General features: G+C 37.0%; 1 protein-coding gene across 7 annotated transcripts; it reads right to left on the bottom strand.

Annotated features, from left to right (window-relative positions):
- On the bottom strand, positions 38,171 to 120,644 carry HEPH (hephaestin). Of its 7 annotated transcripts, none has more exons than XM_021079775.1 (21): positions 120,400 to 120,644; positions 112,042 to 112,247; positions 110,105 to 110,349; positions 108,928 to 109,140; positions 107,689 to 107,871; positions 106,348 to 106,602; positions 103,597 to 103,765; positions 102,276 to 102,412; positions 100,862 to 100,993; positions 98,242 to 98,453; positions 97,147 to 97,297; positions 94,613 to 94,825; positions 72,312 to 72,525; positions 70,618 to 70,757; positions 69,167 to 69,298; positions 51,169 to 51,275; positions 49,843 to 50,068; positions 47,017 to 47,156; positions 46,025 to 46,187; positions 43,002 to 43,046; positions 38,171 to 41,263 (listed from the first exon to the last, which is right to left on the bottom strand). In XM_021079775.1, the coding sequence occupies exons 2-21, from the start codon at positions 112,215 to 112,217 to the stop codon at positions 41,037 to 41,039; spliced, it is 3,480 nt and encodes a 1,159-aa protein (XP_020935434.1). In that variant the 5' UTR covers positions 112,218 to 112,247; positions 120,400 to 120,644; the 3' UTR covers positions 38,171 to 41,036. The 7 variants fall into 7 exon arrangements, with proteins under 7 accessions (XP_020935434.1, XP_020935435.1, XP_020935432.1 ...); XM_021079776.1 differs by having other exon boundaries at positions 112,042 to 112,244; XM_021079773.1 differs by having other exon boundaries at positions 38,171 to 41,266; positions 120,400 to 120,643.

The raw sequence follows: 144,179 nt of genomic DNA, 5'->3' as shown, positions 1-144,179 counted from the left end.
TACATAGACGTCTAAGAAGGAGAACATCTAATTACCTGAATGCAAAAACATTTCCTCCAAGACACATTATATTTACAGTATCAAATTTCAATGATCAAGTAAGAATTTTAAAAGCAGCCCAAGAAAAAAGGAGAGCAACCTCCAAAGGAACCCCCTTCAGCTATCATCAGATTTCACATCATAAACTCTGTAGTCCAGGATAGTGGAATAATACACTCAAAATATTAAAAGATAAAAATTGTCAGCTGAGAATACTTTATACAACAAATTTATCTGCCATATATGAAGAATAAATAAAGGCTTTCCCAGACAAACACAAGTTGAGAGAATTCAACACCATTAGACCTGCCTTAAAGAAATGTTGGAAGAATTTCTCCTAAATGAAATGAAAATGCAAAAGTACATAAGCCTTTAAGAAAGGTGATAAATAGACATACAGAATCAGAAAATTGCAACACCATATCAAAATTGGTTGTTAAACAATTAAGTACAGCATAAAACCCAAAGGGGGGACAGTAACATTAACTAGAGCTACATCATCTTGGTAACCAAATCACAACATAAAAAAGGAAATTTTGTAAAAACTATAACTTGGAAATAAAAAAAAAAGATGGAAATATTCTATTCCTGAAATTTCCAAGACTGAATCATGAAGAAGTAGAAAATCTGAATGGACTGATCACTGGTAAGGAGATTGAAAAAAGGAATAATCAAAAACTTTCCAACAAACTAAAGTCCAGGACCAGATGTATTCACAGGTGAATTCTACCAAAAAATCAAATAATACCTGATACCTATCCTTCTCAAACTCTTGTGAAGAAATAAAGAGGAGAGTAAACATTCCACATTTTATGGAGCAAAAATCACACTCATACCAAAACTAGACATAACCAACACACATACACACACACAAACATTGTAGGCCAACCTTTCTGATGAATATAGATGCAAAAATCCTCAACAAATATTGGCTAAACAAATACAATATATTAAATACATTAAATACATTAAATACACCGATGTTCAAATGGGATTTATTTCAGAGATCCAAGAATAGTTCAACATTTGAAAATAAATAAATGTGATAAACCACATTAACAAAATTAAGTTTAACAACATGCTTATCTCAGTGAATTCAGAAATAGAATTGATAAGATACAACTCACATTTATGATAAAAAAAAACTTCTCAATAAAGTAGATATGGAAGGAAACTACCTCAACATAATAAAGGCCACATATGACAAACTCACAGATAACATCATACTCAATAGTGAAAAACTGAAAGCATTTTCTTTAAAATCTACTTTTATTTAATATAATAGTGGAAGTCCTAGCCAGAACAAGTTGGTAAGCAAAATAAATTAAATAAATATGTAAAACTGTCACTATATTCAGATGACATGATTTTATATATACAAAATTTTAAAGACTTCACTTAAAAGCTGTTAGAAATAATAAATGAAAACACCTAGATTTCAGGGCATAAAATGAGCATACAAAAGTCCTTTGGCTTTATGTATGCTAAAAATGAACTAGAAGAAAAAAATTAAGAAACCAATGCCATTAGCAATCAAAAAAAGAATAAAATATTTAGGAATACATTTAACCAAGGAGGTTAAAAACAAAAAAACAAAAAACCCGTACATTAAATACTACAAGACATTGTTGAAGGATACTGAAAACAACACAAAATATGGAAAATACATCATGTCTATGGATTGGAATAATTAACATTATTGAAATACACATATTACCTAAAATAATTTACAGATTTAATGAAATCTCCACTAAAATCCCAAGATATTTTTCAAAGAAATAGAAAAAAAACGCTAAAATTCTTGTGATCTGCAAAAGACAAGGGAATTCTGAGAAGAGAAGAGCTTGAAGAATCACACTCCCTGATATCAAACTCTATTATAAAACCATAGAAATTGGAGTTCCCATCATGGGTCGGTGGTTAACAAATCCCAACTAAGAACCATGAGGTTGTAGGTTCAATCCCTGGCCTTGATCCAGCATTGCTATGAGCTGTGGTGTAGGTTGCAGACACGGCTCAGATCCCACGTTGCTGTGTCTCTGGCGTAGGTCAGCGGCTACAGCTCAGATTAGACCCCTAGCCTGGGAACCCCCATATGCCACAGATGCAGCCCTAAAATGACAAAAGACAAAATAAATAAATAAATAAATAAAATAAATAAAACCATAGAAATTAAAACCCTATGGTATTGGCAAAAAACAAAAACAGGAAAAAAACAGATACATAGATCAATGGTACAGAACTGAAAGAAACAAAACACATGCACATATGGGCAATTATTTGTCTACAAAAAGGAGCAAAGAATGTACCATGGAGAAAGTAAAATCTTTTCAATGAATGATGCTGAGAAAACTGGATAATCACATGCACAAAATTAAACTTGACCATTATGTCACTTCCCACACACACAAAATAAACTCAAAATATTTTAAAGAATTGAATATAACACCTGAAAACATATGTCTTCTACAAGGCAGAACACTCTTTGATATTGATCTTAGCAGTATCTTTCTAGATATGTGTTCCCAGACAAGGGCGATAAAAGCAAAAAAACAAAAACAAATGAGCCTTTATCAAACCAAAGTGTTTTGCAAAGAAAAAGAAAGCCATCAACAAATTGAAAAAGCTGCCTACTGATTAGGGGAAGATATTTTTAAATGTTATATCCAATGATGGATTAATATCCAAATTATACACAAAACTCATACATTTCAAAACTGAAAAAAACAAATGAACAAACCTAAAATACCCAACTGAAAAATGGGTAGATGATCTGAATAGACATTTTTCCAAAAAAGACATAGAGATGGCCAATAAGCACATGAAAATCTGCTCGAAATCACTAAATATTAAGAAATACAAATCAAAACCATGATGAGATATCATCTCACACCTGATAAAATCATCACTGTTATTAAACATGTGGAATAGAAAGACTTGGTAAGGCTGTGGAGAAAAGGAAACCTTCAAGCACTGTTGGTGTGTATATAAATTTGCACATCCACTGTGGAAAAACAGTATGGAGATTACTCATAGAATTAAGACTAGAAATAACCATCCAGCTATTTCGTTCCTAAGTATTTATCCAAAGAAAATAAAAACATTATTTCAAAAATGTATGTTTATCCCTATGTATGTTGCAGTATTATTTACAATAGCCAAGATATGGAGTTAATCTAAGTGCCCATCAATAGGTGAATGGATAAAGAAGATACGCACACACTAGAATGCCAGCCAGCCATGGAAAAGATGAAATCTTGTCATTTGTGACAATGTGAATTTATCTTGAGGGTATTATGCTAAGTGAAATAAGTTAGATGGAGAAAGACATACACTGTATGAATTTACTCATATACGAAATGACAAGCCAAAAACCCAAATTAAATGAACAAACCAAACCAAGCAAAAACAAATATGTAGTTTTAGAGAACAAAGTAGTGGTTAAGAGTGGGGACAGAGCAGGGAGGAGAGCAAAATTTTTAGAGGGGACCAATTCCAAGATTGAAACCAAATATTTTGTGCTTAGAACCCTGCAGGGAATACAGATGTAATAATATAATGTTGTACAAATGAAATATATTTAATGCTGTAATCTAACATTATCTTGATAAAAATAAATTTAAAAACATGAAAGTAAATAAAGGCAAATTAAAGACAAACATAATATTATATTAATGTAATGGAACACATAGATTACTTTTAATACTATAAGTTAGAAGATAACACTCACAATGACATACATATAACCAAAGATGTTTGTTAGTATAAATGCAATATAAAAAGATGGATAATCCGACATAAATTATGTAAAATATGCCTGGGGAAATTATAGTGTGTAGGTTCTGTACACACTTGAAATTATGCTGTTATCAAACTGAAACAGCCTTCTATAACTGTAAAATATTTGACAACCTCATGGTAATCACAGAAAAAGTATACAGTAGAAACAGAAAAGATGAAGACAAAAGAATCAAAGCATTTGAGTACAAAATTATCAAACCACAAAGAAACACAATAAATGATGAGAGGAGCAAGAGAAAAACAAAACAGAGAAAACAATTAACAAAAGGAAATAACATTTACTTACTCTCATTAATTACTTCAGTAGTAACTGGAATAAAATCCCCAATAAAAAAACATAGAGTGACTGAATAGATTAACAACAACAACAACAAAAGCAAAAACCTACATGACTTATTTTGTATACAAGAGATTCACATTAACTTTAAGAACAAATGTAGCCTGAAAATTAAGGGTAGGGGGTAAATATTCTATCTAAATGATAACTAAAAGAGAGGAGATGTAGCTATATTTATATCAGAAAAAAATAGAATTTTAAGTTCTTTAAGGTGAAAACTGTCATAAGAGACAAAGAAGGTCATTCATAATGCTATATGGATCTATTCGGCAAGCTATAAAAAGTATGAATATATATATTTTTTTCAACATCAAATTATCTAAATATATAAACATTGACACAATGACAGAGCTAAAAGGATAACTTGAAAGCAATACAATGATTGTAAGAGATTTCAATATCTCTCTCCATAATGGATACATAATCCAGATAGAAAATTAAAAGGAAACAGAACTGAGCAACAATATAGACAAAATTCACTTAACATACATATATAGACTTTCTCCCCAAGAGAGTAAAATAAACATGTTTATAAAGTGCACAGACAACATTATCCAGAATGCCAAGACCAGCTCAGCAGGGTGGGGCTGAAGACCAGATTTTGTGAAACTTAAGGAAAAAAGTTAACATAAAACAAGACACAGAGATATTTATCTTAATTAAAGGTGGAAACCTGGGGACTCAAGGTCTCAGGGACCAAGAGCGCAGCCTCAAGAAACCACAATGCTTTTATTGTGCTCTTGAGGATTAAGTCAAGTGAGAAGGGGGTTGTAGGTGCAGGATATTGGTATTTTTAAGTTATTTTAAAAGTCACATAGCTGGCTTCTGGTTAAGCTTTTATTCTGACCTTTAGGCATTTAACAGTCATTAACATTTGAGGAAGCTTGGAGTCAGCTATCTGTGCATAGCATCTAGAGAATCACCATTGTGCTTCTGCAGGAACCTGGTGTGCCTAGTTTTGCACCTTGGTTCTCCTTGCTAATGCATATCCTGCTAATGACCCCTCATAAACCCCTTGGAGCCATGAGGCTCCTCTTTCTTTTGTTCTTAAGAGGACTTATCATGCTGTGCAAATGGCATGCCAATCTGCACAGGTCCCCTGTGCCTAGACCAATGAATTATGTCCTCATGCAGCTGATCCTATGAATAACTTATGCCTTTAGGTCTTTGTTCTAAAGCTTAAGTCATTCACCAGCACTGCAACTGTTTTTCAAGCAGGAAGATGGGATAAAGTAAAGCAGGACAAGATGGAGTTTTTAGCCAAGAAGCTAAGAAAATATTGTAGAAACATGTCTTGTGACACCAGAATATATCACATTCTAGGGAATAAGACAAGTTTTTACAAATTCAGGAGATCAATATAATTTCAAGTATCTTTGCTAATCACAATACAATCAAATCAAATCAATAATAAAAAGGGAAAACTCATAATTCTATGGAAAATAAACAATATACTGACAAGAATAAACACCTACATTAAAAAAGAAGATCTTAAACAACCTAACTTTACTCTTCAAATAACTAGAAAAGGAGCAAACTAAGATCAAAGCTAGAAGGAAAAAAAAATAAGAACAGAAAAGAAATTAATCAAGTAATTTAAAAAAACAATAGAGGAGTTCCCATCGTGGCACAGTAGTTAACAAATCCGACAAGGAACCATGAGGTTGTAGGTTTGAACCCTGGCCTTGCTCCCAGTGAGTTAAGGATCCGGCGTTGCTGTGAGCTGTGGCATAGGCCATGAACTGTGGTGTAGGTCGCAGATGCAGCTCAGATCCTGCCTTGCTGTGGCTGTGGCGTAGGCCAGTGGCTACAGCTCAGATTAGACCCCTAGCCTGGGAATCTCCATATGCTGTGGGAGTAGCCTTAGAAAAGGCAAAAAATAGAAAAAAAATCAATGAAATTAACAGTTGGTTTTAGGTTGCAGAGTAAAAAATCAACAACCAAAATTGGTGGTGTTTCTATACAAAAAAAAATTTTCTAAAAAGGAAATTAAAATCATCTCTTTTATAATTGTAACAAATAGAAAAATACATTTAGGAATAAACTAAATTAGTGAAAAAATTGTATACTAAAAATAATATAAAGAAATGTTTTTGAGATATACCATAAAATGGAAAGCTGGGATTGGAAGAATTTTTATTTTTTATTTTTTGAAATTTTATTGAAGTATCATTGACTTAACAAAGTTAATTTCTGTGCTGTACAACAGTGGTTCAATTATACATATACACATATCCATTATTTTCGAGATTTTTTTTTCTATATAGGTTATCACAGAATATGTATTGAGTAGAGTCCCTGTGCTACACACTTGTCCCCATTGTCCAGTCATTACATATACCACAGTGTGTAGGTGCCAGTCCCAAACTCCCAATCCATTCCATCTCACACTTTTCAACTTTGGTAACCACAAGTTTGATTTCAAAGTTAGTGTGTCTGTTTCTACTTTATAAACAAGTTTATTTATATCATTTTTTTAGATTACACATATAAGTGATACCATATGATATTTGTTTTTCTCTGTCTTACCTCCCTTAGTATGACAATCTCTGGGTCCATTCATCTTGCTAAAAATGGCATTATTTCATTATTTTTTAATGGTGGATTATTATTCCATTGTATATATGTTCCACATCTTCTTTATCCATTCCTCTTACAATGGACATTAGGTTGCTTCCATGTCTTGGCTATTGTAAATTCTGCTGCAATGGATATCAGGGTGTATGAATATTTTCAAATTATTGTTTTCTCTGGATATATGCCTAGGAGTGAGATTGCTGGATAATATGGTAATTCTATTTTTAGATTTCCAAGAAAACTCCATATTGTTCTCCATAGTGGTTGTACCAATTTACATTCCCACCAACAGTGTAGGAGGGTTCCCTATTCTCTGCACCCTCTCTGGCATTTATTGTTTGTAGACATTTTGATGAGGGCCATTCTGATCTATGTGAGATGATACCTCATACTAGTTTTGATTTGCATTTCTCTGATAATGAGCAGTGTTATGCATCTTTTCATGTGCTTTTTAACTATCTGTATGTCTTCTCTGGAGAAATGTATATTTAGATCTTCCATCCATTTTTTTTTTTTTTTGATTGGGTTGTTTGTTCTTTGACATCGAGCTGCAGGAGTTGTTTGTATTTTTTGGAGCTTAGTCCCTTCTCAGTCACTTTACTTGCAAATATTTTCTCCCATTCTGTGGGTTGTCTTTTCCTTTTGTTTATGGTTTTCTTTGCTGTGTAAAATCTTCTAAGTCTAATTAGGTCCAATTTGTTTATTTTTGTTTTTATTTTCATTACTCTAGGAGGAAGAAATAGAAAGATATTCTGCAACTTATGATGAAGAATGTGCTATGTTATCTTGTAAGACTTACAGTAGCTTGTCTCATATTTAGGTCATTAATCTATTTTAAGTTTATTTTTGTGTATAGTATTAAATACACAAAAGAATGTTCTAATTTCATTCTTTTGCATGCAGCTGTCCAGTTTTCCCAGCACTGCTTATTGAGGAAAAAATCTTTATCTATTGTATATTCTTGCCTCCATTGTAGCAGATTAATCACCCATAGGGGCATGGGTTTATTTTTGGGCTTTGTATTTTTTTCTATGGATCCATATTTCTGGTTTTGTGCCAGTGCCATATTGTTTTGATTACTATAGTTTTGTAGTATAGTCTGAAGTCAGGTAGCATGATTCCTCCAGGATTTCTTTAGCTATTTGGGGTCTTATGTGTTTCTCAGGATTGCTTTAGCTATTTGGGGTCTTATGCGTTTCCATACAAATTTTAAAACTTTTGTTCTACTTCTATGAAAAATGCCTTTGGTAATTTGATAGGGGTTGCATTGAATTTGTATATCACTTTGGGTAGTATAGTCATTTTGACAATATCTATTCTTCTAATTCAAGAGCATGGTATATCTTTCTGTCATCCTTTGTCATTTTTTATTTTTTTCATCAGCATCTGTTCAAATTATAGGTGTTTTGCCTCATTTATAGGTTTATTCCTAAGTAATTTATTCTTTTTGATGCCATAGTAAATGGAATTGTTGTCTTAACTCCTCTTATTGAACTTTTGTTGTTAGTGTACAGAAATGAAAGATATTTCTGTGTATTAATTTTAAATACTGCAACTTACTGAATTTATTGATGAGCTCTAATAGGTTTCTGATGGCATATTTTGCATTTCCTATGTATAATATCATGTCATGCAAACAGTGAGAGTTTTACTTCTTCTTTTCCAATTTACATTCTTTTTTTTGTTTTTTTATTGATTGATTTTTAATTTTTATTTTGGAAAACTTTTTAAAATGATATTTGTTAAGAGTTTATAATACTCAAATCTAAAGATCCAATATGATCCTTATCAAAATCCCAATTGCTTTTCTTTACAGAAATAGAAAAAGTCCTAAAATTCACTTGGAATAACAAAAGAATCCAAATAGAAAAAAACAACTTGAGCAAGACTAAAAAAGCTGTTAGCATCACTCATTCTGATTTCTTTTATATATACATTTTTTTTATACTGCACAGCATGGTGACCCAGTTACACATACATGTATAATTCTTTTTTCTCACATTATGTGTTCCATCATAATTGGTTAGACAGAGTTCCCAGTGCTACACAGCAGGATCCCATTGCTAATACATCCAAAAGGCAACATTCTGCATCTATTTACCCCTCCCATTCCTCCCCTTCCCCCTTGGCAACCAGAAGTCTATTCTCCGAGTCCATGATTTTATTTTCTGTGGAAAGGTTCATTTGTTTCCTATATTAGATTCCAGATATAACTGATATTATGTGGTATTTGTCTTTCTCTTTCTGACTTACTTCGCTCAGGATGAGAGTCTCTAGTTCCATCCATGTTGCTGAAAATGGCATTATTTTGTTCTTCTTTATGGCTGAGTAGTATTCCATTTTGTATATATAGAACATCTTCCTGATCCAATCATCTGTCAGTGGACATTTGGGTTGATTCCATGTCTTCACTATTGTGAATAGAGCTGCAATGAACATGCAGGTGCATGTATTTTTTTTTTTTAAGTAGAGTTTTGTCTGGATATATGCCCAGGAGTGGGATTGCTGGGTCATATGGTAGTTCTAGGTATAATTTTCTAAGCTACCTCCATACTGTTCTCCATAGTGGCTGTACCAGTTTACATTCCCACCAGCAATGCAGCAGGGTTCCCTTTTCTCCACACCCCGTCCAGCATTTGTTATTTGTGGACTTGTTAATGATGGCCATTCAGGCTGGTGTGAGGTGGTACCTCATAGTAGTTTTGATTTACATTTCTCTAATAATCAGGGATATTGAGCATTGTTTCAAGTGCTTGTTGGTCATCTGTATATCTTCCTTGGAGAAATGTCTATTCAGGTTTTTGCCCATCTTCAATTGGGTTGTTGGCTTTTTTGCTGTTGGTTGTATAAGTTTGTATATTTTAGAGATTAGGCCCTTGTCAGTTGCATCATTTGAAACTATTTTCTCACATTCTGGAAGGTGTCTTTTTGTTTTCTTTTTGGTTTCCTTTGCTGTGCAAAAGCTTTTCAGTTTGATGAGGTCCCATGGATTTATTTTTGCTCTTATTTCTGTTGCTTTAGGAGACTGACCTGAGAAAACATTTATAAGGTTGATGTCAGAGAATGTTTTGCCTATGTTCTCTTCAAGGAGTGATGGTGTCTTGTCTTACGTTTAAGTCTTTCAGACATTTTGAGTTTATTTTCATGCATTGTGTGAGGGTGTGTTCTAGTTTCATTGATTTGCACACAGCTGTTCAGGTTTCCCAGCAACAATTGCTGAAAAGGCTGTCTTTTCCCCACTTTATATTCTTGACTCCTTTGTCAAAGATTAATTGACCATAGGTTTCTGGGTTTATTTCTGGGTTCTAGTGATCAAAACCATGAGATATTTGATTCAGATCAAGATGGTGGACTAAGAGAACACCTAGTCCCACAAAAATATTAAAGTACACTGAAATTGAACTGGACACTGTGAGAAAGTATACAAGTTGCAGCCGTAATATAGATTCATACAGATTAGGTAGAAGAGGAATAGAAGCTATCACGTTAGGAATTGTGCCCCTGGATGGGGTCTCAGGAAAATAGATTACACAGGTAGATATCCTCCCTGGGAAGTGAGCAGTTTGAGATATATATTGGGCACTTCTGTCTGGGATCCAACAAAGGGACAGTGAACTGCTTTGGCTGGTTTGAGGCAGCTGAGCCTAATGAGAAGGCAGTGGGAAGCATGGACTGTATTTGTGAGGAGCATGTGAATATTTTCTTGTTCGTGAAGCATCATTGAGAGTGTGGACTGATAATCTATGGATGACTGATTCATTTCTTGCAGCTGTCATAGAACACAGGAACATGAGTCAAGTGAATGCTCCAGCCCCCACCTTGACTGACCTTGTAATTCCACAAAGACAAAAAAGCTTTAATCCATGTGATACTTATGTGACTCAAACCTAAATCAGTGTCTGAGTAAGGAGGGGACAGCCATTTCTTGTGCTTACATCTGTGGTGCATCAGAAGTAGCCTGGATCTCTGATGACATCCAGATAGATCATCACAGTCAGTGTATGCATGTCAACCCTTCTTGCTCCAACTCTACTCTCACTAGACCTGTAGAATTTATAGATACATACAAGTTATTCCATCCCTAAAAAGTAGAACACACATTCTTTTCAAGTGCACATGGAATGTTCACCAGGATAACAAATTTCAAAAACATATGAAAAGAATAATTATATCAAGCATTCTTCCAACCACTGTGGTATGAAAATAGAAATCAATTACCCTCAAAAATCAATTGGTCAATGAAGAAATCTAAGTGGAAATCAGGAAATACTTAGAGACAAGAACTTTCCAGAATATATGTGATGCAGCAAAAGCAGTTCTAAGAGAGAAGTTAATAGTAATATGGGTTTACTTTAAGAAACAAGAAAAACCTCAAACAATCTAACCTTCCATCTAAAGGAAATAGGGAAAAAAAAATCAGTGATCAAAAAAAAAAAAAAAAAAAAGCAGAAGAAAGGAAATAAAATCAGAGATAAAATAGAGAATTTAAAAAAGTACATCAATGACAGCTAGAGCTTTTTTTTTAATTAGAAAAACAAAAATGATAAATCCTTAGCCTGTATCTTTAAGAAGAAAAGAGAGAAGATCCAAATAAACAAAATGAAAATGAAAGAGGAGAAACAGCAACCAATATCATAGAGGTACAAAAAAGTTATGAGGATACTATGAGTAGCTATACACCAATGGGATAACCTTCAGGAAATGAGCAAGTTTCTACAAATATGCAACCTGCCATAAGAGTATGAGAAAATATGAATATAGTAATAACTAGCAGTGACCTTGAATTTGTAATAATAATAATAATAATAATAATAATAATAACCCCCAGCAAATACACATCCAGTTGTAGATGGCTTCACTGAGGAATTCTACCAAACATAGAGAAAATGTAATATATACGTTCCTCAAACTATTACAAAAATTTGAAGATGAGAGAGCACTCCAAAACACATTATTTGAGGACACCATTATGCTGATACCAAAACCCAACAAAAATACTACTATAAAGAAACTTACTGGCCAATATCTGGTATATATTGATGCAAAAATTCTCAACAAAATATTAACAAATCAAATTTAACAATATATAGAAAGGATCACACACCATGAGAAAGTGGGATTTATGCTAGGAACACAGAGATGATTCAACAATCACAAATAAATCAATGCCACACACCTCTTTAACCAAAGGAAGGATAAAAAAAAAGATGATCATCTTAGTAGACACAGAAATGGCCCTTGACGAAACTTAACATCCATTCATGATAAAAACTCATATCAAATTATCTATTATTGAGGAATATATCTCAACATTAGAAAGTCTATTTATGAAAAACCCATAGTTAACATCATATTCGATGGTAAAAAGATGATTTTTTCCCTCTAAAATCAGGAAGACAAGGATGCTCACTTTTTTTGACATTTTATTGGAAATACTAGTCATAGCAATCAAAAAGGGAAAATAATTAAATGGCATCTATATTGGAAGGGAAGATTTAAAACTATCACTATTTGAAGATGACATACTACTCAATGTAGAGAAACCTAGAGATACCTAGGTTTAGAGATACCTAAAATCTATTAGGGTGAATAGATGATTTCAGCACAGTAACAGAATACAAGATTAATATACCAGAAATCTATTGTTTCTCTAGTGATTAATAATGAACTATCAGAGAAATTAATAATGAACTATCAGAGAAATTAACAATCTCATTTATGATTGCATGAAAATAACAAAAGACCCAGAAATAAATATACTTGAGGATGTGGATAAACTATATACTGAAAACTATAAAACATTGATTACAGAATTTGAAAATGATACAAAGAAGTGGAAATATATCTTGTGTTCTTCAATTGGAAGAACTAATATTATTGAAAGGTCCATATTACCCAAAGCAATATACAGATTTAATGCAAATCTATCAAGATACTCATGACATTTTTCACATAACTAGAATAAATAATTCCAAAATTTATGTGGAATTACAAAAGACATCAAATTGCCAAAGAATTCATGAGAAAAAAAGAGCAAAGCTGGGGATATCAGACTCCATGGTTTAAAATTCTAGTACAAATCTCTAGTAATCAAAGCAGCATCATATTGGCACAGAAACAGACATATAGATTGGTCGAACAGAATAGATAGCCTAGAAATGCACCTATCATTAATCTAATCCAACAGAGGTGAGACTATACAATGGAGAAAAAAGTCTCACCAACAAGCTACATGTAAAAGAATGAAATTAGACTACTCTAACACCATACACAAAAATAAACTTAAAATGTATTAAAGACCTAAATATACCACCAGATACTATAAAACTCTTAGAAAAAACATAGCCAGAACACTTTTTAACATAAACCCCAGCAATCTACCTGAAAGATTAATAAAAAGAAAAATAAATATTTGACCCTAATTAAATTTAAATGTTTTTGCACAACAAAGGAAACCATAAAGCAAAAGAAAAGACAACCCACAGAGTGGGAGAAAATATTTACAAATGAAGCAACTGACAATCACCAAAATATACAATCAATACATACAGCTCAATATTAAAACAAACAACACAATCAGCAATAGGCAGAAAATCTAAATAGACATTTCTCCAAAAAAGACATACAGATGTCCAAAAATCATGAAAAGATGCTTAGCATCACTGATACTAGAGAAATGCAAATCAAAACTACAGTGAGGTGTCACCTTGCACCAGTCATAAAGGCCATCTACATCAAGTCTACCAAAAAAAGATGAAATTCTAGAGAGTTTGCAGAGAAAAGGAACACTCCTACATTTTTTACAAGCTTAATGTCCTTTATTTTAACTTTTTTATTATTGTTATTTCTCCAATACGATTTTTTCCCCACTGTCCAGCATAATGACCTAGTTACACATACATATATATATTCTTTTTTCTCCCATTATCATGCTCCATCATGGGAATGTAAATTGGTACAATCATTGTGGAAAACAGTACAGAGGTTCCTCAAATAACTAAAAATAGAACTAGCATATCATCCAGCAATCCCGCTCCTGGCATATATACTGGGAAAAAAAAAACATAATTTGAAAAGATGAATGAACCCCAATGTTCATTGCAGCACTATTCACAACAGCCAAGACATAGAAGCAACCTAAATGCCCATTGACTAAGGACTGGATAAAGAAGATGTGGTAGATATATACAATGGAATATTAGTCATAAAACAAGTATAATAACATCATTTGCAACAACATGGATGGACCTAGACATTACACTAAGTGAAATGTTAGAGAAAGTAAATATGATATCACTTATGTGTGGAATCTTTAAAAGGACACAAAAGAACTTAATTGCTGAACAGAAACAGACTTTGAAAATAAACTTATAGTTACAAAAGGGGATAGGTGTGTGGGGGAGAGATGGACTGATGGTTTAATATTAGCATGTGCACACTGAGGTCTATGGAATAACTAGCCAAAGGGGACCTCCTGTATAGCACAGGGAACTCTACCCAATATTCTGTGATTATCTTTATGGGAAAAGAATCTGAAATAGAATCTATGTGTGTATGTATAACTGAATCACTTTGTGTAGCAGACATTATCATAATTTTGTAAAGCAAATATACTTCTATAAAACTTAAAAAATACTTGAAAAAAATAAAGAGCAGCTTCTGGTTTGGCACACACCTAGGGTAATATTTATCTGTTCTCTGGGGATAGAGGCCAATGGGCACCATTTTGAATTCTTCCTTTGCCTCACTTTTGGTCACTAGGATCTGTAAAGGAGGCTATTAGGTTATATTCATAATTTTGGTCTGAACATTAGGCATCTAATTAAACACACTTCTAGAGGCTGACTATATTCCTCTGCAAAAACTGGGGAGGCCAATGGTAATGTCTTTGTGCTTTCCTGCCACAACATCTCAAGTCATTGGTGTTGTTAAGAAAGAAGTGTGAGTCCAGAGCTTTCATTCTGGCTTTTGTGTCTGGTGCCTAAAGAAACATTCATAGATTCCTTAGATGGTCTGGCTCAAGTGGCCAAAGGGGCTTGTATTCATGTGTTCAACAGGACAGTAGCATTTAGCCATAAAAATGAAATAATACATTTTCAGCAACATGGATGGATCTAGAGATTATCATAGTAAGAGAAGTAAGTCAGACAGAGAAAGGCAAGCATCATAGGATATCACTTAAAGGTGGAATCTAAAATAATTACATAAATGAAATTATTTACAAAATATAGACTTGCAGACATGGAAAACAAACATATGCTTACCAAAGGGGAAACATGAAGGGAATAAATTGTGTATTTGAGATTAAAACATACACATTACTATAAATAAAATAATCAACAAAGACCTACTTCATAGCACAGTGTACTCCACTAAATATACTGTAATGACCTATGTGGATATATGCATATGCATAACTAAATTACTTTGCTGTATACCTGAAGCTAACACAATGTAAATCAACTATGCTTCAGCATAAAATAAAAATTAAAAAAGAATAAATCATTTTGAACAGAGATTAATAGAAATGATTTAATCTAAACATTTTTTAAATAGTAAAAATAGACTCAGATAAATATAAAACACAATTAAATGTGCCAATATAAATATAAATGAAGCATAAAATTATGAGGAAAGTGAGAATGGAGCAGAAGATATGTATGGTAGAATAATGAATGAAAAATTTCCACATGTGGTAAAGACCACAAGAATCTGCATAAACTCAAAGTAAGATAAAAGTAAGGAGATCTACATCCAGAACCATTTTATTCAAAATTATAAAAAAACAAAGACAAGACTTTAAAGGCAGCAAGAGAAAAATAATGAGGTCAAATATAAGGGAAGCTAAATAAGTTTAAGATCTGAGTTGTCATAAGGCAGTGGATAATATATTTAATGTACTGAAGAAAAGAGAATGCTCTCAATCAATAATCTTACACTGCAAAGCTATTTTTCAGAATTGAAGGATAAAAATTTCACCCAATAAATAAAATATTAAAAAAAATGTTCCTGGTGAAACTTATTTACATGATATAATTAGAAAAATAATTCTTGAGGCTGAAAGCAAGTAATGCTAGGTGGCAATTTCACAGATAAGATATGCAACACATCAGTAAATGTAAGGAAGTAAAGAATTATATAAAGTAGACCAAGTATCAGAGTTCCCATTGTGGCTCAGTGGTAAACAAACCAACTAGAATCTATGAAGATGCAGGTTCAATCCCTGACCTTTCTCAGTGGGTTAGGGATTCAGCATTGCCACAAGCTGTGATGTAGGTTGCATACATGGCTGCGATCTGGCATTGCTGTGGGTGTGATGTAGATAAACAGCTGCAGCTCCAACTCAACCCCTAGCCTGGGAATTTCCAAGTTGCCGTAGTGAGGCCCTAAAAGAAAAAGACAGCAATTATCTATTCTAATTTTTTTTCATTTTATTCCTTTCCTTTTATTATTTTTCTTGAAGTACATTTGATTAACAATGTCATATTAATTTCAGATGTACCTCAGAGTAATTTGATATTTTTATAGATTTTTAAATTATTTTTTTGGTCTTTTGTCTTTTCAGTGCCACACCCATGGCATATGGATGTTCCCAGGCTAGGCATCCAATTGGAGCTGTATCCACTGGCCACTCAGATGTCCAGCAATGAGACATCTGAGTCACATCTGTGACCTACACCACATCTCATGGCAATGCCAGGTCCTTAACCCACTGAGCAAGGCCAGGGATCAAACCTGCAACCTCAGGGTTCCTAGTCAGATTCGTTAACCACTAAGCCACAATGGGAGCTCCAGATTTTAAAATATTTTGATTAATATTTTGATTTGTTATATTTCCTATGCTGAATATTATATCCAATATTTCATCTATTATATATATTATATATATAGTTTTTATCTCTTAATCCTTTCCCCAATTTCACCCCTCCCCCACATATCTCCCCTCTGCTAACCATTAGATATTTCTCTGTATCTATGAGATACTAATTCTCTAATTATTAGAGAAAAGAGAATCAAAACCACAAAGAGGGAGTTCCCTCATGGCCTAGTAATTAAGAATTTGACATTGTCACTGCTGTGGGCTTATTTTCAATCCCTGGCCCCAAAACTTCTGCACACCACAGATGTGATTCCCCCCAAAAAAGCCCCACAATGAGGTATTTTCTCACATTCTTCAGAAGGTTTATCATGAAAAAGTCTACAAATGAAAGGGTATGGTGAAAGGTGATATCTGTATATTATTGAGGGGGATATAAATTGGTACAGACACTGTGGCAAACCATACATAGGTTTCTTTAAAAACTAAAAATAGAACCAACATATGATCCAGCAATCTCACTTCCTACTCTTTGGTGTATACACAGAAATTCTAATTCAAAAAGATAAATGCACTGCCGTGTTCATATTAGCTCTATTTCCAAGACAAGGAAACAACTCAAGTGCCCATCAACAGATGATGTAAAAGTTGTGATGTAATATACAATGGAATATTACTCAGCAATAAAAAGACTGAAATGTTGCCATTTGTAGCAACATAGATGGACCTAAAGAATATCATACTAAGTATGTCAGAAAAAGACAAATATTATATGATATCACTTTTATGTGATATCTAAAAAATAGTACAAATAAATCTGTATACAAACAGACTCATAGAAAACAAACTATAGTTACCAATGGGGAAAGGAATATGTTCCTGGGATATTTTGTTGCTGTTAGGTGTTTTATGATTACTGATATGATTTCTGTACTTATTATAGGTCTATTCACATTTCTCATTTATTCCTGAGTCCTCTTTGTATGTTTCTAGGAATTCATCCATTTAGAATATATTATGTAATTTTTCAATATACAGTTTTTTATACATATGTATTTATGTTTATATACTTTTTTAAGTTGATGGTAAGGGCCCTTTTCTTTTACTCACTGTTATGATTTGCATTTTTTCCAAAGTGAGACAAAATAAGCTCTGTATATTGGCTCCTCAGTTGTTTACATCTTTACAGCAGCTATTACACATTAACTCCAAAGCCCTCCACCAAACAAATTTTTATGCATTCAATTGTTTTAAGCACAGTAAATGAGGAGTTTTTAGCCATTTAGAACCTGCCTGCTTTGTACAACCCTAATCAACATTACTGCTGCTGCCCTTTGGAGCTCTCTCACCCAGAGATTCCCTATTGGGCTGCTGTAGATATGGGATCTACTCAGTAGGATAAGCAATTGGCAAAACTTTTCTGGATGGCCTTAAGTATTTGGTAGTCTAAATTTGGAATGCTTGTCAGCTCTCCAGTATTTTTTTTATTTGTAGATTTGTTAATGATGCCCTTTCTGACCAGTGTGAAGTGGTACTTCATTTTAAGTTTTGATTTACATTTCTCTATTAATTAGTAATATTGAGCATATTTTCATATAACTTTTGGCCATCTATCTGTCTTCTTTGGAGAAATGTTTATTTAGAAATATGGCCCATTTTTTGATTGGATAGTATGTTTTTTTCTTGTTGAGTTTTATGAGTTGTTTGCATATTTTGGAGATTAAACCTTTGTCACTTGTATCATTTGTGAAGATTATCTCCCACTCTGTGGGTTGTCTTTCCATTTTTTAATGGTTTCCTTTACCATGCAAAAACATTTTAATGAATTTTATTACATTTATTGTTGTATAATTATCATCACAACCCAAAAACTTTTGTTTTCAATTAGGTCCCATTGGTTTATTTTTATTTTCATTATTCTAGGAATTAGATAAAATAAGATATTGCTGTGATTTGTGTCAAATAGTGTTCTGCCTATGTTTTCCTCTAGGTGTTTTACAGTATCTGGCCTTACATTTAGATCTGTAATCCATTTTGAAATTACTTTTTTGTATGGTGTTAAATAATGTTTTAACTTCATTTTTTTTTACATATAACTATAACTCTTTTTGCTCCATGGTATATTCTTAACTCTTTATCATAGATTAGTTGACCATAGGTGCAACGGTTTATTTTTGGGCTTTCTATTCTGTTCTATTGATCTATATTTCTGTATTGTGCCAGTACCATACTGTTTTGATGACTGTAGTTTTGTGGTATAGGAAGTCAGAAAGCCTTGTTCCTTCAGTTCCATTTTTTCCCCCAATATTTCTTTGGCCATTCAGGACCAAAAGCTTGTGTTTCCAAACAAATTTTAAAATATTTTGTTCTAGTTCTTTGAAGAATGTTGTGGTAATTTGATAGGGATTGTGTTGAATCTGTAGATTGCCTTGGGTAGTATAGTCACTTTGACAATTTTTATTCATCCAATTCAAGAATATGGTATATCTTTCCATCTGCTTGTGTCATCTTATATTTCTTTTATCACTGCTTTATAGTTTTCAGGGTCCAGGTTTTTGTCTCTTTAGGTAAGTTGATTCCTAGACATTTTATTCTTTTTTGATTTCCTTATTTTCTCTTTCTGATTTTACATTGTTAGTATATAGAAATACACTCAATTACTGTATATTGATTTTGTATTCTGAAACTTTACTGAATTCACTGATGAGCTGTAATATTTTTCTAGTAGTGGCTTAAGGATTTTCTAGCTATAGTGTCATATAATCTGCAAACAGTGTGGGTTTTACTTTTCCAATTTGGATTCCTTTTATTTCTTTTTCTTCCATGATTGCCATGGCTAGGACTTCCAAAACTACATTGAATAACATTGGTGAAAATAGATATCCTTGTCTTGTTCCTAATCTTAGTGGAAATGTTTTCAGTTTTTCACCAATGAGAATGATATTAGGTATGGGTATCTCATTATATGACTTTTATAATGTTGGGATAGGTTTCCTATGTGCCCACTTCTCAGGATTTTTTTTAATGGTTTTTATTTTTTCCATTATAGTTGGTTTACAATGTTGTGTCAACTTTCTACTGTACAGCAAAGTGACCCAGTCATATATATATATGACCTTTTTTTCTCACTTTATACTCCATCATGCTCCATCACAAGTGACTAGAAATAGTTCCCCAGTGCTATACAGCAGGATCTCATTGTTTGTCCATTCCAAATGCAAGAGTTTGCATCTATTGACCACAAATTCCCAGTCCATTGCACTCCCTGCCCTCACCCTTGGAAACCACAACTCTCTTCTCCCAAGTCCATGAGATTCTTTTCTGTGGAAAGTTTCATTTGTGCCATATATTAGTTTCAAGATATGTGATATCATATTGTATTTGTTCTTCTCTTCCTGACCTTCTTCACTTAGTATGAGTGTCTCTAGTTCCATCCATGTTGCTGAAAATGGCATTGTTTTGTTCTTTTCTATGGCTGAGTGGTATTCCACTGTGTAAATATACCATATATTCTTAATCCATTCATTTGTTAATGGACATTTAGGTTGTTTCTATGTCTTAGCTATTGTGAACAGTACTGAAATGGACATATGGGTGCATGTGTCTTTTTAAAGGAAGTATTTGTTCAGCTATACGCCCAATAGTGGGATTTCTGGGTCCTATGGTAGTTCTATAGTTTTCTGAGGTACCTCCATACTGCTTCCATAGTGGTTGTAACAACTTACATTCCCATCAACAGTGTTGGAGGGTTCCCTTTTCTCCACACCCTCTCCAGGATTTGTTATTTGTGGATTTATTGATGATGGCCATTCTGACTGGTGTGAGGTGGTACCTCAGAGTAGGTTTGATTTTCACTTCTCTAATATTTAGAGATGACCATTTTTTTTCATGTGCTTGTTGGCCATACATATATCTTCTTTGGAGAAATGTCTATTAAGTTCTTTTGCCCACTTTTCAATCAGGTTGTTGGGCTTTTTTGCTGTGGAGTTGTATAAGTTGTTTGTATATATTAGCAATTAAGCCCTTATCAGTTGCATCATTTGAAACTATTTTCTCCCATTTCAAAGATTTTTTTGTGTGTGTGTGGTTTTTTAAGGTTTTCCATTGCTGTGCGAAAGTTTGTCAGTTTGATTAGGTCCCATTGGTTTAGTTTTGTTTATATTTCTGTTGCCTTGGGAGACTGATCTGAGAAAACATTTGTAAGGTTGATGTCACAGAATGTTTTGCAAACTCTTCCAGGAGTTTGATGGTGTCTTGTCTTATGTTTAAGTCTTTAGGCCATTTTAAGTTTATTTTTGTGCATGGTGTGAGGGTGTGTTCCAGTTTCACTGATTTATGTGTGACTGTCCAGTTTTCCCAGCACCACATGCTGAAAGGACTTTTTCCCAGTTTATATTTTTGCCACATTTGTCAAAGATTAATTGGCCATAATTATATGCTTTTATTTCTGAATCTTTAAGTTCCATTGGTCCATATGTTTGTTTTGGTGCTAGTACCACACTGTCTTGATTACTCTGGCTTTGTAATATTACCTGAAGTCTGGGAGAGTTATGCCTCCTGCTTGGTTTTTGTTCCTCAATATTGTTTTAGCAATTCTGGGTCTTTTATGGTTCCATATAAGTTTTTGAATTGTTTGTTGCAGTTCTGGAGAAAAATGTCATGAGTAATTTGATAGGGATTGCATTGAATCTGTAGATTGCTTTGGGGAGTATGGCAATTTTCATGATACTAATTTTTCAAAACCTGGCATATGGAATATCTTTCCATTTCTTTGAATCCTCTTTAATTTCCCTGATTAATATGTTATACTTCTTGGCATATAATTCTTTCACCTTCTTGGTCTGGTTTATTCCTAGTTACTTACTTTTTGGGGTGAAATTCTAAAAGGTATTTTTGTATTCCTTTTCTAATATTTCATTGTTAGTATGTAGAAGTGCAACTGATTTATGAATGTTAATCTTGTATCCTGCTATTTTGCTGACTTCGGTGATCCATTCAAGTAGTGTTTCTGTGGAGTCCTTAGGGTTTTCTATATATAGTATCATGTTATTGCATAGAGTAACAATCTTACCTCTTCTCTTTCACTTTGGATACCATTTATTTTTTTTGTTTTTCTCATTGCTGTGGCTAGGATTTTCAAAATTATGTTGAGCAAAAGTGGTGAAAGTGGGCATGCTTGTCTTGTTCCAGATTTTACCGGGAAGGCTTTCAGCTTTTCTACATTGGGTATTATACTTGCTGTGGGTTTCTCATAAATGGTTTCTATTATGTTAATGTGTATTCCCTATATACCCACTTTGGTAAGAGTTTTGATCATCAATGAATGTTGGACTTTGTCAAATGCTTTTTTTGCGTCTATTGAAATGATCATGTGTTTTTTTGACTTTTCATCTTAATGTGCTGTATGACATTGATTGATTTGGGTATGTTGACCAATCCTTGTGAACATGGGATGAATCCCACTTGGTCATGATGTATGATCTTTTTTATTTGTTGTTAGATTGTTTGCTAAAATTTGGTTTAGAATTTTTGCATCTATATTCATCAAAGTTATTTGCCTATAATTTTCTTTTCGGTAGTATCATTGTCTGGTTTTGGTGTTAGGGTGATTGTGGTTTCATAGAATATCTTTGGGAGTGTTCTTTCTTCTTCAACCTTTTGGAAAAGTTTATGGAGGATGGTTATGTATTCCCCTTGTTATGTTTGGAAGAATTCACCTGTGAAGCCCTCTGGTCCTGGACTTTTGTTTTTAAGGAGTGTTTTTATTGCATATTCAATTTCACTTCTAGTGATCAGTGTGTTCAGTTGATCTATTTCTTTTTGATTCAGCTTTGGCATACTATAATTCTCTAGAAAGTTATCCATTTCTTCTAGGTTGTCAAATTTGTTGACATATAATTGTTCTTATTATTTTTTTTTTATTTCTGGAGTATCCATTGAGATTTCTCCTTTTTCTTTTTTATTTTTCTTATTTGGGATTTTTCTCTCCTCTTCTTTGTGAGTCTGGCCAGAGGTTTGTCAATTTTGCTTACCTTTTCAAAGAACCAGCTCTGGTTTTCATTGATTTTTTTCTATTATTTTTTGAATCTCTATTTTATTGATTTCCTCTCTGATCTTTATGATTTCCTTCCTTGTGCTGACTCTAGGGTTTTTTTCGTTGTTCTTCTTCTTTTTCTAATTCATTTAGGTAGTGGGTTAAATTGTTGAGATTTTTCTCTTCTTTTGAGGAGGGCCTGTATTGCTATGAATTTCCCTCTAAGAGCTGCTTTTGTGGTATCCCATAGATTTTGAGTTGTTTGGTCTTCATTATCATTTGTCTCACTGTATTTTTTTAAATTTCCTTTTTGATTTAATCATTGACCCATTGGTTTATTAGTAGGCTATTGTTTCACCTCCATGTAGAGTGTTTATTCTCATTTCTTTTTCAGTGTTTGATTTCTAGTTTCATGCCGTTGTGGTCAGGGAAGATACTTGAAATAGCTTCTTTTCTCTTAAATTTGTTGAGGTTAGTTTTTTGCCCCTATATGTGTTCAATACTTGAGAGTGTTCCATGTGCACTTATAAGAATGTATATTCTGATTTTTTTGGAGGTAACAGCCTGAAAATTCAATTAAGTCTAACTTTTCTATATTGCCATTTAGGATCTCTGTTGCCTTATTGATATTCTGTCTAGAGGATCTGTCCATTGATGTGAGTGGGGTGTTAAAATCTTCTACTATTATTGTCTTCCATTCAATTTATCCTTTTATATCTGTTAGTACATGTTGTATGTATCTGGGTGCTCCTATATTAGGGTAATATATTTTGATGATTGTGATATCTTCTTGAATGTTTCTTTTTATCATTAAATACTATCTTTCTTTGTATTTCTTTATGGCCTTCTTTTTAAAGTCTATTTTGTCTTATATTAGTTTTGCAACTACTGCTTTCCTGTCTTTTCCTTTGGCATGAAATAACTTTTCCCATCCCCTCACTTTCAATTTATATGTGTCCTTTGCCCTAAGTTGGGTCTCTTGTAGATAGCATATTGTAGGATGTTGCTTTTTTACCCCATATGCCACTCTGTCTTTTGATTGGAGAATTCAGTACATTGACATTGGAAGTAATTATTGATAAATATGTCTTTATTGCCAATTTAAATTTTGTTCTCCAGTTGATTCTATGTTTCTCCTTTCTTCCTTTCTTTTTTTGGTTGGATTGTTTCCCTTTATTTTATGCTCGTGTACTTTTTATTTTTTTGTGAATTTAATGTTTGTTTTTCATTTGTGATTGCCCTGTTTTTAAGTATGATAACCCTTTCTTATATATGCTTGCTTTAGCACGATATTCATATAGGCTCAAACACATTATTTAAAAAAGACGTCTAGATTTTCTTGCTTTATTTCCCCACATTCTATGACTTTGAAATCCTTTTCTAACATCTTCATGTATGTCCTTTTTTTTGTTCCTTATGTTTATTGTCAATTTTACAATAAGTTTTTTTTTCCCTTTTAGATCTGCATAATGGTTTTTTTAAGTGACCGCTTTCCAATTGTGATTTTCTCTGCCGTTTCTTCTTACTTATTTTTTCTTTAGAGAAACACTTTCAGTTTTTCTTTTAGAATGGGTTTATTATTGCTGTAGTCTCTTAGCTTTTGCTTTCTGGAAAAATTCTTTACTTCTCCTTCTATTTTAAATGATATTCTTGATAGCTAGAATATTCTAGGCCTCATGTTTTTCCCTTTTAGTACTTTGGATATATCTTGTCACTGTCTTCTGAGCTGTAGTGTTTCTGTAGAGAAATCAGCTGATAGCCTTATGTGTGTTCCCTTATAATTAACTCTGTGTTTCTCTTGATGCCTTTGGAACCCTCTCTTTATCTTTAACATTTTCCATTTTTATTATATTATGTTGTGGTGTGGGCCTGTTTGGGTTCAATTTATTTATGGCATTTGTGCTTCCTGTAACTTGATATCTGTTTTCTTTAGATTTGGAAAGTTTTTAGACATAATTTCTTCATGTGTATATTCAATCTCCTTTCCTTTTTCTTCTCCTTTTGGAAATCCTATTATGCTTATATTGGTCCACTTTATATTATCCCACAGATTTCTTATATTGTTTTCATGTTTTTTTCATTTGGTTTTCTGTCTGCTGTCCTGTTTGGGTGATTTCCATTATTCTGTCTTCAAAGTCATTAATTTGTTCCTCTGTATTATTCATTCTGCTCTTTAATGCCTTTAGCTCAGTCTGCATCTTGGCAAATGAATTTTCTTGATTTCTCCTTATATTTTCTACTTCCTTTCTAAAGAAATGTGCATTACTGTTTGTACCTGCTCTTAATTCCTTCATATTCACCATTAATTCCTTGTTTTTCACTGTCTCCCTTTGGAACTCAGTGCCTATTAGACTGCAGAGGTGTATTTCATTGTTTGCTGTTTCAGGTGAATTTTCCTATTCTTTTAACTGGGAATGGTTCCTGTGCTTCTTCATTTTGCTTATTTTCTTATTTTTTTCTGTGAAAGCTGTTTTTATGCAAGAGGGTCCCTTTGTAGTTTGTTGGTCAGTTACTATTTATTTTTGACCTGGGAGTTTGGATATTTGCTTTCTCTTTCTTTGGGGTGAGCAGTCTGATATCCCCAGAGTGCTAAGTGTATTTCCATGTAGAAGGAGGCAATGGCTGGGGCTAGTATTCAGTGCCTGGTTGCTGGGCTCTTGACAGTAGCAAGGTCCTGCACAAAAGTGTTGCAGGCTACTCCTTCTTGCAGGGCCTAGGAAGTGGTAATTCACCTCAGGCATATTTAAGCACTGCCCAGAGCATTTGGCAATGGCAGTGTCAGGGTTTGTGAGTTCCCTGGGGATTGAGAGCAAAACAGGTGGTGTTCAGACACAATGCTCTCCTCTGTGGTGCCCCCTGAGGTGATTGTGCCTGCAAGTGGTGCCTGTTCATGGACCCTAGTTGTGGTGGGCCATGCCCACAACTGAGGTCAGAGATAACTATGGTGGTTTGCCCCTGGCACACCATCCCACTTAGCCCATGCAGGAGGTGCTGCACCGGCTGCTCCTAGTTGCAGGGTTTTGCAGTGATCAAGCATGTGTGTGCACTGGGAAGTAGTTTGTGATAATAGATGCTGAGACCAGGCTACAGGATGAGATGCAGAGCTTCCTTGCCCTCTCATAACTACCAAGCATTCAGCATCCCTTTTCATTTTGTTTATGGTTTCTTTTTCTGTAATGCTTGTTAGTTTGATTATGTCCCATTTGTTTATCTTTGATTTTATTTCTGTTTCTTTGGAGAAACATTTCTTTGGGGAAACCTAAGAAAACATTGATGTGATTTATGTACAAGAATATTTTGCCTATTTTCTCTTTTAGGAGTTTTATGCTTTCATGTCTCATATTTAAGTCTTTAAGGCACTTTGAGTTCATTTTTATGTATGGCATGAGGGTGTGTCCTAACTTCATTGAATACATTCAACTGTCCAGCTTTCCCAACACCACTTGTTGAAGAGACAGTCTTTTCTCCATTGTGTACTCTTTCCTCTGTTGAAGATTAATTGACCATAGATATGCATGTTTATTTTGGGGCTTTCTATTCTATTCTATTCTATTCTATTCTATTCTATTCTATTCATCCATTCTTTAATGAGCCCAATTCTTATTCTTTTGAAATCTTGAAATGTGAGCTTAAGATTTGCTATAAGGGTGTCTATTTCAATATTGTTTATGTAATGAACAAACTGAAAATAACATAAATATCCTCAATAGGGACATTCTTGAATACATGCTCAGTAAAATAATAAAACACAGAATTGGATGGACAGTGTCAAGGAAGTAGAGATTTACTATAGGGCAATAGGTTAAGGCCTCTTAGAAAGCAGTATTTGAGTGAAGACTTGGAGGAGGCAAGGAAGCAAACTATGAAGCTATCAGAAAAAAAGATCATTCTGTATAAAGGATCTAGAAAGTTCAATTCCTGAGGGAGATGTGCCTGTCATGTTGAAGGCACTGTATGGAATTCCTATGTGGCTGGAAAAGAGTGACTATAAAGGTGAGTAATATTGAAGTCAGAAAGGAGCTGAATGATAATGAAGAGCCTTGCATATAATAGTAAAGGCTTAAGTTTTTAACCTGAGTTGAGTGGCATTTGGAGGGTTTTGAATCAAAAGGCTTTCCTGTTATGACATATGTTTATAAATAATTATTTTGGCTGTTGTGTTGAGGATAGATTAAAGATTTGGAATCAGGGAAACCATCCAGATACTATTTCAACAATTCAGGAAAGTAGTTCTGATGGCTTGACAAGGGTAATAACAGCAAATATGTTTAGAAAGTCAGATTCTGTATATAAATTTAAAGGTAGAGCCTAAAGAATTTGTTGATTAGTTAAATGTAGTGTATGAGAGATAAAATGAGGAGTTAAAGATGATCCCAAGGTTTTTGGCCCGAGTAGCTGAAAAGTAGGATTTGTCATTTCCTGTGATGGCAAAGACTAGAAAAAAAGATAATGCTTGCCAAGAGTGAATTTCAGGATTTCAGTTTTGATTTTTTATATTTGAGTTATCTGAGATGTCCATAAGATATTCAGATTAAAATATCCAAATGGAAATGCCAAATTAGCAGCATTTATTAAAATAAATGAAATGACAAAATATTAATAGTGATTCTCCCTGGGTAGTGATAATATGTTTAATTTTACCTGTTTATTGAACTGCTTATGAGTAACAAGCCATACAAGTAGCAGTTAAAGAAATTTAGCCCATCTATGCATGTGATTACCAAGTAATGCATATAATTTATTATTTAGTTATTTAAGCACTTCAGTGTAATTCTTCACATAGTTACTCAAGTAATACCTGTGTAATACCTGTGTAACATTTACTAGTAAAATAAATAAATGGGCCCAATTACTTACCACTTCCTATAGGATTCAATATTTCAGGTCCTTTCACTCTGGATTGAATATGAAATCATTGACAGAATTATTTTCAGTATGCAATTTGGCAGAAAGTAGAGGGCCCCAAATTATGTAGGGCAAGATTTCAGCATTTTATATGGCATTGTCTGAGTTAGCAAGTGAGACAAAACTGAGTAAAGGGCTCAGATCCACTGGCAAGAGAAGACATGTGAGTTGAGAGTAAAATGCCTATGAATCTAAGGAGATCAGAGGAGGAGAACCACAGGCCACCAGCTCCTCATTGGACAGACCAGGGTGCCAATACCATGTGGCCTTCTATCTTTGTATAGTTTCATTGAGTCCTTGTCCCTAATCCCTATACTTGGGACTCCAGCCCTTGCTTTCTCACTTAAATTTAGGGGTTCATTTTCTGCTTAAAATAGGAACTACTTCCCAAACACACTCCTCTTCTGTAGATGCTGACTTTTTCTGAGAATGTGCATGATGGACACCACAAAGCATATGATATTCAATCCTTAAATTTGCACCTCTAAAAAAAAGGACAAAACATAGCTAGACTTCCAGTTTTCCTGTCTAGAAGCAATGCAACAGTGGACTCATACAAGTTGTGTACATTAGAAATCATAAATATGTACATTATATAAATAATGGCTGATATTCTTTTTAAGAGCAGTCAAACAAACGACTTTGCAAGGGACCCACATGACACTGCTTCCTTAATTAGAGTTCTATTTCAGTTTTGTCATGGAAGAGACCTACTATTTCCAAACACACACTAGAACTTGTTAGGAACTATCCTTCTGGACAGAAACTTATGTGCAATTCTATTAGATCGTGACATTCAATCATATTTTCTCTCATTAGTAGACCAAGCACCTCTCAGAACTCTTAATAAACCTTGCCAAGGCACAGATTGGGCTTGATTGATTCCCTCATAAATATTTTCCTATGTCTCCAAAAGAGCTCTTGAAGGGACATAAAATAAAACTTTGAGAGTTTAGCTGTCATTCTATCAGTCAGAAACAAGGAGTGTTGCAGTGAATGCTGACAAACCCCTCCCCTCCAACAAGTGTGCGCCTAACCAGTGTTTTCTAAAGATGTTTAGTTTAATTGCATAGGAAAAGAGAGGCACTTTCAGCCAGGGCTTCTGGACAGTTTGAACATCACACATCTGCTATTCTGCATGGTATTTCATTAAAGTTAAAATTTTATTGGGATAAGGTGGATTAATATGCATTTGAAGAAAATAATACAGTGAGACCCCCTGTACATATAAGTGAAAATATATGGTATTTGTTTTTCTCTGTCTTACTACTTTTAGCAAAATGCCCTCCTGTCAAAAATGGCATTTGAAATTTTGTTAGAGAATTCATTGAACCTGTAGAATGCTTTGGGTTGTATGGAAATTTAAGCAATATTAATTTTTCTGATCCATGAACAGAAATATTACCATTTATTTTTCTTCAATTTTTTAATATTGACAATGTATATATCTTTCACCTCATTTGTTAAACACATTCTTAACTAAAACCCAGGCATTTATGCTCAGCTAATCTATAACAAAGGAAGCAAGAATATATAATAGAGAAAAGACATTCTCTTCAAGAAGTGGTGCTGGGCCTCAGGGGTTGCTGCCATTGAGGACCTTGCAACAGAGTCATCCATTGCCCTTAACTCTCATAGAGTTCACACACCCTGCCATTGCCACTGCCAAGGGACCTGGGTGCCACTGCCACCAGCCTGGGAGTCACTAACACTTCTGAGGGCCCTGCAATGAGGTGCAGTCTGCTGCCCCCATGAGTCACCCCCTGAAGGCACCACACATTGTCCTTGAAGCACACACAGGCTGTACAACTGCATGGCCCCATCAAGGGGATAATAACCTATACACACTGAGTAAAGGGATAGCAAGCACCCAAACCAAAAGCTTCCCTGATGCCCAAAAAAAAAATGGTAAATCCCCACAAGATATCCATGGATGCCCACACATACAATTATCCCTCAAAGACTAGAGTAGATGATTGATTTCCCTAAACTCACAGTATAAGAAAGATATAAGAAAAATTAAGAAGTACAGGAACCATCCATAGTTAAAAAAACAGTAGAATTTCCCTGAAGGAACAACAAATTAAATCTAACAGACACTGAGTTCAAAAACAAAATAATGAAAATACTGAAGGAATGAAGAACTGCTATTGATGATAATGCAGATTACTTTATAAAAGAATGAGAAAATATGAGGAGAAGCCAAGAAAAATTAGAAAATTCATTTGTTGAGACAAAAGCTGAGATAAAGTCATTGAACAACAGAACAAATAATGCACAGGAATAAATAAGTGGCTTGAAAGATATAATAATAGAAATGACCCAATCAGGACAGCAGGCAGAAAGCTAAATTTAAAAAAAGAAAGTAATAAAGAGATCTATCTTATAAAATAAGCATGCTATTCTAATAGGGATTCCAGGAGAAGAATAGAAAAGGATTGAAAATGTATTTGAAGAAATTTTGCCTGGAAACTTTCCAAATATAAAGAAGGAAACAGATATCCAGATATAGGAAGCACAGAGAGACCCCAAAAGTTAAACCCAAAGAGAACTATACAAAAACATATTATAATAAAAATGGCAAAAGTTAAAGGATTCTTAAGGCAGCAAGACATAAACTAAGAGTTAATTAAAAGGCCATCATAAGGCAACAAGTTGACCTCTCTTCAGAAATGCTAAAGGCTAGGAGTTCCCGTCGTGGCGCAGTGGTTAACAAATCCGACTAGGAACCATGAGGTTGCGGGTTCGGTCCCTGCCCTTGCTCAGTGGGTTAATGATCTGGCGTTGCCATGAGCTGTGGTGTAGGTTGCAGACGCGGCTCAGATCCAGCGTTGCTGTGGCTCTGGTGTAGGGTGGTGGCTGCAACTCCGATTCAACCCCTAGCCTGGGAACCTCCATATGCCATGGGAGCGGCCCAAGAAATAACAAAAAAAAAAAAAAAAAAAAAAAAAAAAAAGAAAAAAAAGAAATGCTACAGGCCAGGAGAGTGGAAAGATATATTAAAAGTTCTAAAAGGAAAATTTTTGCAACTTGGAATTCTCTAAACAGCAAGAATATAATTTAAAATAAAAATAAATAATGTCTATATAAGCAAAAATTAAAAGAATATAGCAATACTAAACCTAACCTAAAAGAAATATTGAAAGGTCTCCTCTAAATAGGAAAGAAGTAAGAAGATATAGGATGGAAGAAATCATAATTGGAAAGTAATCACTTAAATATACCAGTATACAGATCAAAAAGAAAAAAAAAATGTGAAAGTGAGGACAAACAGAAGACACAGCAAAAGGTTAAATATAAAATGTAAAAAATAACATCAAAATCATAAAATGTGGGGAAAGAAAGTAAGAAAATCTAGATTCCTTCTTTATAAGAATGTGTTTGAGCCTATATGACTGTCAGTCTAAAGTGATCAAATATAAGAAGGGGTTAACATACTTAATTACCAGGGCATCTACAAATCAAAAAACAAATAATAGATTCACAAAAACCAAAAATAAGAGGATAACAAACCTAAAATAAAAGGAAATCATAAAACCACAGAAAGAAACAATAGAAAATATATAATCAACTGGAAAACAAGGTTTAAAATGGCAATAAACATATCTATCAACAATTACCTTAAAGGTCAATGGAGTGTATTTTCCAAGAAAAATGCATAAAGTGACAGACTGGATAAGAAAATAAGAGCATACAATATGCTGCCTAAGAGAAACCCACTTTAGGGCCAAGACCACACATAGACCAAAAGTGAGGTAATGGGAAAAGATATATCATGCAAATGTAAATGACAAGAGAGTGGGAGTCCCAAAACTCATATCAGACAAAATGGATTTTAAAACAAAGCAATAAAGAAAAAGAAAGACACAACTTAATGATAAAATGATCAATTTAAGAAAAGGATATTACACCTGTCAACATATATGCACCTAATATAGGAGCACCCAAATACATAAAGAATTACTAACAGAAATAACAGGAGAAAAGGATGGAAATACATTGATAGCAGAAGATTTTAATACCCCACAAAACTCCTAGATCTTCTAGACAGAAGATCAAAAATGCAACAGAGATCCTAAAGGATACAATAGAACTCTTAGTCTTAATTGATATTTTCAAGACATTACATTCCCCAAAAGAGAGAATATATTTTTTTGAAGTGAACATGGAACATTCCCTAGGATTGACCACATAACAAAACTACCCTCAACAAACATAAGAATATAGAAATTATCTCGAGCATCTTCTCTGACTACAATGGCATGAAATTAGAAATCAACCACAGGTAAAGAAATGAAAAAAACTGACTACTGGAGACTAAACAACATACTATTAAAATCCTGCTGAATAGCATTGAGAACTATGTCTAGATACTCATGTTGCAACAGAAGAAAGGGTGGGGGAAAAAATGTAATTGTAATGTATACATGTAAGGATAACCTGACCCCCTTGCTGTACAGTGGGGAAAAACAAAACAAAACAAAACAAAAAAACACAATGGGTTGGAGTTCCCATTGTGGCTTAGCAGAAACAAGCCTGACTAGGATCAATGAGGATGTGGGTTTGACCCTTGGCCTCGCCCAGTGAGTTGCCATGACCTATGGTATAGGTTGCAGACGTGGCTTGGACTGGCTTTTATGTGGCTGTGGTGTATGCCAGCAGCTGCAGCTCTAATTTGACCCCTAGACTGGGAAATTCCATATGCCTCAGGTGCAGCCCTAAAAAGGGCAAAAAAAAGGGGGGGGGTCAATGAGGAAATCAAAAAGGAAATTAAAAAATACTTTGAGACAAACAATAATGAAAATACAAACAAAATGAAAATCTATGGTCACTATGCTGTAGAGCAGAAATTGACATAATACTCTAAAATTATACTCTAATAACAATAAAATTAAAAAATTCTATTGGGTGCTCTAAAGTAGTTCTTAGAGGGATGTTCATAGTGATTCAGGCCTTCCTCAAAAAAACAAGAAACATTTCAAATAAACAACCTACCTTATCACCACCTAAAAGAACTAGAAAAAGAAGAATAAGTGGACCTTGAGAGCTTGTTTGCAGGTTCTAGCAGGGGAGCACAACTACTCATATACCCTTGACCGAAGAACGGTCCTCCTCTATTGGGGATGGTTGTCCTCAAAACAGACTTGTGGCTGCCTGATGGGAGGGGGAGGGAGTGGGAGGGATCGAGAGCTTGGGGTTATTAGACACAACTTAGAATAGATTTACAAGGAGATCCTGCTGAGTAGCACTGAGAACTATGTCTAGATACTCATGTTGCAACAGAACAAAGGGTGGGGAAAAAAATGTAATGTATACATGTAAGGGTAACTTGATCCCCTTGCTGTACCGTGGGAAAATAAAAAAAATCAAAATCACTGGATCCTTGTAAGAGATCTTGGAAGCTTCAACTCTTTTTCTTTTTTCTGTAACAATCTGTGTATGATTGGAATTAACAAAATAAAATATATATATATATATATATATATATATATATATATATATATATAAACAACAAACAAATAAACAAAAAAAACAAAAAAAGAAAAAGAAGAATAAATAAAACCTAAAGTCAAAAGAAGGAAGGAAATCATAAAGATCAGAGAGGAAATCAGTAAAACAGAGATTTAAAAATTAGAAAAAAAAACAATAAAACCAAAAGCTGGCTCTTTGAAAGGGTAAAAAAAAAAAAAATTGACAAACCTCTGGCCAGGCTGACAAAGAAGAAAAGAGAGTGGACCCAAATGAACAAAATAAGAGAAGAAAAACAAGAAATTTCAAGTTATACTATGAAAATACAAAAAAAATAAATAAATAAAATAAAAGAGAATATTATGAAAAATTATTTGGCAACAATTTGGACAACCTAGAATAAATTAACAACTCTTTAGTTACAATTGACCAAAACTGAATCAAAAACTAGCAAATTTGAACAGACCCATCACTATAAATGAAATTGAATATGTAATTTAAAAATTTCCATACAAAACAGTCCAGAACCTTATTGCTTCACAGGTGAATTATACCAAACATAAAAGAATTTATACCAATACCTTTTAAACTCTTCCAAATGAATGAAGAAGAATGAACACCCCTAAAGACATTCTATGAAGCCATCACTCCTAAAGACATTCTATGAAGTCCATCACCCTAATACCAAAAGCAGACTAAGATACTACAAAAAATAAAATTATTGGCCAATACCTTGGATGAATGTAGATGCAAATCCAAAAAAAAATAGAAAAATGAATCAAACAACACATAAAAAAAGATCATGTACATGACCAAGTGGGATTCATCTCAACTTCATGAGGATGCCCCAATATGTGCAAATCAGTCAAGATAACACACATTAACAAAAAAATGTCAAAAAACACATTATCATCTCAATAGATGCAGAGGAAGCATTTGACAAAATTCAAAATCCATTCATGATAAAAACTCTTACCAAAGAGGGTATTGGGTAACTTATGTCAACATTAAAAACAGTCATTTATGACAAACGCACAGTCATTACAATATTCAATAGAGAAAAGCTGAAAGCCTTGTGCTAAAATCTGGAAAATGACCAGGATGTCTACTCTCACTGCTTTTATTCAACATAGTATTGAACATCCTAGCCAATCTGATGTCTGACAGCAATCAGATCAAACAAAATAAATAAAAGGTATCCAAAGTGGAAAAGTGATAAAATTGTCACTCTATGCAGATGACATGGCACAATATACAGAAAGTCCTAAGGACTCTACACAAAAACTACTTGATCTGATAAACAAATTCAGCAAAGTAGCAGGATACAAAATTAACATCCAAAAATTGGTTACATTTATCTATAATAACATTGAAATATTAGAAAAAGAATATGAAAAACAATACCTTTTAAAAATAGCACCAAAAAATAGAATACCTAGGAATAAACCTGACCAAGGTGTTGAAAGATTTATGCACTGAGAACTATAAAACATTAATCAAGGAAATTAAAGAAGATTCAAAGAAATGGAAAGATACCCCATGCTTCTGAATTGGAAGAATCAACGTTTTTAAAATGGCCACACTACCCAAAGCCATCAGCTTTAATGTGATCCCAATCAAATTACCAATGACATTTTTCACAGAATTAGAACAAATAATTTGGAAATATAAGTGACCCAGAATAAAAAATCAATCCTAGGGAAAAACAAAAATAACAAGCAGGAGGCATAACTCTCCCAGATACCAGGCAATATTACAAATCTACAGTAATCAAAATAAGAGCGGCATTGATAGAAAACACACTTAAGCATTAATGAAGCATAATAGAGAGCTTAGAAATAAACCCAGACACCTAAGGGTAATTAATCTTCAACAAAGATGACAAGACTATAAACTAGGGAAAAGGCCATCTTCAGCAAGTGGTGTCAGGAAAACTGGATAGCTGCATGTAAATCCATGAAGCTAGAACACATTTATACTCCCTACATAAAAATAAACTCAAAATGGCTTAAGGACTTAAGCATAAAACATGACATCATAAAACTCCTTGAAGAGAACATAGTCAAATCATTCTCTGACCTGAAATGTACAAACATTCTCAACTCAGTATCCCAGGGCAAGAGAAATAAAACAAAAATAGACAAATAGGACCTAATTGAACTTACAAGCTTTCACACAGCAGTGAAAACTATAAACCAAATGAAAAGATAACCTATAGAATGGGACAAAATAGTTGCAAATAATGCAACACACAAGGGCTTAATCTCCAAAGAAAGGCAAACAACTCAACGACAAAATTGGCAGAAGGCCTAAACAGAAGTTTCTCCAAAGAAGACATACGGATGGCCAGCAGGCAATGAAAACATTCTCAATGTCACTAATTATTAGAGAAATGTCAGTCAAAACTGCAATGTGGTACAACCTCACACTGTTCAGAATGGCCATTAATAATAAGTCTACAGGAGTTACTGTCATGGCACAGCAGAAACGAATCTGACTAGGAGTCATGAGGTTATGGGTTTGATCCCTGGCCTTACTCAGTGGGTTAAGGATGTGGCATTGCCATGAGCTGTGGTGCAGATGCAGCTCAGATCCTATGTTGCTGTGGCTGTGGCATAGGCCAGCAGCTGTAGCTCCAATTAGACCCCTAGCCTGGGAACCTCCATATGCCCCAGGTGTAGCCTTAAAAAACAATAATAGTAATAATAATAATGTCTACAAATAACAAATGTGGAAGAGGGTATGGAGAAAATAGAACCCTCCTATATTGTCAGTGGAATGTAAATTGGTAAACCTACTGTGAAAAACTCTATGGAGGTACCTCAGAAAATGAAATATAGAACTACCATATCATCCAGAAACCCCACTCCTGGGCATATACCTGGACAAAACTCTAATTCAAAAAGGTAAATGCACTGCTATGTTCATAGCAGCACTATTCACAATAGCCAAGACAAGGAAACAACCTAAATATCCTTCAAGAGAGGAATGGATTCAGAAGGTGTTGCACATATATACAATGGAATACTACCCCGCCATAAAAAATAATGAAATAATGCTATCTGTAGCAACATAGTTGCAACTAGAGTTCCTCATACTAAGTGAAGTCAGTCAAAAGAGAAAGACAAATACCACATGATATCACATATGTGGAATCTAAAATATGACACAGGACTTTCCATCATGGTTCAGCAGGTTCAGAACTCAACTGTATCCATGGAGATTATGGTTTGAACCCTGGTCTTGCTCAGTGGGTTAAGAATCTGGCATTGCCCTGAGCTGTGATGTAGGCGGCAGAGGTGGCTTGGATCCAGCATGGCTGTGGCTGTTGCATAGGCTGGGAGCTGCAGCTCCAATTTGACCCCTAGCATGAGAACTTCCATAGACCATAGGTGCAGCTCAAAAAAAAAAAAAAAAAAAAAGAAAGAAAGAAAGAAAAGAAAATGAAATAAAATATGGCACAAACAAACCTATCTACAAAATAGAAACAGACTCACGGATGTAGAGAACAGACTTGTGGATGCCAAGGGCAGGAGTAGTGGGATAGACTGAGAGTTTAAGGTTAGTAGATGCAAACTATTACTTTTTTTTAATATAATGTTTTTCATTTTTTATTATAGCTGGTTTACAGTGTTCTGTCAATTTTCTACTGTATAGCATGGTGACCCAGTTACACATACATGTATACATTCTTTTTTCTCACATTATCATTCTCCATCATAAGTGCCTAGACATAGTTCCCAGTGCTACACAGCAGGACCTCATTTCTTATCCATTCCAAAGGCAATAATATGCATCTATTAACTCCAAGTTCCCAAATCACCACACTCCCTCCCCCTCCCCCTCCCCCCTGGCAACCACAAGTCTATTTTCTAAGTTCATGATTTTCTTTTCTGTGGAAAGTTTCATTTGCACCATATACTAGATTCTGGACATAAGTGATATCATATGGTATTTGTCTTTCTCTTCCAGACTTAGTATGAGAGTCTCTAGTTCCATCCAGATTTCTACAAATGGCATTATTTTGTTATTTTTTGTTGCTGAGTAGTATTCCGTTGTGTATATATACCACATCTTCTTAACCTATCATTTGTCAATGGATATTTAGGTTGTTTCCATCAAACTATTACATTTTGAATGGATAAATAATAAGGTCCCATTGTATAGCACAATGTCCTGGGATAGACCATGATGGAAAAATATTTTTTAAAAGAATACATATATATATATATTGTGTGTGTATATATATACACACACACACAATATATATATATGTATATATGAATGATTCAGTCACTTTGCTGTATAGCAGAAATGGCATAACATTTTTAATCAAGTATACTTTAATGAAATATATAAATAATTTAAAAAATAAGTTTTAAAAGATAAATACATGGATATTAAATTATCTAAATAAAATTTGGATATAAAAAAGTGGTGCTAGGAAAACAGGACAATTACTTGCAAAGGAATGAAATTAAATCATTATCTAACACTATATAAAAAAATAAGCTCAAAACAGTCTAAGGCTATAAACCGTAAGACCGGATTCTAGAAAGATCCTAGAGGAAGCCATAGGTAGACATTTTTTACACAAATTCCAGCAATATTTTTGGCTACTTCTCTAAAGTTAACAAAAGCAAAAATAAACAAATGAACCCAAATTAAATTTATAAGTGTTTGCATAGCAAAGGATAACATGAAACATAAAAGACGACCTACTGAATAGGAGAAAATCTTTGCAAATGAGATGACCACTAAGGGATTAATATCCAACACATATAAACAGCTCATAAACACAGCAACAACAACAACAAAAAGATCATACAACTTGATTTAAAATGGGCTGAAGAACTGCATATACGTCTTTTCAAAGAGGAAATGCAGATTGCCAACAGGTATGTGAAAAGCTGCTCAACATTTCTAATCATCAGGCAAATGCAAACCAAAACCACAAAGGGATATCACCTTACAACCATGAGAATTGCTATAATCAAAAAGAACTCAAATAACAAATGTTGGTGAGGATGTGGAGAAAATGGGACCTCTCGTATTTTGTTGGTGGGAATGTAAATTGGTGCAGCCACTGTGGAAATCAGTATAGATGTTTCTCAATAAAACTAAAAGTAGTTGATCCCCCAATTTCACTCCTGGGTATATATCCAAAAAAAGTCACTAATTCAAAAAGATATATGCTCTCCAGTGTTTATTCAGCATAATTTCTAATTGCCAAGATATGGAAGCAACCCATGTTCATCACTATTTACAATTGCCAAGATATGGAAACAGCTTGTGTTCATCAAAGATAAATTTATAAAGAAGATGTATTATACTACTCAGTCACACAAAACTGAAAATTTGCCATTTGCAGGAACATGGATGGATTTGATGGGCATTATGCAAAGTGAAATATGTCAGACAGAGAAAAACAAATACTGTATGATATCACTAACATGTGGAATCAAAAACTTTATAATAAACTATTGAATATAACCAAAAATTTTAAAAAGGCAGACTCACAGGTACAGAGAATAACTAGTGGTTACCAGTGGGGACAGTGGGGGAGGAGCAACATAAATGTGGTAGGGGTGGGAGTTATAAACTATTGGGTATATGATAGGCTACAAGGATATATTGTACAACAAAGAATACAGGCAATATTTTGTAATAATTGTAAATGGAGTATAACATTTTAAATATAAAAATTTAAAAATTTTTAAAAGATAAAAGGAAAAAAGAAAAATATTCCTATGGTTTTTGTTTTTGATGCTATTATAAATGGAATCATTTTCTTTTTTTTCACATAGCTTATTGTTTGTGTATAGGTATACAACTGATTTTTCAATGTTGATTTTGTATTCTGTAACTGTACTAAATATATTTTAATTCTAGTTTTTTTTGGTAAAGTCTTTATGGCATTTTTATATATAAGATCGTGACATCTGAAAAAAGGGACAATTTTATATCTTCCTTTAAAATGGGGAAATCTTGCATTTATTTTCATTGCCTAGTAATTCTTAAGATCTGTAGGACTATGTTGAATGATAGTGGTAAAAGTAGGAAAACTTTTCTTGTTCTTGTTCTTGTTCTGGAGATTACACACAGAGGAAACGTACCCTCATCCAACCTACTTCTTATCTCAGAGTCCTGACTTCGACCAAGCTAACAACCTTCTAGATGCATGTGACAATTGCCTGGAGTTCCCAGAGTGCACATAACCTTCACATTAACAATATACCAACAGAGTTCTGCTGTTAAGTGCATTGATTATACAATGGATTAAAGACTCAGATTTGATTTTATCACTAGAAATCCAAATCTTTTCCCACCTCCAATCCCCTGCTGTTTCTGAGATTTCCAGTAAACCTCTCCACAAAGACACTGACCACAGTAAACCAAGATAAATTATAGGCTCTGGTCTGTGTTTTACCCTCCAACCTTCAACATTATTTAGCAACAGATAATTAGCCTTCTGGGTTTCTATACTTAATCTATAAGTGGTTGCTAATTAGGCAGAGAGATTTGCTAGAGAGACAGGAACTGGAAAATTAGATTCAATATGAGTACAAATGATTGAGATTAGTGGATTTTTCATGATATAAAAGGATGAAACAGATATTTAAAGTCAAATAAATGAAAACTTGAATCCTTGCTCAATTTGTAGCTGAATGGCTTGGGGCAAATTCACTTACTCTTTCTGATCATTTGTTTACTAAAACATAAAACAAAGTAGCATCCTGATAGAACTAAGGTAAGTCAAATGCAATCAGGTGTTAGATTCAAAGTGTAAAGCATTTCAGTTATTATCTTCTCTATCCCTGATGCTTCTCTTCTCCACTTGCCATGCAAAATGGTATTATGGCTACTGTAGTGAGAGTGGGCCATTTTATCCCACCTCTACTCTATCTCCTGTGCTCTCTAACCAAGGTTTTAGAGAGGTTTGAATTTTTAATGACAAAAGAATATTCCTTTAAATTGCCAGAGGGAAAGACTCTGTCCTATAAAGATGCCCCCCAAATTGCAAGTTAACCTCTCATACCCCCCACTTCCAGAAGATCCCATTATATCTGTGTGTGCGGTGGAAAAGTTAGAGTCCAATCTCGGTCCTTTTCCCTCTGGCAACTTTTCATAGGATTGAGAATACTTTTGACACTTATGGACTAAAAGATGCTACTTGCCACTCTGATTTTGATGCTTCCTCTGATAAAGTTTTTCCATTTTAAAAATGTAAAACTTCAGAGTCCACAAAGGATAAGCAGACACATTTTAAGCCCAATTCTAGCCACCCCCACCAGCCTCATTGAGTGCTCTTTCAGTCACAGTCACAACCTCCCAGAGGCCACAGAGACAATTAAAATCACAATGTTCACTTTTCTAACAAGCACTTTAATATATAGAATTTTCTGACTAGAACATGGACAGGACACTCAACATTCCCTTGACTGCAACTGTGCCAGGAACTTGGAATATTTGGTTTCCTGAGGAGCTTTTGTCTCCAGAGGTTGTAGTTGCTAATGGCAATAATATTCCATCCACAAACTTCTCTCCAATAGTCTACTGCCAAGAAGAATAAAAATACAATTTGGATCTTCAAATTTTACCCCACTCTTTTCTCATCATGCCTATATCTTAGTCCTTAGTTTAGATGTGGATTTATTATCACAGTTAACTTAGCTTCAGTTCAGAATGAACTTGCCTAGGTCCCTGAAAGCAGTAGAAACCTAATCAATGAGGCTTATCCTTGGTATCTACCTTGTGAGAAGAATCAGTTTTTAGAAATTTCCAGACCTTCCAAGTGTCAGTGGGTGAGTAATATAGCTGTTGAAATTTGTGATATAGGATACCAGGGGACTCACAGTCCCAGGTGCCCAAGTGGAGCAAAGAAACTAAAGAAAAAGAAAGCATATTATTTCCATGTAAATAAATAAATGAAAAAATACTTAGATGAGTTTTATCCCTTCTTCTGCCTCTCTACCCATACCCCTTTGACAGTGAGGTCAGCTGCTTGTCCATGGCCTGCTGGGAGTACATTCCAGATGTGTATTTCCAGGATCCATTTACTTTAGAGAGAGAAGCTTGAAGCTGTCATCCAGGATAGACCTCCTGTTGCGCCGTAGTTTTCTCTGCCGATGCTGGTACCACACCACACCACCAAGAGCAAAAGCAATGAGCAGGAGAATGACACCAATGGCAATCAAGACAGAAGTCAGCACCTCAATGTCCTTTACAGGAATCTGCATGCCCAGCATCCTCACTTTGCCTTCTCCAACATCTCTGGGGATTGCTGCTGAAATGGAACAAGAGGAAAATGGGAACCCTGGGATGGAGAATACTCTAAAAAGCATCTTTGGGAGTTCCCATTTTGGCACATTAGAAAAGAATCCAACTAGTATCCATGAGGATGTGGGGTCCATCCCTGGCCTCGCTCAGTGGGTCAGGGATCCGCCGGCATTGCCGTGAGCTGTGGTATAAGTCTCAGGAGTGGCTCAGATCCTGTATTGCAGTGGCTATGGTGTAGGCCAGCAGCTGTAGCTCTGATTTGACCCCAGCCTGGAAAATTCCATATGCCATGGGTGCGGCCCTAAAAAAAGGCATCTTTTATAGTCACCTCATAGAAGAGCAGAAATAAGCATATCCAAAGAGAAGAGAGGAACAGTCCTTATCTCTTGAATGATCAGCCAGTGATGACAAATTCAGAGGGTACAGAGAATCAGTGAAACAAAATATCTTTGCTGAGAAAATCCTTAGGAAGCAGTGAGGCTCCAATCCCCCCAGGGAAAAAGCTAAGACTCAGAGTTAGAATGGCTTTGACCTACTTCTTTAAATACATAAAGGCCTGTGATGGAGAAAAAAATTAATGGATTTGGTTTTTATAGTTCCAGAGGGTAAAATGAGGAAAAGCATGTAGAAACTCCTGAGAAGCAGTTTGACTTAATCATCTATCTTATCAATACTCACATTGACCATTGGACCATAACAAGAGCCCGTCAATGTGATGTCTGGTCTCTCTTATCTTTGGGTCATGATAACACTGATGTCACATTGATCTTTCTAGGTGAAATATCTGATTTTCTTAGTTCCTGACATACAAACTTTTGATGATCTCCAATTAACCTATGGAGTAAAGCTCAGACTAAAATCAGCTTATGAGGATGTATATATGTATGTACCTACTAATATGTACAAATGTTATATACAACTCTATGCACAAAATATGTATATACTCATAAATATATCTGTGTGTATACATACAAATTCTTACACATATATGTATAGCAGTCCACTCTCCCAGCCTCACCTTACCATTCCCCAACCCATCCATACATTCCCTAGTTCCCTGCTTGACACTTTATAAGATACTTAGGCAGATCATTAGGCTTTTTCCAAAAAGAACTGAAAAGCCTCCAGACTAAACTGATGATCTCTAACATCCATTCTAGCCTCTTATAATTTTCTGAGTCTTTCTCCACCCATATACAAATGGGGTGGAGAGTGAAAGCACTATTTGAACTTACCTGAATAGGACAAGAATTTCTATTTTCTTGAAATGCAGAAATGGCTTGTTCCAAAGAGTCAACTATTTAGTATTCCACAGATGAAAGAATAAAATTAGCTGGTGCAGAGTGAATGGTATTTGTCTTAGTTTTTCACTGTCCATATGGGGAATTCATGTCTGTGCTACAGCTCCTTTATGCACAACTCAGCAAGACCTTGAATTTTCTTCCCTCTCACACATTAGGTGGGAGGAAAAGATAGCAGGATTCAACTGGGGATGAAGCTATTTTCCTCAATTTAGAAGGTTGGGCATGATGAGCAGAAAAAATAAACTTGCTGAGGGAAGTTCAACTCGAAGCTTAACCTTAGATTCCTGGCTTCTGAAGTCTTAAATAAATCTCAGAATGCTGTGTGATAGTACTGTGGTCCACCTTTCAGTCCAGTGAAACCCATCCTCTAGAGGCACTGCACCTTTCCCCAAATGCACAACAGATATAACTACTGAGACTCTGTATCATTCACCCTACCTTTTCCAGTCTCTTCACTGATGATGGTAGTAGTGCTTATGTGTTCTGGAGGGAAAAAATAAAAAGAGGTTAGTTTTCTTTTTCTAACTACTTCTCCACAGGCTTGTTGTGGAAGGTTAGTATTGGTTGGAGGAAACTCTCTGTGGTATAGTAAGCAAAATAAAGGTGATTGGAATTACTATCTTTGGATCAATGTTTGAGCTGTAACACAAAATATGAGCAAGAACATAGGTTTGTAGTCCAAAATATGTCACCCCTCTGGCAATATTTGCACATTGATTGGCATTTTCTCTATCCTCCTTATTGCTCTCTTTGTAACCCTTTTCCAGCCTTCCTTCAGGAAGCCCCTGCTTTTTTTCAAACCTACATCCATACATACTCAATCTCTTCTTAGAGTACTTCTTCCTCTTATTGCTTTAATGAGGCTGAGCTCTTCTCTGAGGACTATGCTTCTTTTACATCCTTCAATATTGTTTTACGATTATTTATTATCCCCCATTTTTTGCAATGATGTATCTCTTTTGAGGATCATGTTATTTAGCTACAAAAACCAAAACCACTTGTCCCTATTACCCAGCAGTTCTCTTCATTCATGGAAGTCTTTCATAGGTGGCTCAGTCTCTCTCTTCCTCAGTTCCCATCATGGATGTGTGGGTGTTGACCTGTCAAACACTCAAGTCTCACAGATATTGGACCTCTTAACTCCAACAAATTGCTTTTTAAAATTTTTATTTTTTTTAGGGCCACACCCAAGGCATATGGAGGTTCTCGGGCTAGGGGTCAAATTGGAGCTGCAGCTGCCAGCCTACACCACAGCCACAGCAATTCCAGTTCCTAACTCACTGAGTGAGGCCAGGGATTGAACCTGCATCCTCATAGATGCTAGTCAGATTCATTTCCACTGAGCCACAATGGGAACTCCCACTCCAAAGAATTTCATATATACTTCAACTCTTATCAAACACTCCTATGGTCACATTAGACTCATTACTCAGAATTTCTCTATATAAGAAAACTAAAATCTCACAAAAGCCTTCTAACATTTGTTTTTATGCTATTTATACCATTTCACCTGTTATTTGCCTATCACAATGACCTTTAGTTCCTGAACTCTTCCACTTTTTCCCAACTCACCAGCTTCAACTGTGTTTTCTTCCATTCCTGGTCAGACTAGACTCAAATGTCTATCACTTCAGATACTAACTTACCAGGAATGATATAATCATTTGATGAAACCCCAATAACTATACTTTTTAAATATTTTCTTCTGGCATGTGAATGCTTGTTGAGAAATATCACACAATTGTAAATATCAATATTCTTTGTTTCCAACTTTAAGTCCTCAATGCTGCTTGGTAATAATTAATTTATTTTCCATCACTCAGTGTAACTTTCCCATCTCCCAGAGCAGCTATTTCAAAACTTTTCAGACTCTCCTCAAGCCCCTTATTCATTTATCTTTCACTTTCAGTAGATGACTCTTTCTCCTCCATAACAGATGAAGCACAATCTGACAGAAATATTTTACCTTTTTCTCAATATTTTCACCCAAATCTAAACATTGATCCCTTTATGTTTTCTCTGTTCTTTTAGTTGAAAAAAAATGACCTCTAATCTCTTGTTGTAGCTTCTGGCTTTCAACCCCTGCTTCTTCATCATGAACTTTTTCCAACAATTTGTCTTTTATTCCTTATCTGTCTTCAACTTCCCTCTGATTGGCCTGTTGGCTCATATGTGGCTGGAACAATATCAAGTTAGATCACATAGAGGATAAACAAATAGATAATATTTAAGATCTGGCTCATTGTTATAGAGAGATATGAGCTATCCTTATTCATATAAGTTTCTCGATGATATGTATTGATGCAGTCTCTTATCTATCAGATGTTCCATATTTGAGATGACCCATATTACACATGGAGACAACCCATTGCTTTGGATCTATAGCATCAGTAACCACTTGACACACATCAATCACCACTTGACTTTTGGTTTTAAGAATTGACAACAAAGAATTATGTGTGCCTGTCTGATAGGTAGAGGATAGCACTAGAGTAGTAACAGGAAGACACATTTCAGCAATATGGGTTACTAGAGGACAAAGCTTTTCGAAAATATAGTAAATCATAATATTCAATCATTTGTCTCCCTCTTGGGGGGTAAATAGCAGAGTCATATTTTCTACGCTTATTTGTTACTCCTGTTTGAATACCCAAAGATATTTTCCCACTTTCTATTCCTGCTGATAGAGTGCCAATGGCTGGGCGTCTCAGAATACATTCCTTAATACCACAAATTTTCAAAACACTGTGATTTATGTTTTTTAAAAAAGCACAGAATAAAAAAGAAAAAAAAAACCTCCTTGGATTCCTGGATTTAGGTCAAGAGACTTAAGAAGTGAGACACAATACTTTAATGGCTCAAAGACACACAATACAATACAGCCTATACTTCTATATTCTTGGTGAAAAACATTGATTGGTAAAGAAACTGCCTCGGCTATCCTTCTCCATATAGCAAATATAAGGGAAAAGCTGTCTGTGAGAGCCTGTAATTAAATGCCAATATCTCTATCCAGACTTAGACACTGTTGTTTAAAGACAGAAAGAACTGCCTTTCACGATCCTCACTAAAGAAACCAATTAAGTGGTGACTGTTAGAATTATATTTCTCCTTTTTTAAAGAAAGAATTCATTAGCAATATTCCTTGAAATATTGCTTTTAATAAACTCTAAAATAATAAAATTATATACAACTTAAATGTATTCAAATGAAGCAAATCTACACTAAGCATCAATCAATCCATGTGAGCTTAATAGGTGTCAAAGAAATTAGGAGGTGACAGGAGCAGAGGAATAAGAACTGGGAAATATTTGTTGGGATAATATCTAGGGGCCAGTCATTAAGTCCTGGTTCTTCTTGGGATCAGAAGGATAGGTGCAAGAGGCTTCTTGGTATTATCTGGTTCTTATAGGCTAAATACAGTGCTGGAAGATAGCCTGTCTTGAATAGTTAGGTCTTACCTCTTTGGGACAAGACTGTAAACAGGGTCTCCATGCCAGCATGTACATGGTCAGTAACATGGCAGTGCAGCAGCCATGTCCCAGGGTTGCTGGCCACCATCTCCACAACCTCAAATGTCCCTGGGAACAGATCCACCACATCTGCCCGGTAGCTCTCTCCACTCTGCAAGAGAGATTGGGGGTGAGTGGAAAAATTATAGGGTATAGAAATTATCTGGAGCTTATATGAACTTGAAGACTTGGATATCCACATCAGGAACATGGAACTCCAAGATTCATAGACCAGACGAGCTTGAAGATTCCAACTTATTCATCTCTGTGAACCCACCTACACAAACTGACTCAATAGAGGAGATTCTCCCCTCCTACTTTTTTCTTGTGTCCCAAAGTAAAAGCTGTTCCACCTTTCATCCATACTATTTAGCAGGATTAAAAACCTTGGCCCCTGGAAAGGATCCAAAATTTCCTTTAGGAGCAAAACTAATTTGGTTTCTCCTCCATGCCACTGCCTTTATCAGACCGTCTATGTCCTTTAGTCTACATTAATGCTTACTACTCTGACTCATTTTTCTAAGTCTAAATCTTCATCAAGACCTACATGTTGTTCTATATAGCTCCTGAATTGAAGTTCAGAAATGGATTAAGAACTTTACAGATATTGTGAGACACTATGAAATTTTTGCTCTTAGGATGTCTGTTCACTGGATCTCAAGACCTCGATTGAAACCCAATTACATTTATTCCTTCAATCTCCTTATCTCATAAATGAGCCACTTATTTCTTCTATATCAAAGGGGTAATCTAAAGCCTACAGGGAAATGACTGACCCTGGGATACAAAGCCAGTCTAGAATCCCCTGCTCAATATGCTTCACACAAGACCTATATTTTAACTGATCATTATTTTCTTCCTTGTTATTCTCTTCTTCCTTAATGGATATCGAAGAACTCATCTAGTCACCACTGAGGGACTCTGCCCTCTTTCCAGCTCACCCGATAGAGAAAGCTTTCTGCATGGAAATGGACAGTGTGTAGGTCAATATCTTGGCCCATGGCCAGCATGTACCAGGCCACCCGATCTCCTTGGTGCATGGTAAGGCCCCTGAGGTTGGCATAGAGCTTTCCATTAATGGCTGTAAAAGAAGAAATATTATTTTATATCTCTCACTTTGACTTCCCATTGTCACTTCCATAGAGCTAATCCCTATCATCTCTGATGATAGAAAGCTTCCTAACTTCTCTCCTCTCTATTCAACTCCCTCAAGTCTATCTTCCACACTGATGTTATAAGCGTGATCTTTCTAACTAATATGACCATATCATTCTCATTCTGCTGCTTAAAATACTTTAATAGCTCCATTCTGACCAAAAGATCAATCAAGACTGTGACTCCTAAGCTCAGCCAACAATTTTCTTCAAAATATATCTCCCAAATACCTTCCCAGACCCATCTACCACTATCCTACACGTTTAATTAGAGTGATTTTTCACCATCCTCCCATATGACTCCATATTCATATTCTTTGTGTACTTATTCATGTTTCTGATTGTTCCTCTCAGAAATTCTTCTTCCTTTTATTCATATTTTCAAAGTCATAACTATCTGTTCTAATATTTCCCTGATCTACCTCCTTTCAGTACCTCTCAATTCCCTGCATCCTCTCCCATATCTGAACTGCTCCAGTCCTGTCTGTACCACCCTTTGGAACTCACTATAAACTGCCTTCTATATTTACCTATTTTTTAATTTTCAGAATTTCATATCCCCAACTAGGTTTATAATAAGCAATAAATGAATTATAAACTATAGTACTATAATTTCCTTGTATTCTTCAGAATACCCAAAAGACACCTGAGCTTACAATATTTTTTTCTTTTTAGGGCTGCACCCATGGCATATGGTGGTTCACAGTCTAGCAGTCCAATTGGAGCTGTAGCCGCAAGCCTACACCACAGCCACAGCAATGCAGGATCCAAACTGTGTCTGCGAACTACACCACAGCTTGCAGCAACGCTGGATCCTTAACCCACTGAGTGAGGGCAGGGATTGAACCCACATCCCCAGGAATGCTAGTCAGGTTTGTTAACCACTGAGTCATGATGGGAACTCCACAATAAATGTTAAAAAAATACTTGTCACACTTTTGGAATTAATAATGATATTAATGCATGAGACTCATCATCTGCCTCTTCCCAGGCCACATTCTATGCTTTAAAGACAACTAACCACTCATTGCCATTTTAATTAACACTGACAAGACTATGCCATGATACATTCCCCCCACTTTTCATGTTCTCAAAGAGGGGAAACAATGTCCACTCTACATTCCACAAGGGGAAATAATGGATGGAATATTTATAGCCTGTCTCTGTTTTCACTCCATCCAAATTTTGTATTTGAGAAAAGGAACTAACTATGTTCAATTCAACACCTCTAAATCTTCTCTCTTGGATTATTATTCAATTGTGGGGAAGATTTTGCCCCTGCAAAGGAGGAGGGTTATTGATTTCCCTCTATGTCAATGACAAGATGGAAAATCTATCCATTGTAGGAGCCCATAAGCAAGCCCATTTCATTGCAATGCTAAATTCAGTTTGTCAATTAGCCTTCTTGGTAAGTTCACATTTGATTTTAAGCATCTTTTTCTCTTCCTCAACTAGTTTAGGAATATGGAATGGAGGGGATGGATATTATTTATTTGCCCTCAGACCCAAACATTATTTATATTTTTATTTCCAGTGCTGGCAATCGGAGAGTGTTCAAACAAATACTTCATAGATAAGTAGATAGATACATGAAGAATTTTGATGAATAAACATATAAACTAATAGATGGAAATGAGCATTAGCCAAACCCCTGCACTAGCAAGATCTGTTTCCTCATTCACTTTTAGTCTTGGGAAATTTATTTCTACGATGTGAAAGGAGATAAAAAATTCACATTGTAAAATTTGTGACTCATCTATTCCAATATGAATTACTCAAATCACCATGAAGAGGAAATAGCTAGAATCTGAGTGACAATGAGATACTACTTTTGAGTTCCAGTAGAGGAACTATCAAAGCTGCAATTATCCCTTAAATCAAAGAAATATTGGACTATAAGGGATAGTGAGAAATAACCTCATACATTATTCTGCACTTAAATTCTACATCTTATTTGAGATTGTATCCTGGGTTTTATATTTTTTTAAAGATAGACAAGTCTATAGATCAAAGGAAGGCTCCAATGCACAATTTCTCTCCAAAATCTATTTGAGCATCAAAAAGCTCTTATTTGTATATGGTATGAATCCAGTATGCTGTACTCTGAGGCTCTTTCACCCATCCAGTCATCTCTAAATTAAACCTTTGTTTTAAAACAAGACTAAAAGGCAATCTTCCTTTCATCTGCCTACATTAGAATTTATTGAGGAAGCATATCTCAGATCTAGAGTGGTAAGGAAAGAAGACAATATTGAAAAACTAAACTAAGAATTTTTAAGTGGAGGGGCCTCAATCAGCCAGGGTACCAGGTACATTGACAGTCATAAATAACCATCTTGCCTTCTCTAATATGTCAAAATATGCTAATGTCCCCACAACAACTTCACAGAGTCAGCTTCCTGCTTTTGGGCACCTGATCTAATTTGGATCGCATTATCTCTTTTATGTATAAAATATAAAATGCAGTAGGAGACAGTTCTTCTAATTTGTCCCCATTTCATATTCCTATCCTTTCAGGAATTATGACCCCTTAGATAGTGATGGGCCTATCAAATACCCCTATGCAACCAGTAGGGACTTCTTTGGAATAAGGATAGGTTCTTTTCTACAGACCATGCATTTTATTGCTCTCCAAGAAAGTCTCATCCTGTGGGTTAACACGGCCTGGCTCCTGGGGCCCATAAGTTTCCACATTCTCCTCCAGATACCAAGACTGGTTCTCATCAAAAATCAAAAATAACAAGGCAAATTCTTGGTCCATGTCACGTCGTCCTCCATGGGGCTTCAGGATGCCCTTTCGGCAGATGGTCAAGGGTCCTACCAGGCCACTATACATGTCCTGGGGATAGGAGGCAGGAGGAGAGAGTGAAAGAGATGGATTTGTTCCTGAGTGGTAGTGCTCTACAGTGAGCTATATTGACATTCAAGCTCACTGAGACCTCAGCAGTTCATCATAATATCTTGCATTTATAAGCATCTCAACTGTATTTATTAAATTCATCCTCAGAAATATCTTGGGGCACAGGTAAGACATGCTATCTCATCTAAGATTTAGTTCAGCTGGACTATTCATTTATCTCCAAACCCATGAAGCAGTTTCACAACCCAGTACATTTCTCAGGTTGTTTCCTCTTCCTGTAATGACTGCCCCTCTATCATAGCCCTTATCTTATGTCATAATGCTATTCAGATATCAAGGCTCATGGTACAGGTACTTACCATTATGTTACCTTCTCTAGTCTCCCTCTCATTCATCCTCTCCTCCAAGCAGAAGTAATCACTTTCTCATGGAGCCCCATAGTACTTTCTATCATATAGTTTTAAGGAGCTACTAATACTATGCTATATTTAAAATATATTATATATATATACACTTATATTTAATATCTTTAATCTCAATATTATTTTATATTCATCTATCTCTAAAAATTATATCATATTCTTTGAAGATGGGAACTGTATCTTACCTTTGTATCATCCATAGCACCAGTTAAAGTGTCTAAAATGTAGGAGGGTCTCAAGAAAAGATTGTTGACAGCTGGTTGTGTATGGGTAGCTACATAGATAAACTCACTTTCCAGATGATAAAACAGACAAAATGACTTGTATAAATTCATTCCAAAGGAAAGACAAAACCAAATTTCAGCTAGAACCCCAATTTCTTGACAACTAATTCTAGGTTTCTTAAATCATAACATATTGTTTTATATGAACCAAGAAGAAGAAACAAGGAAGAAAATCCTCAAAATGAATATATGGTGCTACCTATTCCATTCATCTCTCCTTCTATATATTAAAATAAGCCCAGCATTTGAGGAATTTCCCCCAAATCCTGGGCTTCAAGTCTAGGCTTCTTACTGAATCTGTTTAATAGCTTCTTTTCCTAGGCAGTCTTCCCATTTCTGAGGCTCACATCCAGAAAATCAATATTGCCTTTACCTTAATGGGATCCACTGCAGAATAATAGATCCAGGAAACACAAGAAGAATCATTGGGCCCTGGGCCAGATCGCTCTGGGATATTCCATTGGTAAGTGAGAACCTCACCTAGAAAATGGAATAGGAGTCTCCAATTGGACCAGATCAGAAATATCTCCAGGCCGTTGTGGGTGAGTCTCACAATGTTTAAAATATTTCTGCATTATTCCCATAATACTCTTAATTTTATTTTTGTGCCTTTATTCTTCTCCTTTCTGGGACACCTACAGCCTCTCTTCTACTGTCCCTATCTTTAAAGATTCAGGTCCAGTCCTCTAGTAAGGCAACTCTGCTACTCTTCTCTCTGCTTATAATGTCCTTCTTTCTTTGGCTCTATTTTGGTCTCTTTTTCCTGATGCTGACTTCTCTATGGAGTAGTTTCTTCAATAACTCCTCTCTAGTCCTCTTCTCATTTTTCATACTCTCTCCTGGAAGATTTCAGCTGCTTTTCTGATGTCAGTTATGATCTATGGGTATTGACGATGCTTAAATATTTAGCTAGACATTCCCTGTCATTAAGCTCCAATCCAAAAGTTTCAATTACATACTGAACATCATTTAATTTTATTTATTTATTTATTTAATTTATTTATTTGTGGTATTAACAGAAACAAAGTACTACATATAATAGATAAGCAACAAATTTAAGTGTATAGCACAGGGAAGTATAACAATTATTTTATAATATCACATAATGGAGACTAATCTGCAAAATACTGAATCACTATGCTATATAACTGAAGCTAATATAACATTGTAATTTAAAGATACTGAACATCTTTTGAAGATTGTCCTGACAACACATCAAAAATTAAAATTGTTTTAAACTCACCTGTCTCCTTTGAAAAAAGAATGCTGTTAATCAATCTGTGCTTCCAGTGTTTAGTGATGACATTGAAACCCTCCTAGTTACTCAGATTTGATAAACTTTAGTGTTCTTTTTCTCCCTACCCTCATGCTCTCAACATCCAATCGTATGGAAAATCTTACCGATTGTACTTCTACAATACATTTTATGACCACAGTCTCTTTCTTTCAATTCCCAATATTTCTGCCCTTGTTTAGACCCTGATTTTTGAATACTCGATATTACAAAACTTCCCAACATGCTTCTCTAAGTCTTGCCCCCTCAAATCCATCTTCCAAGTGATGCCATATTAATTTCATAACAACTTTACTGATATTGAAATGTAATTAGCAAACTCTACAATTCTCAGATGTAATGTGAACAATTCAGTGGTTTTCATTATATTTGCAGAATTTTGTAATCATCAACACAATAATTTTAAAGAAATCATTACCATAAAAAGATCCATGCATTTCTTAGCCATCATTCTCTACTCCACCCTCAAACCAAAACCCTGGGAAACCACTAATCTATTTTTACATTTGTATAGTTTTCCCATTCTGAGTATTTTATATGAATCAGCTTATATAGGACTGATGTTAGCAAGATGGCAGACTAAGGAAGTCCAAATATGCATTTCCCCCCACAATAACAACCAAAACAGGGAATAAAAAATTTTATATCCATTAAGTAGTTCTGAGAGACCTCCAGAATACAAAGAAGAATGTGTATCAACACAGCAAAGCAAAATAACTGAAGATGGCCAAATAAATATAGGAATTATCTTACCTTAATCACTCTATTCTGGTATAGCTAGGCATCAAGATAGGACCCTCATGGAGGAAAAGAACAGTGGGAGATTGCCAGTGGCCTTTACCATCATGAATTCTTTCTTGATGCTGACTGGAGTCCATGCCTCTCTTCAACCTCTATAAGAAGGAATCACCACTATTCTGCCCCAAGCCAAGAAGACTCTATAACTTCTCTGCAGCTCAAGAAGGATATGCCATCACCTCAACTCCCAAGAGGAAAAGAGGAAACCTCCATTTCCCTTCCCCCCAAGAAGGAGCCATGACCCTTCCCCCTATCCAAGGAGCTATGACAAATCTGTCCTTCCTCCAAGGAACCACAGTTGCTCTTCCTCCAGCTCCACAAGGACTCACTGTTGACGTGTAACACCAAAGATGGAATTGCCGCCACTCCAATTCCCTATAAGGACACTACTGCATCCTTCTGAGATGGAGCCACTGACACTCCTTGCCCTCCCACCTATAAGTAACTACTGCCCTCCTGTGCCCTCCCTGAACCATCAAAACTGCATTTTCCAGAAGAGGCCACTGTCACTCTTCCCTCCCTCAGAGTCACATCTGTTCCCCACTTACCACAAGTAGGAACTGCTTCAACTCGCAGCCAAAGATACAGTGACACTTAGCTACCCCAAAAATGAGACACAACATCACAACTCCTCAAGAAGTTTATGATGCCCCCCTCCTCCAAAAGGAGACGTCACCCTGTGTTCCCCCAAGAAGGAGCCGCTGTTGCACTGACACCACTACACAAGGAGTTTATGCCACTCAGCCTTCCAAAAGGAGCCAATTCTGTTCTGGCTCCTCTACTCAGAAGCAGCCACTGCTGCTCCACTCCCACAAGAATAGCTGCCACTTGACCCCTCTGCCCAAACAGGAAATGCTCCTCCCTGGAGACATCAGAACCACTGCAGCAGTGAATGGGTCTGAACCACAAAATTCTGAGATACTTCTGTGAAGTGAATGGGGTCACCCCACAGATACTTCTGTGCATATCAGAAACCATTGCATGTGAACTCACATGTTGGGCATGGTGGAAAGAGGAATGTTCTCAGTCATAACTGCCTTATGGGGCGAAAAAGTGAACAAGAGGACCCAGGTAGCCTTCATCACTGAGAACTCCAATAGCCTTTGTCACCACCATGGATACCTGCAGACTTGTCCATTGAGGATCACTGCAGTATTCACTGAAACCAATCTCAGTTGATACAGCTCTATGTATACTATACCACCGTGCCCTACCCAGAACCAGAGCCAATACTGTACACACAGAACCAAAGTAGTCATGCCCCACCCAGCTAACACCCTTGTACCTAACTGTAGGTGAAGATCTTTCCTCATGGCGGCCAGAACATACAATTTGGAAGAGTTGAGAGATCCCTCAAAAGTGGAGATATCAGTGAAAAGCTACAAGAAATATGAGTGTGGATAGCCAAGGAAACATGACCCATCAAAGGAAGACAATTTTCTAGTAACCAACCCAAACACAATGGAGCTCTACAAATTGCCTAAAAATAATTTAAAAGGATGTTTTGGAGACGGGATTACTATGGCAGAATAGAAGGACTGGAGCTCAACTTCTGTCATAAAAACAACAAAATTACAACCAAATTCTGAGCAACCTTCAACCAAAAGGATTGAAAAATTTCAAAAAGATATCCTACTCTAGAAGACAAAGAGGAGATCACATCAAGAGGTAAAAGGGGCGATTACATGATATAGGCAACACCATGCCTACTGGGTGGGAAGACCCACATGCCTAAAAGTAACTGGTTCATAGAGACTTACCTACAGGCGTGAGAGTTCTGGGCCACACATAAAACCCCCATGCCTGGGGATCTGGCACTGGGAGCAAGAGCCCCTGAAGCATCTAGCATTGAAGGCCAGTGGGGCTGGTGCACATGAGCTCCACAGGACTGGGGGAATGGAGACCCAAATTTTCAAAGGCACACACAGACTTTCACATGCACTGCATCCCAAGCCCAAGCAAAGGCTCCATAGGAATCTGACTCAGACATGACTACAGTTCTTGGTGGATCTCCTGGGAAAATGGGGGGGGGTGGATGTGGCTTGTTGTGGTGGAAAGGCATCGGGGGCAAAGCTCTTGGGAATATTCATCAGCATACGTTTCTCTAGAGGTGGCCATTTTGGGAAAATCTGGCCCCACCCATCAGTGCTGAGAAGCTCCAGGCCAAACAAAAATCCAGGTGGGATCACAGCCTCACCCATCAGTAACCGGCTGCCTAAAAACCCCCAAGGTGCACAGCCAGCTCTAATCTCAGTCAGAGGCAAAGTCCCACCCACCAGAGGGATAGGAATCAGCCCCACCTACCAGTGGGCAGGCACCAGTCCCTCCCATCAGGAAGCCTACAGCAAAGCCCCCATACCAACTTCAGCCAAAAGGGGGGAAGACACCAGAAGAGAGGCTACAACTCTATTGCCTGCAAAAAGATCACCACACCAAAAACCTAAAAAAAAAAGGAAAAGACATAGAACCATAACTCAGATAAGGGAGAAAGAAAAACACCCAGAGGAGTTCCCGTCGTGGCGCAGTAGTTAACGAATCTGACTAGGAACCATGAGGTTGCAGGTTCGGTCCCTGCCCTTGCTCAGTGGGTTAACGATCCGGCGTTGCCATGAGCTGTGGTGTAGGTCGCAGATGCGGCTCGGATCCCGCGTTGCTGTGGCTCTGGCGTAGGCGGGCGGCTACAGCTCTGATTCAACCCCTAGCCTGGGAACCTCCATATGCTGCGGGAGTGGCCCAAGAAATAGCAACAACAGCAACAACAACAACAACAGACAAAAAGACAAAAGACAAAAAAAAAAAAAAAAAGATAAAAAAAAGAAAAACACCCAGAGCAACAGCTAAGTGACCAGGAGATTCTCAGCCTCCAGGAAAAAGATTTTAGACTGTTGATGCTGAAGATGATGCAAGACATTGAAAATAAACTGGAGGCAAAGATGGATAATTTACAGGAAACACTGAGCAAAGAAATACAAGATATAAAACTTAAGCCAGAAGTAATGCAAAATGCAATAACTGAAATAAAAAATTTATTAGAAGCAGCCAACAGGAGAATACAAGAGGACAAAGAACGAATAAGTGAGGTGGAGGACAGACTAGTGGAAATCATGGATGAGGAACAGAAAAGAGAAAAAAGATTGAAAACAAATGAAGAGAGTTTCAGAGAACTCTGGGACAAAGTTAAATGCACCATCACCTGTATTATAGGGATGCCAGAAGGAGAAGAGAGAGAGAAAGGGACAGAAAAAACATTCCAAGAGATAATAGCCAAAAACTTCCCTAACATGGGAATGGAAGCACTCACTCAAATCCAGTAAGCACAATGAGTATCATATGAAATAAACACCAGGAGGAACACCCCAAGGCACATATTAATCAAACTGACAAAAATTAAAGACAAAGAGAAAATATTGAAGGCAACTAGGGAAAAGAAACAACATACAAGGGAACCCAGATAAGGTTATTGGCAGATTTTTTTCAGGAGAAACTCTGCAGGCCAGAAGGGAGTGGCATGATATACTTAACGTGATGAAAGGAAAAAATCTCCAACCCAGGTTAATTTACCCAGCTAGGCTGTCATTCAGATTTGAAGGAGAAATCAAAACCTTCACTGATAAGCAAAAGCTAAGAGAATTCAGCAACACTAAACCAGCTTTACAACAAATACTAAAGGAACTTCTCTAGGCAGGAAAGAAAAGGCCACAACCATAAACAAAAATACCACAAATGGGAGTTCCCCTCATGGTGCAGCAGAAACTAATCTGACTAGGAACCATGAGGTTGCAGGTTTGATACCTGGCCTTTCTCAGTGGGTTAAGGATCCGGTGTTGCTGTGAGACATGTGTAGGTGGCAGACATGGCTCAGATCCCGAGTTGCTATGGCTGTGGTGTAGGCTGGCAGCTACAGCTCCGATTGGACCATTAGCATGGGAACCTACATATGCCACTAGTGCAGCCCTAAAAAGCAAAAAAAAAAAAAAAAAAAACAAACCCTAAAAACGAAAACCAAAATACCACAAATGACAAGGCTCAACAGTAAAGGCATATATACAGTAATAATATGAAATGATCCATGCACAGTTATGCTGGTGAAACCAGAAATCGTGAGAAGAGGAGGATACAAATGCAGGACGCTGGAGACGTACTTGCAGTTGAGACCAACAACTTAAAACAATCCTGTATATATATATATATATATATATATATATATATATATATATATATAGACTGCTATATAAATGCTTCAGGGCAACTGCAAACCAAAAATCTACAATTGATAAACACACAAATAAGAAAAATCAACTCAAATACAACACTACAAATAGCAATCAAACCACAAGAAGAGAAACAAGAGAAGGGGAGAAAAAAGAGCAACACAAACAAATCCAAAAAAATTAATAAAATGGCAATAAGAACATACATATCAATAATTACCTTAAATGTTAATGGACTAAATGCCCCTACCAAAAGACAAAGACTGGCTGAATAGATACAAAAACAAGACCCATATGTATGCTGTCTTCAAGAGACCCGCTTCACTTCTAGGGACACATACAAATTAAAAGTGAGAGGATGGAAAACAATATTCCATGCAAATGGAAATCAGAATAAACCTGGAATAACAATACTCATATCAGACAAAATAGACTTTAAAATAAAGAATATTTTAAGAGACAAGGAAGGACACTACATAATGATCAAAGGAACAATCCAAGATGATATAAAAATTTTAAATATCTAGGGACCCAACATAGGTTCACCATGAAGTATAAGGTAACTGCTAACAACTTTAAAAGGACAAATCAACAATAACACAATCATAGTGGGGGACTTTAATACCCCACTTACAACAATGGACAGATCATCCAGACAGAAAATCAATAAGGAAACACAGGCCCTGAATGATGCATTAAACCAGATGGACTTAAGAGATATTTATAGGACATTCCATCCAAAAGCAATAGAATACAGAAAAGACATTCTTCTCAAGTGCACATAGAACATCCTCTAAGATTGATCACATCCTGGGCTACATATCAAGCCTTGGTAACTTTAAGAAAATTGAAATCATATCAAGCATCTTTTCCGACTACAACGTTATACAACTGGAAATCGACAACAAGAGAAAAACTTCAAAAAACACAAACACGTGGAGACGAAACAACATGGTACTAAACAACCAATGGATCACTGAAGAAACCAAAGGGGAAATTAAAAAATACATAGCAGCAAATGACAATGAAGGTACGAAACTCCAAAACCTATGGGATGCAACAAAAGCCGTTCTAAGAGGAAAGTTTAGAGCAATACAAGCCCACCTCAGGAAACAAGAAAAAGCTCAAATAAACAAGCTAACATTACATCTAAAGCAGCAAGAGAGTGAAGAACAGACAAGACCTAAAGTTAGTAGAAGGAAGGAAATCATAAAGATCAGAGCAGAAATCAATGAAATAGAAACAAAGAAAACCATAGAAAAATCCATGAAACGAAAAGCTGGTTCTTTGAAAAGAGCAACAAAAATGATAAATCCTTAGCTAGACTTATCAAGACAAAAAGAAAGAGGACTCAAATCAATAAAATTAGAAATGAAAAAGGAGAAGTAACAACGGACATCACAGAAACACAAAGTCTCATGAGAGACTACTATATGAAACTATACGCCAATAAAACGGAAAACCTAGAAGAAATGGACACATTCTTAGAAAAGTACAATCTTCCAAGACTAAACCAAGATGAAATAGAAAAGATAAATGGACCAATCACAAGAACTGAGATTAAAACTGTGATTTACAATCTTCCAACAAACAAAAGTCCAGGACCAGATGGCTTCACAGGCAAATTCTATCAAACATTTAGAGAAGAGCTAACACCTCTCCTTCTGAATCTTTTTCAAAAAAACTGCAGAGGAAGGGATACTCCCAAACTCATTCTGTGAGGCCACCATCACCCTCACACCAAAACCAGACAAAGACACCACAAAAAAAGAAAATACAGGCAATTTCACTGACGAACATTGATGCAAAAATCCTCAACAACATACTAGCAAACCGCATCCAACAATACATCAAAAGGATTGCACATTATGATCAAGTGGGATTTATCCCAGGGAGGCAAAGGTTCTTCAATATCCACACATACTTCAGTGTGATACACCACATTAACAAACTGAAGACTAAAAACCCTATGATCCTCTCAATAGACGTGGAAAAAGCCTTTGACAAAATCCAACACCCATTTCTGATAAAAAAAAAAAAAACCCTTCAGAAAGTGGGCATAACGGGAACCTAGCTCAACATGATAAAGGCCATATGTGACAAACCCACAGCAAACATTCTCAATGGTGAAAAGCTGAAAGAATTCCCGCTGAGATCAGGAGCAAGACAAGGATGTCTGCTCTCACCACTATTGCTCAACATAGTTTTGGAAGTCCTAGCCACAGCAATCAGAGAAGTAAAAGAGATAAAATGAATCCAAATCGGAAAGGAAGAAGTCAAACTGTCATTATTTGCAGATGACATTATACCATATCTAGAGAATCCTAAAGACTCTACCAGAAAACTGTTAGAGAGGGAAGCAAGATGGTGGAAGAGTAGGGGGGAAGGCTTGCCCTCTCCCACAAACACAACAACAGCAAAAAACACATATACATGTTAAACGACTCACACAGAAAAGCAACTAAATGCTGGCAGAAGAACTTAAACCTCCAATAATAGCAAGAATCTCGTGACATTACTGGGTAAAACAAGAGAAAAGAGGAGAGATAGAGAAGGGGAATCAGGACCCCAACTGGCACTCCCGAAAGGGAACTGTGAAGGAGAAAGGGAACCCACACCCTGGAAAGTCACCTAATCAACAGAAAGATCAACCAAGTCAGAGGGATCTCCAGATGCTGAGAAGAGGGCAGCAGTAGGTCTGAGATCTGAAAAGCAAAGTGAGAGCCAAACAGATCATCTGAACTACTGGCACAGTCACCACAAACTGAGATGCTTGGGTTGGGGGTGTGCACCAAGACCTAGGTTCTGGAGGTTAGTCCCCGGGAGTGGGCTGGGTTTGGCAGTGTGGAGACAGCCTGAGGGACTAGGAAGCAGTGCATCATGGGTGGAAGGAGCAATATGCTAAGGGCTGCAGAGTGGAAAGCCACAACAGAGGGAACCTGGGAGAAGATCTCGACCCACAGGAGAGACAAGGTGCCAGTGTTGGGGAGAGGAGAGGAGAAGGGGTGGGCTGCCAGAGAATACTCCTTGCACCCCAGCGAGTGCACTTGCCACCAGCTAGCAGAGAGCAGTGCTTCCCAGTGCATCTCCCCTCCCCCTAATCCCCATGTGTGCCAGACCTGAGGCTTCCTGCCATCCTGGAAGGCTGACCTCACCACTCGCAAGAAGCCAACCACCTCTGGGGCTTACCCAGGCCTGGCCTGCCAGCCTCTGAAGGGGCCACACTCCTGTGGAGCAGCACCCAGCAACACCCAACCCCTAAAGAGCTCTGTGGCCCAGAAACACCAGGGCAAGCTCTGCCCAGCCACGGGAAAACTGCTTCCATCAAGGTGCGGTCCTGCCAGTCCCATCTGTCCTGGGGAAGTGCTCCATTGCCTCCCAGTGGCCCAGCTAGCACCACCCGCCCTTGGGAGGTGCTGTAATCCCATGGAGCAGTTGCCCAGAACCTCCACCCCCTGGACAAGCTCCATTGATCAGAAGCACTGTGGCAAGCCCTACCCGGCCATGGGAAGTCTGCCTCCATCATGGTGTGGTCTTGCCAGTCCCATCTATGCCGTTTACCATCACATCCAAAAGAATAAAATACCTAGGAGTAAACCTACCTAAAGAGACAAAAGACCTGTACTCTGAAAACTATAAGACACTGATGAAAGACATCAAAGATGACACAAATAGATGGAAAGACATACCATGCTCTTGGATTGGAAGAGTTAATATTATCAAAATGACTATACTACCTAAGGCAATCTACAGATTCAGTGCAATCCCTATCAAATTACCAAGGACACTTTTCACAGAAAAATCTTTTAAAGTTTGTTTGGAAGCACAAAAGACCCAGAATAGCCAAAGACATCCTTAAAAAGAAAAATGGAGCTGGAGGCATCAGGCTCCCAGACTTCAGACTATACCACAAAGCAACAATCATCAAAACTGTATGGTACTGGCACAAAGACAGAACTATAGATGAGTGAAACAGGATAGAAAGCCCAGAATTCAATGCACATGCCTATAGCCAACTAATTTATGACAAAGGAGGCAAGAATATACAATGGAGAAAGGACAGCTTGTTCAATAAGTGGTGCTGGGAAAACTGGACAGCCACATGGAAAAGAGTTAAATTAGAACACTCCCTAACACCATACACAAAAATAAACTCAAAGTGGATTAAAGACCTAGGTGTAAGACCAGACACTATCAAACTCTTAGAGGAAAACATAGGCCAAACACTCTCTGACATAAATGACAGCAACGTCTTCTCAGATCCACCTCTTAGAGTAATGATGGTAAAAGCAAAAGTAAACAAATGGAACCTAATGAAATTTGAAGGTTTCTGCACAACAAAGGAAACCTTAAACAGAATGAAAAGACAACCCACAGAACGGGAGAAAATCTTTGCAAATGAATCAACTGACAAGGATTAATCTCCAAAATTTATAAATACCTTCTGTAGCTCCATACCAAAAAAACAAGCAACCCAATCCAAAAATGGGCAGAAGATCTAAACAGACAGTTCTCCAAAGAAGACATAAAGATGGCCAAAAGACACATGAAAAGATGTTCAACATCACTCATGATTAGAGAAATGCCAATCAAAACCACTCTGAGGTACCACCTTACACCAGCCAGAATGGCCATCATCCAAAAGTCTACAAACAAGAAGTGCTGGAGAGGGTGTGGAGGAAAAGGAACCCTAGTACACTGTTGGTGGGATTGTAAATTGGTGCAGTCACTTTGGAAAGCAGTATGGAGATTCCTCAGAAAACTAAAACATAGAACTACCATTTGATCCATCAATCCCACTGCTGGGCATCTATCCACAGAAAACCATGACTCGCAAAGACATATGTACTCCGATGTTCACTGCAGCACTCTTTTCAATATCCAAGACATGGAAACAGCCTAAATGTCTATCAGAGGAGTGGATCAAGAAGAGGTGGTACATATACACAATGGAATATGACTCAGCCATTAAAAGGCACGAAATACCAGCATTTTTAGTAACATGGATGGACTTAGAAATTACCATGCTAAGTGAAGTCAGCCATACAATGAGACACCCACATCAAATGTTCTCACTGACATGTGGAATCTGACAAAAGGATAGACTGAACTTCTTTGCAGAACAGATGCTGACTCAGACATTGAAAAACTTATAGTCTCCAGAGGAGACAGTTTGGGGGATGGGGGGATGTGCTTGGGTTGTGGGATGGAAATCTTGTGAAATTGGATTTTGATGATCATTACACAACCATAGATGTGACAAATTCATTTGAGTATAAAATAAATAAATAAATACATGTAACATATCATATGTTCAAAGTGAAGTATAACAAGCATATTATCATCTAAATAATTCCAGAAATACTTTGGTCAAAATTCTGCATCTATTTATGATAAAAACTGGCCACAATGTGGATCTGCAGGTACCATATCTCAACATAATAAAGGCCATATGTGACAAACCCACAGAAAATATTATGTTCAATGGTAAAAAACTGAAATTATTTCTTCTAAGATCAGGAACAAGACAAAGATGCTCACTCATTACTTTTATTCAACATGAATGGAAGTCTTAGCCACATTAATCAGAGGAGAAAAATAAACAAAAGCAGTCCAAATTGGAAAGGAAGAAGTGAAATTGTCATGGTTTGCAGATGACTTGGTACTATATATAAAAAATCCTGGGGTCAAGATGGCAGGGTTGTAGGATATGGCTCTCACCTTCTCCCACAAACATATTCCCCCAAAAAATCTACATACAGAATGATTCACACAGAACAACTACTGAATGCAGGCAGAATAAATAAGTCTCCCCAAAGGGCAAGAATCCTCCACATAACTGAGTGAATGAAAAGGCAAAGAGAGAGAGAGTTTTTTTTAAAAAAAAGAATCAGGACAAGATCAGCACTCCTGAGAGGGAGCTGTGAAACAGGAAAGGAATTCACATGATGGAAAGATATCTAACTGACAAAGAGTTCAGCCTGGATGGAAGAAGAGCCTAAAAGCCTCAAAGAAAAGTGCATCAGCCATTCTAAGGAAGGAAAAGCAGAGAGAGAGTCACACATACTATTTATACCACTGCCTGGTGCACCAGAGCCTGAGTCACTCGGGCAGGACCCGGGCACTGAGTCTTGGTTTATAGAGGTCAGTTCCAGGCAGAGGACAAGGTTTGGCTGTGTAGAAGCAGCCTGAAGGGGCTAGGGAGCAGTGAACCATAGCCAAAGGAACATTAAAGTAGGCCTGGGCTTGCCAAAGATGCAAGGCACCATTGTTGGGGAGTAAAGAGGAGGGGTGGGAATGCCATAGGAACTTATTTGTGCATGCTCAGGATCTCAGGTGGTGGGGTGCCTATTGCACAAGCTATGGGGTGGGTGCAAACCACTGCAGCAGTGTTGAATTCCAGAGATGGGGCAACCCATCATCACCTCAGTAACCTCTGGTGCCATGGTGGGCCCTGCAACCAAGCATTGTACATTTTCCTCACTTTCCTGTAAATGCACATGCCTCATTGTTGCCACTGCCAAGGGCTCTGGGCACAGTCCCCACCTCCCTGAGGTTCACTGCAACTGCTGATTGTCCTGAAACCAGGAGCTAGCCTGTGTCCTCACCTCTCCATGAGGTTTTCCACTGTCAAGGGCTTGGCAGCCAGGTGCTGCCTGTGTGAGATTTTCATTGTCCCCACTTGCCTAGAAGCACAGTCACGTCATACACCTTCATGCCCCCTATCAAGAGGATAATGGCCTGCACACACTGAGGAATGATACAGCAAGCATACAAGCCAAAAGCAGCCTGCATGACCCCCAAAATACTAAGACCTCACAAGCTACTCAGGGATTCTCCCACATATTAATAGCCATTCAAGACTACAGTAAATAATTGTTTTCCCTAAATTCACAGAACAAGGCAAAATATAAGCAAAATGAAGAAGCACAGGAACCATTTCCAGTTAAAAGAACAGGAAAATTCTCCTGAGGGAAAAAACATTAAAAGAGACCTCTGTAGTCTAACAGGCACTGAGTTCAAAAAGGATGTAATGAAAGAACTGTTGAAATTAAGATCAGATATCTACAGTAAAACATATTACTTTAAAAAGGAACTAGAAACTATAAGTGGTCCTGGGAAAACTGGATATCTGCATAAAAATCAATGAAACTAGAACATGCAATGGCACCATGCACAAAAATAAACTCAAAATGGTTTAAAGACTTAAACATAATACATGATGCCATAAAATTCCTAGAAGAAAGGCAAAACATCCTCTGACATAAACTGTACAAATATTTTCTTAGGTTAGTCTCCCAAGGCAATGGAAATTTAAAACAAACAAATGAATGGTACCTAATAAAACTTATAAGTTTTTCAGAGCAAAGGAAACCATTAAAAAAAAGACTACCTATAGAATGGGAGAAAATAGTTGCATATAAAGGAAACAAAATGGCTTAATCTTCAAAATGTACAAACAATGCATACTACTCAACAACAACAACAAAAATCCAAAAAAAAGGGGAGAATACCTAAATACACATTTGTCCAAAGAAGACATATGTATGGCCAGTAGGCACATGAAAAGATGCTCAACATCACTAAATTTTAAAGAAAAGCAAATCAAAACTACAATGAGGTACCACCTCACACTAGTCAGAATGGTCATTATTAATAAGCCTACACATAACAAATCCTGGAGATGTGGGAAAAGTTATCCTCTTGTTGGCGATGGCAACAATGGCATCATGCACAAAAATAAACTCAAAATGGTTTAAAGACTTAAACATAATACACGATGCCATAAAATTCCTAGAAGAAAGGCAAAACATCCTCTGACATTCCCTCTGTTGGTAGGAATGTAAGATGATACAACTAAAATGGAAAATAGTATGTAAATTCCTTAGAAAACTATAAATAAAATTACCATATGATCCAGCAAGCCCACTCCTGGGCATATATCTGGACAAAATTACAACTCAAAAGGATACGTACACCTGCATGTTCATAACAGCTACTACTATTTGTAGTAGCCAAGACATGAAGAAACCTAAATGCCCATATATGTGGTACATATATACAATGGAATACTACTTGAACATAAAAAAGAATGAAATAATGTTATTTATAGAAACATGGATGCAACTAGAGATTCTCATACTAAGTAAGTCATAAAGAGATAGACAAACACAATATGATATAACTTACATCTGAAATCTAATACAGGGCACAAATAAACCTATCTACAGAATAGAAAGAGACTCACAGATGTAGAGAACACACTTGTGGTTGCCAAGGTGGGGGGAGGTGGGAGCAGGATGGACTGGGATTTTGTGGTTAGCAGATGCAAACAATTACATTTAGAATGGATAAGCAATGTGGTCCTACTCTATAGTATGTGAAATTATGTCTAGTCTCTTGGAATAGACATGATGGAAGGTAATATAAGAAAGGAAATGTATGTGTATGTGTAACTGGGTCACTTTGCTGTACAGCAGAATTGGTACAACATTGCACTCAACTATACTCTGTTATTTTTTTTAATCCCAAAGCTACACAAACAAAACACCCCACTACTTCATGCTTTTTAAATCTCCTTTGTGAATGGTATGACCATCCAAGTGCTTAATCCAAAAGTAAGCTTGTTATCATTTACTCTCTCTTATCCTTAACATCTGTATAATCATTATATTTTATTGATTATACATTAACATCTCTCAAACCCATTTAATTATCTCAATCATCATTTCCTACCACTTTTGTCATTGTCATCACTTGTGCAGATTACTACAATAACCTTCTAAAGTGAGTTCCCTGCATCCAATGTATCCCTTTTCTCCTTTTTAGTCATTTATCGATGATCTTAATACCTATATCACCATCTTCCTACATACCCCAATCTCCACTGCTCGGTGACTTTTAAATTCTGTATGGATAATACATGTAACACTCTAGCCTCTTAGTCCCTTGTTCTCCTCATCTCCAGTATCTTTCACTTCCACTTTACTTTAGCCCTTGGTCAAACCTCAGACTGTCTCATCACCTGAAATTTCTCTGCTTAAGTATTAAACCATATTCACTATTTTCACCCACACATCTCCTAATTACTCCTTAGTCCATTATAATCTGCCTTACTTTCCCATCAGTTTATCAAAAGCACCAGCCACTCCCTTATTGCTATATCTAATGGGAAATTTTATATTCTTATCTTATTTAACCTCTCTGAGGAACCTGAAACTGTTGACATCTTCATCATTCAAATTATCTTCTTTCTAACATTTTTGATGCCATATTTATCCTGGTTTTCATCCTAACATCTTACTTCTTCTCATGCTTACTTTTCAATTAGTACCTCCCTTCAAAATGGTTTTCCTCAGGGTCTTATTCTAGGATTCCTACTGTCTCATTGACTGTACTCTTCCAAGACAACTGTGTTTGTTCTTTTGCCTTCAGTTGCTACATAAATGTTGATGCCATTAATATATAATCTCTAAAATAATACCTTTCTTTTGAGTTCTATACCTTTATGTCTATTAAATAGCTCTATTTGGTTGTATTATGGGCATCTCAAATTCAAGAAATTCAAAAATGAACTCACAATCATTAAATTTTCCCTATACCAAATCAGTTTATTCCCATGTCCCCTATATTGGTGAATGACATCACTATTCACCCAGTTGTCCAATACAAAATCTATTTACCTGGTTGTCCAGGACAAAAATCTTGGAGCCATTCTAGGATTTTCCTAAAATATGTGGTTGTTGTACAAGAATCCTTCTTACTTCAATATCAAATCCTGTTGATTCTACTTTATTTTTTTAGAACCTATCCCCTTTCCTCAACTTCAAATTTCATTGCTTACTACTGGGTCTTTACATATTGCATTCCCCAGATTTGGAATTTATTTTCCCCTAATTTTCTTCCACACTATCACTTTACCCACATACATACAGCTCATCCTTTATATTAGTAGTTCTTCAAAGTGTAGTTCCTGATCCAGAAACATCATCAACTTGTTTGAATAAGAAAATTCTTGGAACCCATTCCAGACCTACTGAATCAGAGGCTCTGGGGGTGATCCTAGCAATCTATGGTTTAACTAGATTTCCATGTTATTCTAATGCATTCTAAAGTGTGAGAACTACTGATTTAGAGCTCAGCTAAGATATGGTAACTGATTAGGGCCCTGTCAGACTTCTGTGCACAAAACACCTTTCTGTGTCCCACATTTCTTATCTTTAGGAAATGGGCCTAATTCAGCCCCCATGGCCTTCCCAGAGTTCCAAGGAGAAGATTCAGACAGTTGGTGATTGTGGAATGGAGGAGATGGAAAGACAAGGGAGGAACAGTCAAGGAACAATTGTGCAGCCTTGGAGCAGGATGCTGGTCCCTGTCAAGGGATACACATAATGATGTAAGCATCTTACATAGCTAGGAGAAAATTTATACTCCTTATGCTTCTTTTAGAAATGAATACTTTAAAATTGAACAGATTTTTTGTGCTTCTCCCTTGTTTGATTGCACCCTAGACACATTCACCTGTAAGCTAAAAATTAGGCACCCTGAGCACAATTGACTGTGAGTTAAAGATTATTAGCATGATGTTTTTTAGGAACTTTCCTTGTTGTTCTAATCTCTGATCAATATGCCCTTTTCACAGCTACTGTTGTTCTAGGCAATAACCCAGAAGACAACCACTAGGATCATGCTGAGAGCTCATGATGCCAGCTTTGATGACAGATATTCCCCCAAAGAAAGAAGAATGTACATTTGCCTCAATCCTGATTCTTATCTGAAAGCCTGTTTTTCTCCTTTTAGACTATAAAATTCCCTGCAATTCTTCCCCAAAGGAGGACACAGTCTTTAAGGAATTAAACTGTTATGGCCTCCTTTGCCTGGCAAAGCAATAAAAGCTATTTTTTTTCTTTTTCACCCAAAACTCTGTTTCTGCATTTCTATTCTGCACTGGTGGACAGAGGCTGAGTTTCAACAACAACCATCACCTACTCTGGGAAACCAACCTTGATCACCCAAACATTAGATTAGATACCCTAATCTACACCTCCATAGCACATTTTAAAAATCCCTGTTTTACACTGAAAACATTGTGTTATAATTACCAGTTTACTTATCTCTATGTCATAACAGCTCAAGTATTTTAAAGGTAGGAAGAAATTTTATTTCTCACTATTTCCATAACTTCTAACATTGTTCCTGCACATAGTAGGCACCTTGTAATTGTTTATTCAATGAATGAATAATCATAGGAGAATGTGGTCAGGATTTTAGTAGCCCTACCTTTAGTATTAGAAGTTTAGTGTGTAACTGGGGTTAAGATTTGTTGGTACTAAGATGATAAGAAATTTATATATGGCTGGGTTTAAGAAAACAATGGCCAAGATTAAGTTCATATCTACAGAGGGTTAGAAGCTTAATCCGTATTCAGGGTTCAGGACAGTATAAGGCTCCATATGCAGCAAGTGCTGGGTACATCTTTCAGGAAATAAAAGACATAATAGGGTCAGTAGCCTGTTTGAAATTGAAAAAAAAAAGAGCATTTCATAGACAAATTTAGGCTGTGGCTTAGTTATGGTTAATATTCCCATTTCTGTTCTCTAAGAGAATATTTTTAAAAAATTTTATAATGATTTTTATCTTTTCCATTATAGCTGGCTTACAGTGTTCTGTCAATTTTCTAGTGTGCAGCGAAGTGACCAAGTCTCTCTCTCTCTCTCTCTCTCTCTCTCTCTCTCTCTCTCACACATATACATATTTTCCACATATTATTCTCCATCATGCTCAATCACAAGTGACTATATATAATTCCTAGTGGTAACAGCAGGATCTCATTGCTTATCCATTCCAAATGCAATATTTTGCATCTATCAACCCCAGATTCCCACCCCATCTCACTCCCTTGCCCTCGCCCTACAAGTCTATTCTCTAAGTATATGAGTTTCTTTTCTGTGGAAAGGTTCATTTGTACCATACATAAGAGAATATTTAAAAAAATAAAGGAACAAACTGAGAGGACTGAAACAGAGATGTCTCACTACCTATTTCCTTCACTAAATGTTCCCACTCACCAGGCTCAGCAGCCAGTGGCCAGCCAGTTCTAGATTCTAGCACTCCATGGGCATGAACAGAGTAGGGGCGGCTGGCATTATTCTTGAACACCACAGTTAGAATATCACCGACCTCTCCTCTGAGAAGTGGACCTAATACATGCAAAGGAAGAAAAATTCTAATTAGTGGAATAGTGGGACAGGTACATTAAAGGAATTAAAGAAAGGTATATATATAGGAGCTCCCTAGAATTAGGAGCTTTCCCCAAGAAGGGATCCAAAGACTGAAAGTCAAGACTGACTCAATTTTTAAATTCAGGTGTTCCCATCATGGCCCAGCTGTTAATGATTCTGACTAGTGTCCATAAGGATGTGGGTTCGATACCTGGCCTCATTCAGTGGGTTAAGGATCTGGCATTGCTGTGAGCTGTGGTGTAGGTTGCAGATGTGGCTCTGATCCCCTGTTGCTGTGGCTGTAGTGAAGGTAGGTGATTATAGCTCCTATTGGACTCCTATCCTGGGAACCTCCATATGTCGCAGGTGTGGCCTTAAAAAGACAAAAAGACAATTTTTTTTCTTTTTAGTTCAAAAGGCCTAAACATATACCTATACCCACAAAATGAGGGTAGTTCAACAGCAATTTTGCCTCCAATTTTCTCCACTTCTTCCACTCCAACTCTCTTTGTATAATAAATACACTAAGGTTCTAAATAATCAGGTCTCTATGGAATCATCGTTGGTAGGGAGTGACAGTTTGGCACAGAGTAAGGAATTGCTGAGTTCCCTTCAAGGGCCAGTGGGCCCCTTCTGTATGAGACAACAATAAAGAAACTCATTGGCCCCTATAAGAGTGAAGAAACTACAGCAAAAATTGAAATCATGGAAGGGTAATACTGGTTCCCTGTACCATTTTTTTCTACTTTTTAATATTCTTAAGTTACCTTGTTTTTAGCATTTTAAAAAATCCAGGGAGTTCCCATTGTGGATTTTTGGGTTATGAACCTGACTAGTATCCATGAAGATGTAGGTTTGATACCTGGCCTCACTCTGTGGGTTAAGGAACTGGCTTGTGAGCAGTGGTTTAGGTAACAGACATGACTCAGATCCTGCATTTCTGTGGCCGTGGCATAGGCCAGAAGCTTAAGCTCTGATTTGACCCCTAGCCTGGGAGCTTCCATATGCTCCAGGTACAGCCCTAAAAAGCAATAAAATAAAATATTTTTTTAAAATAAAAAATCCATCACACTTACAAATCCCTAGGCATAGAATACTGGAAATACCTGGTTCAGGTTGTAGTGGAATTCATGAATTACCTCCTTTTCATTGCTTTTTTTCATGGCTGATTTATAAAATATGACCATAGTTCCAGCATGTTACAAGGCAAAACTGATAATGGAAAATGTGCAGGCCTTCCTTATATGAAATAGCCTTCATATGAGAAGCACAGATTTCTAGACTAGGATTTCTCTTACCTAAGATTCCCAAGTGTTCCTCTGGTCCAGTCCTTGGCCTTGGGATTCTGAATGTAGCATCAGTGTATTCCCTGAATACAGCTTTCTTGTATCTGGAGCCCAGGAGTCCATCTTTTTTACTCAGGAATATGTGACCATAACTAGAGGAATCCAAAGAGTGATATCAGCACCTGACCCTCAACTCCTCACTTTCAGATATAGGGAAGCTAAGTCAGACTCAACTTCATATAACAGATAAAAGAAGGAAGGGACCTATTCCTTCTAATGTCAGAATAGACATCACTTTGGCTGCATAACTGGACTTAAAACTGGAAAATTTTGATATTTATTTGTGTCCCCTTGTTTTCCATTATTCGGCTAGGAATTTATAGTAAGATTATATGGTAATAACATGAGGATAAGAATCAGAGGCCCTGAACACTAGCTCTAGCCTTAATGATGTCTTAGATAGAGTTAGTCTGACAAAAGGATAAGGTGCAATGTGGTTGAGAGTATTAACTGCTTCTCCTGCTGGTGGGTAAGCTGTGGGGAGAGGTAGGAATAGAATTAAATCTTACATATTTCTCCTTATGGGATTTTTCCTGTTTACAAAGAGCTTTATTATTCATTTTATCATTTCATATTCTCAGTAGACTGCTGAGGTAGGTATATCCTAGAGGTGGAAATCAGTGATGCAGAGGTTATAGGGCTTGTCTTCATTGATAACATCAGCCAGAAAGGGATGTAGGGCTTGGATTAAAGACTAGTCAAGTTCTTACAACTATAACACATCACTTTAAAGATGAGTAAATGAAGGGCCAGAGAAAGAAACTCATTTTCTAGGTTGAAGAACAACTTAGCAAGAAAGCTTCAACCTTCAACAACCAACATAAAGAATTGGCAAAGGGTAGTGAGAACATAAAAAATAAACACAGTGAAAATTACTAAGTTGTACCTTAGTTTCCATTCTCACCTCCTTCATTTTTAGCTAGACTTTAGCTGAGCACATGACTTCCCAACCAGAGGTAACACTTCCCAGATTTTCTTGAAGCTAGATAGGGCCATGTGAATATGTTTAGGATATCAGGGTATGAGAGAAAGTAATGTATACAACTTCCAGATCATTACCTTATATACAATGCTTCTTGCCTTGAATTTATTTCCCCTTTCTTGATAGCTGGGAATGATTACAACTGAAATAGACATCTTAATTCAAGAGATTAAAGCAAGTATTGTGGGTGACTATAAACCCATTGGCCTTCAACTGCTCATATTTGTACTATTATATAAGCAAGAAATAAATTTGAGACTTATTTAAACCACTCTATTTGGAGCTTTTTCTTCTATACAGCTTAACCTCTATCTTAATGACATTATGTCAAGGCACAGCTGATCTTGGGGTATTCGGTCCCTTGAGGAAATCCTCTATAAAATTTAAGTCCCAATATAGATGCTTCTGGATAACCAGAGGAAAGGAGGAAAAGATTGAGAGCATGAGGATATGGGAAAGATCTTTTACTTAGCTCTGTATAGCAACATAAAAGAAGCACTGAGTTTCAGCTTACCTGTGGTCTAGTCCCTGCTCAAGACTCACTTGTATCTTATTAGGTAACTTTAGATAAGTGCCTTCTCATATCAGAATTTCCACATCCTCCTTATCTGTAAAATGATCCAGAATCTCTGAAAATGTGATTTCTTCTTTTCTGAGGACTTACCTGTCCATCTCAGACTGGTTGTGCCATTCTAGTTCCCAGCTCCTGTCAGGGCAATAGTCCCACTCCATCTCTTCTGCCATGATGTAGTAGATCCTTGCAGCTTGGTAATGTTGACGAGGGTTGGCTTGGCGGCCAGGACACTGGGAGACATTATAGATTGCCCTCATCCCTGCTTCTCTATGGCTGCCTGCCTGGCAGTAAATCTCAAATGTCCCTGAGTTTGGAACAGAGAGCAAAACCTGAATCAGAATCACCTGTGTAGTGTTCTCTATACATAATGCATAGTGGGTAGTTTCAGAGAAGGTTCTTCTATGCATTAGTAAAAGATTATTATAAGTTTATTGAGAGCAATGAGTACAGAGGTTAAGAGCTCTGGTGCCAAAGCTACACTGCTTAGGTCTAAAAATAAACTTATTCTAGGATGACCAACTCCTCCCTTTTTACCAAGGGCTTTCCTAGTTTTAGTGATAAAAGTCCCATATCTCTGGAAACTCCTCAGTTCTGAACAAACTGGGATGTTCAATCACCCTATCTGACACTTATTAGCTATATAACCTTCAGGAAAGTTTTAGTCCTCTGTATGTTTCAGTTTCCTCATGGTAAAATGGAGGTCATTTTACTTACTGAATAGGATTGTTTTACAATTAAATACAATAATTTGTACATATTGCTTGGCATAGCATATAGTAAATGTTCAATAAGTGAAACTATAAGTACATAAAGCTGTAATAATTATTATTTGAAGGAAGACACTGACCAATTTTCTCCCTTTTATACCAAGTCCCAAAAAAACAAAAGTGGGCATATGTAGAAATATGAACTTCTTCATCAGAAGAATGCTCACATCAGAGACATTTGGAATGACCTTCCCTAACTTTTACAATGAAATGCCTGGATATCAGTCTTTTTTGTATTTTTTAAGGCCACACCCACAGCATATAGAGGTTCCCAGACTAGGGGTCTAATCAGAGATGTAGCCACTGGCCTACACCCCAGCCACAGCAACCCACTGAGCAAAGCCAAGGACCAAATTTGCATCTTCATGGATACTAGTCATTCATTTCCACTGAGCCATGACAGGGACTCTGGAACGTTTGGATATCATTCTTAAATGTCTGAGTTGTAGAGCTCCTTGGATCTGATCTGAAGATCCAGGTTTCTATGTCAAGGATACAAAGGCTCATAAACTGAAGGTGAAGATAAATTACTTAGGACATTTTTCTTAGTATGCCTTCCTTTATTGCTCACTCCCTATATCAACACTACAAATTCTTCTTCTTGGCTTTCAAAGGCCTCTCTGAGCAGCTCCAAACTAGTAACCACGCTTCCCACTCTGTCCCAAATTAAACGGTGTTCCAATTAAATCTGACCCTGATTGCCTCTCCCACACATCTCATTCCTGTATTGGAATTTTCACTCATGTTGTTATTACTTTTCTGTAGTACACTGCTTACCCCCTTCCCCATAAATACCTATAAGAATTCATTCATTCTCTAAAACCCAATTCATGTTTCATCTTTTACAGAAAGCCCTCCCTTATTATTCTAGCTGAGATTGGCCTCTACGTTCTTGGCCTCTCCACTCTTAACACAATTCATATCTAAATGACATGGCTAAGACCTAAGTGGTCTTCTCTTTAAAAATGGTCCTTTTGGGAGGATGGAGGGAAGATGGTGGAGTAGTAGGACATGAGGCTCAACTACTTCCACAAATACACTGAAAATACATCTATATATGGACATATTTGCACAGAAAATTTGCTAAAAGCTGACAAAAGACCTCAGGATTATGATAGAACAAGAAAAACTTCATGAAAACAGGACAAAAGAAAGAAGAAAGAAGAAAAAGATGTAAAAGGAAGCGAGGTGGTGCTTGAACCCCTAGGAAGGAGCTGGAAAGAAGAAAACCTCATGCACCCTGGGAAGTTCCCCCACCAATGATGAGATCAGCCCAAACAGAAGAGGAACTCTAGACAATGGGCATGAAGAAGTTAAAACAGAAACAGTCCTCCTCAGTCAGTGCTACAGGAAACCACATGCAGGTGCAAGCAAGTGTTGGGAACTAAAACTGTGGCTTTAGAGATCGGACTCAAAGAGGGAGCTGGGGGGCTGGCTATATGGGAGAAAAAAAAAAACAGGGTTGGCCACATGGAAACAGCCTGGAGGGAGTAGAGTATAGGGCAACCACAACTGAGAGTGTCTAAGCAGAGGTAATCCAGTCAGGCTTAGAGGCTAGATGCTACTGTTTGGGGGAGCTGGAAGGAAGGGGTGGGATCCACAACCACAGTCTTGTTCCCTTCTCATGTGCTTTTTCAAGCTTCAGGACACTGCCTGTTTCAGCTCAGGGAGCCATCTGGCAGCAGTGGCTGCCTAGCAGCAGCAGGGAATCAACCCCACATATAGGGCTGCAGTGCCCTTGGAGCAGGTAGAGTAACTGCCTAGGGAAATAACAAAAGCTCCCAACTCCTACCAGTGGTCTCCATGCTAGTAACACTTTACCTGTGCCAGAAGAGCCACTGGTGGTGGTGTCTATTCCCTGTTAGAGTGGTAAGTGCTGCAGCTCCACTCAGTGGCTCTACAGGGGCTCACACTGGTGGAACCAGTTCCAAAAGAGCCAAGACAGGACCACCAGTGTCCATTCCCCATGGGAACTGTACATAGCCTGACCAAGAAAAGAACAAGTTCCTGCAGGAGCTTGCACTAGTGGCACCAGATCTGCACCAAAAAGAACCAAGAGAGGGCTGAATGTGCACACTTCATGCTAAAGCTGTGGGTTGCCTGGCTGGAGAAAGGCACAAAGCACAGGGCCCCTGCCATCGGCCCTTCAAAGGCCCACATCAGTGGCACTAATTCCATACCAAGGGAGCCATAGGAAGCCCATTAATCAACATTTCAATCCACAGCAGCTACAGAGAGTACCACTACCATTAGCCAAGTGGGGGGAGGGACTGGCAGAAGTACATGTCCTGCAGCGACGGAGAGAGTCTGTTAGAAAAAATCAGGGAGAAGACCCCATATTTGAAGCTTTAGAGAAAGATTCCCTGGAGTGGCCAAGCAAGGGGAATGATGGCAGAATGGCAGTGCCAACAGCTACAGCTACAGAGAGCAGTTATTAGAGCTTTTCTGGCAAAGGGAGGGGCAACAGAAGCAACTACTGACTTTGAAAGCTACAGGAAATAGTCCTGAAAGCTACCTGGTAGCAGGTGAGGAGACCCTGCTCCACCGTGTGCTGCAAAAGCAATTCTGCGAACTGTGAATCACTGTCACCTGCCTCACAGACCCCATACCTAGAAGCCACTCAGATCCAAGAGAAGGAGTCTGATACTGCTGCTCTAAACACATGCACTGGGTACACATGAACTGCTACTACCCACGTGAAAACTCCAGGACTGGGCACCTGCTGCTGCCATTCCTATTGTCAAAAGGATGATAAACGGAAAAACAGACATTATGAGAGGACAAAGAAATAGCTTTCAGACAAGGGAACAAGACAAAAACCACTAAATTATGAGGAGATAGGCAATTTACTTGAAAAAGGATTCAAAGTGATGATAGTATAGAAGAACCAAGATCTTGGAAAAAGAATGGAGAGGAAGATTGAGAACTTAAAGTAAATGTTAAAAAAAGAGGTAGAGGACTTAAAGAGCAAGATGAATAGCACAATAACTGATATGAAAAATACTCTAGAAGGAAATAATAACAAGTTAATGAAGCAAAAGAGCAAATAAGTGAGGTGGAACACAGAGTGATGGAAACCACTGCCACAGAAAAGAATAAAGAAAAATGAATCAAAAGAACAGAGGACAAACACAACCTAGAATAGATTTACAAGGAGATCCTGCTGAATAGCATTGAGAACTATGTCTAGATACTCATGTCACAACAGAAGAAAGGGTGGGGGAAAAATTGTAACTGCAATGTATACATCTAAGGATAACCTGACCCCCTTGCTGTACAGTGGGAAAATAAAAAAAAAAAGAACAGAGGAGAGCGTAAGAGACCTCTGGGACAACATTAAACATACCAACATTCACATCATAGGAGTGCAAGAGAAGAGAGGGAGAAAGAGCCAGAGAAAAATATTTGAAGGGATTATAGCCAAAAATATCCACAATATGGGAAAGGAAATAATGTCAAGTTGAGGAAGCACAGAAAATTCCATATAAAATAAACCCAAGGAAAAACATAGCAAAACACATACTAATCAAACAGATAAAAATTAAAGACAAAGAAAAAATATTAAAAGCCACAAGGGAAAAGAAACAAATCACATATAAGGAAACCCCCATTAGGATAACAACTGATCTTTCAGCAGAATCTCTACAAGCTGGAAGATGGTGGCAAGATATATTTGAGGTGATGAAGACGAAGAACATAGAAACAAGACTACTCTATGCAGCAAAGCTCTCATTCAGTTTGGATGGAGAACTCAAAAGCTTTGCAGACAAGCAAAAGCTAAGAGAATTCAGCACCACCAAACCAATTCTACATCAACTACTAAGGAACTTCTCTAAGCAGAAAAGGAAAAGCCATTCTTAGAAAAAAAGAATATTACAAATGAAAAGCTCACTGGTAAAAGCAAAGATGCCATGAAAGTAGAAAATTACCCATTGACAAATATGATAGCCAAACTAGCAAGCATGAGAAGAGGAGAGGACAAACACAGAACATTGAAAATGCATTTGAAGTTAAGAGACAAAAACCAGAAACAATTCTGAAAACTTATTGATGGATATATTAAAATATAAGTGGATTATCAAATAAAAAACTATAATGGTCATACACATAAAGAAGAAAAACAAGCCAAACATAACACTAAATATGGTCGGCAAATCGCAAGAGAAGACGACAAAAATAGGAAGGGAAGAAATAAGAACCAAAAAAGCAATTAAAAAAATTAAGTAAATGACAATAAGTACATACTTAACCATAATTGCATTGAATATAAATGGAGTAAATTATCCAACTAAAAGACATTGACTGGCTGAATGGATACAAAAAAGAAGACCCATATACATGCTGTTTACAGAGACCCACTTATTTAAGGACTCATACAGACTCAAAGTGAGAGAATGGAAGTATTATATGCAAATGGAAAATACAGAAAAGCAGTAGAAATACAGGCAAACTCAATTTTAAAATAAAGAAAGTCACAAGAGACAACTCATACAACTCAACAGCAAAAAAGCCAACAACCCAATGGATAAATGGGCAAAAGACCTGAATAGACATTTCTCCAAGGAAGATATACAGATGGCCAAGAAGCACATGAAAAAATGCTCAACATCCCTGATTATTAGAGAAAATCAAATCAAAACTATATCATGGAATACCACCTCACACCAGTCAGAATGGCCGTCATGAATAAGTCCACAAATAACAAATGCTGGAGGGGGTATGGAGAAAAGGGAACCCTCCTGCACTGTTGGGGAGGGAATGTAAGCTGGTATAACCACTATGGAGAACAGTATGGAGGTACCTTAGAAAACTATGCATAGAACTACCATATGACCCAGCAATCCCACTCTTGGGCATATATCCGGGCAAAACTTTCCTTGAAAAGACACATGCACCAGCATGTTCATTGCAGCTCTATTCACAATAGCCAAGACATGGAAACAACCCAAATGTCCATCTACAGATAAGTGGATTAGGAAGAAGTGGTATATATACACAATGGAATACTACTCAGCCATAAAAAGGAATGACATAATGCCATTTGCAGCAACATGGATTAAACTAGGGACTCTCATACCGAGTGAAATATGTCTGAACAAGAAAGACAAATACCATATTATATCACTCATATCTGGTATCTAATATAGGGCACAAATGAACCTTTCCACAGAAAATAAACTCATGGACTTGGAGAATAGACTCATGGTTGCCCAGGGGGAGAGGGAGGGAGTGGGATGAATTGGGAGCTTGAGGTTAATGGGTGCAAACTATTGCTCTTGGAATGGATTAACAATGAGATCCTGCTGTGTAGCACTGACAACTCTGTCTAGATACTTACAATGCAGAATTTTAATAGGAGAAAAAAGAATGTATAATGTATGTGTAATCTGGATCCCCATGCTGTACCATGGGAAAAAAATGTGTTGGGGGAAATAACAATAAAAAATAAATAAAAAACGAAAGACAAAGAAGGACTTTACATAATGATTAAAGATCAATCCAAGACAAAGATATAACAATTGTAAATATATATGCACCCAACATAGGACCACCACAATTTATGAGGCAACTACTAACAGCCATAAAAGGAGAAATCAACAGTAACACAATTCTAGTAAGTGACTTTAACACCCCACTTACAGCAATGGATGTATCATCCAGACAGAAAATCAATAAGGAAACATAGGCCTCAAATGATGCACTAGACTAAATAGACTTGACTGATATCTATAGAACTTTTCACCCTAATGCAGCACAATATTCTTCTCAAGAGCACATGGAACATTCTCCAGGATAGATCACATTTTGGGCCACAAATCAAGCCCTGGTAAATTTTTTTTAAATGAAATTATTTCAAGCATTTTCTTTTTTAAGGAAAGTTTTGTCCGGATATATGCCAAAGAGTGGGATTGCTGGGTCATATGGTAGTTCTATGCATAGTTTTCTAAGGTACTTCCGTACTGTTCTCCATAGTCGTTGTACCAGCTTGCATTCCCACCAACAGTGCAGGAGGGTTCCCTTTTCTCCATACCCCCTCCAGCATTTGTTATTTGTGGACTTATTCATGACGGCCATTCTGACTGGTGTGAGGTGGTATTTCAAGATATAGTTTTGATTTGATTTTCTCTAATAATCAGGGATGTTGAGCATTTTTTCATGTGCTTCTTGGCCATCTGTATATCTTCCTTGGAGAAATGTCTATTCAGGTCTTTTGCCCATTTATCCATTGGGTTGTTGGCTTTTTTGCTATTGAATTGTATACATTGTTTGCATATTTTAGAGATTAAGCCCTTGTCAGTTGATAATTTGAAATGATTTTCTCCCATTCTGGAAGGTGTCTTTTTGTTTTCTTTTTGGTTTCCTTTGCTATGCAAAAGCTGAGCACTTTTATTAGGTCCCATTGGTTTATTTTGCTTTTATTTCTGTTGCTTTGGGAGACTGACCTGAGAAGCCATTTGTAAGGTCGATGTCAGAGAATGTTTTGTCTATGTTGTCTTCCTGGAGTTTGATGGTGTCTTGTCTTACATTTAAGTCTTTCAGCCATTTGGAGTTTATTTTCATGCATGGTGTGAGGGTGTCTTCTAGTTTCTTTGAGTTACATGCAGCTGTCCAGCTTTCCCAGCAATACATGCTGAAAAAACTTCATGTTCTTGCTTTCTTTATAAAAGATTAACTGACTATAAGTGTCTGGATTTATTTCTGGGATCTCAATTCTGTTCCATTGGTCTGTATGTCAGTCTCGGTACCAGTACTGCACTGTCTTAATGACTTTGTAATATTACCTAAAGTCTGGGAGAGTTATGCCTCCTGCTTGGTTTTTGTTTCTCAGGATTGCTTTGGCAATTCTGGGTCTCTTGTGGGTCCATATAAATGTTTGGATTGTTTGTTCTAGTTCTGCGAAAAATGTCATGGGTAATTTGATAGGGATTGCATTGAATCTGTAGATTGCTTTGGGTGGTATGACTATTTTTACAATATTAATTTTCCCAACCCAGGAGCATGGAATATCTTTCTCATTGGTGAAAAACTGAAAGCATTTCTACTAATATCAGAAACAAATCGAGGATGTCCACTTTCACCAATTTTATTCAACATAGTTTTTCAATTCCTAGCCATGGCAATTAGGGAAGAAAAAGAAATAAAAGGAATCCAAATTGCAAAAAGAAGTAGAACTATCACTCTATACGTATGACATGATACAATATTTAGAAAATCCTAAAGACAGAGCAAGAAAACTGTTAGAGCTCATCAGTGAATTTGTTAAATTTGCATGATACAAAATCAATACATAGAAGTTGATTGCGTTTCTATATACTAATAATGAAAAGTCAGAAAGAGAAATTAGGGAAATCATACCTTTTACCACCAAATCAGAAAAAAAAAAACATACATAGGAATAAAATTACCTAAAGAGACAAAAAGACCTATAGTCTCAAAACTATAGGACTGATGAAACAAATCAAAGATGACACAAGTAGATGGAAAGATATACCATGCTCTTGGATTGGAAGAATCAACATAGCCAAAATAACAATACTGGGGAAGGATCAAGATGGCAGAAGAGTAAGATGTCATGCTCACTTTCCCCCCAAACATATCCAAAAAATCTACATGTAAAATGATTCACACAGAACATCTGCTGAATGCTGGCAGAAGAACTTAAAACTCCAAAAAGGGAAGAATGTCTTGACACAACTGAGTAGGACAAAAGAAAAAAAAAAGAGGGAGAGAAAAGGAATAGGAACTATGAAAGAGAAAAGGAACGCAAATCCTTGGAAGCCACATAAGCAACTGGGAGATTAGCTGAGATGGAGGGACCTCAAATTCACTGAGAAAGCACAGCAGCTGGACAGAGGAAGGCAAAGTAGAGTGAAGGCCGCAAAGATCATCTATACCACTTCCCTGGACACCACAGCCTTAAATGCTCTGACTGGGGCCTGGTGCTCAGACTAAGGCTCTGAGAGTTGGTTCCTTGGAAAGGATTATGTTAGGCTGTGTTGGGGTAGCCTGAGGGGCTAAGGAGTGGTTTGTCATGGGTGGGGGTGTGCTATGGGCTAGGGAATGGAATGCCATGGCAGAGAGAACCCAGAAGGAAGTCTGGCCTAAAGGAGAAGCTAGATGCCATGGCTGGGGAAGGTAAGAGGAGGAGGGGTGGACAGCCACAGGAATGTCCCTGTGTACATGCAGGCCCTTAGAGGGCACAGTGCCTCTGGCCAGGCTATGGGTGGCAAGAAGCCACTAGCTCAGGCTAAAAGAGACTGTGCCCTTCTTGTGCAGGGCACAGGTAGCAAGGCACCTCGTGTGTGGGCTAAGGGCAGTGAGGGGGCTAAGTGGGATGTGCTGCCTCTTGTGTGATCTACAAGCAGCACAGACAGACCTCTGCAGTCATCTTAGAGGCCAAAGGGAGGTGTGTCCTGCCTCCAATGGGGGCCTGTGAGAGGGCTATACCTGTGGCCCCAGTCACCTCAGGGGTTGGCAAAAATGAAACAGGGCACTGCAACCAAACACCACCCATTGTTGCTCTCACTCCCCTAGGAATACACCTGCCCTGCTGCCACTGCCAAACGCTCTGGGCAGTGTCCAGATGCTAGATCACTGTCCGTTCCCAGGAACCTACAACTAGGAGCAACCTCTGCAGCACCTCTCGTGTGGGATAAGTGGGATGAGGTGCTTATTGCATGGTCAACAGGTGGCGGGGGCAAACCACCACAGTTATCTCTGACTCTAGAGGTAGGCATGGCCTGCCACCACAAGGGGTCTCTGAAAAGTGAACATTTGTGGACCCAATCACCTCAGAGGAAGGCATTGCAATCAAATATTTCCTGTTGTTGCTCTGACTCCCCTGGGAACACAAAAACCCCACTGCTGCCACTGTCAAATTCTCTGAGCAATTAAAAAATATGCCTGAGGCTCATTACCACTTTGCAAGGCCCTGAAACTAGGAGTAGCCTTTGCCACCTTCATGCAGGTCCTTGTTGCTCTTAAGAGTCCAGCAACCAGGCACTGACTACTAGCCCTACCCATTGCCTTCTTCTCACTGGAAACACACTCAGCACTCTGGGGAAAAGTCTGCTCACACCAAGGGAATAGAGAGCAAATATCCAAACTCCCATGCCAAAAAAATAAATAAAAATAGTAACCACCCACAAAATACAAAAGGGAGCTCTTGCATAGAAGTAGCCCTCTAGGACTACAGTTTGGCTTCCCTAAACTCACAGAAAAAGAAAATCATAAGCAAGATGAAAAAGCTCAGGAACCATTTCCAGGTTTTTTTTTTAAAGGAGAATTCAACTGAAGCAACAAACAATGAAACAGACCTCAGCAGTCTCAAAGACACTGAGTTCAAAAAGGATATAATGAAAAAACGCTGAAGGAATTATGGCTGAATATCAAGGAATTAAGAGTGGACATGAACAGTAATGCAGATCACATTAGAAAGGAACTAGAAAATATAAGGAGGAACACAGAAAAATTAGAAAATTCATTTACAGCGATGAAAACTGAGCTAAAGGCACTAAAAAAGCATAATAAATAATGCAGAGGAATGAATTAATGACTTGGAAGACAGAATAATGAAATCATTCCATAATGAAATGAAATAACAGAATCAGTACAGCAGAAAGAAAACCAAATAAAAAATATAAAAGCAATATAAGAGATCTATGAGATAGTATAAAGCAGGCCAATCTGCATAATAGGAATTCCAGAATGAGAAGAAAAGGGGAATTAAAATATATTTAAATAAATTATGTCTGAAAACTTTACAAATCTAAAGGAGACTGATATCAAGACACAGGAAGCACAGAGGGACCCAAAAAAATTGAATCCAAACAGGCCCACACCGATATATTATTATAAAAGTGACAAAAGTTAAAGAGAGGATTCTAAAGGCAGCACGAGAAAAGCAAGGTGTTAATTGTAAGGGAATCCCGATAAGGCTTTCAGCTGATTATAGAAACACTATAGGCCACAAGACAGTGGCAAGATATAGGTAAAGTTCTGAAAGGGAAAAAATTGGCAGCCTGGAATACTCCACCCAGCAAGAATATAATTTAAGGAGTTTTGTCTGGATATATGCCCAAGAGTGGGATTGCTGGGTCATATGGTAGTTCTATGTATAGATTTCTAAGGTATCTCCATACTGTTCTCCATAATGGTTGTACCAGCTTACATTCCCACCAAAAGTGCAGGAGGGTTCCCTTTTTTCCACAGCCCCTCCAGCATTTGTTATTTGTGGACTTATTAATGATGGCCACTCTGACTGGTGTGAGGTGGTATTTCATGGTAGTTTTGATTTGCTTTTCTCTAATAATTAGGGATGTTCTTCATGTGCTTCTTATCCATATGTATATCTTCCTTGGAGAAATGTCTATTCAGGTCTTTTGCCCATCTTTCAATTGGGTTGTTGGCATTTTTGATGTAGAGCTGCATAACTTGATTGTATAGTTTAGAGATGAAGCCCTTGTCAGTTGCACCATTTGAAACAAGTTTCTCCCATTCTGTAAGTTGTATTTTTTGCAGCACAATTCACAAAATCCAAGACATGGAAGCAACACAAATATCCCTTAACAGAGAATTGGATTAGGAAGACGTGGTATATATACACAATGGAATACTACTCAGCAATAAAAAAGAACAAAATATTGCCATTTGCAACAACATGGATGGAACTAGAGACTCACTGAGTGAAGTAATTCAGAAAGAGAAAGACAAATACTATATGATATCACTTATATCTGGGATCTAATATATGGCACAAATGAACCTTTCCACAGAAAAGGAAATAATGGACTTGGAGAATAGACTTGTTGCCAAGGGGGAGGGGGAGGTATTGTGATGGATTGGTAACTTGGGGTTAATAGATGCAGACTCTTGCTTTTGGAATGGATTAGCAATGGGATCCTGCAGAGTAGCACTGGGAATTATATCTGTCACTTATGATGGAGAATGATAATGAGAAAAAAAAGAATGTATACATATATATGTATAACTGGGTCACCATGCTATACAGTAGAAAAAATAATGTATTGGGGAAATACAAAAGAATATAATTTAAAATATAAGGGGAAAGAAAGAATTTCTCCAACAAAAGAAAAGCTAGAAGAGTGTAGCAATACTAAACCCATTCTAAAAGAAATGCCAAAAGGGCTTATATAAATAATAAAAGAAGTAATAAATAAGATGGAGGAAATCACAATTGGAAAGCAATCACTTAAATAAGCCAGGATACAGATCTAAAAGTGTGGGGGGGGGAGGACTACTGTAAAAATGATAAACAGAAGAATAGCAAAATGACAAACATTAAGATGTTAAAAAAGGACTTCAAAATCATAGAATGTGTGGAAGGAAAGTAAGAAAATCTAGACTCTTTTCTTTTTTAATATTGTGTTTGAGCTAAAGCAAGCCAATACAGGAAGGGAATAACATACTTAAATAAACAGGGCTAACACAAATTGAAAAAAATTATTACTTTCACAAAAAATAAAGAGAAAAGCACACGCATAAAATAACTGGAAAGCATCCAACCAAAAAAAGGAAAGGGAGAAAGGAGAATCATAGAATCAACTGGAAAACAAGGTTTAAAATGGCAGTAAATATACATTTATCAATAATTACCTTAAATGTCAATAGACTGAATGCTTCAATCAAATGGCACACAGGGGAAGATTGGAAAAAACCTTCCATCTGCTGTCTACAAGAGACTCACCTTAGGGCAAAGGACAAATATTGAAAGTGAGGGGATGGGAAAAGATATTTCATGCCAATGGACAAGACAGGAAAGCAGAAGTTGAAATACTCATATCAGACAAAATAGACATTAAAATGAAGGCCATAGAGAAAGATGAAGAAGGACCCTATTTAATGGTTAAAGGATCCATTCAAGAAGAGGATATTACCATCATCAATATATATGCCCCAAACACAGGAGCACCCAGATACTGCCAACAAATATTAACAGACATAAAGGGAGAAATTGATGGGAATACAATCATAGTAAGAGACTTTAATACCCCACTCACATCAATGGACAGATCCTCTAGACAGAATATCAATAAGGCAAAAGAGATTCAAAATGGCACAATAGAAAATTTAGAATTAATCCACATTTTCAGGACATTACAACCAAAAAAATCAAAATATACATTTTTCTCAAGTGCACATGGAACATTCTCAAGAATTGGTCACATACTGGGGTACAAAGCTAACCTCAACAAAATTAAGAGTATAGAAATGATTTCAAATATCTTCTCTGACCACAATGACATGAAACTAGAAATCAACCACAGGAAAAGAAACGAGAATAAACATACTACATGGAGACTAAACAACATGCTACAAAAAAACCAATGGATAAATGAGGAAATCAAGAAGGAAATTAAAAAATACCTTGAGATAAATGATAATGAAGACACAACCATTCAAAATTTATCAGATTCCACAAAAGCAGTGCTCAGTAGGAAATTCGTAGCCATACAGGCCTTCCTCCAAAAAGAATAAAAAAAAAATCAAACTAAAAACTTAACCCACCAACTAAACGAATTAGAAAAAAGAACAAACAAAACCTAAAGTCAGCAGAAGGAAGGAAATCATAAGGATCATAGGGGAAATCAATAAAATAGAGATTTAAAAAACAATAGAAAAAATCAATAAAACCAAGAGATGGGTAATTTGAAAAGGTAAACAAAATTGAAAAACCTCAGGCTAGACTCACCAAGAAGAGGAGAGAAAAAAACCAAATAAACAAAAGAAGAAATGAAACAGGAGAAGTCACAACAGATACTACAGAAATACAAAAAAAAAAAAAAATGAGAGAATACTATGAACAATTATATGCCAACAAATTTGACAACCTAGAATAAATGGACAACTTTATAGAGTCTTAGAGCTTTCTAAAAAAGAATCAGGAAGAAATAGATCAAGTGAACAGACCAATCACTAGAAATGAAATTGAATATGTCATAAAAACACTCCCTACAAATAAGAGTCCAGAACCAGATGGCTTCACAGGTGATTTCTACCAAACATACATAGAGGAACTTATAACCATCTTCATTAAAATTTTCCAAAAGTTTGAAGAAGAAGGAACACTTCCAAAGATATTCTATGATGCCATCTTCACCATAGTTCCAAAACCAGACAAAGATACCATGAAAATAGAAAATTATAGGCCAATATCTTTGATGAATGTAGAAGCAAAAATTCACAACAAAATTTTAGACAAACGAATCCAACAACATATCAAAAAGATTGTACACCACGACCAAGTGGGATTCAACCCAGGTCCACAAGGATGGTCCAACATGTGCAAATCAATCAACATCATACACCACATTCAGAAAAGAAAAGTCAAAAACAGCATGATCTCAATAGATGCAGACAAAACATTTGGCAAAGTCCAACATCCATTCATGATCAAAACTCTTACCAAAGTGGGTATAGAGGGAACATATCCTAACATAAGAGAAGTCATTTACGACAAACACAAAGCAAATATAATACCCAAGGGAGAAAAGTTGAAAGCCTTTCCACTAAAATCTGGAACAAGACAGGGATGCCCACTCTCACCACTGTTATTCAGTAGAGTACTGGAAGTCCTAGCCACAGAAATCAGACAAACAAAAGAAATAAAAGGCATCCAAATAGGAAGAAAAGTGGTAAAACTGTCACTGTATGCAGACGACATGATACAATATAGAGAAAACCCTAAGGACTCAACCCAAAAACTACTTGAACTAATCGACAATTTCAGCAAACTAGCAGGATATAAGATTAACATTCAGAAATAAGTCACATTTCTGTATACTTAACAATGAAATATTAGAAAAGAAATACAAAAATATGATACCTTTTAAAATTGCACCTCACAAAATCAAATAACTGGGAATACACCTGACCAAGGAGGTAAAGGACCTATATGCCGAGAACTATAAAACTATAATCAAAGAAATCAAAGAAGATATAAAGAAATGGAAAGATATTCCATATTCCTGGATTGGGAAAATCAATATTGTAAAAATGGCCATACTACCCAAAGCAAACTACAGATTCAATGCAATCCCTATCAAATGACCCAGGACATTTTTCACAGAACTAGAACAAACAATCCAACATTTATATGGAACAACAAAAGACCCAGAATCGCCAAAGCAATTCTGAGAAACAAAAACCAAGCAGGGGGCATAACTCCCAGACTTCAAGAAATACTACAAAGCCACAGTCATCACAACAGTGTGGTACTGGTATCAAAACAGACAGACAGACCAATGGAACAGAATAGAGAATCCGGAAATTAACCCTGACACCTATGATCAATTAATCTTTGACAAGGGAGGCAAGAACATAAAATGGCAAAAAGAAAGCCTATTCAGCAAGCATTGCTGGGAAACCTGGACAGCTGCATGCAAAGCAATGAAACTAGAACACACCCTCACACCATGCACAAAAATAAACTCCAAATGGCTGAAAGACTTAAATATACGACAGGACACCATCAAACTCCTAGAAGAAAACATAGGCAAAACACTCTCTGACATCAACATCATGAATATTTTCTCAGGTCAGTCTCCCAAAGCAACAGAAATAAGGGCAAAAATAAACCCATGGGAACTCATCAAACTGAAAAGCTTTTGCACAGCAAAGGAAACCCAAAAGAAAACAAAAAGACAACTTACAGAATGGGAGAAAACAGTTTCAAATGATGCAACGGAGAAGGGCTTAATCGCTAGAATATATAAGCAACTTATACAACCCAACAGCAAAAAAAGCCACTCAACCAATGGAAAAGTGGGCAAAAGACCTGAATAGACATTTCTCCAAGGAAGATATACAGATGGCCAGCAAACACATGAAAAAATGCTCAACATCGCTGACTATAAGAGAAATGCAAATCAAAACTACCATGAGATACCACCTCACACCAGTCAGAATGGCCATCATTCATAAGTCCACAAATAACAAGTGCTGGAGGGGCTGTGGAGAAAAGGGAACCCTCCTGCACTGTTGGTGGGAATGTAAACTGGTACAGCCACTATGGAGAACAGTTTGGAGATACCTTAGAAACCCATACATAGAACTTCCATATGACTCCACAATCCCACTCTTGGGCATCTATCTGGACAAAACTCTACTTAAAAGAGACACATGCACCCGCATGTTCATTGCAGCACTATTCACAATAGCCAGGACATGGAAACAACCCAAATGCCCATCAACAGATGATTGGATTCGGAAGAAGTGGTATATATACACGATGGAATACTACTCAGCCATAAAAAGGAATGACATAATGCCATTTGCAGCAACATGGATGGAACTAGAGAATCTCATACTGAGTGAAATGAGCCAGAAAGACAAAGACAAATACCATATGATATCACTTATAACTGGAATCTAATATCCAGCACAAATGAACATCTCCTCAGAAGAGAAAATCATGGACTTGGAGAAGAGACTTGTGGTTGCCTGATGGGAGGGGGAGGGAGTGGGAGGGATGGGGAGCTTGGGCTTATCAGACACAACTTAGAATAGATTTACAAGGACATCCTGCTGAATAGCATTGGGAACTTTGTGTAGATACTCATGTTGCAACAGAAGAAAGGCTGGGGGAAGAAATGTAATTGTAATGTATACATGTAAGGATAACCTGACCCCCTTGCTGTACAGTGGGAAAATAAAAACATTATTAAAAAAAAAAACACACAGAGTGGCTGAGTGGATAAAAAGGCAAAAACCTCCAGTATGCTGCCTACAAGAAACTCATCTTAGAACAAAAGATACATATAGATTGAAAGTGAAAGGGTAGGGAAAAATATTTCATGCCAATAGACATGACAGAAAAGCAGGAGTCGCAATGCTCATATCAGACAAAATAGACTTTAAAACAAAAGACATAAAGAAAGACAAAGAAGGACACTACTTAATGATTACGGGATCCATCCAAATAGAGGATGTTACTATTGTCAACATATATGCCCCAAATACAGGAGCACCCAGGTACATACAACAAATATTAACAGACATAAAGGGAGATATTGATGAGAATACAATCATAGTAGAAGACTTCAATACCCCACTCACATCAATGGACAGATCCTCTAGACAGAAAACCAATAAAGCAACAGAGATCCTAAAGGAAACAATAGAAAAGTTAGACTTAATTGATCTCTTCAGGACACTACATCCAAAAAACTCAGAATACACATTCTTCTCAAGTGCGCATGGAATATTCTCAAGAATTGGTCACATACTGGGGTACAAAGCTAACCTCAACAAATTTAGGAGCATAGAAATTATTTCCAGTATCTTCTCTGACCACAATGGCATGGAACTAGAAATAACCACAGGAAAATAAATGAGAAGAAACCTACTACATGGAGACTAAACAACATGCTATTAAAAAACTAATGGGTCAATGAGGAAATCAAAAAATACCTCAAGACAAAAGATAATGAACATACAACATCTGAAAATCTATGGGATGCCTCAAAAGCTGTACTCAGAGGGAAATTCAGAGTGATACAGGCCTTCCTCAAAAAAGAAGAAAGATCTCAAATTGACAACTTAACCCTCCACCTAAATGAATTAGAAAAAGATGAACAGGAGTTCCCATTGTGGCACAGTGGTTAATGAATCCAACTAGCAACCATGAGGTTGCCGGTTTTATCCCCCCTCAGTGGGATAAGGATCCGGCATTGCCATGAGCTTTGGTGTAGGTCGCAGATGCGACTCAGATCCCGCGTTGATATGGTTCTGTTGTTAGGCCGGTGGCTCCAGCTCCAATATGACCCCTAGCCTGGGAAGCTCCATATGCCGTGGAAGTGGCCTTAGAAAAGGCAAAAAGACAAAAAAAAAAAAAAAAAAAGGAAAGGAAGAAACAGAAAGCCCTAAAGTCAGCAGAAGGAAGGAAATTATAAAGATCAAAGAAGAAATCAATAAAATAGAGATTCAAAAAAAAATAGAGAAAATTAATAAAACTAAAGCTGGTTCTTTGAAAGGGTAAACAAAATTGACAAACCCCTGGCCAGACTCACTAAAAAGAGGAGAGAAAGAACTCAAACAAAATTATAAATGAAAAAGGAGAAATCACAACGGATACTGCAGAAATAAAAAAAAAAAACATAAGAGAATACTATGAACAACTATATGCCAACAAATTTGATGATCTGGAAGAAATGTACAACATTCTAGAATCTTACAGCCTGCCAAAACTGAATCAAGAAAGAGACCAACTGAAAAGACTGATCACTAGGAATGAAATTGAAAATGTCGTAAAAACACTCCCTACAAATAAGAGTCCAGGACCAGACAGCTTCACAGGCAAATTCTACCAAATATATAAAGAAAATCTAGTGCCCATACTCCTTAAACATTTTCAAAAGGTTGAAAAGAAGGAATACTCCCAAAGATATTCTATGATGCCACCATCAGCCTCATTCCAAAACCAGACAAAGATACCACCAAAAAATAAAACTATCGGCCAATATCTTTGATGAATATAGACACAAAATATTGCAACAAAATTTATCCAACCGAATCCAACAACGTATCAAAAAGATCATACACCATGACCAGGTAGGGTTCATCCCAGGTTCACAAGGATGGTTCAACATACGCACATCAATCAGCATCATACAGCACATTAACAAAAGAAAAGTCAAAAATCATATGATCATCTCAATAGATGCAGAAAAAGTATTTGACAAAGTCCAACATCCATTCATGATCAAAATGCTCACCAAAGTGAGTATAGAGGGAACATTCCTGAACATGATCAAAACCATTTATGATAAACCCACAGCAAATATAATACTCAATGGAGAAAAACTAATAGCCTTCTCACTCAAATCTGGAACAAGACAGGGATGCCCACTCTCACCACTGCTCTTCAAAATAGTTTTGGAAGTCCTAGTCACAGCAATTAGACAAACAAAAGAAATAAAAGGCATCCATATGGGAAGAGAAGAGATAAAACTGTCACTGTATGCAGACGACATGATACTATACATAGAAAACCCTAAGGACTCAACCCAAAAACTACTTGAACTGATTAATAAATTCAGCAAAGCAGCAGGATATAAGATTAACATTCAGAAGTCAGTGGCATTTCTGTATACCAGCAATGAGAAATTAGAAAAGGAATACAGAAATACAATACCTTTTAAAATTGCTCCTCAAAAAATCAAATACCTGGGAATAGATCTGACTAAGGAGGTAAAGGACTTATATGCTGAAAACTATAAAACTTTAATCAAGGAAATTAAAGAAGATGTAAAGAAATGGAAAGATATTCCATATTCCTGGATTGGGAAAATCAATATTGTAAAAATGGCCATGCTACCCAAAGCAATCTACAGATTCAATGCAATCCCTATCAAATTACCCATGACATTTTTCACAGAACTAGAACAAACAATCCAAACATTTATATGGAACAACAAAAGACCCAGAATTGCCAAAGCAATCCTGAGAAACAAAAACCAAGCAGGGGGCATAACTCCCAGACTTGAAGAAATACTACAAAGCCACGGTCATCAAGACAGTGTGGTACTGGTATCAAAACAGACAGACAGACCAATGGAACAGAATAGAGAACCCAGAAATAAACCCAGACACCTATGATCCACTAATCTTTGACAAGGGAGGCAAGAACATAAAATGGCAAAAAGAAAGCCTATTCAGCAAGCATTGCTGGGAAACCTGGACAGCTGCATGCAAAGCAATGAAATTAGAACCCACCCTCACACCATGCACGAAAATAAACTCCAAATGGCTGAAAGACTTAAATATACGACAAGACACATCAAACTCCTGGCAGAGGATATAGGCAAAACACTCTCTGACATCAACCTCATAAATATTTTCTCAGGTCAGTCTCCTAAAGCAACAGAAATAAGGGCAAAAATAAACCCATGGGAACTCATCAAACTGAAAAGCTTTTGCACAGCAAAGGAAACCCAAAAGAAAACAAAAAGGCACCTTCCAGAATGGGAGAAAATAGTTTTAAATGATGCAATGGAGAAGGGCTTAATCTCCAGATTATACAAGCAACTTATACAACTCAATAGCAAAAAAGCCAATCAATCAATGGAAAATGGGCAAAAGACCTGAATAGACTGTTCTCCATGGAAGATATACAGATGGCCAGCTAACACATGAAAAAATGCTCAACATCACTGATCATTAGAGAAATGCAAATCAAAACTACCACCATGAGATACCATCTCACACCAGTCAGAATGGCCATCCTTAATAAGTCCACAAATAACAAATGCTGTAGGGGGTGGGGAGAAAAGGGAAGCCTCCTGCACTGCTGGTGGGAATGTAAACTGGTACAGCCACTATGGAGAACAGTTTGGAGATACCTTAGAAATCTACACATAGAACTTCCATATGACCCCACAATCCCACTCTTGGGCATATATCCAGTCAAAAGTTTCCTTGAAAAAGACACATGCACCCGCATGTCCATTGTAGAACTATTCACAATAGCCAGGACATGGAAACAACCCAAATGTCCATCAACAGACAATTGCATTAGGAAGATGTGGTATATAGACACAATGGAATACTACTCAGCCATAAAAAAGAATGACATAATGCCATTTAGAGCAACATGGATGGAACTAGAGGCTCTCATTCTGAGTGAAGTTAGTCAGAAAGAGAAAGACAAATATCATATGATATCACTTATAACTAGAATCTAATATATAGCGCAAAAGAATATTTCCACAGAAAAGAAAATCATAGATTTGGAGAATAGGCTTGGAGAGGAAGGGAGTGGGAGGGATTGGGAGCTTGGGGTTATTGGATACAACTTGGAATGGATTTACAAGGAGATCCTGCTGAGTAGCATTGAGAACTATGTCTAGATACGTATATTGCAACAGAACAAAGGGTGGGAAAAAATGTATGCATGTAAGAGTAACTTGATCCCCATTCTGTACAACGGGGAAAAAAATAAATTATAAAAAAAAATAAAGGGGTTACCCAGGAGTAAGAATCAATAGGAGTTGATGGAGAAGGGGTAAGTGAGAAAAGGAAAAAATAATAGATCCAATATTCCTAACATGAGAAAATCATTTTCTACCTCCAGGTCTCTGCCTATTCCTCCCATTAGTAAAACAAATAAATTAAGACTATCTCAAAGGGGCTCTTCCAGTTCCAACATTCTATGACTTGAGAACACTTCAGAAAGAGGAGAGTTAGAAAGGATTGGAAAATGCAAAAGTAAGAAGAGTTTGGGCTTTTACTAGTAAGAAAACTTGGGAATCTTGATGAAAAGTAACCTTTTAAGCCGTGTTCTTATAAAGCCATTTAGTGCCACTTCCCAATCAGAATGTTTTGAGCCATCTACAGTCACTCTCCTTGGGCCTTAATATAGCACAAAAATTCATTTATCCAAGTAAGAGTGAGCCTTGGAGATGGCATATAGGCCTGGTTGGGGAGCCAAGCTAATTTTGTATGAAGGAGATTAAACCTAGGTTTTGGCTTTGGGACCAAGGCTAGAGAGAAGGGTCTTTTTGTCCCAGAAGTTTCCCATCCCAGCACTCACAACAAGCGCTGATTACTGTTGTTTCTTTCAGTCCCATTAATGGTTATTGTATCTAATTCGCTAATACAACTCTCCTTTACCAAGGAAGTATCCTAAGTAGATTGGAAGAAATGAGGACCCAAGAAGTCTGTAGAGGCCTACTTTATGCCAAGTATTTGTCAGACTCAGTGCTAGGCTGAAAATTTTTAAGTTATCAAAGAATTAGCTTTGTTTAGGGAATTTTTGCCTCAAATATGGATGGAATTTACAGAACTAAAATAAAAATTTAGTGGGAACTGCATGGAACTTATAATAACACTATTGCCACCTACTGCCTAGAAGAAGAATACACCCTAGGAACAGCAAAGAAAAACTGCTGCCACATTATGAAATTTCAGACATAAATGGAACCTGAGGAAACACAGTCAAATTTCGTCATGAAAGAAAGACAGGGAAGAGGGAGTGGGAAGGAGGGAGAGAGGGAGGAAGAAAAAGAAGAAAGGAAGAGAGGGAGAAGAATTAATAGAAAAGAAAAGAAGGAAGAAATCTAGCTACAGAGAGGAGAAGTGATCAGACAAAATTTAGACAGCAAGCTAATGAAAGAGCCTGGACTAGAAGTTCCTGTATTCTGATTCCTAGGCTGAAACTATAACATCACACACTATCCCACTTCCAGCAGAAGTTTGCAAAAATCTTTGGAGAATATCAGAGTTGGAAGCACTTAAAGGTACATCTCATGGACCTCATTTCCAATGCAAGGATTTAATTTATAGACGCTCTCTGTGGCCAATGGGCTAAGTGGCCAAATCCACCCTCTGCCTATTTATGTCCTTATATTTAGCAGCATCCCTACTCTCTCCTGTTGTTCCAGAAAAATAGCTTTCTCAGCTCTTCAGTCTATTCTGGCTGCATCTGAGAAGAGCATCCAAATAACCAAAACATGAGTACACATTGAAGAAGACGACAAAGGTATTTTGAAAAATTCCCAAGTACCCTCAACTTGATTCTTTTTATTTCTTCACCACTCCCCCACTTCCCCAAGCCCCATACCCAACAATGTTTCTCAGCCTAGGGCCAGCTTCTATAGCACTTACCAGGGTTGTCAGGCTGCATGATGGCCATGACAAAGGTGTGAGGAAAGAGCATGACTGCACTCTTCCTCATGCCCTGAAGCTGCACGGTATTGCCCTGGAATGTGACCCCATGCACATCAGTCTCTGTGCCCAGGCCAACCAGGTGCCAGGCCACTGTGTCACCCTTGCACATTTCCAGCCTGGGCAGGTTAGAGAACAGAAACCCGTTAATGGCTGGAAAACAAAAACACAAGACAAGATGGGGAGATGAGACCAGACTACTCAGGCACTAGCTGGCAGCATGGCATTAGCTCTATACTAAGGTTTCCCACAACTTGAAATTTCTGAGTCATTCTCAACTCGTCTTCCTTCTTCCCTAAGCCACTTTAGGTCTACTTATGAAGATCTGCCTCTTTAGGATTAGGGCCTGACTGGCCTTTCTTGCTTTATCTCCTTCCCCTCCTCCACCATGCTCCACATCCTGGCAAAACTGAACTACTCTCCACTACCACAACTCACTCACACACACACACACACACACACACACACACACACACACACCAATCTTTCCTATTCTCACTTTCTCGAAACTCTCCTCCCTTGGCTTCTGTAGCATAGTATTTCCCTGGTTCTCTTACAACTTTTCTGATTGTTTTTCCTCCATTTGTTCTCATTCTCCATGACTCTGTAAAGTGTTGATGTTCCCCAATGTTCCCTCCTCAACTTTCAATCTGTCTCCTCCTCTTTATCTTCACTCCCGCTGCCCTGGTTCTGGCCCTCATCATCTCTGGCATGAACTATTTCAAAAGCCTCCTCCCTGGCACTCCTATCTGCAATCTACCTCCCTGTTCTCTCTCACACACAAATACACACCATTATCTTCTGAGCCCCTGCCTCCCTAAGGCTTTAAACATGGTAACCACTTAGAAAATATTCATGACTTTTCACATGCTGTTCCCTCTGCCTGGAAAAAACCTTGGTCTCTCTCCTTAAGCAAACTACTACACATCTATCATGTCCTAGCTCAAATATCACCTACTGTGAAGCAGAGTTACTACACTCTTTCTGGCTTCCTTAAAACTCTTCTCACTCCCAAATTCTGAAATACAACCAGAGTTCAATGATTTACTTACAAATTTATCTCCCACATTAGATTGACTTAACAGGAACCACACCATTTTTTTTCTGTATCTCTGTGACTATCCAAGCACCTGGCATGTTGTGAAAAATACTTACCAGGTGCCCAATAAATTCAGACTGGAATAAACTTAGTTCATAGGACTGTAATACATTTTCCAGTTTATGTAACTGTCTGGTAATGAGAACCAAAAGATGGAGCCAAAAGACAACACATTCATTCTTCACCCCTTCCCACTTTCCATACTCCCCTCAAAAGTACAGGGAGGCCTGCTTGAAGCTGATTACTTTTCAATGTCCTGACTGGAACCAGATTTAAGGAGTAACTCGATTTGGTAATTCCCTGGGATGATGGGAACATAGCTAACCTCCTGATTCTGCTTCCTCTGCTTATAATGTTTGATTGCAAACCTATTCAACCTCCAAGGCTCAGTTCAAGTAGTCTCTTCTTCCAGGAATCCTTTAATTGATTATTCACCAATGTCCTCTTCTTCTGAACTCCATGCCACTTAAAAGATGTTCCACACAATTTAGCACTTAATTATTGTCTGTCTTGGATGTTCTATAATTGTTTCATGGGTATTGTTAGTCTGATCTCATTGGAAAATGCTGAGAGCTACTTGCAAATTTAAACTGTGTCTTCCCATTAAATCACTCACTGAATACTCATCCATCCACCTACTCATTAGTTTGGTAATTTACCAGTTCAATAAATATTTGCTATGTATTATACCATATAAAGGATACGTTGATAAAAAAACAAACAATACTCACCTTTAAGGAGACTATACTTTAGCAGAAATCAAAAGCCATGTAACAGATAACACTATTGCGGAGTCTTTGGAACTAGCTATCGAAATAGTCTGATTTAAAAAGAAATAGACATTTAGAAGAGAGTGTCATCATCCTGGGCTTGAGTGATAAGAAATTGTTACATAGTGGAGGTGGTTTTGGAGTAGGGCCTTAGAGAATGGGAAGAATTTCGACAGGCAGAGAGAAAAGTTGTAAGAAGGAGAATTTAAAGAGTAATACAAAGCATTGCAAAAGCATGAAAAGTACGTTTGGCTGGAGTATGGGGTTGAGAAGCAAGGGTAGAAGGTGATAAGGGAGAAGGAGATAAGACTAGAAAGGTAACATCAGAGCTTAGTCTCTTCATTCTCTAGTAGATTCTTGATGTGCAATCCTCATTTCACAGTATCTTTTTCCAGTGCCCCCCTATACCAGGTAACACAGAATACAGCATAAGAAAGTGCTAAATGTAAGATCTATTGCCTTAAGTTTAACCCCTCAATTCAGCTTGTCTCTTGGGAAGAGCTCAGCAATGGGATCAGTGTTTTTAGGAGTGGGTCATGATTAAATTTAGGTTAGATTGTTCATAATCTCTCAGTTGTAGCTCAGGGTAAAATCACTCCCCATACCATGCATCCGATTGGAGTCTTGGAAACCCTTGAAATCCTCTGAGAGCAGTCGGGAATCCAACATAGCAGCTGCTTGATTGGCATTGCTGTACCAGCTCTTGTTCTCATCCAACACAGTGAAAAGGAGAAAGAATTCTTTATCCACTCCTTTCTGTAGTCCCAGTGGAAGAGAACAGAGGGAGGAATTACAATAGTTTCAGCAGTTATGGACTGTGCAGCTCTAGAACCTAGTGATTCCTGATTATTTTTAATTTCCTTTTCCAAGCACAGAGCCAAGGCCATATCTCCTGCCTAGAGTTTCAGTTGTTTCTAGGGAGTTTTTCTTCAGATAACTTTAAATTGCAGGTGGGGGAAGTACATTCGAATAAAGTGATAAGACTAGAGGGAAGGAATGTATGAAAGGAGGCAGGGGAGAAGCACAAGATGAAGATTATGGAGAAGAGTGTAATAGAAGACAGTCTGGAGTCAGCTAGGGACAGGAGTGCAGAAAAGTGGCTAGGAGATCAGGGATGGACTCTCTTGGGGGAGGAATTAGAAAATAAAAGAAAAAACAATTATGCTAGTGATTAACATTATTTTATTAGTAATTAGTAATGTTATTATTACTGCTAACATTTACTGTGTATCAAGCACTGTGCTAAGCATTTTATATGGATTGTTTTAATTAATCTTCACAGAAACACAAGATACCTTCTTCCATTTTTAACTCTTCACTCTAGATAAGGAAAATGAGGCAAAGAGAGGTTCAGATTGCCTAGAGTTAAACAGCTAAAATTGATGGGCTGGATATGAAAGAGACAAACAAATAGTAAGGCAGATTTAGGAATTAGGAGCAAGGTTTAGGGGTCATTGATTTTAAAAAAATGAGATGTTGGGAGAATATAAAATAGAAAGGAATAGAGACTAAGGAAGATGTGTGTGAATGAAAGAATAGTATACAAAATAGAATAAGGTCACCAAACATTCACTTCTGATTTAATAACTTGGTTATTTTTTTTATCCCCTCACCTCTAGAACCCAATGCTTAACTCCTATTCATCAACCCAGCCTTATTCTCCTCCCAGCAGACTTTCTAGCCTGAAACCTTGGCAATACCTGTTTGCCATCTGCACCCAGGGCACCAGCCTTGCACACCAGCAGGGGGCCCATCAGACCAGAATTTGTATCTCTTATGGGGTCTGCAGCAGAGAAGTACATCCAGGTAAGACAGGCAGGATCCTGAGCAGTGGGGCCGGCGTGAGCAGGAACTGTCCAGCGATATGTTACTTTCTCAAAGGGCTTAGCCACCAAGCCAGAGGGAGATGAACCTGCAGGAAAAACATGGATCTCATTGCTCACACTGGCTAGATTGAGTATCATCATCTGCAAACAGGGTGGTAAAGACCATAATCTACAAATGCATTTTGGAGCAGCAGCAACATAGAATATAGATATGAAAAAGGATCTCAGGTAGTAATCAAGAGACTAGAGTTTGGTTTCTGACTCTGCCACTACTTGTGATATGAACTAGGGAAATTAAAAATGCTTTAGGTTTCAGTTTTCCAAACTCAGAGGACTTAAGGATTGAAAGGACTTTTAAAACTTATTTGGAATATTCCTCGGTTAAAAATATACATTCATCTCCTTTTGTATTCCTACCCCTGTTTAAAAATATCCAGAAATGGAAGATTAGCTACATGCCATCATAGCCTGTTTCACCTTTGAACAGTTTTAATTGTTGAAGACTTTTCCCTCTGTATATGTATGTAGGTAGACATGTATATGTTGCGTGTGTGTGTGTGTGTGTGTGTGTGTGTGTGTGTGTGTGTGTGTGACACTAAGACTGTAATTTTTTAAATGAACATGGATTACGGTCAGGAAATGCACAGAAATTTTATTTTAAAATTTCAAACCTATTAGTAATCAAATCAGTACAAACAAAAACAGATAAGTTTTTGGCTATGAAAATATAAAATTTTACAAACTATAATGATCAGTGCTGGTGTTAAGTGGTTCAAATGACATCTGCTTCTGTCACTCACCTATGAAAAGGTGACTATATGAAAATAGCCCCTTTGGAAAAAATGTTGACAGAATGGATCAAAAACATTAAAAAGTTTATGTCCACAAAAATGTGAGATACAAAATAAATACTGAAAAGAATGTTTAACCTAACACAAATTAAAACAACAGTGAGTTTTGTTTTTGTTGTTGTTTATCTACAAGAGTGACATTTTGACAAAGATTAAAGTGCCTACCCTACACTGGTAAGGTTGCAAGAAAATATAGCCTCCCTCTTGGTAACTGTTAGTAGAACTACAAATTAAAGTAACTGCAATTTTTTCCAGAATGCAGTTTGGACACAGGTACCAAAATTTTTCATGTGTGTACCTTCTGACACAATTCCACATCTTTTAACATATATTTTGATGAAATGATCATGAAAATGTGCAAAGAAGCATACACAAGAATATTTGTTGTAAATTTATCACATGGTGGTATAATTTAGGGTAGTTTTTTCTTATTTATTCATTGTTCCAACTCCTTAAACTTTCAAACATACAGAAAACTTTAAAGGATAATATAATAATTGCCCTACCACTTGGAGTTGACTATTAACATTTTGCCATCTTTAATTTATCTAAATCTGTGTATATGTATATCTATTTACACACACAGTTTTTTTTCTCTTTTTTTCTAAATCATTTAGAAGTAAAATGTAAGCATCGTGACATTTTACTTCTGAATACACTAGTAAGCATCTCATATAATACCACGATAACATTACCACACCTAAGAAAATACCCTAATATCATCTAACATCCAGTGTATATCAAAAATTTTCCAATCATCTCCAAAATGTCTTTTTTTACAACCAAAATCAAACAAAGTTTGCATATTGCCCTTGGTGTTGTCTCTTTAAATTTTTTCCCCTATGGCACTGATTTCTTGAAGAGACCAGTTGGATTGTAGACTGTTCTTTTATTCTAGAATGGTTTGCAAATTTCCCTTTATGCTTTCAGAATTTTTTTTTTTGGCTTGGGATTAGCATGTGTTAATATTATTCACAGAGAAAACAAAAACTAACTACCCAGTAATCCCACTTATAAGATTCTCTCCAGAGTTAGTAATCCAAACCAGATATTCCTTCATTGCAATGTGATTTACAACATTAAAAAATAATGAAAGCAACCTACATATTCAAACAATAGAGTATAAAGTAAATAAATTATGGCAAATTCATGTGATAGAGTATTACACTGTCATTAAAATGTTTTTGTAACATTATAATGACATATAAAAAGGATACAATAAAATGGTAAGTGAAAATAGCACAATACCAAACTGTAAAATATATATATAGTGTATACATATATAGATTTGCACAAATCTATAAATATATATATTTGCATAAAAAGAAAAATATTAGAAGTTATATCAAAATGTAATAGCAATTTACCTATGAATAATGTTTATTTTATAATTTTCCACATTTATCAAAATTCTGTAATACGTGTGTTATTTTATAATCAGAATATATTTAAACATGTTATAAAGTAGCTGTTTCTTACTGATCCCAGCTTTGTCTCTCTATAATATCATATATTCATTCAACACCATCCATCTATGGCAATTAATTCCACCTTCTTCTCTCTCTTTCCCTCCCCTATTTATTTGTTCTCTAGAGCTACCTGCTCTTATCTGCAGCCACAATACTTGAAACCTGTATGCTCACCATCATTGTACACAGTTCCCTCGGAGTCTTTCTCATAAAAGACCCCATGAGGCTGTATGCTGAATGGCTGTGAAGCACGGTTGTAGAAAATCACCTGGATTGTGTCACCCACCTCAGCACGGATCACAGGCCCTGGAAAGTGGAAAGGAGAGAAAATAGAAATGAAAACAGGCATGGCCAGGAAGGTCGGAAACAGAAGAAGAGAGAGGGAAAGAAAAGTGAAATGAAAAAGATAAATTTTCTCTTTGTGATAATAATCATCTTTTCAAAACATACAGCAATTTACAATTAAAAAAATTTTTAAATCCACTATCTTATTTTGATCCTCAAACATTCTAAAGTATGCAAGACAGAGGATATCTTTATTTTATAGGTAAGGAGACTGCAGCTCAGATAGGTAGAATTGATCTGCCTAAATTCAAATGACTGATTAGGAATAGACTGAGGTCCTAAAGCCTGGGTTTTCTCCCATTCCATAATCAAGTACAATCCTATTTCCCCCACCTTTATTGTCCGAGTTCCCACAGCAGCATTTCCTGGTAGTAGCCATCTAAATATCTGAGCATGCCTCAGTCCTAAACTAAATCTAAGTAGATGAAATTATTATAAACTCTGTTCAGGCACTGGACTAAGTAGTCTAGCTATGACTTCTAGACTTTCTTTGCTGCATTATATACCACATGTAACCTAGTTTGAATCACTAGAAATACCAAGACAATACCCTGAGTATGTATGCTGGCTCTAACCCTAGTTCAGAGTTTCTGGCTTGGTTTTTCCCTCAACCACAGACCTAATGTTCCACCTCTGCTCAAAGACTAGGAATTAATACCCCACTTACAATAATGTACAAGACCACTAGACAAAAGATAAGCAAAACCATGCAAAAGAAAAATTAAGTCTAACATATGCAAAATACTCTATCTGCCCTAAACTTTTTTCTGCATCCCTCACCATAGCAAGCATGTCTACATGTTGTACCAGTCTGTTCCTAGACCCACATTGCCAAGTAGAGCAATCTTACTGTCATATAGTCCTTTAGAAACATACCTAAAGAATAATTTTTAAAGTGTAATCTGTACAACACTGCTATCAGAAAATTTTCAATGAAAAAAGTTTTTAGGAGTAAAGTAAATGTAAAAAATGTATATACTTTATTCCCTTATTAGATCTTCTTGATGATCAAAAATAAATCTAAGGCTCTGGGAGGCCCTGCATCAAATAACACTATTCGACTCTGTTTAACTTAGTATTTTGTATACGTATTCAGACTTACAACTCTTTTTCACAAAACAGTCATCTCTTTGGAAAATGCTGGACTACAATGTACTTTTGAGCTTGCCCCAGGCTCCAGTTTCTAAGTCTTCCCTAGTTCTCTGCTCTAGTCAATTGAATTAATATTTTAAGGATTCCTCACCCAGGATTCCAAGATGCTTATCTTCCTCCAGCTGCACCTTTTCCTGGAATGTCTCATCATGAAAGGCTTCGTATCGAACTTTCCAGTAAGTGCCCCCAATTCGGCTGGAGCTCTTCTGGAAGAATTTATCTGAAACACTGGAATATAAGTAGGCAAATTTCAACTTATTTAGCATGTGTCAAATAGATTCCCATCTCACCCCTTTTCTCATAAAGTTATTGATCTTTGTGGTTAGGGAGGACTTCAGGTATAATCCAGGTATTTCCTCTGGCAACACCAATAATTAGTGATATATAGCTTCTGCTTGAGCCTTTTCAAGATCAGGAACTCATTTTCAGGGAAAACAATTCCTTTTACTGTGGATAGTTTTAATGATTGTAGTTCTCAATAGTATGGTAAAATCTTCTTGCTTATAAATTCCAGATACTGGGGCAAGTTCCGATTTGTCCTTAATCATCCTCAGGTACTCAAGATCCTTCCTACCTTTAATAAATAATATCCTTCATTCAAAAATTAAAGCCCTGACAGAACATTCTAAATAATCTATAATAGAAAAAAATAAAAATCTTTTTAAAAAAGTAAAGAGCACTAACTTAGCAAGACTGGTTGCAGATTCTAGAAGCCAAGCTGACATCCAAGTGCCTGTTTTCCTAAGTTTTCTACATATTCATTCCTTTAGTTCCTACTGAAAGAATGAACATGATTAGGTGTCCTAGAATATTCCTCCATAAACTCTCTTAGTCATCTATCAAGTGCCTTTTTTGGAAAGACCTAGAACAATTAATAGCCTGATGAGTCAATACAACTTAAGGCCTAGCAACTGATTAGGACACTAACCTTTGGCTCTCTTGCCCACAACTGAGTCATGGATGAGGCATGAAAAACAGAAATTTCCCAAAAATAATAGGCATGGAATGGCTACAAGGCAGGTAGCTTCCCCTTTTCCTATACTTCTCAGAGTACATTTTATACTTCAGCTTAAATTTATCTTTCAGACTGTGGTAGAGAAAGGAAGGAGCAAAGAGGTAAATAAATAGTAAATTAAATAGTTGGGAGAAATGCCATTTTAAATGATCTGGTCCCACCTGGGCCTTCTTTTCTGTTTGGACCCTTTGCTGGGATTATGACATAACCATAAAAAAGCTGTATAGCTCTGCTAGAGCAAGCTCTCCTGGGAGCCACAATAATTGGTTAACAGTCATGCCATGTAATTCCAGACAGACAATGATTGTGACACCAAAGTGGAGAGATTTATGAGACTGAGTAACAGGTGTCTGTGGTTGGGCCCAGAAATGGGGAGAGGGAGCCCACTGCTTCTTACCTGCCTGGTTCCCTCAAATTCTTCCCTGTACTCCCATCATGCCCCATTGGACCATAGTCCCATTGAATTTCATGAGCTTCAATGAAATACTGCCGGACTTTGCCTGTGAGTAGGTTCATGGGAGGTGCCATGGAGCAAGACTTGACTTTGTAGAGTGCTTGCATGCCACCTGGAGGAAGAACACCATAGTTGGCTCCATTCCACTCAATACAACTCCCAGATGACTCACCTTTACCCTTATCTTAGTGTTTCCCCTGTCACTTCCATTAGGCCCTTTACCTCTACCTCCAAATGGGCTATGTTCTCTCACTCCTCAGGAATCTGGCTGGGAGAAAGAAGGCCACCTGCTCACCACAACTAACTCATTTAACAGGGCCTAATTGTTGTGGAAAAATACTTACATTGTAGCAACATCACATAGCTTGAAGTCAGAATACCTCAGTTCAAGTCCAAGTCACTTCCTAGATCTGCGCTTTAACCCCTGATTTTAAATGGGGAGAATAGAGAAATCTACCACATACAAATCTAGGCCCATAGGAGCATCAAATTTTTTAAAAAGAAGAGTTAGTTATTTTTAAGGTGGGAAGCTCCCAAAATAATGAAACATCTTCTACAAAGAGATGAATATTCACACTTGGGACTGTCAGGAAATAGAGATTTTGGAGTTCCCTTTGTGGCTTAGTGGGTTAAGCACTCAAAATAGTGTTCATGAGGGTGTGGGTTCAATCCCTGGCCTCGCCCAGTGGGTTAAGGATCTGGCGTTGCCACAAGCTGCAGCATAGGTTGCAGATGTGGTTTGGATTTGGCATTGCTATGGCCGTGGTGTAGGCCAGCAGCTGCAACTCCAATCCATCCCATAGCCTGGGGACTTCCATGTGTGGCAGGTGCAGTCATAAAAAAAGAAGAAAAAAATACAGAGTCTAAATAGTCTTTCCAAATGTTGGAAGATGTTACATTGAGGCACAGTGGTAATGGATAATACTGCATTATGTTCATTTGGTTATTTAGGTACATTATCTCATTTGAATCTCACAACATTCCAAGGAAATTAGAAATCCAAGGTATGAAAAAGAAGGCAGTAAGGATATCCATTTTTGTTGAATGTGTATTGTGACAGGTGATTTACATATGTCATCTCGTTCAGTCCTCCTAACTGTGATACAGAATTTTAGTGAACTCTTTTGCACATGAAGAAAAGTAAGGATCAGATAGATAGGTTAATAATTTTCCCAAGATTACATAGCTAGTCAGAGGTACAGTTAAGAGTTAAGAGCCTATTTTTAACAGAAACTTTGAGTGCTCATTTTCTTCTCTTGCGCCATTATTCCCCTAGTCTCTAAGATTCAAAACCCTAGTATATCTCTGAAATCTCATTACAGATTTATAAGGTAAGAATCATTACTGAAATCTTCAGATGAGGAAACATAGACTCAAAAAATGACTTACCAAAGGCAAGTGGTAGAAAGTGGAAGAAACAGGTTTTCAATCCAGGCTTGTCTGTCTCTAAGGTGCATGCTTGTTCCACTATCACACTGCATCCCTAATCTCCATCAACATTCATACTCTTTTATATAGGCAACTTTTGGACAGAAGGCAAATCCTAGACAATGGGACATGAATAACTTTCCCTTACTGGGTTCTACCATTCCAGACTTATTATCCACCAGTCTATATTTTGTCACCCTTTGAAATCGACTTTCACATACTCACATATTACTTTCTTGACACCTAATTTATCTTACATCAAATAACTCTAGAAATGAGAGCTGAAGAGTATACTAGAAACTATTTAAAACAAATGCCCCATTTGCCATGTCTGACAAGTGAAGCTTAGAAGTGGGAACAGGATTTTCCAAAGTCACACAGTATTTTTTTAGTTTTTCACAGAGCTGAGACAACAACCCAAACCTTCTCATCATCTACCTAATGTTCTTTCCATTGTATCATATATTCTTCCTGTCTTCTGATGCTCCTCAGTACACAAGGCCATTACTTCAACAATTCTCCCCCTGACAACTAAACTTTCTACACTTATTGCTGTTGGTTCCCAACTAGAGTGTCACTACTGGCCCACAATACTCTGTGATTTCCTGCAGAAGCCCTACTCTTCTTTAGCTAATTTCTCCTTTACTCCTTGTTCAATCAGCAGCAAATACTATTAGGTCTTAATTCATTAGAATAGTGAGCGAAGAAGAAGAAGAAGAAAAAGAAGGCAGCTTAAAATTCCTCTCATCCATTCCTATACCATCTTATGTTAGAAATGGACAAGATGGAACCCAGAAAACTGTGCCCCAGGTCACTCTGCATTTTTTTTTCTTTTTACAGACACACCCACACCATGTGGAAGTTTCCAGGCTATATATAGGTTGAATTGCAGCTGCAGCCACAGGCCTATGCCATAACCATGGTAACACCAGATCTGAGTCGCATCTGCTACCTACACCTCAGCTTAAGGCAACATGGGATCCTTAACCCACTGAGCAAGGCCAGGGATCAAAATCACATCCTCTTTGACACTATGCCCAGTTCTTAACCAGCTGAGCCACAATGAGAATTCCATCACCCTGCAATTTAATGGCTGGGCCAGGAAAGAACCTGGATTTCAAGAATTCTAGTCTAGTATTTCATTTTAATACTCAGCTGTCTCACCTAAAAGACCAGTCTTATGGCCCCAAGACAGAATTTCAGCCTCCTAATAACCATTACTGCCACCAGTCTCCTATACTTGAAGGATCAGAGATGTTGACACACCTTTCAAGTGACTATTCACTTGACAGCTAATTAACCAGGAGCCAGGTTCCTGAGGCACCATCTCAGCAGTCACAAAGGTGGCTGGAAAGATGCGAGCCACATCAGTTTGGTGGCCTCGGATGGTCAGCATCTGTCCATGGAAGAAAGCTGTGTGGACATCTACCTCATTACCCATACCAAACAAGTGCCAGGCCACACGCTTCTGTGCACACATGCTCAGCTCTGGTAAGTTTCCAAAGACAAAGCCATTGATTGCTGCAAAAGAAAACCCAAAGAAAACATCAGAGTTAGGAAAGTATAGCCCAATGAGAGAAGCCTTACCATGAGACAATAATAATAGATAACATTTAAATGAGTTTTTAAAGAGCATACTGTGTTGATCATATGCATTATCTCATTTAAATCTCACAAACAGCCCTGGGAAATAGGCAGATATCATTGATCATATGCAAAAAAAAAAAGTGGAAATCAAGACTCATAGAGGAAAATTACTTTCTTCCCAAGGTCTCAGAGCTATTAAGTGGTAGACTCAGGATTCCAACTCAGCAATATGAGGGAGCTTTCTAAGGACTGGATTTTATTTTACACACTACTCTTTACTCCTAAGCCAATTTCCTCCTATAATTTCCACAGATAGTTGTAAGTTAGCTGAATAATGATGTTTATTACAAGCAATTGGTATTAAATCCAAGAGAAATTTGAGCTGTCCAAGCCATCCTTTGCATCTTCCCTTGGAATTTTCACTTCCTGTTGGGACTCTCTGGTTTTGAGCCCATATCTGTCATCAAGTGAATCATTCCCATAATTAAGCAAAAGTAACATCAATTTGTTTTCATTTCTGAAATTAGTTTTCTATCCATGCTTCAAGGCTTTTGTGTTTTTAGTTTGTTTTAATTTTAATTAACATGGTCAACTCCTTTATGGGAAATCATTTTTTTTTCATTCCAACAAAGTTTTCCAGTTTGCATCCTTTTGGTACAAATAAATGTTAACTAAAATAAATGGTCAACCCTCACCAAGGTGACTGAGCACATAGTATATGACTTTGGAGTCAACAACCTGGATTCTTCCACTTTAGGAGATAGGGCATCTAATGGCAAGAGCACAGCCTATCTAGTCAGACAGATCAAGGTTGGAATTTTAGCTGTGCTATTTATTATCTGTGTAATACTGGAGCCTCAGTTTCCTCATCAGTGAAACAAGGAAAACTATCTACTACTCCTGGTTCTTGGGAGGATTAAAAAGGACCAGGTATGTGAAAGCACCCACCAAATGCTAGGCCCAGTGGAGACCCTCCATCAGTGCTCACTGTCATGGTGTGGGCACCTCCTCCCAGCTCACCATGCATCCTATTGCTCTCCTGAAAGGCCTCATCTTCCTTGTCCACTGAGGCAGGGTCCAAGCAGTAAGTGGCGATGTTCTCATTAATATGCCAGCTAAGGTTTTCATCTACCACGTTAAAGAGCAGGAAGAAATCATTGTCGACGTCCTGCCGCTGAGGAGGGGAATTCCCATTCAGGGTTCCTAGGGCAAGTAAGAAAGTTGCCTTTAAGAACCTTTATTTAACGACAGTAAGCTGCTATAGGGTACTTTTTTTTTTTTTTTTTTTTTTTTTCTTTTTAGGACCACACCTGCAGCATATGGAAGTTCCCAGGCTAGGGGTCGAATCGGAGTTGCAGCTGTGAGCCTACACTGCAACCACAGCAACGTGGGATCCAAGCTACATCTGTGGCCTACACCACAGCTTATGGCAACACCAGATCCTTTAACCATCTGAACTAGCCCAGGAATTGAACCCACTTCCTCATGGATACTAGTCGGGTTCATAACCCACTGAGCCACAGCAGGACCTCCCTGCAAGGAGGTACTTATAAGAAAGGCATGAAAGAGAGGGGCCTTAAGAGTTTGTCAGCAAGAGAAAAGTAGATAAAGTCTTCTGCTGCTTATTCCTATTTCCAAATATCCCAGATAAAAGCACCAGTTCAGTTGAGAAGATAAGGCATATAGGCTCTAGAATAATTCCCTTATATCATCCCTGCTTATGTCTTTAACCCAGGACGTTAATCTGACACACTTCTGTAACACCCAGATCTTCAGGCCTGACTATACCTTAAACATCCCTCTTTACAACTAAGCCCACACTCCTCCTCACACTTTCAATCCTATCTACCCAAACTCTTTTATTGTTGTTGTTGTTGTTGCTAAAGTAGTACTTTTTTATTACTCAATGAATTTATTACATTTATAGTTGTACAATGATCATCACAATCAAACTCTTAATACATATCTTATTCTTATGTAAATTGACTTCCATCATTATTAAGTATATTTTTAAGTGAAATAAAAAAATAAGAAAGTAGCAAAATCTTTAATTTATTTTTTGTTATTTTAGAAAAAAAAAGTAATGAAATAGAAAACATATTGAAAAGGAAGTTTGGTAGGTTTTATTACTGATAATAAACTAGGCTGCAAGATTAACACTCCCCAGGCTGCTGCTCAATATGTAGGTGACTCAACTATATCGCTGCTTCCTCTAGATATACAAAACTGCATTTCATAGCTCACACTTGGGGACTATACCTCTTTTACAGGTTATGAGTGGTCCAATGAGGCCAGTAGCAATGTCTCGTGGAGCATCTACATGAGAATGGTAGATCCAAGTGAGACATGCTGGGTCAGCATCAGTGGGTGCATGGCTTTCTGGAATGGTCCAGTTGTAGATGTGGCTGCCTCCCGGGGGAACAGAATCATCAGCTTTTAGCCAACCAGAGGAACCATCTGGATATAAGGAACCTAGAAAATTAAATATTACATGCCCAATCCCAGGGTGAGTGAGAGGGAGTCAGACAGATATAGAAGCCAAGAGAGGGCTAATGTATAGGACACCTATTTCCAGTCTATGGAAGGTAGAGTTCTAAAGTCCAGCACAGTATTCCTCACAACCTGAGGAGGGCACAGATTCAGGTAATATCTTTCTAAAGAATCCTAGACCTCACATCAACAGTGGGTAGAGAGGTAGCAACCCTTGGGGAAGGAGCTATGGCCATGAAAAGTGTTGCATAGTATAACCCAGCAGTGCAAACTGATGATATGGAGGCAAGAAAGAAGGAAGAATTTCTTTCCTTTAAGCACACGCTTTGGAAAACAAAAAGCAGACAATCACAGAATTTCAGTCTAAAGGCAACTTAATAATCAATTGGTCTACTTCCCATTTTATGGACAAGAGAAGAGGAAAAATAACTTGCCCAAGGTCACACAGGGAATTAGTGGCCAAGTCAGGGTCTTCTAACTTGCCTCCCTATTCCCTTCACTTAATGTTGGGTCAGTATTTATAAGCCATCAGGCCTGAGACAGTGGGAGATACAGATGAGTAAACCAAACTCCCTCTTAAGGAAAAAAAATGTGGCACCAGAATGATGTCCCCTTACATTCACAGCATACTCCTCTCTTTCTAAAGCACAGTGAAATGCTTTATGGAAATTTCATTCAAGTAATTCTTTGAAATAAAGTAAAAATTAAATCTCTACATTCTTAATGAAGAATCTGAGGTCCAGAGAGGGGCAGTGACTTGCCCACAGTCACACAGAGTGTGGATAACAGAACCGATAATAATGATTTCTCTGAAGAGTCCTTCCCACTTCGGATAAATAAGGAAGAAAAAACTGTCTTCATTCCCAGATCCTCTCTCTCAGAGGGCAGGAAAAGAAAAGGAATATTTGGTGCAGGTAGGAGAAAAAATGTGGGGGGGCGGATTTACCTTCTGAGTCCTTCTCATAGAAAACGCCATGGGGATGGATAGTGTAGGGACGAGTGGCAAAATTTTTCAGGTGGATAAGGATGACGTCTCCCACCTCAGCCTTCAGCACTGGCCCCAGGAAACCCAACCACGCTGGCTGAGCTATTTCATCCATGTATGAGCCATCCCTGTATTCCTTGTAGATGGTCTTCTTGTAGCTGCTCCCTATTCGGTCCTTGTCAGACTTTAGGAAGCTGGAAGCTACTCTGGGAAGGAAGGAAAGAGAGAGTCATAATTTTGCCTTTTTTCCAGAGGAGGCTGACAAAAAAGGGTCCATCTTTGGGGAAGAACAAGAGGAAATGGGATTTTACTGATCAAAGCTTTAGGTTAGAATCTAATTGTTAGATGATGAGAAGTATTAAGTTAAAGCATATGAATTTGTTGATATTTGAGCATTTTAACCTACAAAAAAAAGGCAATTTCACTCAGTACACTCTAATATATAGTAATAGGGAGGCAACCAAACATCAACTGACTCTATGTGATCAAGTCCCTATCTGTGTGGCCTGACTTAGTGTTGTCCTGCTATATATGGGAAGTCTTACAGCATAGTAGTTAAGACCACAAATTCTGGAGCCAGGAAGTTTTGATTAAATGTCAACATTGACATTTCTAAATCTGTGGGACTTTGAGCAGATTACTTAACTTCTCTGTGCATAATTACCTCATCTGTAAAATGTAAATAATCAAGATACCAGTTTTACTGGTGGCTAATATAAAATGCATAGAGTTTAAAGAGTGCCTAAAAATAGTAAAAGCTTAATAAATATTAATTATTACTTCAAAATATTGGGGGATGGGGAACAACAAATTTATCCCTCAAAGATAATTTTAATACAAAGATTCTGTAATTCCAACACTAGATCAATAGAAATATGGTTTGTCAAAAAAAGATATATTTTTTCTTACTCTAATTCTTCCCAGAGAGTTCTGACATGTTACAGTCAACCTTGAAAAACTCTGAGGCTTTGGAGAGACAAAGTGATTCGTGATTACCAAAGATTTTTTAATATATTAATTTGGGTTGTTTTGGTTTGTTTGTTTGTTTGCTTGTTTTGAGATTGCAAGCAGAGTTTATTGACCAACAGAGCAGTCGGGAGCTCTGAGCAAGCAAGACTCAGCAACCCCCCCACCGCAATTTGGGTTTTTTCAAGATAATTGTGGAACATCTGAAAAGCTCTTAGATCAAGAAAGGTTAATCTGTGGGATCTGTGAAAGGCAGAACGATGAGAAGAGTAGGAGCTTTGCATTTGCATTATCCAGGTTCAAATCTCAGCTCTTCCATTTACAGCTGTGGAACTTGGGCAAGTCACTTGATCTCCCTGAGCCTCGGTTTTCTCATCTATAAGATGAGAATATTCATACTCACCTCCTAGAATTTCTGTAAGAATTAGACAAGACAAAGTATATAGATTTCTAGTATGGTGCCTGTCACAAAGTGTTACATAAATTATAGCTATTATTATTCTTTCCTTGATTCTAAGGCTGACCTTATTTTTTCACATATCTTAAATCAGTATAGTTCCATTGAACTATGGCAGCCTACATATACTACACACATCTTACAAATACTGTATATACATCATGTTTCTTTCTTGTTTAAAAGCTAAACATCTATTACTAAAAAGCATTGTAGATAACACCTTAGAATCAAGGTAGTATGGAATGACATTTAGGACCCTAAAAATGCTGAGGCACCTCAATGTAGAACAGCAGACTCCATATGGGATGCTGTCTCCTGAGTCAACTAGTTTTATTCTCAGGAAATGTACTACTGTGTTCATGGCTCAGAGAGATCAGGAGCTGGCTGTAGTCACAACCTGGGAAAAGGTCCTCAAGGGTGCCCCTCCCCAATTCTAGCTCTAATGCCAGGAAATTAGACAGGATATTAAACCTACGTGTCACTGTCCAGAGGCTGGTTCGTGATGACATTCCTTCCCTTAGGAGCATAGTTCCACTGCACATCCTGGATGCCCAGGTAGTAGACTCTAGTGGCCCCATCAGTCAGTCCAGGCCATAAGGGTTGCACCAACAGCAGAGCCCAGAGGAGATGCCCTGGCTCCATGGCCCACATTATTCTTGGAAACAGGCAAATGAATAGCTGCTGGTATAGAAAAGAAAACAAAAGAGCTTTGCATGTTGGACTTTGGAGGGAAAAGTTAAAAACTCACTTGTACTGACAAATATGGATCAATTCCTTCAGAAGAGAAATCTGGATCCAGTTTCTTCAGCAGTGTAAAAATATATTTTGGCCCCCAAATTAGAAAACAGGCATCAGTAGCCTAACTGAGCCACTAACTCAACTTGGTACCTGGATCAAGTCACTAATTCTCCCTGTGTTTATGCTTTCATCATTGCCAATTTCCATCCTCTATGAACTATGTTTAAAAGCAATGATAACTCATCAAAAAATACTTACTAGAATGTTCATAGACCCAAACTGGAAGCAGTCAACATGTCCATGAACACTATAATGTGTGATTATATTGTATTTTAGGCATACAATAGAATTCTATATAGCAATGGTATGGAAGAAACTAATACTATACATGAAAACATAGACATTTTTCAAAAAAAAATACAATGTTGCAGAAAGAAACAAGACACAAGAGAGTTCATATTATATGATTTTATTTATTTAAAGTACAAAATAAGACAAAACTAATCTTTGATGTTAGAAGCCAGGATAACGTTTGCTCTTGAGGTAAATATCAGTGACTGGTAAGGAAGAAAAGGAAGGCTTCTAGATAATGTCCTGTTTCTTTATTTACTTACTGGTTACATGAGGGTGTTCACTTTGTGAAAATACACAGATCTATGAAATTAGCACATTTCTCAGAAAAAAAAAATGTTCTCTGCTTGTTATCTATTATGCAAAAGTCCATGTAATGTGTCCAATATTGAATCAAAGTTAGAACTAAGCCTCTAGCCTCTCATTCCAGTACCTCAACCAGGCAGCTGAACTTCTTGGGACTGACATGGAGCATTCAGTCATACCATACAGGTACAGTCAATCCCAGATACACAGACATCATAATATACACACACTTGCATATACATAGACACATGGATTCGTTATCTAAAAGTAGAGATGCACACACTAGCATCCACACATAAAAACACACTGTCACACAGAGCTTTAGTCACTTTCAAAATAATAATAATACTAATAGTAACAATAATAACAACCAATAACAGAAAAAATCTGAAAAAGTACATATAAAATAATATATATATATATATATATATATATATATAAAACTGAATCACTGTACACCAGAAACTATCACAATATTGTAAATCATATATACTTTGTTATACTTGAAAGTAATAACAAAGGGATTTCCTGTCGTGGATCAGTGAGTTAAAACCCAATGCTGTCTCCCTGAGGAGGTGTGTTTGATCCTTGGCCTTTATCCATGTAGCTTCAAGCGTAGCTCAGCGCAAGCTGCAGCATAGTTTGCAGATGTGTCTCAGATCCCGGGTTGTGGCTGTAGCATAGGCTCCAGGTGCAGCTCTGATTTGATCCCTGGCCTGGGAACTTCCATATGTTGCAGGTGAGGCCATAAAAAGAAAAACAATAATAAAATTATAGTAAAATCAATATTTATAATGTGCACATGACATGTCAGACATTGTTCTAAGTGTTTTCCATAGATTAAATCATTCAATCTACATAACGAGACTATGAAGCAGATACCATTATTATCTCCATATTGTAGAAGGAGAAACTGCAGAACAGAAGTATAAGGTAATTTGTCCAATTTCACCCAGTTAATAATCAGTAAAGTCATAAGCTCAAGGAAGTATGGGTCTTCTATTTTTTTTTATTAAAGTATAAGTGACTTAAAATGTTATATTAGTTTCAGATATACATGTTCTTAATCACCATGCTATACTACCTTCCACAAAATATACTCGCACACTCACAGAGAACATATACATATTTTTTGTGTGTTTCACTTTGTTGCACTGCACAGACATTTTGTTTTTTACAAATTGAATGTTTGTGGCAATTCTGCATTGTCAGATGATGTTTAGCATTTTTTAGCAATAGAATGTTTTAAAATTCAGGTATGAACGTTGTTACTGCATACTTAATAGACTCTAGTATGGTGTAAACATAATGTTTATATGCACTGGGACACTCCCATAAAAATGTGTGACTCTCCTTATTACAATATTAACTTTATTTTAATAGTATGGAACCACAATATCCCCAAGTTATGCTTATATATGCCTATAGCTACAGTCATATCTGAGAAAACACCACACATTCTGAAACATGCAATCACATGTAGTTATGATCACTTCTAGTAACAGACACATGTATTCAACTAGACAGAGATACATCTAATCAATATCATTCATGATGATAATGATGGTAGCTATGATTCATTGACAGATTACCACATTCTAAACATAATTCTCAGTTTTTTTCTAAATCCTCAAACTAAGCACATGATATTAAGGATTATTAATCAAAAATAGAAAATCCAAGATATGTACAGATACACATGAGGATGGGAAATCCCCAAATATTTATCCTAATTGATAAATAGAACTATAGGTATCACTACAAATTCTCAGACCCAGAGTAGTGGGCCAAGCGTTAATCTCTAGTCTTCATATGACTTTTGGAATAAAGCCCTAGATATAAGGGAAGACCTGTTCTTGGATTCATCTGTCTAAAATCTGACATTCTCACTGACCAATTGTGCAGCCTTGGGTCATAATTAACAACTCTGAACCTGTTTTGTTATCTATATACTATGTGTAATAATATAAGCCTTGGAGAAATAAGTTAGAAAACCTACATGAAAAGGCCCCAGTACAATTAGTGTTTAGAGCAAAACAGATGGTAACTCCTGGTTTCCTTCCTCTTTCTCCATCCTGGTTGCAGTTTGTTGATTTATCCTACACTCTCCTACATATCATACTTTCTATGTTTTGACTCTCAGGGCTAACTTAAATCCTAACTGCTCCAGGAGGCCCCCTATAGAATCTTCATCACTGTTCTTTATTCTCTATAGCAGCCAATAATCCAATTGTTATTGGACTTTGTGTTGTCATCTTCCTTTCTCATAAGCTACCCCTTGAATTTTCTTTATTTCCCAGATAGGACTATAAAATTTCATGTCTTGAAATTTTGTTCATCTATGGGCAATAATGGTAATGGGAATCCCGTAGTGTAACATAAACAGCTACTGCTAATGTGACATAAAGCAACATTAGACATACATTTTCCCATCAAATGACTCTAGTTCAAGTTTGCCACAGGTTCAGAGTGACCTTAGGCCAAGTTACTTTACCTTAGTGATCCTCAGTTTTCTCATCTATAAAATAATAGAGCTAAAATATATAGTTCTTACTTTTGGATGGTCATGGATATTTGAGAATATCTCAAATAACTACAAAAAATATTTTTAAAGAGTTTTCATAAAGTCATTCTAGTTTTCACATTCAGTGATGATACAGAGATGCATTTACATCACCAACATATAGTACCACATAAGGTCACAAATAGCCATGTCCTTAGCAGAGAGGAAGTGTCCTTGATTTAGTGAAATTATGACAGCAACATGCACCTCCTTAAAACTTTCTTCTCAAAGAGGTGCCAATAAGGCTGTTGTGCCATAAACTCACCTAGAGAGAAAACTGTTCCAGGTAAGAGTTTCACAATTGAAGAAGCACATGGTGTACTTGGAAATATTCCCAGAAGAGACTGGTACAGAACTTCAGCATTAAATGAACAAGCATTCAAAGGTGGTAACTAATGACAAAAAAAGACTAAACAACAGAACATGGGAAAAAATGCAACTTAGCATTTTTCTGGTAATTTCTTCTCTACAGTATGGTTTTCATATATGCCATATTATTTCTCAAACTCTTGTGAGATAAGATTTTCTTTCCCATTTTGCATTAAGGACACAGGCTTTGGAATCAGACTATTCAAATGAATCCTGGCTTTATTCTTCCTAGCTTAGTGAATTGATTAATTGCTTCACTTCTCCAGCCATAGTGTTTTCATCTTTGAAATGGAAATAATACTATTTGCTACATCTCAGAGTAGTTGTGAGAATTAAGATCTTTAAGTGCATAGAACACAAATAAGTACTCAAGTGCACAAGTAAGAGGTCAAAAAGAATTAATGGCTATGATTATTACAGAGAATGAAATAGGTTTAGAAATGAAAATCGCCGGAATTACAAATCTTTAACATTTTATGAGGAGCCATAACACTCATAAGTTCCTGTATACAATAACACATAGAGGAGCATGTCTATGGCACAAATTAGTTTCTTTGGAAGCAAAATGATATAATGAAAACAACCAGAACTTTTAAGTCTGATAAACTCAGGCTTGAGTACTGTTTTCAGTTACATTTAAGTTAAATAGCATTATGAACCTAGTAAGTATCTGATAAATAGATTTTCATTCTTTCTAATCACTAATTTTCCTTTTTTATCCCCAAAGCTTCACTTGTCATTGCTATCATTGTTGTTTTTAAATTTGGTTTTATCACACATTATAAAAGCAGAAGAAAAGGAAAACCCATAACATTCCTTCAGAATCACTTGGATATTTCATGGTAAAAGTGAAAGATTTTAGACTCTAGAAAAAATAGATTCTAGTTACGGATTTATCATTTATTACTTTTATTACATGGAGCAAGTCACCTAGTATCTTGAGCCTCAGTTTTCTCATCTCTTAAATGGAGATAATCTCTGCTTTGGGCTGCTTATTAGTTTGCTATGAAGATCACATGAGATGAAAGATTTGAAAGCCTTATGTAAACTTTTCACTTGAGCAGGGATATTTTCTCTCAGTTGAGCCCACAGGAGGAGGTCTTATATAAAGACCAGACTGAGGAGGAAAATAAAAGGAAAATTTAAAAGCAAAATAGTTAAGGTAAGCAAGAATCCTGGAGGAAAGAAAAAAAAAGACAGCAGAAGTAAGAGGTGCTCAAAGGAGAAGAGAAAGAGAAACAGAAAGAGGCACACACACACGCACACACAAACACAGAGAGAGAGAGAGAGAGAGAGGGAAGAGAATTTCTGGGATACTTTGAATTAGACATAGTTTAGTTAACATACACTGTTCAATCTTACTTTCCTGTCATCCCTATTACCTGGGCCTGGTCTGTATAATCCATGACAACTTACATCAGTGTTTTCCCTAGAATTTGCAAGTTGTTCCTTTATGTAACAATGCTCTTTCTCTCTGAGTTGGGATAGACTGGCCTGGACAGGCTCATCCTAGACAAAGTATCACTCAACTGGGCATAGGAATGCTGAGCTATCCTTAAAGAGTTTTGCCTCCAGTCTTAGCAGCCTTCCTAATAGAACTCTCCATCAATATTGACCTTTTGGTTTTCCACTTTCTTAATATTTTGTGGCTTTTTCTTCACCTCATAACTAAAAATAGGTCCTGGATGGGAATTTTCTCACCTTCAATGAGTATGAGTATGGGATTTTCTTTACTGGGAGGAAAAAATGGAGAGAGTTTTGAAAGCCTCAAAAGTTTCCAGATAATACAAGTAAAATTTATATTATTTTTAAATTATCACTGTATCCTAGCATATCAGAAGTGGTGCAACTTAAGCCCAAAGAAGAAGGAACTCGCCTAAAGTCCTGAAAGCTAGTACTAGAATCTAAGATCCTCTAGCCTGGCAATAGTGTCCAGTATATCATCACCATACTGTTCCTGGACAACATGACTTCACTACATGTTTACATTCATATTAAGGTGGTTTCTTTATTTTCTTACACCCCACTTGTGGTATCATAGAAAGTGTATACTGACTTGAAATTAGAATACCTAGATTCAAATACTATTTCTTGCCTCTAATAGCTGTGTGAACTTTCAATAAGTCACTTTGACCCATTTGATCCCCAGTTTCCTCAGCCAAAATTAGAGATAATATTTATTTTGCAAGATCGTTTTGAGGCTCCAAGAAAATAATGGATATATGAGCCCCTATCAAAGGGTTTAAAGTACAATGGATGTTCAGTAGAAAACTAAATGTGTTATAGATTCACACATCCATAAAAACCTTTAGAAACTACATTTTTTCAACCCCTTGATGTGACATGTAGAAAACTGAGTCCACAGTGGTGAAAGTTTTTGCTCAAAGCCAAGCAGATAATTAATGGCAAAGCCAGAATTTGAACCCACATTTTCTAAAATATTTCTTCTATTTAAGCACTAAGTATGAGAAATAATTCAGATTTTAAGCTGATAGCTTAGTTCAGCTATCATTCATTGCCTTACACTCTGTCAATCTGAATCTCAAAGTATGGAACTAAGTGGTTGTTTTTAAGTGCTTGAGTTTCCCATTTATGTAGCCCTCGGATCCATCACCTCAATAAACCCCACAACCTGTGAGAAAGAAAATGAGCATATTATTGCAACAAGGAAATTAACTACTCTCTATAATTCCAGGATCGTCTCTGAAACAGCCAAACCTACGTGGCCCTGGCCATTTTGGTGAGAGTAACAAAGAGAGCCTATTGTCCATTTCAATTTCCCTGCACACCCAGCCATGCTTTTTCCAACTTCTCAGTCACTAAGTTTCTCTCTCAGTGGCCCAGGATTCCCCTAAACCCAGGTGAAGAAAGGTTTTGTTTTTTGGGTTTTTTCCCAAAGAAAGGTAGGCAAGGTACAGTTTGGAAAGAGAGGGAAAAAAAAACTTACCTTTGTTGGAGAAAACTCTTCCATATCCACATTAGCGGCCTAGTGATGCTGAACTGCAGACCCCAGCGTGAGTCTGCAAGCCCTGCTTAGTCAGTATCCTGGGTTACAGGGCCTTTCTCATGTCCGGGGCTCTAATTTGATTAGTGTTACTGGGGAGGAGTGAATGGAGGCGGGGGAAGTTCTTAGAGCCCTCTTTTCTAGAAACTAAGCTACCGGAATGTTTTGTTCCTGCCTGGTTTGGTACAAAACCCGGGACGGTTCTTTAACCATATCCGGGTGTTTTCCAAATCCTGGTTAGGATCTCAGAAGGAATTACAAGAGGGTGGGCTGCATTTCTGTTATCTCAGCTTGCCAGTTGTATTTGCTTAGAGGAGGAGGAAATGCACTGTCAGTGTGGCCAGTCAAAACTCACAGGAGGATTTTAATAGCCCCATTTAAGAACTAGGACCCTTTGCAAGGGTTACAAAGTGTGAGAAGAGCCCCCATCCCCACCAACTTTTTCCCTTACTGCTGTGAAGCACAGTTATCATCCCTCCTATTATTCTGAGGCCATGGTTGCTTGATAATAGAGGAAAATAAAACTAGTAATAAAACCAAGAGCTTTCTACATGTCAGCCTCTATGTTAACCACTTTACATGCATTCTCTCATTTAACTTTCACAATTATCCTGTGAAATGGATACTCTAATTCTTATTTTACAACTAATGAAAAACAGACTCTGAGGGCAAAGGTGACTGTTCAAGATCACATAATTAGGAAGTAAAAGAGGGAGGAATTTTACTGTATCTGTCAAAACTCTTAGCCACCACACTAGCGCACTGTGCTACTTAAAGGAGAAACAGAGCTTTTTTGTGATCAGGGAAGCAACTTCACAATTACTGTGAGCCTGCTGTACACAGATCACTACTAGATCTTTCATAAAGTAAATTGACTCTGCTTCTGCCATTTTTAACAGTTCTTGGAGTGAAGCCGCAGGGCTGCAATACTCATATTTTCCATAGAGGAGAGCGGATATAGCCAGAAAATAGCCTGGATTAATATAGGTCAACAAACCTAAAAACTAAGAAGCCTTAAAAGAATCAGAAATATTATTTTTTTAAAAAAAGTAAACTAAAAAAAAAGCACTTCTGGGTGAAATTGAAGTCTGGATTTCTTTAAAACCAGAGGCTATCCTTGTTCCTGCAAAGAGAAGGTAGTGAAAAATCACTGGTCTAAGTGAAGTGACCTAGGTTCCAGTTGCAGGCCTTTGTTCAGACCCTTCCCTTTTTTGGGCCTTAGTCATTCCATTTACACAATTAGCAACTTAAACTCGATGTGGACCATCTCAGTTATATAAATTTATATACCTAAGATTCCATGAAGAAGGCACATTCTTGATATTAAGAGTAGAAGAGAGTTTTTAAAGAAGCAAAGTATAAAAAAGGAATGGATGCAGAGTAATTCATGGAGAAAAGCTGGAGAACTCCATGCCTCTTTGGAAAGGACTACATCTGGCCAGCAGAACCAGCTATAGGAAGGAGGCAGGTATGATGGCAGTTCCAACACCCAGTAGCCTTACTTTGTGATGAGGCGATCTTGGCTAGGACCAGATGCTGTTCCCCAGGCAGTCTTGATACTTTTTTCTCTCTGTGACTTAAAGTGTCTGGAGCAGTGTCCAGGGAGGGGGACTTTCAAAGATTAAGCTGGTGGGGCAAAGTCTGGACCATAAACTACTGGAGGTGCTTAAAGGTACCTAGCCACTTAGGAACTACCTCCACAGACTACATCCCAGTCTAAACTAAGAAGTGCCAATAGGGAGAGGGGTGGAGCCACTATTTCTTCAGCTCCTTCAGGAATGATCAGTGATCAAGGGGAGTTAGATCAGTCCACAAAAGCCCCTGGAACTATCTGCCTCTTCCCCTACTTAGCACAGATGTGGACCTTGAAACTAGAAGAGGAAGGTGGGGACCAAACCCATTAAGCTGGGATCCAAGTCCAGGCTTAAAGGCATTTATGACAGGGAGGAGTAGGGATAAGGGCTCTGTTCTGACTCACAAAAGACAACAATAAACAGTCATATAGACACAGTTGAGTCAACATAGTGAAGGCAACAAGAGGCCAGATAAGCTAGGTTTTTGACCCTGTATTATTCATTCAGCAATTCACTGAGAGGGCACACAATGCCTACTTTTTCTGCAAATCCTGGGCATATTTCTGGTGCCTTTCCTCAGGGATCACCTTAAAAGGGTTTAAGTTAATACCTATAGCCCAGAAATTGCTAAACTACCTCAGTAAAAATGCAGTCAGTAAATATTTTATGTGCAGAACATAAGCCTCTTTCTGTCATAACTATTAAAATAGGCCATTGTAGTACCTAGTGTAGTTTGAAAACCCCTGCAATATAGATATTTACAATGTGACAACATTATTAAGGGTGTGGAAAACTAGAAGCAAACATCCTAGACTGATTTCCCAGATCTACCACTTTTTGATACTATGACTTTGGAGAAGTAATTTAATTCTTCTAAAACTTGATTTTGCCTCTGTAAAATGGAGATAATAATTGTACCTATTTCATAAGGCTGTTATGAGGACTGAAATAAAAGTTTACTATTTAACACAGTGATTGACACATAGTAAATGCACAAAAATGAGTAATCATTTCAATTTTTTCTCTTTTTTTTTGTCTTTTTAGGGCCGAACCTATGGCACCAGGCTAAGGGTCCAATCAAAGCTGTAGCTGCCAGCCTACACCACAGCCACAGAAACGCAAGATCCAAGCCATGTCTGCGACCTACAACACAGCTCACGGCAATGCTGGATCCTTAACCCACTGAGCAAGGCCAGGGATTGAACCCACATCCTCATGGATGCTGTTCGGTTCGTTAATGGCTGAGCCACAATGGGAACTCCAAATTCCAAGATAAATCTAGCAAACTATTACATTTAGAATGGATAAGCAATCATGTCCTACTGTACAGCACAGTGAACTATATGCAGTCTCTTGGGGTAGAACATGATGGAAGATAGTATGAGAAAAAGAATGTATATATATATATGTATGACTTGGTCACTGTGCTGCACAGCAGAAATAGGCACAACATTGTAAATCCGATGTACTTTAATAAAAATAAATAAATCTAAATTCTTCTTTCCCCATTTTTATAAAATGTTATATTAATTCATGGTAAAACTTAATGTCTCAGGAATCCTAGTTTTAAGTTTTAGTTGTGCCACTACAGAAAACACAGTGATCTTGGACAAGTCATTTTGCCTTTATGACACTTGGTTCCATCCCCTGTTCTCTAAAATAGAGAACATGGTCTTGATTTGTCATTTTTCAAAATTATTTTTGGTGACAGAATATTTCCCCAAACAGAATATAATAGCAAACACCAACTATGTATGGAAGATGAATGCAGAGCTGAGGATACCCAGGGATCTACTCATGTGTATGCCTGCCCATGCAGAGAATGTGGTTAATCCTGGTGCATCAGCAAGGACCTTCAATGGCACTAAAAGCATGTTTGAGAAGCACAGGACTGGAATGTGCTTCAGAGTCCTTAAAAATCTTAAATTCTGTTACTCATTCATCCCTTTATTTATTCGTTTACTCAGTTAATATTTCCAGATTATCTGTGTACAGACAATCAAAATGGCATGGCCCTGGAAGTCTACAAAAATGAAAAGATCACAGGGAATCTCATGATAGGGAAACACTCTTCAATGTGAGAAGGGTGGAGTTTTGAGTCAAAAAGACCAGGGTTTTTATCCTGGCTGGCTTCTTCTAAGCTGTGTGACTTTGGGTAAGTCACTTAACATTTTTGAGTCTCTGGGACCTCATCTGTAAAAGTGGAACAATAGCACTTCCATGACTGAAACACTGTAAGCATTAAATAAGCCTACATTTGCATGAACCCTTGGCACAGTGCTCAACATCTAAGGGCCTTCAATAAATGTTCTTTTTCTTTCCATCATTCCCACAGTGAAAATTAGGGGGAAGAATATGGTGTCCAGTGAAAATAAAAGGTCATGGGCAGTGACCTGTCATAGACAGTCTACATGCTTTATCTCAGGACTCTGAGGAGCTTGCCCTTAGCAGTTCTTAAAAAGAAGCCCTCTGGAAAAATGTGTAAGGGTGCAGAGAAGAAGAGGTTATCCCATAGAGACCACACCTCTGAAGACACAGTGCCCCCTTTTCATTCCCACCTCTGACCAGCAGGCTCCATCATGCTTTAAAATGATTGATCTACAATGCTGTAATCTGTGGATTTTCTGTGGTCTCTCAGGGGACACTGTCTTGTTATTGAGCTATGGTTCTTGAATTTGACTTGCCGCTTTCTTCAGTCCTCCAAGGCAATGAATCTCACACTTGAGTATGTAACAGAGTACCTCAGAGAGTTTGTTAAGACAGTGAGTTCATGTTTCAGTAAATCTGGGGTGAGCACTAGTAATTTTCATTTCTAATGAGTTCCCAGGTGATGCTTATGTTGCTCATCTAAGAACCACATGCACTTTAAGAACTACTGCTCAAGGCTATGGGTCTCTAACTCTGAAACTTACCTTCTGCTAGCTAACTTGCACTTGAACACTGATCTAGACAGCTCTTGACAGCCCTATTCTTCAGGTTTCCAATCTTTGGCCTCAGGCAAAAAAGCATATTTCCTTCAGCCTCCTGGGACTTCATTCATTTGGAGTCTCCGTGACTGTCCTCCCAACACCTATGTTCACACTTTCTTTGTCCCAGAGTCTTCCTGTCTGCCTTTCTCTTCTATGCTCACTTAACATGTCTTGTTTCCTGGCTGCCATCCTTGAACAGCTCTATAAATGTCATCAACTTCTCCTTCCAACTTTACTCTGTTTTATCATATGGCTTCCTGATTGTAGGTTCTGAGAAGAGACAGCCCTAGTTTGAAGCTTGGTTATGCCTCTCCCTGAAGTATATTACTGTGGGAAAGACTTTCGAGTTCTTTGGGCCTAAATTTTTCATCTGCGAAATCAGTCTGTGGAAATAAAATGTAAGAATGTCTGTAAAAGGGCCTAGTGCAGCACCTGTCTCATAGTAAGTTATCAGTAAATTTTAGTATCTTTTCCTTTACTTCCTCCACTTTCCTCACTCTAGTCTATCCCCACCCCACTACCAAGGAGCTGGCAGCAAATAAGAATGCTACGACAATGCAGGAATAAAGTCTTTAATTAGTATAAAAACATGGTGAGAGAAGAGGAGCCTATACAAAGTGCTATAATATTTGAGAAAAGGAAGAAGTCATTTCCTATGACTGTGACTGAATTTTTCCCTCCCATCCTATTTCTCAAGCTTAGAAATATGAATGTCATCTAAGAATCCTGCCTTCCGTCTATATCCATTTCATTGACAAATCTTGTCATGTTTATATTTTAAATGTGTTTTGAATCCACTACTTTTCTCCATCCCCCCTACCATAGCTTTGATCTGAGACAAGATCATCTCTTAATTGGATCACAGCAATAGCTTCCTCATTGTTCTTTTTGTCTTCATTCTTTCTCCCCACAATCTGCCCTTCAAATAACAGCCAGTTATTTTCTCCAAAACACAAATGTGACTGCATTTCACCCTTACTTAAAATCCTCCAGCAGTGCTTGCCTTATTTATTGAAATTGGAGTAATACAGAGATTAGCATGGATCCTGGGTCAGAATGATATTGAAACTGGTGAAATGTTCCTTGTATGTGTCGTGTCTGTGTAAGCACATAGGGAAACATTTCCAAGATATATCACTAAGTAAAATGTAAGGTACAGAAGAATTAGCATTTTGTGTTTGCTCCATACACACACACACACACACACACACACACACACACACGCACACATAAACACATACTTCTATGTATTTACTTATAAGGGAGGTTGAAGAATTTTTCTTCTGGAAATCATCACAAAAATATTTTTAACTGACACTTCCATTAGGGAAAGTGACCTAGTTAGTGACCTAGAGAGTGACTTTCACTTTTTATTTGGGACTATTTGAATTTTCAAATTTCATACATGAATTTGATTTTTAAAGTTTATCTAGAAAGTGAATATAAACTGATTTTTTTTCTTTCTTTGTATTCCTTTGCATGAGAAAGAAAATTATAACTTTTTTTGAGAAAATTCATGGCTTCTCATTTTCTTTCTCTGGGATAAAGGTCAAACTCTTTAATATGGCCCTTTGTGATCTGGCTTCTCCTAACCTTTCTAGCCACTGTTTGCCCTTCTTCATGCTCCTCTATACTCTACCTACACCAGAGTTCTGCCAGTTTGTCAGTTTTCCAAGGTACTCCATGCTTTCTCTTAGCTCCAAACTTTAGGTGTTTTTCTATCTGGCTCAAGCATTTTTTCCCCTTTCTTTTCCCCACTTATCTTTTGTGTCTCAGTTTAGAATCCCTTTTCTCCAAGTGGTCTTCCCTGACTTCTCATGTTTCTCTGCTGGGTGGTCCTGCCATGTGCTTCCAATGCACAATGTATATTTAAAGTTTATTGAAATTTCTTTAACTACCTGTCTTTACAGCTCATAATTGAAGCACTATGAACTCCAGGATCACGTGTTTTTTTTTTTTTTTTTTTTTTTTTTTTTTTTTTTTTTTTTTTTTTTTTTTTTTGCTCCCATTGTAGCCTCAAAGTCTAGCATAACACTTGATATAGGCTTGGTGCTCAATAAACATTGGCTAGATGAATGAATGCATGAATCATGAACCAAATAATCAAAAAGACAGCCTTTGAGCAAGGTCAGCAAAATCCTAATAGAAAAGAGCTGCATTTGTAAACGTTGTGCTTGGGACAATGAATTGGGTGGGAATTTTCTTGTTTTAAGTTTGGTTTAGTTGTACCTGATAGTTTCACTGTTTGCCCCAACAAATCTGTTGCCAAAAGGCCTGTGTGTCTGTTACTGCAAGTCCCTGTGCTATTCTTATTGACTCATTGTAACCAGCTGGGGCTCTGTTCCTATAAGCACCTAATCCCAAAATCCTCTTGAGTTACTGCAGGTTAGAAGAGTGAGCAAGAGGAGGCCTGAGAAGGCATGAAGAGTGTTTACTTCCAGATTAGGTTGCTTCACAGAGCTATTAAAAGAGCTGCATTTACCTATTTTATATTCTGTGTTAAGCAGTCACGTAGACCTTGATTAAAAGAGAGTTCTTAGCAATATAAATCTGGAAAGTCCCAATACAATATTCTCTCCTTATTAGCTATACAAACTTTGTTTGGATGCCTCTAATAACTGAGAGATCATGATCTCCCAAGACAACTCATTCAACTTTTGGGTTACTTTTCTTTATATTAAATAGCCAAACATCTGCCTTCTTCTAACTTATATGTTTTTTGGCTCCTTTTTCTATTGAATTCAGGACTCTCACACAAAAATTCTGGTCAATTCCACCTCACCTCTTTTTAACAGCAGAAAAAAGAGCTGTCTTTTGGAGAATATTTCTCTTCCTGGGCACTTACAATTCAGTGCTGGCTCCCAAGTCCTATATTTTCTTTGTTCTCATTTCAATGTTTTCTTTATTCCCAGAGAATTGTGGTAGAAAATTAGTGGCTGGTTAAACCACTGGCTGGAGGATATGGTCATCTCCCTGATATGATTTAAGGGACACAAAAACACCTACACAGCCTCTAAAAATGACAGCTTAGTTTGGTGAAACTGGACCTAGTAGTGAGAATTATATTCCATACTCACTATGCCACAGTCTTATGTATTACCTTGGGTGTGCTATTTTCCTTCTTTGGTCTTTGGTCACCTCACTTGTAAAAGGAAAGCCTTGTCTTAACTGGTCTTTAAGGTCGCTTATATTCTCACATCCTATATTTCCATGATTCGATCTTTTGGATTAGAGTTCACCAGCACCCAGAAAGCATATGTAGCTGTATGAATACTATTTATATGCCCTCTGTGTTTTTATGAGTGAGTTTGCGGCTCTTTTGTGGAAATTAATTACACCATTTGTGGAAGTGAATTACATGTAGTTTCAAACCCTAAATCTCTATTCACAGGCATAAAATGCAGACATTCTCATGATCCAACTGCTTTTCCAGGAATTGGGAACACAATCAAAGCTCAATATATGACTAAGTCTATGGTAAATTTGTCCCTTCTCACCCCTACTTTCCAAACCATTTGTTCTACTCCTTTGGCTGTTACTCTGTTGCAGCATATTAAGGGATGGGGAAAGAAAAATAATGCCTGCCTCAAAGACATTCATATCCTAAACCCCAGAAACTATGAATATGTTACATTACAAAGAGGCATTAGGTTGCAGATGGATTAAGGTTGCTGATCATCTGACTTTTAAATGTGATTATCCCGGTAGGCCCAAGGCTATGACAAGTCTTTTAATGTGCAAAAGAAAGGCAGAGGAAGACATCAAGTGAATTAAGTATGAGAAGGACTCAAACCCTTTATTTCTGGCTTTGAAGATGGAGGAAGGGAACAATGATCTAGGGAATTTATGTCTCTAGAATTTGAAAAAGGCAAGTAAATGCATTGTCTTGTAGAGTCTTTTCAAGGAAGAGACCCTTGTCGACACCCTGATTTTAACCCAGTGAGACTTTAGACCTCAAAACTATTAGAATTTTAACATAATAAATGTTTGTTGTTTCAATCATCCAGGTTTCTGCTAATTTGTTACAGCAGCAATAAAAAACTAAAACAGAGGTCAATAGATTTAATTCTGAGTCTTGCTATTACCACATATTAGCTGTGTGATATTGAAAAGATTTATTTACCTAAGATTTTAGAGTCTTCATCTATAAAATGAGAATGACCACCTTGCTTATTAACATCAAAAATAACACTGAAGACCAAATAAGTTCAAAGTGCTATAGAAATGTAAAGTGGAATAGTTCTGTACAATGAAAACATCATAAGACAAGTAGAAAGATGAACAACAGACCAGTAAAAATATCCTCCACATATAAAACAGATAATGAATGTAGAAATATATATATGCGTGTGTTTACATATGTATGAATGTGTATATTAGGCAAAGTACATGAATAAAAATGAAACCCCAATGGAAAATAAACACATGAAAAATGTTCAAACTCTCTAGTAATCATGAAAATGCAAGTTGAAAATCAAAGCAACAAATGATAGCATTTTTCACCAACCAAATATATTGGTTAGTTAACAATCTTAAAACATTTCAAAAGTTGATGAAAATAAGTGAAATGTGTTAGGGAACAAGCCCCTTCATACTTTAATGAGAACTATACACTGTTGGATCCACCATGAAGAGTAATTTGTTAGTATCTACTAATATTTATAATGTATACACTCTTAGATGTTCACCAAAGTGGACACAAATGGACAAGGATGCTCATTGCAGCACTGCCTATAATACTGATAAACTTGGATAAATAAACTATGTTATTACAAGAATATGGGTTTCTATGGAAAAGTTTAAAATGAGGCCAAACAATGAAGATGGATTGATGGATGGATAAAAGAATGCATGTATATGTAATAAAACAAGCAAGCATAGTAAAATGTTAAAGGTAGAATCTAGTTTGTAGGTACATGAGTATTCTCTACAAAGTTTATTTGTTTGCCATATTTTTGTAATAAAATAATGAGGGGAAGAACAGACTTATTACAAAAATATTGACAACAAAAAGTAACAATCATATCTATGTTACAAATATAGATTGTATTTATGACAGATTAGAACAAGTGCAGTATAAAATGATACCACTTTTTTCAAAATATACTAATATAAAATATTATGCATTTTATTTAGGTAAAACATGTATGCATTTATACATAAAACAATATTAAAACAAAACAATTACAAAGTTACAAAACAATATGTACAACTGTATAAATTACATATGTCTTTGTAGAAGATATATCATTTACATAAAACACACAAATAGACAAACTAATAAAATCATATCAATAATCTAGGATATAGAGGACAATGTGTGTGTGCCAGGATTGAAGTTGATAGTCAAGGGGATATTAGCTTAATCTGTACTGCTTTTGTATTTAATAAAAATAATGTTGTCAGAAATCACTTTAAACATAAAAACTAATATATATATATACATATATATATATAAAATATGGATAGATAGATATAGATATATGGATATATTTCTCCCCATTAACAATCCAAACTATCTGTGTCAGGCATGAATTATGAATAATTGCTTATTACCACAGAGTCTTCCCCAAAGCCCTCCTGTCCTCCTGGAGACTAATATTTTGTCTCTACCTTTCAGAAGACTAAAGAAAGCCATCTCTCCCTTTAACTCCTCATCAAACCTATGACATGATTAAGTGTAAAGGCTCTGGAGATAACCCACCTGAAACTGAATCTTTTAATTCCACTTTAACTCTGTGCCACTTCCTTAGTGTGACATTTAAGCAAGTTTATTAAACCTTATTTTGCTTCATTTCTTTCATCTATAAGATGCAGATAGTAATAACTCACAAGGTTGTTTTGTGTATTATGTGAATAAATACATAGTAAGTATATAGAATAACTCCTAGCTCATGGAAGATTCTTAATAAATGTTAGCTAGTATTATTTATGAAATCTACATAAAGTTTACTAAGAGCTTTTACTGCTATGTTTCAGCCAAAATAATCCATCATTTCTGCTTCTATGATTCTTTTAAGTTTTATTTTAAAAATATATAAGGAAATTTTTCTTTCTGAGGCAATGCTTAGATATAAAAAGAGCATAAGGTGAAATCAACTATAGATTCTAAAAGAAAATGTCAGTTTATACTCAGAGCCTAATGTGGGAGTATAAATATGTTTGATCGCACCCTTTCTACCTCTCTTGAAACATTCTTCCTCTAACTTTCACTAATCTGAATCCCTTCCATCCTTCAAAGGCAAGTTGAAATCCTATCTGTTCCAGAAATTCTTCTCTGACTCTAGTTTTCATGAGTTGCTTCTTCCTCCAAATTTCTAGAGCAGAGTTAGTTGGTACCAAGTAGCATTTTTTGTCATCGCATATCACTTTCTAGTAACTCAGTGTTGGAGTTTTGTCTTAGAATAAGTGCAAGATATCTATCATCTCCTTACTCACCAGGACTGAGTCACATGACTCACATGGCAGGTTACATTTTCTTCTTTCCTACTCCTGGGGATGGAAGGAAATGCAATGGACATTACAGACATATTGTGGTCTAATTGCCAAATCCAATGTGAAGGAAAATGTGAGTATTATTTAAAATCAGGTTTACTGGGATCATTACTGGGATCTCCTAATTCAGGCATAATGGTCTGCACATAATAAATATCAGTGGGATGGATAAATAAAAGAACAGTAATGTTACTATACTATGCAAAGTATAAATGTATGGTATACTATACATTGTATAGTATACTATACATAATGTACAGTATACATATAGTATACAAATGTATAGTATGCTCATTGGATAAACACATTTATCAATATTATAGGCAGTACTGTAATAACCATATATATATAGTATACACATATAATATACAAATGTATAGTATACTATACAATGTTGCTATACTATACAAAGTATAAATCCATCAAAATCTAATGAGATAATGAACACATAGACTAAAATGGTTATTTTGACAGAACACACTTTGACATAAAAAGCAGAAATATCATGTTTGATCCACATCCTAGAATAATGAAAATGAAAACAAAAAATAAACCAGTGGGCATAATTAAACTCAAAGGAAACGCAGCAAAGGAAACCTTTAAAAAAAACCTGGCGAGTGAGTTCTTATGGTGGCACAGTGGAAGTGAATCTAACTAGTAACCATGAGGTTGTGAGTTTGATCCCTGGACTCACTCAGTGGGTTAAGGATGTGGCACTGCAGTGAGATGTGGTGTATGTAGGTCCCAGACACGGTTCATTTCCCATATTGCTGTGGCTATAGTGTAGACCAGCATCTGTAACCAATTTGACCCCTAGCCTGTGAACCTCCATATGCTGTGGGTATGGCCCTAAGAAGAAATAATAATAATAATAATAATAATAATAATAACCTGGAGAACGGGATCAAGATGCCAGAGAAGTAAGACGTAGCACTCAACTTCTCCCACAAACACATTAAAAAAAATTTACATGTAGAACAATTCACACAGAACACTTACTGAACACTGGCAGAAGATACTAAACCTCCAAAAACAGTAAGAAACCCTCCACATAACTCTGTAGTACAAAAGGAAAAAATAAAAGAGAGAGAGAAAAGGAATTAATACAGGACCAGCACTCCTGAGAGGGATCTGAGAAAGGGGAAAGGAACCCACACCATGGGAAGCCACTTAACTGATGGGGAGATCCACAAAGATGGAAGGACCTCAGAGATGCAGAGAAAAGCACAGCAGCTGGACTAAGGATAGAAAAGCAGAGAGAGAGCCACAAATCCATTGGTACCACTGCCCCTGGACACCACAGCCTGAGATGCTTGGATGGGGGCTGGTTAGAGACTCAGGCTTCAGAGATCAGTACCAGGGAGAAGACGAGGTTTGGTGGTGTGGAGAGAGCCTGATGGAGCTAGGGAGTGGTGTGCTAAGGGCTGAGGAGAGGAGCACCATAGCAAAGGGAAATGGGGAGGAGATCTGGGCATGTAGGATAGGCAAGCTACCATTATTGGAGAGGGCAAGAGGAGGGATAGACTACCACAGGAGTATATTTCTCCTAGCACCTGTGGACCCTCAGAGGGCAGGGCTAAGGGCAGTGAGGCACCACTTGTGCGAGCTATTGGTGATGGTTCTTGCACAAGCTATGGGAGGCAGCTCCTACAGCATGGTCTAAGAAGGAAGGAGCACTTCTTGTGTGGTCTACAGGTGGAAGGGGCGACACACTACAGTAATCTCTGACTCTAGAAGTGGTTATGGACCACCACCACAAGAGGTCCGTGAACTGGCACCACTTGCAGCCCCAGTCATCAGAGGAGGGCACTGCCACTGAGCACCACCCATTGTATCTCACACTCTCTGGGAATGCACATACACTCTTGCTGCCACTGCACAATGCTCTGGGTGATGCCTAAACCTGCCTGAGTCTCATTGTTATTTCAGGCCACTGCAACTAGGATCAGCCTGTGCCACCTTCCCATGGGTCCTTGCTACTGTCAAGGGCCCAGCAACCAGGCACTGGGTACTAGCTCTGCCCATTGCCTCCATCTCCCTGGAAGCACACAGCACCCTATCAAGAAAATAAGAGCCTGCACACACTGAGGAAAGACACAGCAAGTATCCAAATTCTCATGCCAAAAATAAATAGTAAACCCTCACAAAATACCCAGGGGTGCTCTTGCATATAAATAACCCTCCAAGAGTACAGTAGTTGTTTTCTCTAAACTCACAGAATAAGAAATAAATAGGCGAAATGAAAAAGCTTATGAAACATTACCAGTTTAAAAAAAAAAGGTAGAATACACCTGAAGGAGCAAACAATGAAACAGACCTATGCAGTCTAACATATGCCAAGCTCAAAAATTATATAGTGAAAATACTGAAGGAATTAAGGGCAAATATGAAGTAATTAAGAGCAGATGTGAACAGTAATTGAGATTACTTCAGAAAGGAATAAAAAAATATAAGGAGGATCCAATAAAAAATATAAAATTCATTTTCAGACATTCACACTGAATTAAAGTCACTGAAGAGCATAACAAATAATGCAGAAGAAAGAATTAGTGACTTGGAAGACAGAATAGTGGAAATCATCCAATCAGGACGGCAGACAGAAAATCAAAGGAAAAAAACAGAATGCAATATGAGATTCATGCAATAATATAAAGTGAGGTTATCTACATATAATAGGGATTCCAGAAAGAGAAGAAAAAGAAAAGGGGATTGAAAATATATTTGAGGAAATTATGCCTGAAAACAAATCTAAAGGAAACATATATCAAGATACTGGAAGCATGCAGGGCCTCAAACAAGTTGAAATCAAAAAGCCCACACCAAGACATATTACAATAAAAATGTCAAAACATAAAGAGAGGATTCTAAAGGCAGCAAGAGAATAACAAATAATTAATTATAAGGGAAACTCCATAAGGCTATCAGATGATTTCTCTACAGAAACACTATAGTCCAAAAAAGAGTGGCAAGATATATTCAAAGTTCTAAAAGGGAAAAATGTTAAGCCTAGAATACTCTACCCAGCAAGGCTATAATTTAAAATACAGGGAGAAATAAACAATTTATCCAAAAACAACCAAAAAAAAAACTGGAATAATACAGCAATACTAAGCCCATTCTAAAAAAAATATTGAAAGAGATACTCCAAATAAGAAAGAAGAAATAGGATGGAAGAAATCATAATTGGAAAGCAATAACTTAAGCCAGTATACAGACCTAAAAGGAAAAAAAAAGGAACTTCAAAAAGATAAACATGAAGATGTTAAAAAAAGGACATCAAAAACATAAAATAGGAGGAACAAAAAAGTAAGAAAATCTAGTCTCTTTTTATTTAATAATGGGTTTGAGCCTATATCATTATCAGGTTAAAGCAAGCAGATATATGAAGGGGTTAACATCCTTGAAAAGGAGGGAAACTCCAAATCAAAACCAAATATTACATTCACAAAATCTAAAAAGAAGAGGACACAAGCATAAAATAAAAGAAAATCATCTAACCAAAAAAAAAAAAGAAAGGAAAATAGGAGAAACGTAGAAACAACTGGAAAAAAGTTTTGAAATGGCCACAAATACATATTTATCAATAATTGCCTTAAATTCTTAAATGTTGATGGTCCAAATGCTCCAAACAAAAGACATACAGAGGCAGACTGGGGAAAAAAAAAAGGACTCCCATAAGTTGCCTATGAGAGACTTACCTTGGGACAAAGGACACATATAAATGGAGAGTGAGGAAATAGAAAAAGATATTTCCTGCAACTGGAAAAGACAGGAAAGCAGGAGTTGCAATACTCATAGACAAAATAGACTTTAAAATGAAGACCATGAAGACAGACAAAAAAGGACACTATTTAATGATAAAAATGCCATTCAAAGAAGAGGATATCACAATCATTAACATATATGCCCCTAATATAGTAGCACACAGATACATAAAGCAAATAGTAACAGACATAAAAAGAGAAATTGATGGGAGTACAATAATATTAGGAGAATTTAACACTTCACTCACATCAATGGACCAATCCTCTAGAAAGAAAATCAATAAGACAAGAGAGATCTTAAATCACACAAAAGAAAAGTTAGACTTAATTAGTATTTTCAGGACATTACCTCCAAAAAGATCAGAATATACATTCTTTTCAAGTGCACATGGAGCATTCTTAATGATTGACCAAAAACTGCTGCAAAAAACCAACCTCAACAAATTTCAGAGTATAGAGCTTTTTTCAAGTATCTTCTCTGACCCCAATGGCATGAAACTAGAAATCAACCTCAGGAAAATAAATGAGAAAAAACTGACTGCATTGAGACCAAACATCATGCTATGAGAAAAAAAAATGGCTCAATGAGGAAATCAAAAAGGAAATTTAAAAAAATACATTGAACTGAATGATAATGAAGACACAACCATTAAAAATCTAAGGGGTGCTGCAAAAGCAGTTCATAGAGGGAAGTTCATAGCAATACAGGCCTTCCTACAAAAAGAAGAAAAATCTCAAACTAACAACTTAACTCACCAACAGAACAACTTAGAAAAAGAAGAACAAACAAAACCTAAAGTCAGCAGGATGAAGGAAATCATAAAGATCAGAGAAGAAATCAATAAAAAAGACATTCAAAAAACAATAGAAAAAATCAATAAAAACGAGAGCTGGTTCGTTCAAAGGGCAAACAAAATTGACAAACCTCTTTCCAGACTCACCAAGAAAAGGAGAGAAAGAACTCAAATGAACAAAATAAAAAATGAAAAAGGGGAAATCTCAACAGATACTGCAGAAATACAAAAAAATGAGAGTATTATGAACAATTATACATCAGCAAATTTAATATCTTAGAAGAGACAGACAACTTTCTGGAGACTTACAGCCCACCAAAACTGAATCAAGAAGAAATAGATTAAATAAATTTTCCAAAGGTTGAAGAAGGAACACTCTCAAAGATAATCCTATGAAGCCACCATTACCCTAATACCAAAAGCAGCCAAAGATACTACCAAAAAGAGAAAATTTTAGGCAATAACTTTTATGAGTATAGACACAAAAATTCTCAACAAAATTTTAGCCAACGGAATCCACAACATAAAAAAAAGATCATACACCAAAACCAAATGGGAATCATCCCAAGTTCACAAGAATTGTTCAGCATATGCAAATCAATCAATGTCATACACCATATTAACAAAGAAAAGTAAAAAACACATGATCATCTCAATAGTTGCAGAAAAAACATTTTATAATGTCCAACATCCTTTCCTGATAAATTTCTTCCAAAGTAGGTACGGAGGGAACATAACAAAAGCCATTTATGACAAACCAACAGCTAATATAATAAAGCTGAAAGCCTTCCCACTAAAATCTGGAACAAGACAAAGTGCCCTCTCTCACGACTTTCACTCAACATAGTATTGGAAATACTACACACAGCAATCAGAAAAACCAAAGAAATAAAAGGTATCCAAATTGGAAGAGGAGAGGTAAAATTGTCACTGTATGCAGATGACATGATACTATAAATAGAAAACCCTAAGGACTCCACACAGACACTACTCAAACTGATAATAAATTCAGCCAAGTAGGAGGATGCAAGATTAACATCAGAAATCAGTTGCATTTCTGTATACTAACAATGAAATATTAGAAAATAAACAGAAATATACAGTACATTTTAAAATCTCAGCCAATAAAATTAAATACCTAGGAATAAACCTGACCATCAAGGTGAAAGACATATGCTGAAAAATATAAAACATCAATCAAGAAAATTAAAGAGAATTAAAAGAAATGGAAAGAAATTCCATGCTCCTGGGTTGGAAACATTAATATTGTAAAAATGGCCATACTATACAAAACAATATACAGATTCAATGCAATCCCTATCAAATTACCCACGACATTTTTCACAGAACTAGAATAAACAATCCAAAAATTTATATGGAACCACAAAAAACCCAGAATTCCTAAAGCAATTTTGAGGAACAAAAACCAAGCAGGAGGCATAACTCTCCCAGACTTCAGGCAATATTCCAAAGCCACAGTCATCAAGACAGCATGGTACTGGTATCAAAACAGACAGACAGACCAATGGAACAGAATAGAGATCCTAGAAATAAACCCAGACACCTATGGTCAGTTAATCTTTGACAAAGGGGGCAACAACATAAGATGGGAAAATGACAGACATTTCAGCAAGTGGTGCTGGGAACACTGGACAGCTCCATGTAATTCAATGAAATTGGAACACACCCTCACACCCACCATGAACAAAAGTAAACTCAAAAGGCTTAAAGACAAGAGACCACCAAACTCCTAGAAGACAATATAGGCAAAACATTCTCTGACATTAACTGTACAAAAGTTTTCTTAGTTCAGGCTCCCAAAGCAACAGAAATAAAAGCAAAATAAACCAATGGGACCTAATCAAAGTTACAAGCTTTTGTACAGAAAAGAAAACCATAAAATAAGACGACCTATGAAATCTGAAAAAAAAAAGTTAAAAAACGATGAATATAACAAGGGCTTAATGTACAACATATACATACAACTCACACAATTCAATAGCAAAAACAAACAATCCAAAAGAAAAATGTGCAGAATACCTAAATACATACAGATGGCCAACAGGCACATAAAAGAATGCTCAACATCACTGATTACTAGAGAAATGAAAATCAAAACTTCAATGAGGTACCACACCACACAGGTACTAATGGCTATCATTAGTATATCTACAAACATCAAATTCTGGAAAGGGTGTGGAGAAAAGGGAACACTCCTACAGTGTTGAAAGGATTATTTTCTTCTTATTTAAGGCTGAGTAGTATCCCATTGTGTATGTATACCACATCTTCTTAATCCATTCATCTGTTGATGGACATTTAGGTTGTTTCCATGTCTTGGCTATTGTGAATACTGCTGCAATGAACATAGGGGTGCATGCATGTTTTTCAATGAAAGTTTTGTCTGGATAGATGTCTGGGAGTGGGATTTCTGGATCACATTGTAGTTCTATATTGAGATTTCTGAGGTACTTCCATACTGTTTTCCATAGTGATTGTACAAAACTTTCATTGAAAAGCCTAAATGTCCATCCATAGATGAATGGATTAAGAAGATGTAGTACATATACACAATGGGATACTACTCAGCCTTAAAAAAGAAGAAAATAATCCCCTATGCAGCAACATGGATGCAAATAGTGCTTCTCATACCATGTGAAGTAAATCAGAAAGAGAAAGACAAACCCCTTATTATTATCACTAATATATTGCACATATGAACCTATCTAAAAAACAGAATCTGACTCACAGACATAGAGTACAGACTTGTGGTTGCCAAGGTTGAAGGGGGAATAAGTGGTATGGACAGGGAGTTTGGGATTGCTAGATGCAAACTATTATATTTAGAATGGATAAGCAATGAGGTCCTACACTATAGCACAGGGAACTCTATCCAATCTTTTGGCTAGAATATCATGGAAGATTATATGAAAAACATGTATATATAATATGACTGTATCATTTTGCTGTACAGAAAAATTCGACACAACATTATAAATCAACTGTATATTATTAAAAATTTTTAAAATAGAAATTTAAAATAAATTCTATACCCTAATTAAAAATACTTTATTGCCAAACAATGCTAACAATAATCTTAGCCTTCAGCAAGTCATAATCTTTTTGCAAGAGTAACATCAAAGATCACTGATCACAGAGCACCATAAATAATATTGTGAGAAGTTCCCATCATGGCTCAATGGTTAACAAATCTGACTAGGAACCATGAAGTTGTGAGTTCGATCCCTGGCCTCACTCAGTGGGTTGAGGATCTGGTGTTGCCATGAGCTGTGGTGAAGTTCACAGATGTGGCTTGGAACCCACGTTGCTGTGGCTGTGACATAGACTGGCAGCTACAGCTCCGATTAGACCCCTAGTCTGGGAACTTCCATATGCCATGGGTGCAGCCTCAGAAAAGACAAAAAAAAAATGAGACTGTAGCTAAACTTCTCTCATAAAAACAACAAAATTACAACCAAATGCTGAGCAACCTTCAACCAAATGGACTGGAAACTTTCAAAAAGATATCCTACTCCAGAAGACAAAGATGAGGCCACATCCATAGGTAGGAGGGGAGATTATGTGATCCATACCTTCCCAGGTGGGAAACCCCACAGACTGGAAAGTAACTGTATCACAGAGACTCACCTACATGAGTGAGAATTCTGAGGCCCATATCAAATACCCATGCCTGGGGATCTGGCACTGAGAGAAAGAGCCACCAGAGCATCTGCCATTGAAGGACAGTGGGGCTTGTGTGCAGGAGCTTCATGAGACTGGGAGAAACAGAGACCCCATTCTTGAAAGGGACACACAGAATTTCACATGCACTGGGTCCCAGGCCAAAGCAAAGTCTCCTTAGGAATTTGGGTTGGACCTGATTGCAGTTCTTGTAGGATCTCCTGGGAAAACAAGGGGACTGTGGTTCATTGTGGGGGAAGGGCATTGGAGGATAAACTTTCGGGAATATTCATCAGCATGTGTTTCTCTGGAGGTAGCCATTTTGGGAAAATCTGGCCCTATCCATCACTAAACATACTGCCTAAAGACCCCTGAGGCACACAGCCACCTCTAATCTCACAGAAGACAAAACCCCACCGACCAGAGGGATATGAATCATCACCACCTCAATTACATCAAGGGACAGATACTCTGGATAGAAAGTTAATAAGGCAACAAATGTCCTAAATGACACAATAGAAAAGTTAGACTTAATTGACATTTTCAGGACAATCAGAATATACATTCTTCTCAAGTGCACATGGAACATTCTCAAAAATTTATCACATCCTAGGGCACAAAGCTAACTTCAAAAAATTTAAGAGTATAGAAAATATTTCAAGTATCTTCTCTTACCACAATGGCATGAAACTGTAAATCAACCACAGGAAAAGAAATGAGAAAAAACTGACTACATGGAGACTAAACAATATGCCACAAAAATCAATGAGATAATGAGGAAATCAAAAAGGAAAATTCAAGATACATTGAGCCAAATGATAATGAAGACATACTCATTCAAAATTTATGGGATGACACAAAAGCAGTGCTTTAGAGGGAGATTTATAGCCATACAGGCTTTCTTCAATAAAGGAAAAAAAACACAAATGGAGAACTTAATCCACCACCTAAAGAAATTAGGGAAAGAAGAACAAACAAAAAGTCATCAGAAGGAAGGAAATCATACATATCAGAGAGGAAATCAATAAAATATACATTCAAAAAAATAGGAAAAAATCAATTAAACCCAAACACTGTTATTTAAAAAGGTAAACAAAAGTGACAAACATCTGGCCAGAATCATCAAGAAGAGGAGAGAAAAAACCAAAATAACCAAAATAAGAGGGGAAAAAGAATAAATTACATCAGAAACTGAAGAAATACAAAAAAATATAAGAGAGTACTAAGAAAAATTTGATACCAATAAATTTGAAAACCTAGAAGAAATGGACCACTTTCTAGAGATTTCCAGCTTGACAAAATAAATCAAGAAGAAACAGATCAATTGAACAGATGGATCACTAGAAATGAAATGTAGTATGTAATAAAAAACATTCCCTACAAACAAAAGTTCAGGACCAGATGACTTCACAGGAGAATTCTTTCAAACATACAAAGAGGAACTTATACTCATCCTTCTTAAACTTTTTCAAAACGTTGAAGAAGAACAAACACTTCCAAAGTCATTCTATGAACATGCCATCACCCCAATAACAAAACCAGACAAAGATACTAAAAAAAACTATAGGCCAATATCTTTGATGAATATAGACACAAAAATGCTCAACAAACTTTTAGCCAACAGAATCCAACATCAATAAAAAAGATAATATACCACAAAAAAGAGAGACTAATCCCAGGATTACTAGTAAGGTACAACATATGCAAATCAATCTATGTAATACACCACATAAAAAAAGAAAAGTCAAAAACCACATGATCATCTCAATAGAGATGGAAAAAGCATTTGACAAAGTCCAACATCCATTCACAATCAAAACTCTTACTAAAGTGGGTATTGAGGAAACATATCTTAAAATAATAAAAGTCATTTATGACCAACCCATAGCAAATGTAAGACTCAATGGTGAAGAGCTAAAAACCTTTCCACTGCAAATCTGGAACAAGACAAGGATATCCACTCTCACTACTGTTATTCAGCATAGTACTGGAAGTCCTAGCCACAGAAATCAGCCAAACAAAAGAAATAAAAGGCATCCAAATTGGAAGGGAAGAGGTAAAACTGTAACTGTATGCAGGTGACATGATACTATACATAGAAAACCCCAAGGACTCAACCTAAAACTGACTTGAACTGATCAACAAATTCAGAAAAGTATCAGGATTTAAGATTAACATTCAGAAATGAGTCTCATATCTGTACACTAACAATGAAATATTAGAAAATGAATACAAAAATATAACACCTATTAAAATTATACCCCAAAAAATCAAATACCTGGGAATACACATGACCAAGGAGGTAAAGGACTTATATGCTGAGAACTATAAAATATTAATCAAGGAAATTAAAGAAGATGTAAAGAAATGGAAAGATATTCCATGCTCCTGGGTTGGAAAAATTAATATTGTACAAATGGCCGTACTACCCAAAGCAATCTACAGATTCAATGCAATCCCCATCAAATTACCCACAACATTTTTCACAGAACTAGAACAAATAATCCAAAAATTTATATGGAACCACAAAAGACCCAGAATTGCCAAATCAATCCTGAGAAACAGAAACCAAGCAGGGGGCATAACTCTCCCAGACTTCAGGCAATATTACAAAGCCACAGACATCAAGACAGTGTGGTACTGGTACCAAAACTGACATATAGACCAATGGAACAGAATAGAGATCCCAGAAATAAACCCAGAAACCTATGGTCAATTAATCTTTGACAAAGGAGTAAGAACATAAAGTGGGAAAAAGACAGTCTTTTCAGCATGTATTGCTGGGAAAACTGGACAGCTGCATGCAAATCGATGACACCAGAACACACCTTCACCCCATGCACAAAAATAAACTCAAAATGGCTGAAAGACTTAAATGTAAGACAAGACACCATCAAACTCCTGGAAGAGAACATAGGCAAAACATTCTCTGACATCATCCTTACAAATGTTTTCTCAGGTCAGTCTCCTAAAGCAACAGAAATAAGAGCAAAAATAAACCAATGAGAACTAATCAAACTGACAAGCTTTTGCACAGCAAAGGAAACCAAAAGGACAATTTACAGAATGGGAGAAAATAATTTCAAACAATGCAACTGACAGGTGCTTAATCTCTAGAATATACAAACAATTTATACAACTCCATAGCAAAAAGCCACAAACCCAATGGATAAATGGGCAAAGGACATGAATAGACATTTTTCCAAGAAAGATGTACTGATGGCCAACAAGTACATGAAAAAGTGCTCAACATCCCTGATTATTAGAGAAATGCAAATCAAAACCTCCATGAGATACCCTCTCACCCCAGTCAGAATGGCCATCATGAATAAGTCTACAAATAACAAATGCTGGAGGGGCTGTGGAGAAAGGGGTACCCTCCTGCACTGTTGGTGGGAATGTAAGCTGGTACAACCACTATGGAGAGCGGTATGGAGATACATTACAAATCCATACATAGAACTACCATATGTCCCAGCAATCCCAATCTTGGGCATATATCCAGAAAAAACTGTCCTTAAAAAAGACACATGCACCCGCATGTTCATTGCAGCACTATTCACAATAGCTGTGACAAGGAAACAACGCAAATGTCCACCGACAGGTGATTGGATCAGGGAGATGTTGTATATATATATACAATGGAATACTACTTAGCCATAAAAAAGAATGAAATAATGCCATTTGCAGCAATGTGGATGGTAATAGACACTGTCATACTAAGTGAAGTAAATCAGAAAGAGAAAGACAAGTACCATATGTTATCATTTAACACAATTGAAACTTTCCACAGAAAAGAAAATCATGGATGTGGAGAATAGACTTGTGGTTGCCTGGGGATAGTGGGAGGGATTGGGATGGATTGGGAGCCTGGGGTTAATGGATTCAAACTTTTGCTATTGGAATGGATTAACAATGAGTTCCTGCTGTGTAGCACTGAAAACTATGTCTAGTCACTTATGATGGAGCATGATAATATGCAAAAATAGAATGTGTACATGTATGTGTAACTGGGTCACCATGATGTACAGTAGAAAAAAGATTGTATTGGGGAAATAACTATTAAAATAATAGTAATAATAATAATACAAAAAACCCTATGGTACCAGCACAAAGACATATAGAACAATGGAACACAATAGCGAGCCCACTATTAAATTAGCACATAACTAGTCAGTGAATCTGTGACAATGTAAGAAAACAATACAACGGAGAAAAGGACAGCAGTTCAATAAGTGATACTAGGAAAACTGGACAGCTACATATAAATGAATGAAATTACAACATTTTCTAATGCCGTACACAAAAACAACCTCAAAATGGATTAAACACCTAAATTTAAGTCTAGAAACCATAAAACTCCTAGAGTAAAACATAGATGGGTGCTCTTTTATATAAATCACAGTAATTTGTTTTGATCTGTCAACACAAATGAAATAAAAGCAAAAATAAACAAATTGGACATAATTAAACTTAAAAACTTTTGCACTGCGTAACATAAAAAAATGAAAACATGCTGAATAGGATAAAATTTTGCAAATGATATGATTTATATATGATATGATTTATATATGATATGATTTATATATGATTTATATGTGTTTATATCATAACACATATAAACAGCAGATACAACGCAACAATGAAAACATCATACAGCCTGATTTGAAAATGTACAGAACTGAATAAACAATTTTTCCAAAGAGGAAATACAAATGGACAACAGGCACATGAAGAGATGCTAAGCATCATTGATTATCACCCAAATACAAACAAAACCTTAATGAGCTATCACTTCACACCCGTCAGAATGGCTATCATAAAAAAAAAAAACACAAATAACAATTGTTGGTAAGGATGTATTCACTCTTCTGCATTATTCATTCTGCTCTTCAGTGACTTCAACTCAACTTTTTTCTCTGAAAATGAATTTTATAATTTTTCTTGGCTCCTCATATTTTCTACTTCCTTTCTAAAGTGTTCTACATTACTATTCATATCTGCTCTTATTTCCTTCATATTTGCTCTTGATTCCTTCAGTATTTTCACTATCTTGTTTTTGAACTCAGTGTCTGTTAAACTTAGAGGTCTATTTCATTGTTTGTTCCTTCAGGAGAATTATCCATTTCTTTTGACTGGGAATGGTTCCTGAGCTTCTTCATTTTTCTTATATTTTTCTTATTCTGTGACTTTAGGGAAAAGAGCTACTGTTGTCATTGAGGGCTATTTCTATGCAAAAGGGCACCTGGATAGTTTGTGAGGGCTTACTATGCATGTATGTATGTATTTATTTATTTACTTACTTACTTAGTTACTTGGTATGAGGGATGCTTTTGGTTTGGATGCTTGCTGCTTCTTTCCTCAGTATGTTCAACATCTTACCCCTTGATGGTACGTATGCTTGTGTGCAGACTGCTAATTTGCAGCCTGAACGTGCTTCCAGGAAGATAGAGGCAATGGGCAGGGCTATTAGCCACTGCCAGGTTTATGGGCCCTTGACGGTGGCAAGACCCGCAGAGAGGCCCCACATGCTGTTCCTGGTTGCAGGGCCCTGGGAAGTGACATGAACCTCAGGAAGATACAGGCTTCACCCAGAGCATTTTGCAAAGGCCATGGCAGGCTGTGTGTGTTCCCAGGTGAGTGAGAGCAACAACAGGTGGCCCTCAGTTGCAGTGCCCTCCCCTGAGGTGACTGGGGCCACAGGTGATGCCTGGTCAAGAACTCCTAATGGTGGTGGACCATGCCATCCTCTGTAGTCTGAGATGGCTGAGGAGATTTTATCCCACAGCCCATAGCCCACAAAAGAAGCACCCAATTGTACAAGAGCACCCCACTGTCCATAGTCCATGTAATAGTCATCCAGCCATCCGAGAGCCCATATGTGCACAGGGCAAAATATTCCTATGGCATTTTCACCCCTCCTCCTTTCACCCTCCCCGACAATGTCACCTGGCTTCTCTGTGGACCCAGGCCTCCTCCCAGGTTCACACAGCTGTGGACTCTGC

The sequence above is a fragment of the Sus scrofa genome, chromosome X (genome assembly GCF_000003025.6).
Source record: "Sus scrofa isolate TJ Tabasco breed Duroc chromosome X, Sscrofa11.1, whole genome shotgun sequence".
NCBI lineage: Eukaryota > Metazoa > Chordata > Mammalia > Artiodactyla > Suidae > Sus > Sus scrofa.
The sequence above is the reverse complement of the archived record's forward strand: the minus strand, read 5'-3'. Positions and strand labels throughout refer to the sequence as shown.

Bases quoted from the DNA above. Each gene is read 5' to 3' on its own strand.
- HEPH (XM_005673694.3), bottom strand. From the start codon at position 118,864: ATGGAAGAGTTTTCTCCAACAAAG. The intron at 97,298-98,241 runs GTATTGCCAAGG...CTGGGACTACAG, and splicing joins TGGGTGCAGATGGCAAACAG to AAAGGAGTGGATAAAGAATT. The intron at 94,826-97,146 runs GTATGGGGAGTG...TTTGTTTTCCAG, and splicing joins AGACTCCAATCGGATGCATG to CCATTAACGGGTTTCTGTTC.